Source organism: Podarcis muralis, chromosome 10, assembly GCF_964188315.1.
Source record: "Podarcis muralis chromosome 10, rPodMur119.hap1.1, whole genome shotgun sequence".
In the NCBI taxonomy this organism is placed as follows: domain Eukaryota; kingdom Metazoa; phylum Chordata; class Lepidosauria; order Squamata; family Lacertidae; genus Podarcis; species Podarcis muralis.
The window spans coordinates 47,557,156-47,698,169 of NC_135664.1; the positions used below are offsets into that span (position 1 = coordinate 47,557,156).

Here is a 141,014-nt window from a genome sequence, read left to right on the forward strand (position 1 = left end):
ATCCCTGGCAAAAGCTGATGAAACGGGGTTGAAATAAATCGCTTTGAGCGGTGATAATCTTATGCAATCGAGCAATCATACTTGCGTTCCGTGACTTTCGCCCAAGGCCAATAACGTTTTATTTCCTTGTTTTTCAGCCTCATTTTGAGAGCGAGGAGGTGGCACTGAAACGTGTCTGGACTAATCTCCAAATGCTCAAAGGCTTCGTGTAAACTCAGCCCAAGCGCTTTTGTTTTGGCACTGGTATTCCTGGTTTCGCATTTCTTATCCATTAGGAATACAAACTGAACGGCCCCCACGGACTTCAGTGTTTTGAGAAGCCAGCAGACAAGCAATAATAATAATGCTACTGCTATTGTTATTACCTGTTCTTCAGCAGCAGGTCCCAGGCCAGGTTAGGACAATCTAAAGTTCAAATTTAAAAATCACTTAAAATACATGACATTTGTAGAAAAAATGTGTGCCTTTCTTAAAACACATCTTAGAAGGCTGACCTGTACAAGCACTCAAAGACTAAATTTCTTTTGAGGGTTTTTTTTTATCTAGTTATTTTAAGTTTCTTTAGATGGACAAATATTTTATATTGGTGTTCCATCTAGTCTGCACCTTTAGGAAAAGTAAGAAAGCTTTTTGGTATTTTAAAGATTAACATGTTTTGTAGCATAAGCTTTCCTGGGCCTGTAGGATGTGCCGATATGCAAGGTGGAAGAATCACCTATCTTCTCAAAATACAAAATTCTTCCACACAAAAATTCCCATACTATGTAGACATGTATATATCTGGAATACATAAGGAAGAGAGGGAAATGCTGTATCTTTGTAGCGTGGAGTCACAATATTTCAAGCACTGCAAGAGACCTGTGTGTTACTGTACTATTCAGCACTCAATAATGAAATTCAATCCAGTCAGTTGTCGAAATCTGACAATTAGTGGCCAGTTCTTAATAAAAAGAGCAAGGTAAAATTAATGATATTGAGAATAATAGGGTTTTTCTTCTCACGGATGACATGAGGAAATACAATAAATCACAGGTCAAAGTGGTGACTGCTCAGTTGCATAAGATTACAACAGTTGAGAATTATTGTGTTTCAGACTTGTGTAATAAGCATTGTCTAAGGATTGACCCAGACCCAGACTTTTAAATCTCAGTGTGAGAGAATAGAGGAAATCCCCATTCATTTATACAGTACACACAATATAAAGCTATAGGGAGCTGAGGGCCACTTATTTCCATGGGTGAAAAAAATCTCAGAAAATATTAAAAGTATTGATGAAGACTTGGATTTTCATGACATTTGGAATGGCTGAATTTATCAGCTTTTAGCCTACCTGTACTCTGTCTCTTGTATAATATTAATTTGGTTGATGAGTTATCCTGTAGAATGATGATTGAATTGCCTATGTTAGCTGTTGAATTTGTTCCCATTTTGCATTGGTAAGGACAGATGTGGCTGACAGATGGAAGTGGAAAGATATTGGCCAGGCAACAGATAGCCCTGTCGTTTTATATGCTGTTTAACATTATAGTGGAATGATCTGGAGTCTCAAGACTGTGCTGCCATCAATATGTTGACAACATGCAACTTTAATTCTTTGTTACAGCTAAAGCAGGTGTGAGGTGGATGTGCTGGATCAGTGCCTGGTTTTCGTAATGGACTGGGTGAGAGCCAACAAACTGGAGCTCAGTCAGCGTAACACTGTGACCCCGTTATTGGGTGGTTTGTCTCTCTGAATGAGGTTACACTTCCCTTGATGTGTCGCTTGAAGAAACAAGTGTGCTGTTGGGTACACTTGGATTCAATCCAGTCATTTGGCACAAGGAGCCTCAGTATGGCACAGAGTGCCTTCTACCAGCTTTGGCTGGTAGCCCAGGTACAACCCTGTCTGGATAGGGATAGCCTGACCTTGCTTGCCTATTTTCTAGTAATCTCCAGTTTAAACTTTGAAGACTGTTTGGAAACTACAGCTAATACAGAATGTAGCTATTAAATTGTTAACTGGAACAAGAAGGCGTTAATACAAAGCATGGGACATGGCCAGTACAATTTGGCTGCCAGTTTGTTTCTGTACCCAGTTCAAAGTGCTGTTTTGACCTTGAAAATATATTTACCTAAAAGACTGTCTTCATATGAATCTGTCCAGAACCAAAGATGGTTATCTGTAGTCCTCCTTTGTGTGCCCCCTCTGAGGGGTAAGGAGGGTGGCAAAGAGAGAAAAACCATTTATAGTCACCTCATTCATAGAATGCTGTCAACAGGGTGCCAACCATGTCATTTTAGCACCAGGCAAATATGTATTTTCATGGGCATTTGGGCAACATATTAATACTAAATCTGTTTTTGATATATATATTTTTGTTTTGTTTTTTACAGTACTTAGCTGTAAATCATTTTGACACATTTATTTTAGTAGATAAAGTAAAGGTAAAGGGACCCCTGACTGTTAGGTCCAGTCGTGACCGACTCTGGGGTTGCGGCACTCATCTCGCTTTATTGGCCGAGGGAGCCGGCGTACAGCTTCCGGGTCATGTGGCCAGCAGGACTAAGCCACTTCTAGCGAACCAGAGCAGCACACGGAAACGCCGTTTACCTTCCCACTATTTATCTACTTGCACTTTGACGTGCTTTCAAACTGCTAGGTTGGCAGGAGCAGGGACCGAACAACGGGAGCTCACCCCGTTGCGGGGATTCGAACCGCCGACCTTCTGATTGGCAAGTCCTAGGCTCTGTGGTTTAACCCACTGCGCCACCCACGTCCGATTTTAGTAGATAGTGATACATAAATTCAGCATATGTAACCTAACCTATATAAGCTTGCCTTCTTTATGGTCCTTAAATCTTAAAGACAGCCCATATAGTTGAGGAAGTATGTGGGTCTTCCCCAACTGGGCGTCCCCCATGTGATGTTGGACTAACATGCTAATCAGTCCTAGCCATAGGAGCCAACTCCTAGGGGCCCTTGGGGTCTTCAGCCTCCCAATAAAATATTTGAGGGGGCTGCCCCCCCCCAGTTGATGGGCATTGTCATTCAAATGGTGTACATGCACCATGTCGTGTGGTCAATTACGTGCGGTGGGACTGCACCAAGAGGCGGGAGGCTAACATTGGTTACTGGCTCCCAGTTCTGATTTGAAATACTGCACAATCGCATCAACAGACTGAATACATAACTCTCGTTTATAAATAAAATCAAGGCTACTTCAGCTTCATCCCTGAGAAAAGGTCCATTCAGCAGCGCAGAGGCTCCCAAACTGTGGTCCTGCGTTGTGGGGGGGGGGGTGGAGAAATATTTTGGGAATCACTGCAGTCGGGTAGGGAAGGTTCTTTGCTGCTCCAGCACAAACGAGCAGCGGCTGTCATGCATGCAAGCTGCCTGAAATACAGTGGTACCTCGGTTTAAGAACAACTCTGTTTACGAACTATTCAGTATACGATGTATGCACCGATTGGAATGTTTACCAATGTCAGGCACCCGAACGGAGCGGGTGAGGCGAGGTGATTTAAAACCATGACTCTCTGACTCAAAGGCAGGCATATCGTTAATTATATTTTCATCCCACCCGCCACGCGGCTTAGGAATGCCTACACCCGCCTTTTATGCCCTTAACAACACCCCTGTGAGGTGGATCGGGGCTCAGAGGACGCCTGGCAGAGAATACCGTCCGCGCCGGGCTTCATAGGCATGAGGAGGAATTGTGAACACGCGGTCCTCCTCCTGGCGCGTCATGCCCAACCCTCAGCCCCACAACTCCGCACTGCCTATAATAAGGCACAGCTCAAGCCGCACGCACAGCCGAGGGTTAAGATTTCAGAAGAGATTGTCTCCGGCGCCGTCTGAAAGGGAGGAGGGAGAGAGCGCGAGGGCCGCCTTCTCTGACGTCACGCGGAACCCTGCTCCATAGGCCCGCGCCGGGGGCGGGCTCAGCGCGCTCACACACACGCGCGCGCGCGCGCGCGACGGGGAAGGGCTCTGTTATGGTTGCGCATGCGCTGGCTCCTGGGTGGTTGTTGGGCTTCAGCAGGTTGGGGCCGCTAACGGGTGAGTAGCAGCGTGACGGGGGGACGGGGCGAGGGGTCGCGAAGGGAGAGAGGCGTTCCGTGCCCTCCCACCCCCCCAAAAAACAAGAATGCGGGAGGGCCTGTGGGGTTGCCCCCCCCCCACTTGAGTAGAGCTCTTTTCTCCCACACGTCACCCTGGACAGTCCCTTCTTCTTCCTCTCCCCTCAAAAGACTCTCCGGTTCCCCCTTCTCCCGAGTTGGCGAGTTCAACGCCTCCCCCCCCCTCCGCGCCCCACAGTCCAGAGAAGCAGCTGCCCCCCCTCCCCGAGCGGGCACAGGGGCCTCCTGACTGCATGACTGCGGTTCCCCAGGACAGGCCAGAATTGCTGTGATTGCAAGCACAAACTCCCGTTCCCTACTCTCCCCCCCCCCCCACTCGCAGTTCCTGCCCGCGCTTCTCCTGCCCGCATTTAACGGCGGGATATTGGCACCCTCCGCGACGCCGAGGAGGGCTGGGGGGTGCTTGAGAGGCAAAGGAAAACCCTTCTTTCCGGATGTGGGGAACCCCGGATCTCATAAGGCAGGCCTTTCTTGCACCTCCGTGGCTTTTTTTTTTTGTTTTGTTTTGTTTTGTTTTGTTTTGTTTATGCAGAGCAGTTCTGGAAACCCTTTTCTGGAGTGCTGTTTTAAAAAGTCTGTAACCGGGCAGTGATAATTCTGTGCTTCATTGGATCTCTTCTTTTCTCCCATCAGGAACACAAGAAGCCTTGGGCAAGGAATTTTGTACCTGGCGAAGTTGGAGGACCCCCACCTGGAAGAAACAGTCTGTTTCCCTGTCTCTCTGCATCTGTGTTTTGGGGACGCAGCCTCTCTGACAAGATTGCAAAAATGCAGTTGATGCCTCTCTGGGGGCCCTGTATTCCTTCTGGACAGCACCAACTTGGCCTTGCTTAATTACATGATATTTGTCTTCCCCCACACCTTTTTTTGTTATTGTTGTTAGATTGAGCATATTTTAAAAGTTAGGCTGTGGATCTTTGTCTTGGAGGCATCATTGACCAAAGGAAATGGAGGAAAAAGAGCGATGTGATACATTCTATCTGACACTCTGATGTTAAGGCCATATAAAACATTTTCCAAGGGGAGGCCGAGAAAAAGATGCAAATATACTAAGGACGGTTCCTTGCAGGCTAAAGGAGGTGGGAGGGTGGGAGAAAAATGATTAAAATCTTTAAGTTATTTCTGCAGCTATCCAGTGAAGACAACTATTAAAGTAACAGCAGGTGTTCCACTTGTGTGGGCTGGAGTTGTCTAGAAACGAAAGGCTGCTTGCTCTGCTTTTTGTGTGGTGGGGAGAAACTTCATAAACTTTGTCATCTCATATCTTCACGCCCTACACTACAAAAAAAAAATGAGTTGTGTGCCATGGAAAGGTGACAAAATAAAATCAGAATCATCTGAAACACCACAGCCGATGCCAGTGCGTATTTATCATGAAAAACAGCGCAGGGAGTTATGTGCTCTCCATGCCCTCAATAATGTCTTCCAGGATGGCAATGCCTTTACCCGAGACACATTACAGGAGATTTTTCAAAGGTAAGAAGAACTTGGTTTGCCAGCATTATGTTAAAGGGGGGGATGTTGTTTTCTGTACACACATTCACTTCTTTAGTTGTATTTAGTGTCTCAGAAACTCTGGATGAGGAAAAGAAGAGTTTCCAGAATTTTAACACTGATTCTGAATGGTTTCTTGTTTCATCAATCGCCACACATTTTACTAAGGAGACTAAGTTTGCCTTTTTGTCCAGGGTTCTGCCTCTCTGTACCAGCTTTTGAAGCAGAAACAAAATCCTCTTAGAGCTGCGCTTTGCATAGGTTTTTTAATGTGTAATTAAAAAGACACACAGGCAAAATGTAGCCAGGGGATCTCATGAGAACACTTATTTCCTGATGTTAAATACAATTCTTGCTGTCCTGGGTATGGTGGACCATCATCCCTCAGGCTACATCTGCCAGTCTATCATCATATCTCTCTGCTCTCTGGGAACCAGTGTCTTCTACAAGTCCTCCTGCTCCTTAACTCTTCCATGCACCATACCATTCAACTACCCAAGTTGCTTCTGCTGCATCTTCTTTTGTTATCCAACTAAACAGTAGCTGATATGGTCCCATTATTATATCACGTGTGTTAGTAACTAGCGTGAAAACAGTGCTTGGAACTGAAAAAAAAGGTGGTAGTCCTTGCGTGTATGCTTGATCCTTTATTTACTACAAATGTTTTGAGAAATGTGCTACTCAGCCATTTGCAAACTGGAATTCTCCCAATCTCTCTTTATGGATAGTCTTGTGCACCCTTAATAATGAGTAAATATAACGGAGGGGATTACTCTTTTGAGTAAAAATGCCTAAGATCATGCATATATTTTAAAGCTGGTATGAAGTTTTTGTTGAAAATTAAAATAGGTAATATAGTCAAGGCAATAGTTCCTGTGTTGTTTATGTAGTGTTTTCTTGTTCTTCTGGGAGTTCTCCATATTCCTTGAGACTCTTGGGAGGCATAATTTAAGACACGGTACATTTAAGTGGATTCCCTTGAGTTTCTATCTTGAACTTATTGGAACTGAAAAGTGAAGTTTGTGTAAATGTTCAGGAACATTTAGAAAAGTTCTTAACGTCTAGGTTCCTGACGAAGGATTCCGTGGCTTAGGTCTTTACAAATGTAATTGTTGAAGGATTATGGCTGTAATTAACGAACCCACAAAACTTGCCTATCGCACACCAGAGCAAAGTGGCCCTATGCAGTCCTAATTTGTTAAATACATATTTGCCTGCTTTCTTTACTGTCTTAGATCATAGACTGTTGTATTGGTTACCATGAGCATGTGAAATGGATCAAAGCAGATCTTCCTTGCCTATTTAAAAAGTGGCACTGTCTGTTGTTAACCTTTAGGGGAAAGGACAAGGTGCCCTTCGTTCCTCCAGAGCAATTATGGATGAACAAATGTCATTTGGCTGTGGAGAGATCATTTCATGGTAAATGTCTGAGGATTGCTCATTTCCAGATGCCAGTCATAATTACAGATTGAGCTTGTTGGGATACCACACATAGCTTGTTCATGTGATTGAAACCAGCATGACCTACTTGGCTTTGTTCAGATAATAGTTGATGTTTGAATCTTACAGGAGTGTCATGCTCTTTCAACACAGAGAGGTATCTGCCACTGTAAAATCAAGAATTTTACCAGTTTTTCAAAAGTGTAGAAATCATTGTACTGTAATTCTTCTGTTTTGGATGAAGTCTCTATCAGGATCCAGTCAGGTTTAGTGTTGTGAAAGTTTATTCTTCTCACTCTTTGAAACTTTGCTGTCTTTTATTGTAGGTTCTATAATGGTTCATTGTAATCTTCTATATGTTAGCAATGACTTTCATTTTCTTTTTTGAGGGATATAAATCCGGTGACAGAAAAACAATAGGTTTACTTTGAGAACACTTAATGCACTTCCCCACTCCCTGTCCATCCCAGCACCTATCTCCTCCTACAAATGCACAGACAGAGTAGTGGACTTAATTTATTAACCTTTTTGTCCATCCTCAGTTATTTTTCCCCAAATGGTCAGCCTTGCTTCGTCATCCGCTTGGGACCAATGCTATCTTCATGTTTCTACAATGTGTTTTCATGTTCAGGTTGTCTCCCAACACCATGGTGACACCCCACAAGAAAAGCATGCTGGGAAACGGGAACTATGATGTGAACGTCATCATGGCAGCTCTTCAGACCAAAGGTTATGAAGCAGTTTGGTGGGATAAGCGCAGGTAAAGAGAACCAGACTGTCAAGAGAGACTTGCCATCATTGGAACTGGCTTCTTCCTAGTTGGGTTTATAAATAACTGTAAGAGCTTAACAGTTTCTTTCTTCTATTATTCTCCGTTCAGGGATGTCAGTGTAATTGCCCTCTCCAATGTGATGGGCTTCATTATGAATCTGCCATCAAGCCTCTGCTGGGGTCCATTGAAACTTCCTCTTAAACGACAACATTGGATCTGTGTCCGGGAAGTGGGAGGTATCTACTATAACCTTGACTCTAAACTCAAGGTGCCTGAATCCATTGGAGGTGAAAGTGAGCTCAGGTAGGTTTTCTTCCATCCTAGCCAGTATAACCTAGGTGCCCATCCTCTGAACATTGTGAATTGAAGTGCATAATCCGTAGTGTACAGTGGTGCCTCGCAAGACGAAATTAATCCGTTCCGTGAGTCTCTTCGTCTTGCGGTTTTTTCGTCTTGCGAAGCACGGCTATTAGCGGCTTAGCGGCTATTAGCGGCTTGGCGGCTTTAAGAAAAAGGAAACAAACTCACAAGACGTTTCATCTTGCGAAGCAAGCCCATAGGGAAATTCGTCTTGCGGAACGACTCAAAAAACGGAAAACCCTTTCGTCTAGCGAGTTTTTCGTCTTGCGGGGCACCACTGTAGATTGGTTTTAATCTCCCAGAGATGAAGGGAGTAAAGTGTACCAACAATGGTGAAGAATGGGGAAAAAAAGCCTAGACTTTGTCCTTATCCTTCACTTAGAATTAGCGCAGATTCAAAAGTAGGCATTTGACGTTATTTAGTAATAGGAACCCATTTTCAGGGCAAGGGCAACATTACCCTGGTGGAAAGTTGTTGGGGGCTGCATTCGACTGGCAGGTGCAACCAGAAGCATACACACACACACTCATTTTTTTCTCTTTTTAGTTTATTTAATACTTAATTCATAGTAAGGCTCAAGGCTCACCTTCCATTTTCTTCATAGACTTTTAAAACAAAGTTTGTTAAAGGGTGTTACTGTCTTTTGAACAGTAAGATTTTTTTAAAAAAAGTTCTAAGATCTCTGCAGTTCCAGCTGAAGAAAACCAATAAGATGAAATCATGGCTGACCTGCAAGTTCTTAAAGCTATTCAAATGTCAGAATGTAGGTGCTTACCAAAAATTACACTCAACAAAAAGATTGCATTTGAACTGTGCTTTATTTTTCCCCTACCCACCTTTAACTGCTCCAGGAAGTTTTTGAGACACCAGCTGCGAGGAAAGAACTGTGAACTTCTTCTAGTGGTGCCTGAAGAGGTGGAAGCACATCAGAGTTGGAAAGCGGATGCATGACCTGCAACTACCCTGTCCTCGCACTACAATACTGGTCCTTCTCCCTCCACCAATTTCTAATGTCTTGTGATGTGGATAATGAGCACTCTTCTCCTCTTCCCTGGAACTTTGGCATTTCCCCCCCATTATGAGGCCATAAGGCAACCACAAGGTATTGTCGGAGCCAACATGAAGAACAGAAGCTGGACATGTAGTAGGGGAAGAAAAGGAGGTGGACGTAACAGAACCAGATCTGTGCTCTTTAATTATAATGCATACTTTCATTTAGAAATGGGTGTTGGAATTCTCCCCTTAAATTTCCTGCTCCCCCCCGCCCCCCGGTCTTAGAAGGACTTCATACTGGGTTACACACAACTGTCTCCAGGAGTTCCTATAGCTACTGTTTGGCTAGTGTGTGTCTCCTTCAGGGTAGGGCTGGGGCCAGGCATATTCTCCCCACCCCCAAAGCCATGCCTGCCTCCCTCCAACCCTCATTGTGGAACTCCCTACAGGAGTTTTGGGCTTTTCCTGCCTCCATACTCTTCATTATGTGTGTCCTTTGTCTCCAACACCAAACTTATGTTGAAGAAATTTGCAAACCATTTGGGTCTCTCAGGAAACTCTAGATACTCTTAGCAAAGGTATGGTGCTTGTGGATTCCCCTTTTGTAATAGTAATTGTGCCAAGAGTTAGGGGAGATGTAGACAAAATGGGACCATAATAATGGAACTCCTTACAGGAGTTTTCCTGTCTCATGCTCTTTTTAAGTGTGGTCTGAAAATGAAGACTGAATAGTTTGGAAAAGTGGTAGCTAAATTGATGCTTATTTAAAAGCCTCAAGTATTTTTGTTAGGTGGTCCACATGTAGCCTGTGTTTATTTTTCTTATCTGTCTGTCCTGTAATTCAGGGAAATATTCACTGAGCAGGGAATAAAACTACAGGCTGTTTTGAGGATGAAATCATGAAACAAAAGGGAAGAGTAGCCAAGTTTCAGCAAGGTAGGAAGCTGGAAATGGAGCAAATGTTGATTTCCAAGTGGAATTATGGGAAACAAGATCAAAGGGCTAGATTTCTGTTGCTCTTGTATAGCAGCTGTCAAGTTGTTGGGGTTGAGAATGTTTAAGCAAGTTTGCTGGGGATGAGGGAAGACTGTTTACAACAGGTAGGCTGAGCCACATTCTTCCATTATGATTGGCAGGTGACCCTCCTGAATTTAACTCTTCTCTCCTCACCAACTAAGTGAACGAGCTAAAGACCCTGGCAGGAGACTAAATTAGTTTTCCTTCTGATCTGATTCAGGTGTTTCACATCACTTCTTTGTGCTAGTTAGTAGGTGAAATGGAGAAAGTGGCCTTTCACTCGATTGACTTCTCCTTGAACCCCGTTTATTCTATTGTTGCATTTTTCATTATTAATGCTTTTTGCCAGCTTCATTTTCAGTAGTACTGGAACAGTGGAAGTAGAACCCACTTTTTTAGTTTCATTCTATAGGAAAATGTAATGGTTAAGGAGGGCTGAAACCGACCCCTTACATCCTTGGAATTTGACCTGTCCATTCTAAGCATGAGCAAGATACATGCTTTCTAAGCCAGCATTCCAAGCCCTTCACAGTTGAATGCAGTGTGAATGGTATTCAACATCTTGTTTATTGACCTCTGGACACCTTGCAGGCAATATACTGGGAACTTGTGTTGGCTATTCTCTGCATGTATTACAGTCCTAGCCTAATTACTTCTATTTTTACAAAAGCCCTCCCCTTTCTTCTGGACTACACATTCCAATAACCAAAGCCAGCTAGCAGAATTTGTACACACATGCACACACTTCACAAGCAGAACATCAGGCTTGCAGTTCTGCTTCTGACTTGAAGCCATTCCCCCCCCCCCCAAAAAAAAAATATATCTCAAAGACGTTATTTTGTCTGCTGGCTAAATAATAGCACTTTGGAGAGACCCCGTTTGCATGGAAGCCAATGGACCAGTGCACAATATGCAAATATCTTTTAAAGCATACAGCTGTTTCTTTCCGTCTGTGTGTATTTATGTCATTGTTCTGTCCTTAGGGAAAAAGTGGTGTGATTCAGCAGCTCAGGAAAAGGGAACATGTGATCACCCACCCCTCTGGACCAGAGTTATGGCAGCAGAGGAAAGGAATCAGCCCATTCCCATTGCTTGGGAATGAAGAAGCCCTTAATTGTTTTCCTGCTTGTTTGGTTTTGTTATAGCCTTGTCTTGGGTTTGTTTACAGAGATGTATTTTGTTTAACCAAATATTAAAAATGAAAAAGCCTTCCTGTGTCCTGTCACTTCTGTGTGTTGAACTGAATTGTATTGTAATAATGTATATAAAGGAAAAAAAATAAACACATGTTGGTATGAAGCTGTATAGCCTAAGAAGAACTTATTGCCCAGCTACTCTCCATTGGAGTTAAGAGAGGGTCCCTCCCTGCCATTACTACCAAACACAAACATGTAAAGATAAGGGTTGACACTCCATTGGTAAATTTTAGTATCCTGCTGTTAGCAAGCATAATGTATGTAAAGCCTGAGATAATAAAGAAAATACTTCCATGTTTGCACTGAAACTTTAATACAAAAGTGCTCTAGCTAACTTTGATACTAATAGATTCAGCACAGATAAGACTTGGCAAAAATGACTTTTCCTGCTTCCCTTATTTTTCAAATATGTAACATTGTAGAGCAAGGATCTTTCTTCAAGTAAGAGCTCACTGCATAGAGTCAAGTGCATTCTAGGTTCTTCTATATGCTGCACATTCTGGCATATTTACTCCATTTCTTGCTGTTACTGCTCTGAAATACAGTTGGAGAAGAACGCAGGGCTATTTACACTGACAATTACAGGTTAAAGTTGACCAAATATGACATGTCCTGAGGTGGTTTCCTGGAGGTAAGGCTACCAAAACAGATGCTTCCAAAGTCTTCATTGTTACCTATAATGTTGCTTGAATGGATGGAAAAGTCATGACTGCCTAAAGATTGCAGGAGATCCAGATAGGGGTTCTGCCTTCATTAAGAATAGTTAATATCCCAAGGTTATGAGAAAAAAACGCTGGCCTAATCAAACAGTTCAAACAAATGATTTCAATATTTCATTCCACGATATGGGTCCAGTGTAGCTTCATTAAATCTTTCCAGGAAGAGACGGCAGAGCACCTGGCATTCCTCCAGACAATCCTGTGTTTGGTCCTAATAAAATCTGTTAAGAAATGTGAAAAAGTTTACAAATGCTTGAAAACCAAGAGCAGCATTTTAACTACTTAGCAGCCTACTTGAGGAAGGATGAATAACCCTCCAGATCTTTTGTAAAACTTTAAAAAAAGGGAACACAGCATTTCCTACCATTCTGGAATATTAGCAGTCTCTTCTTAAAACCATGCTGTTGCTGGTGTGGAATTCCAGTACTTAAATACAAGGCTGCATTACAATACAGTCATACCTCGTGTTGCGTTACGTTCATGTTGCGTCTTTTCAGCTTGCAAACACGGCTTGCCTTGCACATGCGCAGAAGTGCTCGTTCGCACCGTGCGGAAGAGGTGCTCTAGTTGCGGACTTTTTGGGGTGCAAACAGCACCCTGGAACGGATCGTGTCCGCAACCAGAGGTACCACTGTAATAGATTTCTACTTTCATATGTGGAAAAAACTGCCCTGATAAAATTAAGTGAATGAAGTGTAAAGTACTTGAAAACACAGTATTAGCTATGTCTGTCATGGTGCAATGGTGGTGGTCATTCAGGCAATATCCCCCCCCCCCCCGGGTCAGGTGACCAAAGAGGTTCTCTTATATCAAGGGTGATATGCAGCTTTAAAAAGTGTAACTTTTGCAGCTATAGTAAAGGAAGAAAACTAACCAGTCATAATTTCATGCCAATAATAAAAGTAGGGCATGTGTTATTTGTAAATAAAGGAACACATTGTTACTAATAAGGCCAGTCAAATGTCATCACTCAGAAGTTTTGCTGTGAGCGGACACAACCATCAGCCGATGTGCTTTTGAAGTCACACAATTGGCAATACCTCAGCCAAATCTGGTGTTTTGTACTCTTTCAGCTGGTTCAGTGCAATTATGGGAAGTACAAAAGCTAGAATTAACATAGAAAGGAAGAGACTATGCAGAAATCTACCCCATCTTGCATCAGCAGCTGGGGTGACTGGAAAATGTTAGGGTGATGGGATGCCTGTAAAAGACACTGCGGGAAGTGATTCATCAGGAGGAAAAAAGTGAAAGAGGTCATGCAGTAAATGAGGGGGGCTATTATTTCATCATATAGCAAAGGTATATACTACATGAGCAAACATGCACAAAAAGATGTAGATGAAAAAAAGAATCAAATACAGTGAAACTGATCCACTAGATGCTTTGAGACAGGTAATTCTGCAAAGATTCAGGAATTAAATTACTGCGTGGTGGAGGAAGATTCACAGATAAAAGGAGGAACATTCTGAAAAGGATGAGAATCACAGACTTAATAGGCCAAAAAATGCTGTAATTCAGTTCTCACCTGTCGCTGTTGCATCTGCTGTTGCTGCTCCATTTGCAGTTTCTCAGTTTCAAAAACAACAGGAAGAACTAGGATCATGAAGGAAGTGGTCCCAATCCACAAAGCTGCCCTGGAGAATCTTTTTTGGGGGGTCGGCGGAGAGGAGAGAAGGTCATAAATAAAGCTAATGTTTCCAACTTCACTACAACGGAAATGACTTATCCTAAAGATCTCACTGTTAGATTGCATTAGGCTATTATTCCAGTTTCAGTACAATCCTCTTCATATGTACTCCAAGTTAAGTTCCACTTAGGACTTACTCCCTGGTAAACGGTTATAGGATTGCAGCCTTAAATCCCCTTCCTATGGCAACATTAGCGTGCATGAACCTTACAACATTTCTCATCACAATCATATTTTTGCTTCCAAATATAAATACTCTCCCTATAAATATCCATCACAATCTGAAATACCTCCAGGTTTTTCCCCTTAAAACTACCAAGATTCCATTAAAAGACAAAGAATTAGCAAAGGAAGGAACTAAATGCATAAATAGTCTATAAAGTTTGGTTTTATACCATAATGAAGTTTCCTTAAAGATCATAGGCAACCTGAGTGATATCCAACATCACACAAACAGCCTTCTACTCATGTGATGCAGCTTTCTGTCATCCACAGCACACTTTAGATCCCAAATCTGCTCTGAAAAGCTCCCCAACCCTCCAGAACAAACTTGAGCATGCAGAGACTACAATGGGAAGGGGAAATCCTCTTCTACTCACAGAAATTTGTTCATGAGTGGACATAACTGGATATTGCTTCAAAAGAAAAACCTTTCCTCCTCAACTCACTAAGAATGTTTTTTTTTGGGGGGGGGGGAGTTACGGTAAATACATGGATTGATCTTTGTGGGAACATTAGGATACTGTGTCATGAAAGCTTAGAAATTAAACAAGAGACCAAAGCTATGCTTTCCAACCCTCACAAAATTTGAAACACCCGGAAGAGCAACATTTTAATTTTAATCATTAGCAGCCAACAGCGGTTCGTTATATATACCTATCTCAGGATAATACTTCATACATCTGACAAAATGAACTTTACTCCATGAAAGTTTTGGCTATAAAAAGCTTGTTATTTTTAAAAACATCATAGGATTCTTTGTTTTTGATGCAAAAGACTTACAAGGATATTCCTCTGGAAATTATTTTACTGGAGGTCTTAAAAGAATATAATTATATTTCAAGCAAATTACTGATTCACAATCTTTTATTAGCAGCAATAATTTTGGTTTCTTCTGAACGGAAACTTCTTAGCATGTATTCTGTTTCAGAATGATTAAGAAAATATGATCATGACTACATTTAAAAAAGAACAAAATGAGAATATAAATTCTATTTAACAGGGTTATTTTGTGTCCACAACCTGAGAAATTTATATTTATATTTGATGACAAATTGTTTGGTGTAGTACAGCCTTGCATTTATTATTCATGTCTATATGGAGTATGTGTGTGTAATAAAAGAGTTTAAAGAGCGAACAAAAGGAAAATTACAATTTCAGGGAATAAAGGGCCCAAGCCCTTTACAAGGTCTCTGTTTAGCTGAACTACTATAACTGACTTATGAGTGCTATATTTCTGAGCATACTCAAAATAGTTCTCTAGAACTTCACTCTCACAAGTAAATATAGAACCCCTTTTCTCCCCAACTACAGATGTCACAATTATCTCAATTATTTATGATCAATTTCATGTCAATGGCTCCTTGCAGGCAAAGGGTTTTTTATATTTAATTTGCATTTATTTATCAGCCTTTTCTTCATTAAAGCTTGAATATGCATGGTACATTCTCAACTGCTTGACGATCATTATCCAAACAGCTTACAACAGGTCATTTCTATCCTCACACTAAAAATACACACATCTAGAGTTCTGAATTAAAGGGACGCGGGTGGCGCTGTGGGTAAAAGCCTCAGCGCCTAGGGCTTGCCGATCAAAAGGTCGGCGGTTCGAATCCCCGCGGCGGGGTGCGCTCCCGTTGCTCGGTCCCAGCGCCTGCCAACCTAGCAGTTCGAAAGCACCCCCAGGTGCAAGTAGATAAATAGGGACCGCTTACTGGCGGGAAGGTAAACGGCGTTCCGTGTGCAGCTCTGGCTCGCCAGATGCAGCTTTGTCACGCTGGCCACGTGACCCGGAAGTGTCTGCGGACAGCGCTGGCCCCCGGCCTCTTAAGTGAGATGGGCGCACAACCCTAGAGTCTGTCAAGACTGGCCCATACGGGCAGGGGTACCTTTACCTTTACCTTTAGAGTTCTGAATTAAGAAGTCTAAGCGTTCTCAACAGCTGTCTGTCAAACTTAAGAAACGCAAAACACCACCAACTCCCTAACAATTCTCCATCCCCTTGGTGGCTGAAGGATCCAGCCAATTCACTGAGAAAGGCTACCTTAACCACCCACAAACCACAAGTCTTGTGAGGCATAGTTAAGTGACCACCTGTGCATGATATCTGAGGACCAGGGACCAAGGGTCTTGGGTCCTCACCTCCCATTTCCCCCTCCTCACCTGTACATTTTCTGGGCTACAGAAAGAGACACGCCGAAGGTAGCTCCAGCTGCCGATCGGACGCTTTCCGGGAACATCTCTGTCAAGCCCCAGAGCCTCTCTGCCAGCGTCTCGTCCAGCTGCAAACGGGGGAAAGGAGAGATGAGGGTGGGAGCCCCCCAAAACAAGACCCGCCCCCCAAACCCGCCCCCCGTTAACACTGAAAGAGCCCTGCTGAATGGGAACAAAGGCCGATCTTAGTCCGGAGCTTCGTTCTCAGCAGCAGCCAGCCAGATGCCAATTATTATTGTTGTTATGATGATGATGATGATGATGACCCGGGGAGCCCTCCTGCAAGGAGAAACCTCAGCAGGCACCAATCCACGCTCCCAGCCGCCCCGCCCCTCCGTCGAGCCCCCTCCCCCTCCCGGCTTGTGCAAGGCCCCCTGCAGAAAACACACAGAGGAGACGCTTCCCGGGCTGCTCCTCCTCCTCCCGCGTCCCCTGGCCGGGGCTTCAGCTCACTCGAGCTCCCCGCCTGGGCCCAAGGCAGGGCCGACTCCAGAGCGGGGTCACCTCGCACATGGCCGCCCGGCCAAGCTCCGCGCTTTCGCGGCAGCAGGGGCTGGCTTTACCTCGTCGTCGTCGTCCTCCACCTCCTCTTCCAGCTCTTCGGCCTTGCCCGCCGTGGACTTGGGCAGCAGCAGGTCCTCCGGGGAAAGGGGCATCGCGGCGGCCATGACTGCAACGAGGAGAGGGCAGGCAACGACGAGGCAGGCGGCCGCCAGCGCAGAGAGCGAGCGTCGCCGGAAGCGGAAGGAGAGAGCGGAAGCGCACGGGCTGTGCTCTGTCGCTGCGCAGCGACACCCAGCGGACGGGAGGAAGGGTTGAAAAGGCAACGCGGGGCTCTCTCGTTATCGTCGTGCAAAGGCAGCCCCGAGCTGCAGACACGGCAGATCTTTCTTCTCTGAGCTGAATTGGATTTATTTGTGGGATGTTGCAGCGTATTCTCGCCTTACGACCGGAGTGGTTCTGCTTATGGTGTTGGTCAGCCAGCCCACTCCCCACAACAGTAAATATTAAGGCAGGGACATTGTAAGATGTGGTGGCCCCCTCCAGATGTTGATGCACTACAAATCCCATCATCCCTGACTATGGGCCTGTGTTGGCTGGGGCTGAGTCCAGCAACAACTGGAGTCCACCACAATGGTGCGACAGGATGTGAAGAGATCCGGCAATGTTCCCTGATACCAAGATGAGGGATTCCTTTGGAATGCAGATAGAGTTAATTGATAAGAATAATGATCTGTTGTGAGCTTGACGGAAGTGTACAATAGATGAGCTTTCCTGCTTTGGCTCATCTTCCTTTTTCTTTTTTTTCCTATTTTTCTTTTCTTTTATCTTTCCCATAGTTGCTTATGTTCTGTGTCATGTACTTTGATATTTTTTGTAGTTTTTGTAGTTTCCCCCCCATTACTATTAAGGAATTTTCCTTTGTAATTTTGGTTGTCTATATTTATATGTACCTGTTTAAAGCAAAATAAAAGTTATTTTAAAAAAAAAGAAAAGAAAAAAAGAAGAGATCCGGGAGGGGATTACCCTCTTTCCGACAGTCTGACTCCATCTCTCTTTCATTTTTCCAATGACATACAGGATCCTGTGGCTACTAAGCCCAGTCTTCTTGGGCAGATGTGTTTGTTTTTCTGACCTCTGAGGCTCTGGTGCTTTTTAAGTTGAAGATCTCCCGTACGCCCACCAGCAAAGCAGGCCCTTTTATTCACACACACACACACACACACACACACACAGGACACAAAATTCCAGAAGGCAAACGAAGATTAATTCTAGAGAGAGTATATTCTGAAGAATGGGGCTTTTGCACTTCCGAAGGGGTAAATAATATGGTAGGTAAATGTGTGTGCGCATGTAAATATAGCATCCATGTTTTCAGGGAGCTTTTTAAAAATTATTATTTTTATATAGGATTAATACTTTTCTGAGGAGTTAATCTTGAGGAGAGCCAGATTTCTCTTGAACTTGGACGATGTCCCTTAAAACAACACCCAGAGTAGAGTAATGGGCTATGTAATAAAATACACAAGTCAACACTGCAGCAATAGAAACACTGTAATGACTTTATTTTTAAAGTATAAAAATAGATTTATACAACAATTCAACTCAACATTTAACTTACAGTGGCCTGAATGGAACTGGTGGCTGTACAAAGAATTGCCTGAAGATTTGTTTTTTACCAAGATAAGAAGGCAGAATGCACACAGAATTAATGGAGTGTTATAGAACTCTGATACATCATGAAGGAGTGGGATAAAAATGGAAGAGAACCAGTTCTTCAGTGTGGAGTTTTGTCATACTAATAAGGCAATACAGCACATCACTGGGATGGCGTGGAAAAGGAAGAGATGAAAGAACATATAGGACAGAGGTGTCATACTTCCTGGTACACCACTGTACTGTGGCTGTGAACTCAAGCTGCTCTGCAAAGGAAAAATAGGTCACCTCAAAACACGGTGACATCAGGTGATGGACATGTGGGTGAACTAAGGATCTGGCCCACTACACTGAAAAGGTTGCCCCCCCCCCCCGTGATGTGTCAGTTAGCTTTAGAGTATAGGCCACTGCTATTCAGAATGACTGTGAGCCGACTGAAACATGTAACTTCCCAAATTGTTCACTGTCATCTCCGATTATCAAAGGTTTCCCTCACTAACACATATTGCAGGCCTATAAGGGTATAAGGGCCCAGGATGCTGCCTATCCCCAGTGGTGTCTCTGTATCAGCTCACTGGCTCAGGTTCAGGACCTTACTTTTCCAGAGAATTCTGCGTCCCAAAGATACGAAACAGCCAATTGAAAAGCATTTCTGAAACATGTTAAGAGAGAGACAGCAAGAGTATGTAGCTATATGTTGCAAGCAGTTTCTCCCATTTCTTTTTGCTCTCCCCACACCCCATGATCTTGATTGTCTTCTTGGGTGGGTGGGAAGAGATGCTTATTAACTACAAACCACTACTTGCTACTGATTAGATTAAATGCGTATTGCGGAAATATGTTAAGAGCACTTGGATAGAAGCTCCATTAGGGAAGAAGAAAAGTAGGATAGCTGCTTTCTGATAGCACTGTAGAACTTAATAGTATTTCACATTTGGAGTCCTGGCTAGATATCCAGCAACGTGAGGTCACAACAACAAATGTCTTCCAAGGCAGGTGTGGCTTCCTAAGTTCCTTGCAGTGGATGGTTTTAACCGTATCCTCTTGCTCTTCCCTCTTCCAGCTCCTAGAGGCCCTCACATCCAGTTCACTTCCTCTTTCGGCTATAATTTTTCAGTTCCTCCATCTCTTTCTGCATGAGGTGAGACTCTGCAGTCGTCTCAGAGAGCTATGAATAAAAGGACGAAATGGCAAAAATGGCATTTGTTTTCCCATGTTGTTTTAGTGTTGGTAACCCTTAAAAACAGGTACGTTTGTTTGTTTCTCTCTAAAGCAGTGGATTTCAAACTACAAATCCAGAGGGAATTCCTTCGACATCATATCATCTTCCATTAACTGCTGCCTATTGCAGATGATTCTGGGACTTGTTATGAGGCACATTCACAATGAATGGCCAGCACTAGTCCTCTGGAATGCATTTCATATTCCTTATGAACCTGGGCTTTGTGGGGGAAATCAATAGAATAATATTGGAAGAGCTCTTTTCTGGGCAGCCATGCTGCCACTGCCTCTCTTCTCATAAAAGGCACCCAGGGTTCTCAACATAGCTGTCAATGTTTCCCTTTTTTAAAAAGAAATTCCCTTATTCCGAATAGGATTCCTCACAAGAAAAGGGAAAAGTTGACAGCTATGGTTCTCAATAAGATCATGAAGTGTTCTGGCGCCTGGTTTGAATCCCACGAGACATGGACCCACTGTGTCACCATTGTCATTCCCCTGATTTTGTATCAAGCAGAAAAATTAATGTAGATATCAAAGACATATTGATGCACAGAGGTGAGTGAATCACCTCATTCTCACCATATCCAACAAAATGTCAATTTTCAGCTGTAGGAGATTGTTCTCTTCCTCCAGCTGCTGGATCCGTTTCCGAAGGCGGTTTGCCTCCCTGCGGTCCCCCGTGTCCCCAAATGATTCTAGGAGAGAGAAAGTGGTCAGTACTAGAATCACCTTGCACTCACAGAAAAGTGTCAAAAGCTACGCAACTATGGCCCTCTAGCAGCTCTGAGAAGCAACTGCATTAGCTAGATGGAATCCAACACGGTCAATGTGCTGACATCTTGGTGCACCTTTAAGATACCCTATTAAATGTCTGCCCCAAGAAGAGTGTCAGTAACCTTGTGACATGAATGACCATTGGTGAACCATGCACACCCACCCACTCAAGCTGGCATCTGCACCTAGTCAGACCCAGACTACAACAAAAATACCACTCCTGACACAAGGCCGAAAACCAGAACCAGCATCAACACTACAGTACTATTTGCCAGAATACATCAAATAAGGAGGTGTGGAGGACAATGGGAGTACAGACTCAGTATGGCTGGGGGTTATTGCAAGAGTTGTATCTACTGAGGAACAGGATGAGGCCATTGAGAACCTGATAAGGATTCCTTTTGGATTATGGCCAACGGGATTAGTGTTCTCTCTCACCTGCTATCCACTGGCCATTCTCAAACCTCATACTCTGTCCAGTAAGGGTCATGACAGGAGTGCCATACTCCAGGCCTAGCTCAATCTCCCGGCTTGATCTATCCAGCTGTAGGAGGAAAATGGACACAACGTTTTGTTTTCATTCTCCTCAACTCAACTATACAAATATTCATTGCTCTGTCCACTTTGACTCTGATCTTGCCAATAACTGGCATGTGGCCCTCAAAAGGTTCCCCACAGGGGCCCTTGGGTTGAATAATATTCCCCATCCCTGGTTTTGTCAATCCAAGATTTTACCTTCTAAAACAGTGGTACGGGGGACAGACACACAGTGTAACAAAGATGCATGGTTTATTTGTTTTTAAAAGACAATTGGAAGCCTTTAAAATTAATCAACACAAACACTGCAATAATTATGATTCAGACCTTCCACTCAGAAAAAATCAGAGCAAGAATCTGAAACATAACCCTTTTTCCTTCTAGGAGTGGATGAGCTATTCTAAGTGTTGGTACTCCTCGCTTGTAAATTAGAGGTATTAATAAGTTGCCTGTGTAGTTGTGTAGTTGTTCCTGTTGTGCAGCTGCTTAAGAGTTTGGGGTCAGAATTGATGGGGCTGTATCCAATGCTAGTCCTGCTCAAAACAGACCTTTTGAGGTGAATGGCAATGACTAACGTAATTTCAAATCTACACTGAGCACAATTGTATAAAACCCATGGTCTGTATTATTTATGGATTTCTATGGGCAGCACAGGGGACGCGGGTGGCACTGTGGGTAAAACCTCAGCGCCTAGGACTTGCCGATCGCATGGTTGGCGGTTCGAATCCCTGCGGCGGGGTGCGCTCCCGTTGCTCGGTCCCAGCGCCTGCCAACCTAGCAGTTTGAAAGCACATCAAAGTGCAAGTAGATAAATAGGTACCACTCCGGCAGGAAGGTAAACGGCGTTTCCGTGTGCGGCTCTGGCTCGCCAGAGCAGCTTCGTCACGCTGGCCACATGACCCGGAAGTGTCTGCGGACAGTGCTGGCTCCCGGCCTCTAGAGTGAGATGAGCGCACAACCCTAGAGTCTGTCAAGACTGGCCCGTACGGGCAGGGGTACCTTTACCTTTACCTTATGGGCAGCACACTCCAGTCTATGATACATTCTGTGTACAGCATATGATTGTGACGGGCTCTGCCTCTCTTATTTCCAAGGCACTATTTTGTGACTGACTGTAGCTGGGGGACCCTGGGACTCTATTTTTAAAAAGGGGAGAATTAGATCCCAGACACCTGTTTTAGGTTCCGGAACTTACCATGTGCAAATTGGAAAGTGAGGCTGATTTCCTGGGTGGGGTTTTCTTTGGACTGAATGTGTTTCCAAAGAGCGGCATGGCTTCCTCGCTTAAAAGCTTGTTAGAATTGTTCTGGTTGCCTGAAATAAGAAGGAAGAAAAAGAAACAAAAGACCATTACCTCATGACCTCATCACTGTGCACAACATTAAGAGGCTGTGAGTCAGAGCAGATTGGCCTACTTAGTGTCATCAAAATAGTGAGAGCAATAACTGTCATTTTCCAGAAACCAGTTTCTAGTTCTCATGGAGACAGTCAAAACATTTACAGCTCCCCCAGCCTAACCTTTTAAAAAAGAAAAATGGTTGGTAATTTTTTAAAAAGAACATTTCTGCTATGGGCTTCATCTTAGGCTACTAAATACACTAAGTATTTTGTGTGGAATTGCCACCCTATTCCATATTGTAATTTGTTTTAACTGTTTTTAATAATGAATTTTAAATTGTTGTAACTAGTCCTGGGATCTAATTATGAAAGGTGGGTAATGAATTTAATAAATAATAATACCTTATGCACTCATATTTTTAGGCGGAATTACAAACAGTGTTGTCATCCATATGCAATCCTCCCTTTATTCCTATCACAAAAAAAAATTTTTTTAAATGCAAGGGGAAATAGGGGATACAGAACGGTAGCACATTCTCCACAGGTCTGGTGGATCTTAGCACTAATATTCTGTCTGTTTAACTTAGTTTCATTGGGCTGAGGGGAAATATCCTATTTAAGAAGACAGAAAGTGACAGAATAACAAATGCTATCTGCAAACCGAAAATTAGACTAATCCGTCACCATCTTTCACATATTTGAAATCATCAGGTCAGGTCATTCAATCTGCTTTAGTGTATGCATGGTTTGGGAAATATCAATTGTAGCAAAAGATTAAATACAGTACGTACAGTACTTGAAAAATTAAAAAGGGTATCATATATCCTATTCCTTTTGCGGCTCATTACTGCCCTTAACAACAAGCCTGCAAAGTGCCATTCCTCAAAATTATCTCAATATTGGAACTAATATTGAAACAATGAAATCTGTTGTCATTGCTTCTGCTTCAGCAAAGTCAGGCTTGGAGGTTTAGCTGCACAATGAGTGTGATTAGGCACAGTATCTTAAATTGAATCTTGTAAAAGGTGGTTCTTCATTATTTATGCAATTATGTGAGAGACCCTTTGAAGCCATGCCTAGCACTGCTGGAATCATCTAAGCCTAAGGAGAGTGTGGAAATGAATCACTTACCAAGTAGCTTGGAATACAAGTATTTTCCACCCACCTCTTACACACACTCACACAACTTTAGCAGATGCACCGCTATGCAAAAAATCAACAGGTGCAGCTCATCACTGCAGCGCCATCTTTGGGAAAGCTGCACCTGTTGAATATCTGCCTGAACTACAGCTTCATTTAAAAGCTCTCTCGGGCCGGCAAGTGGCAACCTTAGCGGCACCTTAAGTGCCGAGACCCCTAACTAACCCCATCTACACCAAACAAAATCCTGACTCTGGTTATAGTGGGAGCTTAATACTCTTAATCCCACTGTTCAGGGGGCAAATAAAGCAGCGGGGGGGAGGGAGTCGAGAGTCGCTGCCGTCCTAAACCCGCCAAATGGCTTCACCCCAGCATCGCGCACCCACAACCGTGGAGCTCCTCACCCGACAGATGCACCACACACTTCCGCACCCCGGTTGTATCCTCCGAGGTGAATTGCGCATGCGCACTCTTTGATGCTTCGCGACTTGCGGTAGCCGAGAAACGCACAGCGGGCGGAACCACCCCAGGAAAGAAATCGAAAATTCCACGGGACAGAGGAGGGGGCATACGCATTTCATTTTAAATGCATAGAGTGACGGAATTTTTTTTAACTGCTCAAAATAAGTAAAATGCCCTGCGTCTGAAGGAAGCTTGTGAGAATATCAGAAAATGCACCCCTTCTCTTTTCGTGTCATGGTTGTATCCCAAACCGCCGGGAAAGGCGGAGCGAACGGTAGCGCCGCGGACGGGACCGTACCATTGTTTAAAAAAGGCGAGGGGGGAGAGAAAAGAGTTTTGGCCGAGTTGTAAAATTACGTTAACAGTGTTATCCCTCGGGAACAGAGCTTGTGAGTGAATTGCATCTCACACGCAGATTCGTCAGTCGTAGCCGGCATCTAATGCTACCTTTTAGAGATGCAAAAAGGTTCAAGAAATAAATGGTTTGCTCCGAGTAGTTGCCACGGTGACGGAAGAACGCTCAGGGAGGAGGACATAAAAGGGCCTGTTGTGGGCGGGGTCGGCAGAGACTCCGTCGTGGTTCGAGAGATAGAGTCGGTGGGGCAAGAGCCGCTTCTGGTATCGGTCTTGTTAGGGTCCAGAAGAAACAAACAGGGTCCCACAGCTGTGTGGGCAAGGAGGTGCCTCTTCCCGCCCTTTCACTCCGGTGCGTATGGGCGCCCCTGTGTTACTGCGATGCTATGTAACACCCGAATAAGTTGGGAACGTCGTTTTTTCACGCCGACCATCAACGTCTTTTGATGAGCCTCTATAAGCTTCCCAAAGGAAAGGCGGGGGAGATCATAATACACGGACTATTATTGTTCATTTTGTTGCTCTCGTTTTGCTGGCATTTTCTTCACAGTCTTAATCTGGCGACCAGTCTGGGAGATCTGCATCAGTAACGCTCTGCATGCCTGGTGGACAGTTCTCTTAATTCAGCCTAGGCCATATCAACACCCATGACTGTTAAAAGTGGTATTGTGCTTTAAATGCCTGGTGCAGATGTGGTGTAAACTGGTAGTTTTCTTATCGACAGTTTTCTGTTGCTACTGATTAATTTTGAAATAGTCGTGCATTTCCTTGTAGGAAAGGTTCTCCCAAGCCCTTGTTTATTTTGTCTGCCCTTTTCCCAGTTCTACAGTGTTCTTTTTGAGATGGGGCAATCAGAATTTTATACCATGCATAGCTGAAGCATTGGCATATTTAGAAGGTCATTAAGGTATTTCAGTTTCATGTTTTAATTTCCTGGTGATCACTAGCATGTAATTTAAGGTAAAGGTAAAGGTACCCCTGCCCGTACGGGCCAGTCTTGCCAGACTCTAGGGTTGTGCGCCCATCTCACTCAAGAGGCCGGGGGCCAGCGCTGTCCGCAGACACTTCCGGGTCACGTGGCCAGCGTTACATCGCTGCTCTGGCGAGCCAGAGCCGCACACGGAAACGCCGTTTACCTTCCTGCTAGTAAGCAGTCCCTATTTATCTACTTGCACCCGGGAGTGCTTTCGAACTGCTAGGTTGGCAGGCGCTGGGACTGAACAACGGGAGCGCACCCCGCCGCGGGGATTCGAACCGCCGACCTTTCGATCAGCAAGCCCTAGGCGCTGAGGCTTTTGCCCACAGCGCCACCCGCGTCCAGCATGTAATTTACCGTTATGTTTTTAAGCACCTCTGCACACGCTTAAAAAACAAACAAACCTCTTCCTCCCACCCTATCCTGACCCATTTCACCTCTGGATAAACATGCGCAGGATCGGGCTGCACATTGATATGCAAAGCACTCCAGCATTGGACACGTTTTCTTGGAAATTAAGTTGACAAATTGTGTAGAGAATACACCAGTGTAATGATACTTTTAGGCTGATTAGAAGTTGCACATTTTTACTCGGAAGGAAGTGTATATAATGCAGCCTCAGAATGCTAAAATACACATTTTTTTATACTTGAAAAAATTATAATCAAAGGCAATACAATTTTATGTGTCTCTTCACAGTTTGAATGAAAAAGTAACACTAGCAAGAAAACTAATGTGTGTGACAGAACAAGAAACAAAATTCTGGTAGCTTCATAAAATCCTGATACTTTGCTATCCCTCCGTACAGTGGAGAACAATGCAGTTAATAGTTGTGATTTTCAGGCTTGAAATTTCTTCTGGGAATACCTAACTACAGCTAGAATTCCAAATTGCTGCCTCTGAGTTGGCAGCTGTAATTACTACAAATTAAGTAAAACAGATTAGGATAATTTTCCCCATGGGACCCTTTCTTCCTCTTACTAAGCTATATTTGGTGGAGGAGAGTGGGGCAGAAGTGTTACGGTATATTTATAAAGTAACCCTTTTGGTTTCCACATGAGGAATCCTAAAATAGCACTCAAGATTAAATCAGCTCAAGCCAATTGGAAAAGTTAATTTAAGTGTGATCATGCTTTGGGAACAAAATAGTAAGCAAGTTTGTGGGGAAATGTGTTTTTAATATACGGTAAATGTGTTGTCTCCACTTTATTTTTTAGGGTTTGTAATTTCAAGATGCAATTTGTAACTATTAAATCATTTGTAAGCCCTTTAAAGGGATTCTTGATATTGCCATCAGCAACCCAAGAAAAGAAAAGAGACACCGTCAGTTGCACATTAGATGACAAACCACGATGTATCCTTTGTTCCTATAATTAACAATGTATGTGTAAATAAATATATAGCTTGTATCATATATAACTGTTTTACTTTTGCTTTAATTTAAATTGTTTGGGTAATACTTATTCGGTACCTGAACCTCATTTTTTTGAGGTTTGGAGAAATCTTGAGTCATCATTGGGGTTGCCATATTTCAAAGAGTAAAATTCCTGACACCCACAAAATTGTGGAACTTTTTTGGAGAACAAACCCACATTGTTGAGCTTTTTTTGGGGGGGGGGAATCATGTTGCCATACATCCGGGTTTTCCCTGACATTCAACAAAATTCACCCCCTGACGCCATTTTTACACCCTAAAAACCAGGACATGTCAGGAATTTTCCTGATGTATGACAAACCTGGTCATCATCCCCAAACTTAGATACTTTGTCATGAAAAAAAGAAATATAATTGCAATCAGTCTTACATGATAATTGTGTGAGTTGAAATAAGGAAAAACTATTATTTGTCTTGCATCTAGTGGGGCAGCAAGCAGCATGTGGTCAAAATCAGGCAGTCAGTTGAACACTTGTTGACTCAACATACACATAACATATTGAAATTAAAAGACGCCTGCTTCTTGGGAGAAAAGCAATGACAAACCTAGACAGCATCTTAAAAAGTAGAGACATCACCTTGCCAACAAAGGTCCGTATAGTAAAAGCTATGGTTTTCCCAGTAGTGATGTATGGAAGTGAGAGCTGGACCATAAAGAAGGCTGATCGCCGAAGAATTGACGCTTTTGAATTATGGTGCTGGAGGAGACTCTTGAGAGTCCCATGGACTGCAAGAAGATCAAACCTCTCCATTCTGAAGGAAATCAGCCCTGAGTGCTCACTGGAAGGACAGATCGTGAAGCTGAGGCTCCAATACTTTGGCCACCTCATGAGAAGAGAAGACTCCCTGGAAAAGACCCTGATTCTGGGAAAGATGGAGGGTACAAGGAGGACGACAGAGGACAAGATGGTTGGATAGTGTTCTCGAAGCTACCAGCATAAGTTTGTCCAAACTGCGGGAGGCAGTGGAAGACAGAAGTGCCTGGCGTGCTCTGGTCCATGGGGTCACGAAGAGTCGGACATGACTAAACGACTAAACAACAACAACAAAGTTGTGCTCCACCTTCACGCTCTGCCCGAGCAGTAGCAACATTCCTTTAGAAGACATCTGAAGGTACCCCTGTATAGGGAAGTTCATTAATGTTTAATGTTTTGTTATGCTTTTATATATGTTGGAAGCTCCCAGAGTTGCTGGTTTGTGGAGGGCCAGATTCCCCTAAATTCCGGTGTGCCAGATCCTCCCAATAATTCATGGATGTAGTAAAAGTTAGAATTAATCAAGATTTGATTACATTTTGGCAAACATGGAAATCTCCTAGATTTAGCTATGCTAAGGAGCTAAGCCAGCTTTGCAGAGCTAGCTAGATGGGCCATTAGCAGAGGACACAGGCCAGTCATGGACCATCAAAGAAACCATCAGAGGTCAAGACTGCCAGGCAAGCAGGAGTGGGGCTTCTTTGTTGAGTGCTAGTGGGCCAGAATTAGGGTTTCAACTTTGAATGATGTAGACTGTGGGGAGTCCTTTGAGTCAATTAGCAGCAAGAAGGAGGAGGGGCAGGACTCCATGTGAGTTGGGGATAACAAGCTGGAATTAAGAATCACAGAAGGTGGCTGTCCTTTGAAACCAATGCTGCACTTAAAGGGGAAGTTAGACCCTCATAGGATGTGAATGCCCTTCAGTCGCTCCATCTAGGTCCAGGTTGTATATGTGTAATAAAACCATATATCATAAAGACACCACAGTCTCTCTTGTGCCTCAAAAGGTAATACAGACCCTAAGTAAGCATGTCTGCAACCCCTGGAACTTCACACCACTCAGGGAGTTCGGGGTGGTGTGTAACAGTTTATAAAGGAAATACAGCATTTAAGTGATGGTAATAGGAGGTTTAACAAAAAGGAGGATGAAGAATTTTGCATATGCTTTGAAGGTTTTCAAAATATTCCTTAACAAATATCTGTTAGTGTACGTCATTGGCAGCATAGGACAAGTGAACCAGAAAATTTCTCACTTAGAACTGGGTCTGAAAAGATATGACAGTAGTGAAGGAGTGAGTAAAGAAATCTTATCAGCACTTTATACAAGGAATCCCACTGTGTTTTTCTGCTGCTGCTTCTAAATAATAGATGCTTGGTCAAAGTATATTTCTTAGCCTTTTCGATGACAAACTGAAAATCAGTTGCTGCTGTTGTTTTTTAAAACAGGTGAAGTCCTAGATCAACACTAATATAACTGTGTTGAACCCTAGAATAGGATACACCAGGTGCAATGAAACTATCGCACCAGCTAGGCCTAAATATTGCAAGTTTTTGAATCCCTGTATTTTTCATGCACATATATTTATTGACAAGATCTTCTAGTTGTCAAATATATTTTATTTTACTCACATTTCTAATCCTAATTTCAAATACATTTCTTAGGTTCCTGAAGAATGTTCTGGTTTTAACTGAAACTCAGAGTTAAAAGAACTACAAGATAGTGAGGGACTTAATAATGCCTCTCTTATTTAATACAAAGAAGGTAAATTCCAGGACCTTGTAGGAAGTTAGTGCCTAACCACCCTTTTCCATTATTTTTCTCATTGAAGGTGATTGGGGAAATGGGGCTCAAGAGACGCAAGACATCCAGAAAAGTATCGAGACCATTTAGGGCGAAAGGTATGCATTAATACTACCAAATATGAAATGGAGGCTCTAACCCCTTAAAAATGATGTTCTTGTTAGAACATATTTATTCGAGTAAATTTGTATTTTGTCCTGTAGTTCAGATATGCCAAACCATGATTTGTGCTAACAGCGGTTAAGAACTCTTGGCAATAAATCACAGACGGCCAAGTTGTTGCGTGGTTAAATAGGGACCTCCCATAATCTCTGCCCTAAGGAAGGATTAGAGAGGGAGATAAATATTACTGTTTTGTCTTACTCTTTCTCCAAGGCACTGAGCTTGGAATACATGGCTATTCGGCTCCACACTGCCATCACCATTTTATTCTCTTTTTGTGTCCCAAAATACTGAACAACTTGAGTGTGTGAGAAGAGTCTGGTTATAGAGGGGGAAATTATCAGTGAGCGTTAGCCTGAATTTGTAAAGGGTTTTTTCCCCTGATGTCCAGGGACAGACATGGATAAGATTTAGTAATAACAAAAACAGGTCATGAGTCGCAACAATTAGGTTTCCCAAGGGCATAGTTGCAGTAGAATCAGTTGAGCATCTTAGCCAGTCAAAGTACATTTAAGAAAGTGTTCCTGGTATGGACTGAGCTTAGATATATTGGAAAATACAAAAGAAGGTGCTGAATTTAATTAGGGAAGAGGATGCTTACTGGAGGGAAGCTATTACTTGCAGAGGATATTTTATGGTCAAATCAGGGCTTTGAACTAGGCACTGGGGAGTTCATTAAGCAAATACAAGCATAATACTGGTCACTGCAGGGAAATTACCCTTTATGGTAGGCCACTTGGGGAACTTTGGTGGGAAACTTTGGGAACCCCCCTCAATAAATGATTAATTCAATTTGAGTTTTTTCTGATTACTTATGTTAGTGTTATGCTCTTTGCTCAGAGCAAAACCCTAGTGAATATACTTAGTCTTAAGGCCTGTTTAGAGTTCCAATTTAACCAAGTTTCTCAGTAACAAGCATTGGTTCAGCATGCTGTCCACTATACCACTCTGGCTCCTGGTCATCTGTATGGGCTCACTTCATTCTGGGTACCCATGCAAACCACTGACAAATAACAAACCTTCCTTTGCTTGGAATCCATTTGCTACCTACTATAAGACCATTAAAAACTGGCACAGGCATGTGGTGGAGTGCAGTGGAAAGGGGAAAATATGCTACTTCATTTTTCTGGTGGAGCAAAAATATCTGCAAACCACAACCCCAAATCCAGTGCTTTTACTTAACTAATTCCCACGAAAAAATTGTCCATTTCATCCTAAGATGCTCTTCAGATGCTAAGGGTGGCCATTTTTTTCTCTTATGCTGTAGAGAGAGACCAGAAGGTGATGCAGAGGTCTGGAAAGCATGCTACAGAGAAAATAGCTCAGAAAAAGGTATGATGGCATGTGAGGGATCAGGAGTCATTGATTCCTGTGCATATTAGAAAGATGCAGAATCCTAAATGCTCAGGAAGTATGAGATGTGTTATGTACTGAAGTTCTCACCCTGGGCCAGCAGGGGGATACTGTAGATAGTTATGCAAATAAGGGATCGAAAGTGACATTCAGTGATTGGATAGTTTTAGGAAATTGTTACAGTTACATTGTACTGGAGCTCTATATAAGCAGGCTGACTGAACCCTTCAGTTCAGTTCTGTCCTGGCTTGTGAATAAACAAGAGCTGTTGGAAGAACCGCTGTGTCGTCTGATACGTTCACCCACAACTTAACAAGATGCATTGTGACAAAAGTGCCTAGGAAGGTCTCATGATGAATCAGATAGTTGGTCTTTTTAATCCATTATACACTCCTATAATAATTGTTTCATTTATATAACACTAGTCATTAGCATTTGTACAGTACAGTGCTTTTGAATGTTCAAAGGTTTTTTCACATCCTTTAACTCGCCACAGCCCTGGAAACAAACTAAGATATTATTAGTACCTTATTCTAGATGGGGAGGAGGAGCTAAGGCTGAATATGGCACTAGATTTGTTAATAGTTAACCATTGCTGTGTGTGAAGGTGATTTTTGTCAGGACTCTGGTGAGTCCCAGAAACTTTGGAATGTCAACAGGCTGTCATTAGGGTGCTCACTGGGTTGAATTGTGAGCGGAGTGTCTTCTTGATTTCTCACATATTAATTGTTTTTTTTTAACCCCTAGATGGTAACAGAAAAGGATAAACTTGTGGAATTATATCAATACCCAGGATACTGTAAGGAGAAACCTACACCATTGCCAAATGGAATAGAGCTGAGTGAAATTTTGGAGAAGGTGATTCGCGCCCAGGGTAAAACACCAGTTGGTAAGGTACGCTGCGTATCTCAAACATTCAGAAGTTGATAGCAGGCTGGACGAAGGAGGTAAAAGGTAAAGGTAAAGGTACCCCTGCCCGTACGGGCCAGTCTTGACAGACTCTAGGGTTGTGTGCCCATCTCACTCAAGAGGCCGGGGGCCAGCGCTGTCCGGAGACACTTCCGGGTCACGTGGCCAGCGTGACATTGCTGCTCTGGCAAGCCAGAGCCGCACACGGAAACGCCGTTTACCTTCCCGCTAGTAAGCGGTCCCTATTTATCTACTTGCACCCGGGGTGCTTTCGAACTGCTAGGTTGGCAGGCGCTGGGACCGAACAACGGGAGCGCACCCCGCCGCGGGGATTCGAAAGGAGGTAGTAGGGGTGAATTGATAATGTAGGGCCGTACATGCTTTTTTGACGTGCATTTACCTGGCGCAAGATAGTATAGCTGGGGCAGTGTCAGCACCAGGCATCTTCAGGCAGTTGCTAGGGCCACAGCATCCTGGCAGGGGTCACATCTGATGACTTCCCTCGCCCTCCCCTTTGTTGGTCTTCCTGGTCTATCACTCTGAACAGCCCCAGGTGGCTCAACCTAGCATCACCCTTGCGGCATTGTAGGCAGTTAAAATGGTGGTTAGACCCAGTTGCTTATCACCGCTTGGAATACTGCGACTGCGGCTTGGTAAGTTAGGGCCCAATGACAGAGGTCAGAGCTCACTAAAGGACACGTTTAACTAGGGCTCCCTTAAACCTGGAGTTGACCCAAGTGTATAATCTGGTACAGGAGTTATGATCTTGCTATAATAGCCATGGTTAATTGGTCGGAGAATGAGCATTGTGCCTGCCTGCTTCCTACCTTCCTTCCATTCTTCATTCTCTCTCAAGGCGCAGTTGAAACATCCAGTGTTTCTTATATCACATTTCCCCATTATATCTCAACTGGAAAACTCTGGTTAATCTTGGACAACAAACCAGGATGTGAAATCAAGGTCTGAAACTTCTAGACCAGAGCTTTCCAAACTGTGAGTCGCGACACATTTGTGTGTCGACTGCAGTGTGTTGGTGTGTCACGCGAACAGTCCCCGCGCCCCTCCCAGGTCTGGAAAGGGGTTAGTTTAACCTCTGGTTTGCTAGTAAAACTGAATGACTGTGTCATGAAATGATGCATGTCCCAAAAGTGTGTCACCAACATGAAATGTTTGGAAAGCTCTGTTCTAGACCACCAAGAGCATTTCTAGGCCTTTGAAAGACCTGGGGCACAGTCAATCACACATATTTGCATAAAATTTGCATGTACTGATACTCGTTATGGATTCATATTTGAGCTGACCTTCAGCGGGAAAGCCACCCTGTAAGCAAAGTAACAATTTAAAAAAGGGGGGTGGGGAGAAGATACAGGAGAGCCATAATCCAGTACAAAAAATCAAAGGTTCAGGCCAGCCCCTTACAATGCTCCTTAGACCATAAAGAGCCTTTTGGCACCTTAAAAATTAACAGATTTATTATGGCATAAGCTTTCATGGACTGGAATTCAGTTCATCAGATGCATGAAATTTAATCCTAAATTGACAGGCATACACACACACCATGTAGGTTTTCCAGACAGGAGTTAAATAATGTAAATGTGTCATTGAGATGTTGCAAACAGATTGTTGGCAACAGCTTTTTTAAAAAAAAAAAACTTACTGGATTTTCTATAGAAAGTGTAAATTTGGATTAAATTGGGAACAGGGGTAGACTTGCCTTTTGATGACTATGACATTATGTGGGCATTACAAAAAAAAAAGCTTGCAAGATGAGGAGCACTCATCCCATAATAAACACTAGTCTGGATGTACCAATAGTATGGAGCCAGGACTGAAGAGGAGTGAGGTCAGAGGAAATGAAAATGTAAAAGTAAGCAACAGTAATAATTACACAAAAGCAAGAGAGTTACAATTAACAAGGCCATGGTGATACATTTATTGTTCAGCCAATTAACACATGCGGTATGATCAAAATCCATAATCTTGATTTAAGACCATTATATTCCTGTTTAATTTCTTTCAAGACACGCTGGGCTTCAAAGATGCTGCAAAAGTTTCTCGATGCGCCATGTATCCAAGCTATTTTGCTGGACAGTTTCTGGTGGCAGTTTCTGCACTTGTATCATGTAAGCATAAGGGCTGAATATTGGGGGCTTGGAAGATAGTTTTCCTCCTGATTTTTCGTTTCTGATTTGCAGCTGCTCAGTTTCTTCAGTGACAGTGCATTCCTCTTCTAATGCTAGTCCCAATGCCAGCCCAGCAATTGCAAATGAACATTCCAGATTTTTTTTATTGCATTGCAGAGGCACAAAAAACCTGTAACTTCTGCTTTGGACGTGCTTGCTAGCCTCACTTTCCGTGCCACACAGGGATGGCCTGCCCGTTAAGTCATTAAATAAGCACTGACTGTCTTGCATCATCTTTCAGGGATGCTTTAGACATCCTCTTTATTGTGCATTCCTGATTTTTTGTGTCGGGACACTTATACACAGTCATGATTTCAATGCAGTTTGTGCCTGGTTAAGTTTCAGGATAGACATACTGTTTCCAGTCAGTGCATGTCTCATAATTTCCTACTGAAATCCTGTAACTTTTCTAGTCTGTCTGGTGGTTTTTTTGGGTTTTTTTTGTCCTTCTTTTGTTGCACTGCAGTGCAAGAACACCCTTCAAGATGGCCATCACGCAATAACATTGGAGATGCATTGGCAAACAGCTAATAAAGCAGACTGGTGTGTAGTTGATCCAGTATAAATCCATCACTAATGCACAAATGCATTAAATCAATGGCATTTTGCAGAATACACCCGCCTACCCACCCACACAAACCAGTCTGGAGGGGCCCTTATATTTAGACAACTGCCACATAGCATCCTTCAATCCAACGCCTGTCCTGCTTTTCTTCATTGTGTAGCCATTTCTTTCTTCTAAGTTATTTATCATTTTTTATAATAGTATTATTTATAATCACAGGAATTCACAAAGCAGCCAACAAATAAAAATAAAAAAATCACAATGAAACCTTTAAAACATTAGCAAAGGAAACAGTTTAACACAGAAACCAGTATAATAGCATTATCAAATCGTGATAAAAGCTAATGCTTTTAGAGTTGATGTTTCGCTTATTATCAGAGATACCTGGGTCTCAGACAAGTTAACACTATATGTCTGCAGTAGCCCTTAGTATTGTGCCCAATATCAAATCAGAAGCCTACTGTTGAAGCCTATTTTGAACCAGGTGAAGTTTCTGTATGCTTTTCAAAGGCAGTCTCATGTATAAGTAGCTTTCATTTCACTATGTGTAGGTTTGTAGTTTATCCTACCTTTCTGAAGCCTCATTGCAAACGCCTCACATTTATTTCTCTCCCAATAGCCGAATCAAGAGATTCAGGGGCGTTTGTTTGAACGCATTTCAGAAAATTATTCTCGCGTTCTGTTGGGCTGTCACAAGGTTGCCAGTCAGGAACTCATACTTACAGTAAGTATAAAAAAAATCCATAAAGAGATATCAAGTTTCAAGCAGGGAAACTCCCATTTGTGCCAATGAGAGATATTTTCTGAATACTAATTTTCACCCTGATATTGCTTACTGTTATTGCGCTGGGAAGGCTTAACCTTCCCCTATCCTTGTACAGTGGTACCTCGGGTTACAAACACCTCAGGTTACAAACACTTCAGGTTACAAATTCCGCTAACCTGGAAGTAGTACCTCAGGTTAAGAACCTTGCCCCAGGATGAGAACAGAAGTTGTGCGCCTGCGGCGTGGTGGCAACAGGAGGCCCCATTAGCTTAAGTGGTACCTTAACTCAAGTTAAGAACGGTTTCAGGTTAAGAACGGACCTCCAGAACGAATTAAGTTCATAACCAGAGGACCACTGTACTGTGGTGACAGTGACAATCACTCACCTGACCTGGTATTTAGTATTTCAAAACCCACAGCATGACTGTGGACCACATCATTAACTTAACATGTTAACAGTTAACAGTTGCAGTTAACCAATTTATTTGAGCTCTGATTTCCCCTGCCTTGATTTAGCTTTTCCCTTCACTGCTGAGCCAAGCTGTGTACACCTGCTTCTGCTACTGTTTCTCAAGGTCCTGGTTCAATACACATGAATTCAAGGCTGGGCTCTGCGATATATTCTCTGAGTGGCTGCGAGGTGAGATAGCCTGTTCTCCTTGCTTATGAAGGGAGCTGGACAGACTTTGCTTGGAGATCCATGTTTCACACAATGCAGTAATGTTTATGGCAGTGCTTTTTTCTGGGGGGACACAGGGGTACGCATACCCCTAAACATTTTGTAAATCTTTGTACTTTTGTCCATTTACTGTATTTATTTATCCCCGATTTGAACTATAAAATGGTGATTTTCTTGAGTCAAAATGAGAGTACCCCTAAACATTTTTTTAAAGAAAAAAGTACTGTTTTTAGCAATCCTTCAACATAACATAACCAGTTAGCTGCCACCCCCTTCCCCTCTTTGAGTCACATTCAGTCAAGAAATGTGTCTCATCTTGACATTTTTGAGCTGTCCTTAGGCTTCCTTCTCTTACCCTACAGTCGAATCCAAAGAATCACTTGACTAGTTATAAGTTCCAGAGAAGAGCCATGTTAGTTTGCTGTAACAAAAGCACCTAGCAGTCCTGTGGTACCTTAAAAGAACTTGCACATTTATTAAGAGGAATATGTTTTTGTGGATTAGGTTTCAGTTCATCAGATGATCAAAGTTTATGCCATAATAAACCAGTTAGTCTTTAAGGTGCTATAAAACTCTGTTGTTTAAGCTACTTATATGTGCCCAAGGGGGAATTTGCAATTGTATTTTCTAAACAGCCGTTCTCCGTGTTACTTTGGAAATGGTTTTGGAAAGTGAGGCATCTTTCAGAAGCAGTTTGCAATATGGCATGAAGGCATAAAAAAGTCAAGAACCCATTGGGCATGCCTCAGTTCTTGGGTGGAGGCTGTCTTTTTCCAACACAAAAAATAATCATACATAACACTGTCCAATAAGTTATGATTTACTGTGTATAGATGATAATAACGAGTGCATTCTTTTGCTTCTCACTATCTGTCCTCCCTCTCGCCCCATATAGGTAGCTTGAATGCACCAGGGAGTTATACTAAATGGGATTATTCCCAGCTGGAGCCAGAGCGATCCAGAAGAGAAGATTTGCTGTCCGGAAAAGGAAAATTAGGGACTGGTAAGTCGAGATGAGCAAATCTTTCAATTTCAGTTTCTCATTTTTCAGATATTAAGTTCAGTTCTCTGCAATTCCACATCAGTTTGCAATTTTTTTAAAAAATCACATGAAAATTCATCAGAATGTGTGTCACTTTCTCCTAATATTTACATTTTTGTATGCAATTTTATTTATTTAGTTTCAACTTTCTGTTTAAGGATGCTTTAAAAAGGGCATTTTGGGTGTGGGGGGGAAGGGTGCCTTTTGGTTGCTTTTTTTTTAATAATGTATTGACAACTGGGAGAAATTGATAAGTCATATAGAATAACTGGAAGCTGTAAGAAAGACATGTAACAATGCTCAGTGTGGGAGTGCCTCTTAATCTTTGGCGTCTTTTACAGATGCTGCCAGTATGTGTTTCATTGTTGTTGTTGTTGTTGATGATGATGATGATATCCTGCTATTTCTCCAAGGAATTCAAGGCAGCACACAGGGTTTTTGTGCTCCCTCTTATTTTCTCATATCAATCCTGTGAACTAGGTTCGGCAGAGAAGCCGTCATTGGTTCAAGGTTTTTCTTATGCCTGAGTGAAGATTTGAGTCTGGATCATCCTAGTCCAGCACACTAAGCCAGTGGTGGGGAATGTCTGGCCTGTGGTCCTAATTAGGAAGTGCCTGCCAATTTGGGAACTTCCTACTCTAGTTGGGGAAAACGGGTTGGATTCAAAATGGAGCATTTGCAAGGGATAAAATTCTGCAGTTTCATACTTGGAGAAGGCAGTTTGAATGCATATATTTGCACATGTATGTGATCCTATTGTGCATTTCCAATCTCTTAACCATTTCTGCACCAGCACAGATTGTGGTGCCATGGAGTCACTATAGTGGGTAAGCGTAGTTTTGTAAAGAGCCTTTCTTGGGTTTTTTCTGTTGGAGGCAGTATTTGCAAATGGCTTTTAAGAGGGTTTTCCTCTCCTTAGGTTCATTATTGTGGGATGTATTCCATTGCTGGGCAAGCAGAATACCGCTTGCACAGTGGGAATTTCGTTTCACCTGTGCACTCTGCAGATCTGCTTTGGAGGGTCTCACAATGTTCGGGAGCTGATTTTGAGCAGGGCTGGCTGGAGGGCATAGGAGAAAAAGTTCCATTGTGTTCATGTAACTCTGCTACTTGCGTAGGGCTGTAGTATTGGATACAGCCCTTTGTAATCAACATGTCAGGAGGTCTGATATAGTATATTTGTGGTGTAGGAGGAGATTCAGTTCCAGGTACAATAGATCAGAGGACTGTCTTTCGTAGGAGCTGACATCCAGCTGTGAAGGGAGCACTGCCTTTATCCACTTCCCTATTTTGATGGGATTTACCCCCTTTGATCAGCAAAATATTCAAGTGTTCATGATTGTTCAGCTCGTACCTGGCTGGTTTAGAACCATTTGGGGTCAGCTTCCATATGAGCCTCATAAGTGATGTTGTAGGAAGGAAGGTGGCTGTGTACTGGCTGGGGTAGAGCATAGCCTTCCATAAGAAGAATCCTCATCATTTCAATAGGATTCTGAGAAATCCCCCAAAGAATCAAACTGCATATGCAAGAAGTATAAAGTGTGCATTGAGGACAGTGTGTTCTGTGTCCCAGGCAGAGAGAGAAATTCCCTATTCACCTAATCATAGGTAATAAGGAAATAATTTATAATAAGCAACTTTGATTTCCACAGGCTGTGATATTTCCTTTAGCAACTATACGTTACCTGGTACTACACGGAAGCACCCATTGACACTCCGAAAGGTAATAGGTTATTTCATTTGCAAGCATCAGTATAGGGGCTGTTAATACGGGCAAAGTGTTCTAAAGATAGATGAAAGATTATACCAGAGCAGGTGGAGGATCAACTCATAGAATCATAGAATTGTACAGCTGGAAGTGACTACAAGGATCATCTAGTCCAGGGGTCGGCAACCCGTGGCTCCGGAGCCGCATGTGGCTCTTTTACACCTTTGCCGCAGCTCCGGGGCGGATACTAGCGAGGGGAGGAGGCGCATTGTGCGCCCCGACACTCCCCACTGTGGCGGGCGCTGTACTGGCTGTGACGTCGCATGGGGGCGGTGCGTGCATTAGTCACGCACCGTCCCGACGTCACCTTCCCCTCCCACCCGCTACATTGTAAGGGGCATGTACGCTGGTCACTGAATTGAAAGGGGGCATGTACGCTGGTCACTGTTTTGAAGGGGAGTGAAGAACACACACACACAAAAAGGTAACTTGTTAATTTAACGTTTATTTCTATGAGGAGGAGTAATTCTGAGGGGTCAAACAAAGAAATAATTAAAAAGTGACAAAAAAGTTGTTTTTATAATGACGAGTTTTGCGGCTCCCAGTTTTTTTTCCTTCGGAAACGGGTCCAAGTGGCTCTTTTTGTCTTAAAGGTTGCAGACCCCTGATCTAGTCCAACAGGAATCTTGCCCTACTTGGGCTTGAACCCACAACCTTGATATTAAGAGTCTGGTGTTCCTATCGATCGAGGCATTTGCTCATATGACTTAAGGTCTATAAGCCCCATGGTACAATGATTTTAAGAAAATAGTACCAGTAACTCTTCCCAATGCTGTGTTGCATTTGGTAAATAAGAGTGAGCACTGATCTATTAAAAAGAAATGAAAAATGCTACCTGAATAATGTCCTTTCCTCCTTTTTAAAATCTCCAAACTTACTCCTCCCCACCCAAATTTAATATGTAAAAACATAAATGTGGTATGAATTTTTTCTTCCCCTCGTGATCTAGAAGCATACAGCCATTAAAAAAGTCAAGAAGTCTGTCTCCAGGAAAAAAATTCAAAAGCAGTTTCCTTTGGAAGGTAATACCGTGAAAAATTTGATAAATGTATGCAAGATCTGTTGTAAACATTAGAGTCCTCCATTACGCTAACAGCATGGATGTGGCATGCTTTTTCCAAGTGAGTGTATGGAAGCGTGTGTTGTCATGACTCATAAGTAAGAGATGTAGATGAATTACAGTGGTACCTCAGGTTACATATGCTTCAGGTTACAGACTCGGCGAGAAGCCAAGTTACAGAGAACCAGGCAGGGGGCCTTCTCGGTAGTGGCACCCGCCCTGTGGAACGCCCTCCCACCAGATGTCAAAGAGAAAAACAACTACAGTAGTACCTTGGGTTAAGAACTTAATTCGTTCTGGAGGTCCATTCTCAACCTGAAACTGTTCTTAACCTGAGGTACCACTTTAGCTGATGGGGCCTCCCACTGCTACTGCACCGCCGCTGCGCAATTTCTGTTCTCATCCGGAAGCAAAGTTCTTAACCCGAGGTACTATTTCTGGGTTAGCGGAGTCTGTAACCTGAAGTGTCTGTAACCCAAGGTACCACTGTACCAGACTTTTAGAAGACATCTGAAGGCAGCCCTGTTAAGGGAAGTTTTTAATGTTTAATAGGTTATTGTATTTTAATATTCTGTTGGAAGCTGCCCAGAGTGGCTGGGGAAACCCAGCCAGATGGGCGGGGTATAAATTATTATTATTATTATTATTATTATTATTATTATTATTATTATTATTAATCTCTCCTTTGGGTAAAGCATGGAGTGTTCTCTCATTTCTACATATATTAAGTGTATGGGCTCCCAGTAAAATGAGGCTGCATTTTAAGCTGTATTTTAATCAACTGGTTTTTTAAAAATGTTTTTATTGTATTTTATATTTAGTGTTAGCCGGGGAGGGCGGGGGTATAAATAAAAAGTTGTTGTTGTTGTTAGTCATTCTTTTTAAATTAAGAGACAGCTTACATAACAACTGAGAAGATTTTCTCCCTCCCCCAACCCCTAGAAAAAATGAGTCTATATTTTCACTCTTTGAGGACTACAGAGGATGATGAGCAGCATTCATCACAGAAGCATCAACGTTCATCAAAAAGGAAACTGAAGATTGCTTTGCTTCCTCGAGAGGTAATGTAATTCATGTAGAGGGGACATTTTAAAATAGCACAATTACTTGAGGATAAGATAGTAACATAGGGGATGCGGGTGGCGCTGTGGGTAAAAGCCTCAGTGCCTAGGACTTGCCGATCGAAAGGTCGGCGGTTCGAATCCCCGCGGCGGGGTGCGCTCCTGTCGTTTGGTCCCAGCGCCTGCCAACCTAGCAGTTCGAAAGCACCCCCGGGTGCAAGTAGATAAATAGGGACCGCTTACTGGCGGGAAGGTAAACGGCGTTTCCGTGTGCTGCACTGGCTCGCCAGATGCAGCTTGTCACGCTGGCCACGTGACCCGGAAGTGTCTCCGGACAGCGCTGGCCCCCGGCCTCTTAAGTGAGATGGGCGCACAACCCTAGAGTCTGTCAAGACTGGCCCGTACGGGCAGGGGTACCTTTACCTTTACCTTTTAAGATAGTAACATATCCCTACTGCTTATACAGATGTCCTTTGAATTCAATACAGAAAAGAAAGTTTATTCAGCCAGGATAATAATAATAATAATTTTATTTATACCCCGCCCTCCCCGGTCAGGACCTGGCTCAGGGCGGCTAACATCAGAATATATAATACGTTAAAAACATAGAATCAAACAATCAATTAAAATACAACTTAGAATCAAGCTAAGGTAAGAATAAAATCAGATGGCAACCCACGAATTATAACTATAAGGGTTGGGAACATTAAGTGCTTGCTAGGCCCAACTATTTGTGCTGGCCTTACTGGGACATTGGGAAGAGTTTTGGAGACCACTTACATGCAGGGTCTTATAAAAGGATCTTATAGAAGGAGGGGGGGTCAGACTGGGCCCTGACCAAAGGCATGGCGGAATAGCTCCATCTTACAAGCCCTGCAGAAAGATGTCAGATCCTGCAGGGCCCTGGTCTCTTGTGACAGAGCATTCCACCAGGCTGGGGCCAGTGCCGAAAAGGCCGTGGCTCTGGTCGAAGGCAGTCTAACCTCCTTGAGGCCTGGGACCTCCAAGGTATTATTATTTACATAAGGTCCTCCGCGGGGCATACTAGGAGAGGCGGTCCCGTAAGTACGAGGGTCCTAGGCCGTATAGACTTTTGAAGGTTAAAACCAGCACCTTAAAGGATACAAGCTTAATGAGGATGATTATTTTGAGAGACACAAAAATCAGGAGTGAAACAGAAAAGAAGCATCTTGAATGAGCAGTTATGTCAATCAGAGAGCAATCCCAGATTATCTGTGAGCTGATTCACACTTGAAAACTACCCACATGGAAGTATAAGGGGCCACAGCCAGGCTGACCACAAGGCATCACCCATGCAGAAAGACTGTATAACCTCCAGAAGGGCGAGTTTAAAAATTGCTAATGGAACCACAGAAAACATGAATCCATGCACATACATGCCATTCATGCAAAAAGCATCAGTGAGCCCTGCTCAGCTATGAGACGACCCTTCCCGTTATTGAGGGGCTCACATTAGGATATTAAATATAGCAAACTGTAAAGGTGAGGTTGCTACATTATTGTGCCAATGAACAATCTGTAGGAAATCAAAGATCAGGGATACAATAATGTATCTTCTAGATCTAGAAGAATGATGTATATTTGTAAAACAATTGACATTCAAAATATATTTTAAATCTTTCCCTTTGGTTTTTATTGTGAAAATTGGATGCAACAATTCAAGGTTTCTGACCTGAAATGCAACATAAACGTGAAATTTTACTGCTTTTGATTTGTTACGTCCCCTGATAGGTTAAAGAAACAAATGCATCTACATAAAGTATACTGAATTCTGTTGCATGTAAAGTGAAATAGAATGAATAGCTGCCAGCTGTTACCAAATGTTGAATAAAGGTAAAGGTACCCCTGCCCGTACGGGCCAGTCTTGACAGACTCTAGGGTTGTGCGCCCATCTCACTCAAGAGGCCGGGGGCCAGTGCTGTCCGGAGACACTTCCGGGTCACGTGGCCAGCGTGACATCGCTACTCTGGCGAGCCAGAGCCGCACACGGAAACGCCGTTTACCTTCCCGCTAGTAAGCGGTCCCTATTTATCTACTTGCACCCGGGGGTGCTTTCGAACTGCTAGGTTGGCAGGCACTGGGACCGAACAACGGGAGTACACCCCGCCGCGGGGATTCGAACCGCTGACCTTTCGATCGGCAAGCCCTAGGCGCTGAGGCTTTTACCCACAGCGCCACCCGCGTCCCCATGTTGAATACTACATGCCTTTTGCCATCAAATGTTAAACAGCTGCTGCAAAATTATTGGATGTCAAATTATTGGATTCAAAATGATTGAATATCAAATGGTAGCTGGGGAATGTTTGGAGAATGTTCTTTGAAGAAGAAGACTTTGAGAAGCTATTAACAAGGTGTTAGCAGTGGTTGTTGTGGACAGTTTGAATGTATTATCAAAGTTCTGTGATCATTCACTCTGGATGGAAACAATTACAGTTGTAAGATGCTACTACATCCACAAATCTGAGTGTGATAGAAGTAACCACTGTCCTCATTTATCTTCTAGTCACACCCAGCCAGTTCTGGTCCTGAGTACACCTGGCACCACCTGAATATTCATGGTCACTGCCCACTAATTCAGCACTTTCTTCAGAAGCGGAATGCTGTATCAAAGGCAGGATGTGACATATTTTTAAGCAGGAGGGCAATCTGCAAGCCAATACCATATCCTTATGAACTGTTCAAGGGAAAGGAGGATGGGAAATTCTTGTATATAGCTACGTTTTTGTTCATGATTCACCAGTTCAGAATTACTTATGTACAGTGCATTATGCAGTAAGTTGATCAGTTCATAGCTTATATTTAGGACATTAGACCATTAGGGTTGTTGTTTTAAAAAATGGCCACACTTAACAGTTCAAACTAAGCCACATCAAAGAGTCCCGGGTATCAAGGGGTGTAAATATACAAAGTAATTTTTGACTATGTTCTGGGAATCATGCAGTTCCTCTGAACCTCTGTCAGGAATTCTTGAGTGAGATGATCATGAAGGAAGACAAACTTGAATAACAGTTTGCGCATTGTTCCTGATCTTTCTGTGAAATAATGCAGAACAGTAGCGAAGTACTGGATGTGCTCTCAGTATCTGATGGGTTAGGCCAGATAAGCCTGGCCAAAACCGTGTGCCCTAAATCAATTCTTAGATGCAGGGAAGGATCTGTCAATTTTGGTTCTTTCAGTTTCTCATTTTTCCAACCTTAAATTCAGTTCCCAGCATTTCTGCAGGGATTTGTGATTTTTAAAAAAATCCTTATGAGAATTATTTGGCAATTTATTGTGAATTTGTCCTAATAAATACCTTTTCCATGTAATTTTGACTATTGTGCACATTTTTGCAAACAATTTCTCCCAAAGCATTTTTGTGTTATTTTCACTAATATGTTCATTTTAATGCACATTTTGACGTAATATATGCATTTTCGTAAACAGGTGACTTGGTTGGAGAACTGCATTGTAAAATTGGATAAGTGCTAATTCTGAAATATGGCTGTGTTCTTGTCTCATAGTGTTTCAACAAGCGCAAATTTGATAAGAGTCACCTTTAAATGCAAGCCTGAATCACATTTCTCTCCCATTCCCCCTTGGGAGACAATTCAATGTAGAAAGGGTTCCCTGAAAGTAGGATGTTTAAAAAACACGTTGTTGTTGTTGTTAGTGGTAGTAGTAGTAGTAGTTTTTCCCAGTCTGGGAAAAAGTCCCCACTCAAGGGGACTTACACAGATAAAATAGAACAAATTAAAAATATAGGAAAGTCAACCATTAAAATGTAATTAAAGCAGACGTAAAATAGTTCTGCTTCTTAAAGGACAGCAATTTTGTCAGCAGAGACAGAAAAAGCACAGCTAGAGAATGATTTAGGAGCTGATTTTAATACGTTATAGTTGAAGATACAACAACTCTGTCTGCAAACTAGTTCCCTATATGGAAGACATGTTCACACTCCCAATATTTTTTTTGTCTTTTATGATTAAGTAACCAACCTGTGCTGCAGAAGCATCAAACTTAAGTTTTAAATTCTGAATTATAAAGCAGTTTAGCATTTACTAGGACTGGGGACTTCTGGATTATAAAGAGCACAAAAGGAACACATGTGTATACCTTTTAGTTTAGGAGTTTCACTGGGTTGCAGCCATTGACTTTCATTGGCCATTTCATGGTCCACTCAAGCCAAATTGCATTCCCAGAAACACACATGGGGCTGTTTCTACCACTGTAATGCAGAAGGTAGGAGGGCATGCAGTTCTTGACTCGGTATTAGTGGTCTTGGGCTCTTATAAAATCCTACTCTGAACCTTCAGTCTACTTTAGACCCATATTTAAAGATAATGGCCCCTATCCAGCGCAGTTATGCATGCTTAAGCCCATTTATTTCAATATATTTACATCTGTGTAGTTGAAATATTTATACCCTGCCTACTAACCAAAGTCCTTGGGAGAGTGTACAATATTGTTAAATGCTGTACAAAACCAATTTGGATATTAGAGTCCCACTCATGGGGCAAGGCTTCCTAACCCTGGCTGATTTTGATATCTACGGTACTTAGTTCCTTGGCTCCTGGTGGTGGATGCAAGAATTACAGGTGAGGCAAAGGCCTCCCTCACCTTCCAGTCTTTGGATGCCCCAAACTTTGTTCTGCGCATGAATTTCTGCGTCGCACAACAGGTCTTGGAGGAAATAACCCTGGCCTGGAAATGGCTGCTTAAGTAGCCAGATGTTAAGGGTCCTTTGCAGATTGGTGCTTCCTCCCCCAAGCTGCTACTGATGTCCATCTCAAGTGGTGGCTGATGTAGTAGTACAGTATATATATAACAGATTTCTGAAAAATAGTTTTGCATTATCCATAGAGTTGCCATTGACTGAGTTTTATTCCCAGATCATTACAGAATATGCTTCCCCTCACCCCGCCCCACCCCGCCCCCCAAAAGCTCAGTACATGTTCTCTTTGGTATGCTTGAGGTAAGCAATTGGATTAAAATTTTCCTTTACTTCTGAAATCACGGATTCTGCCCAGACATATGCAGAAGTGATCAAGCAAAGTTTTCAGAGCCTCCGCCAGAGGCACAAAGATTTCATGAAGACTTATCGGAGACACCGGAGAGAAATGAGGAAATTTGATCAACTGAGCAAGTATAACCTGTTGGTTTTCAGGTATTTAAAGAGCTTGTTAAGTACAGCTTTATACATTACAATCTCAACATGAAGGAGGCTGGACTGTCTAAGGGCCTTTCCACGATCAGCTGTATGCATAGCCAATGCATGGTTGCTGTTTGCTAACACTAAGAATTGTAGCATTGGAAGGGACCCGAAGGGTCATCTAGTCCAACTCCCTGCAATGCAGAAATCTCAGCTAAATTATCCATGATAGATGGCCATTAAACCTCTGCTTAAAAACCAGTTAAGGATAGTCCACGGCTTCCCGAGGGAGATCATTCCAATGTTGAACAGCTCTTATTGTCAGAAAGTTCTTCCTGCTGTTTAATCAGAAACTCCTTTCTTGTTTTAGACATCCTTGTATTTTTGCTATGTTGCCTTATACTGTAGTGTACAGTTAAACTTGTGCATTTATTGTACCAGTCCGCATACTGCCTCTCAGTTTTGTACTTCTATTGCATGGACTTGCCGTTTTCCCAGCATTTAAAATTAAATGTTTTACTTGTGATAATCCCTTGTGAGCAGAACAACTCTCCCTGCACATTGTCTGCACAATTGCATTAACTTTTTTTAAAAATTGAAGTCGTGTGCTTTCCCTGTTTATGATGGAGGGCTCATTTAGGCATATTTAAGGATAAACTTCAGCATGACTATGTCCATCTCAGCGTGGTTGTCTGTCCTTGTGTTTTATTCATGATGTGCAGATGCCTTATAAAAAATGAGTAATCAGAGTGTGGCTATTTCACAGTAAATGACCATTGTGAAAGTAGCCCTAATTTTCTGCAATGTATTGCAAGGTTTCTCTTCACCTTCCTTAAATTTAATGGCTTTTTCTTTAAATTAATTTCAAGCATAATTAATTACACTTTTCCCCTTGTCACCATAGGCAAGAGATGCTGGAAGAGATGAAAAAGCAGGCCCAAAAGCAGAAAGAGCTGTTTTCTTGCCCAGAGGGACTGAGTTCTTCAGACAAGTTTATATGCCGCACCCCAAAAGTCACGTTCAACTAACTGACTTGTTAACTTACACGTGGCCCTAGCAATAAATTTAGTTTTCTCTTTTTGAAATGAATGAGACTTAAGTTCAAATTGAATCTATTTGGGAGAAGCTCTTCTATAAACATTGTTACTATCTGCTTTATAAAAAGAATGTTTAAAGGAAATTAACCTACATTTGCTGCAAAGAGATGTACAAAAGCATTTCTGATTAGAAGCAATTGTGTATTACTGCATTACAGGAGTATGGTGAGCACTGGTTGAGAGGGAGTTTCCTTCCATTAATTCAGGCATGTCATTTATGTTGAAATCTTTTAAGAGGGGGGTTCTCATTTTTATACCACTGTTTGGCCGTGTCCATTTCAATAATATATTGACTATGAATGGGACTTAAAAACAAGGCTCAGATATATCCTAGGCTAGACAGACTAAGTATAAAGCAGGGGTGTGGATTTTGGGACTCTCCATATGTTGCTAGATTACACCTGTCATCATCTCTGATCATTAGCCACACCAGCTGGGGTTTATGGAAACTGGAATCCAGCAACCTCAGAAGAATCACAGGTTACCCATGCCTGGTTTAGAGGCACCTGGAAGCTGTCTTTAGAAATTTTATTTTTGCTGCCTAGATCTCTATTCATCTTCTAGATCTTAGCATACCTTACTTGGAAAGCTATATTTAAGCATATGTGTTTTCTCTTCACCTTATTTTCTGTTTTCATGAAAATCAAATTGTAATATTTACCTTTAAGGGGCAGCATTTAGAGATGTTACAAATCCAAACCTACAGTCCATTGCTTTTGAAAATCTACCATTATGCACTGAAATAATGGCTTTTTGCAATATCCATATATTTAATACAACTCAGTCATTTACATTATTTCAACAGTGCATTACAACTGTCAGTACATATTTCATGCAGTTATTTTGAACACAATGCAGAGAAACACTAATTTAGTACACTTCAAAGGTCTGAACTTGTGTTTGACAATATTTGATTAAAATCAGAATTGACTACCTTTTTCAATGATTTCAAAGGCTCCTTAATCAATGCTGTGACACAAGGCAGTATGATCTTTCTCTACTTCACATGTTACCCTGCAGCCCAGTGAACTGAATGTGCTGGTCTTCAGTGTTGGTGGTCTCAGGGATGCAGCATTTAGTATTTTATGCCCATAAAAGTACTGTGATAAATCTATGGAGTACCTGTGTTTCATTATTACAAATCTATGAAGAATATATCAAATTTAGTTTCCCTGAGACATAGTGATCTGGGGAAACAATTGTAACAGGACATCAGTTCTATCTAGCCCAAGTTTACCTTTTCACATTTTATAATCCCAGCAATAAAAGGAGGAGTTAGAGGATTACATGAGCAATCCTACTGAAATTCTTTTTTCTTTCTTTTTTTTACTATTAGTTTGCAAAAAACATGCCCAAGTTAACATTTTCTGTCCTTGGAAGAAGAAATCTTTTGGTGTAGTGGTCTTATATAAAATACCCAGACATGTAGCAATGTCCATAAAAACATCACTTGCCAACTTCTTAACTCTGAACCAAAAAAGGCAATTGTGGTCAAGCTGAGAAATCCTGGCAATTAGCCATTTCTTACAGACATTCTGACACAATTTCTTTTAGTTCTGTACCAGGGAAGTACATACTGGTCTGATCCAGTTTGCCAGATTTCGTGCTGTTTTGCATGGACTGAGAAGAAGGTGCCCATCTCCAAATATTTGAAGTTACAACTGCCAATCCTCTTGCAATAGCCACGTTCAACAGTGCGAACTGGAGAGTAAGGCTATGTTTGTACTCCTGCATTTCTGAACCATAGATTTAAGTACTGGGATATAGTCAAGGTGCATATGAAATAGTTTTAAAATTGTGTCTCTAAGCATGTACAGAATACCTTTCCCTCATCACTGAAAAGAATCACATCCCATCAATCCCAATGAATTTGAGCAAAGAGCTGGCCCCTCTATTTTTAGTAAATAAGTACTGTTCTGTCCCATAATAAAGTTTCCATTGGGAGTGTGAATGGTGACAGTGGCCATATATGGCTCCCATATGTGAGCAAACATGTTAAACGTCTTGTACATGTCCCATAAGAAGTACTATGAATCTGTTTGTCCTTTAACATCACCTATGAAGCTGCTGCTCCATATCCCCTTGCAGTCTGATGTGTGACAGAAGGATACAGTGAATGGGCCCTTTTCTGTAGTGGTGTCTAGTAGACAACATTTCTCAACCAGTTAGCCTGGCCCAATTACTGCTCATTTTCTGGCTACTGGCCAACACTCTCGGTTGGCAGGCTTTTAAAAGTATGATTTTTATTAACATGATGCTGAAGTTGTTTGCGCTGATGGTGTATTTTACTGGTAGTTTTGATGTGTGCTTTGTTTTGATCGTATTTTAGTTACTGTTTTAACTTATCGTTTGCTGCCCTATTCCCAAAAGGTAGCATATAAATGTTGAAAGTAAATAAAATGCTTTCAGATTCTGTGTTTATATGATTCTAAGCGGCCTAATCCTTTCTGTGCTGCCTTTTCCCTTTCTAAGAATTTTAAGAATTTTAAAGGATATGTAGCAGAATCTCTCTCTCTCTCCAGACTTGCCATGTACCAAATTCATACCAAATTCAAAATGTAAGATAAGAATTCATGGGCCTGATCCTCTTTGCAGATGGTAGAGGCCAAATTCTTATTACTCTGGTATAGCCAGACAGAAGCCTGCAAGTGTGAACATGTTCCCAAAGCATGGCCCAATAGCACAACCAACTGGTGCATTCATACATTTGTCTCTTTGATACGTTCTTACATAGGTTTGCTTTGTTTCCTGAGAATGTGTTTGATTTGTTTGCTTCTCCTAATCCATGTACAGTTAAAGATTGCAATAAAAAAAACCCCTGCTAATCTTTGTTGGCTTTCCTCATTGCTCTCTCCTCCATCCAGCTCCCTCACTCTTCAATGTCCCTACTCATTGCTGGGCTGTGAACCAGTCAGGATCTCAACATTACAGGCCATTTTTCTTTTAAGATATATCTCCCCCCCCCCCTTTTGGACTGGTTGATGGCTGCACTGAACATGATTTAAACCAGGCATAGGCAAACTCAGCCCTCCAGATGTTTTGGGACTACAACTCCCATCATCCCTGACCACTGGACCTGTTAGCTAGGGATTATGGGAGTTGTAGTCCCAAAACATCTGGAGGGCCGAGTTTGCCTATGCCTGATTTAAACCCATAGTTAGACTTGCAGCTACTGTTCTTGGGTGAGACTGAGGGGTGGCCTGGGCACTTAATACATAGTGAGAAGGAGGCTCGGTGTAGTTGGACAGGATATCTGGTAGTTTTCTGGATATCTGCCTCCTCGGGTTCTCTGGAGAAAATACATAAAATACATAAAAACTGAGGCCAAGGGGACAGGCTGTTTTCTGTCTTGGGAGCCATTTTACTGCTAGCGCCACATCCTTCAGACTGTGGCTCCAAAACCATCTGCACGCTGCCCTAGTAGGTGAAATGGAGGATATGTTCTCAGTGGCTACAAGTCACAATGGGTATATGCCGAACTTCCCGAAAGCATCAGGTTTAGTCGCTGTGAGAGACAGGATGGTGTCTAGGTCTTTAGTCCGATCCACCAGGGCTCTTCCATTGACACCGCATGGTCCCTCTAAGCACCACCAGGCTGTGCCCTTGATCTGTCAAAATGCCTGCAACTTTGCTCCAAGGTTTCCTCAGGAGATCTAGCAACCCCTGTAGATATAACATCTATATTCTTCTTCTGGTGTAAATATGGATAGGATTGAAGCATTTGTCATCTTTGAGGTGGTGGTGGTTTTTTTTTAATATACATTCCCCAGCTACCCAGAGTATAGCTGGAAGCCATTTTGGCTTCATTTTTCTCCTCAGATCTGGCAGCTCTGTCTAGCAGCTTTTACACCTTTTTTCTTCCAACGCTGGAGTGTGAATCCCAGAGTGTGTAGCAGAAGCAGACTTGCTTGTTTAAACCAAGTCAGCCTCAGTCATATGTTACCACAGAGGCTGGGGAAAGGTTTGATTTATTGGGCAGGAGAGGTGAGGGGGAGGTAAGAAAGGCTGAACATAAAAATTGATACATCTGAACATTTTAAAAAACTCTAACCCTATCACAATCTGAAATAATACATCATCTCTCCTTTGTAACGTCTCAGGGTTTTAGTTTGCTTTTCAGGGCATCCAGGAGGAAGTAAATGTCATGGTAAAAAGAAGCACCGGAAAAAAATGCTCTTTCCCACCATACATTATTCTGAGCCTTCTCTGCCACTTGAATGCTTAAACTGCCCTCCTTTTTCTGGCACATTCTTCTAGTTTTAGTATATATTTACTATCTTTCTGTCAAAGTGCTGGAGGGTCAGAAACAATAAAAAAATACGAAAAACACATGAGAAAGAGGGCCATGACCTTGCACTGGATATATTAGAAGAGTGCCACTAATTTTTACCTCAAAAAAAGATACTAGTATGGGTGGATTCACATTACTGTTTCTTTCAGCATCAGGTGATTTCTTTTAGTAATGTGATGAGAACCGTATGGCACTGGAATGGTTTCAGTGATACACTGGTGAGTCATGGCGAGTGCTCTCACCTCACATACCTAAAAAAAATACCTCACAATTAGTAAAACAGTCACCTGAGTCTGTTTCATTTTCACTTTGCGGCACTGGAACTTGAGGTAGAGAACATACAGTACTTATAGCCTCACTTCTGCCTGATACGTAGCGCCACTATCAAAAAATGAGAATGGACACAGTTGTATAATTTAAAATATATCTATTTAAACCGGTATCATGGTCAAGAAAGCTGGGAACAATGAGAAAACAATGTGCAAGTATGATGTGATCTTCAATAAATAGGCAAGATGTTATAAAAAGGAGTTACAACATGTCCATCTTTTTAATTGGATGCTTCCCATCTGTCATTACCAAGGAGCGGGTGGTTATGTTACCTCAGGAAAATATTTTTACCTTTTCCTAAAGTTATTTTGAAACATGACGATTACGAATTAGTGGTTTTTCGCTCTCCCAGTGTTAAATCACTTGTCACTTCAATAGCATATTGTTGAATTGAAACTGAGTGATTGGATGGCAGATGCCATTCTTTTCTTCAAGTTGAGAGCATTCCACAGTTTTAGCATCTGTGAAGAACAGAAACTGAAGACCAATCCATATTTTTGAGGTGCTGAGGTCTATGTATGGTGACTTGTTCACCTCATTTTCATGTGGGGAGCTCTTTACAGGAGGCTCACGTGAACATTTTCAAAATTATCACAACAGAAAAGAAAAACAAAAAGCTTTCAAAATCTGTATTTTCTTTTATATGGTAAATTTGGAGATTTTTTATGTGGGAACTCTCTTACACTATAGCTTTCATTTAATATCAAATGTTCCAATGCTCCATAACGGATGTGAGTCTCACAACCCAGGCTGAATAAATTAGCCATTGCTACCTCAGTGTGATGGAAGTCTTCAAGCATGTTGGAATCAAACAACTCTCTCTTAAATCTATGATAAAACTATTCAGTACACTTAGTCCCTTCTTGGTCATGCTATATAAGTGACGAAGGCTGCCGTCTTACATGAAGTGCACACACCAGACCCATAAAAGAGTTGCATATCTTATTGCTTTATATGCTTTTACACTCTCCAATTGCTTCCTGCAGCACTGATTGAAATCTTACTATATCTTGTATTACAATGAAGTCCATGGAGGATCAAGTTGTGCAGGAAGAACCAGGATTCCAGGATGATGAGGTATAGATGCAAAGTTTGTTTTGTCTGGATTCCTCAAGAAAATTATATAAAATGGAATAAAGCATTCATTTTTTAGTAAACAAAATGGTTCATATTTGAGTAAACTTAGAAGATGTGCATACTCATATAATTTTGCGGGGTGGCAACTTGAAAGGGGGCATTCTCTAAGGGCAGCCCCTAAGCTGCCCACATAGGCGCATCTGGCACTTTTATAGTATAGCTTTCATCATAAGCTGAAATGCACCTCTCTTTATCCTGGCCTTTAGCACCTGAGATGCATGTTTTAGGACCCACCCTATTCTTTTGACTGTAAATTGTTTTAACTGATTTTAATGTTGTATTTTTATATTGCCTGGGACCATATGGTGAAGGTTGGGTTAAAAAAATCAAATTAATTCATTACAATTAATTAATTGCCACTATTAAAGAAACGGCCAGTGCTTTTTTTCTAGAAAAATAGGTGCAGGTACTCAGCATAAAGTTGTTACAGTACGTGCCATACTTTTTAACCAAAAAAGTGGTCCTGGTACTGCGTACCTTTGAGCATGGAGAAAACCCTTTAAAAGTAATCCTTGCTCTGGGATAAAATAAAGTTAGTTGGTTGACCAAAGTGAGAGATGTGTGCATAAATATCAAAATAACAAAGATTCTGGTAGCTGCCTTTGTTTTTGCATCCCTTTAGGAGTCCTTTTTCCAGGACATCGACCTGCTACAGAAGCATGGAATTGTAAGCACACTTAAAAAATGATTCTGTATCCTTATTTGCCTTTCTATTCTCTGTTTGAGCTCTGACTGCTATTATGAAGCGGGCGTCACATCCTTAATTTCAAGCAAGAAAACATAAAATTTTCAGTCTTTTATAGTAATCAAGATTACTTGGACTATGTGTACACTACTGTTAAACTGAGATAAGCTGTGGTGGCCAGGTGAAAAAGACCATTGTGTCTGCTGAAATTCCTTCTTCTACACAACTTACAAAGCTGCAAGTACTCTGTCTTTTTTTTATTTTTACCTGGCCATCCTAAAGGTAATGACTAACATAAATGCAGCCTGTACCCAAAAAGATACTCAGCTGTTCCATTGCTCGTGTCATAATCTACTGCACTGGAACTGCTTTTATTACCTTCACAGAGAAATTATTAAATGTCCACTACATTCAGAAAAGGGACACGGGTGGCGCTGTGGGTAAAAGCCTCAGTGCCTAGGGCTTGCCGATCGAAAGGTCGGCGGTTCGAATCCCTGCGGCGGGGTGCGCTCCCGTTGCTCAGTCCCAGCGCCTGCCAACCTAGCAGTTCGAAAGCATCCCCGGGTGCAAGTAGATAAATAGGGACCGCTCTGGCGGGAAGGTAAACGGCGTTTCTGTGTGCTGCGCTGGCTCGCCAGATGCAGCTTGTCACGCTGGCCACGTGACTCGGAAGTGTCTGCGGACAGCGCTGGCTCCCGGCCTATAGAGTGAGATGAGCGCACAACCCTGGAGTCTGTCAAGACTGGCCCGTACGGGCAGGGGTACCTTTACCTTTACCTTTACATTCAGAAAAAATACAATGAATGCTCAGAGAACTACAGGGTATAAATACTCCTATCTGGATGTCTCCAGAAAATATAGAAATGGCACAGCTTAATATTCTTAGAAATCAGGGATGGGGGGAACCTGAGACTCTCCAGATGTTGTTGGACTTCAGTTCCCATCCATTGCTGCCAGCATGGCCAATTGATAGAGGTAATAGGAGTTGTAGTCCAGCAACATTTAGAGCAGTGTTTCCCAACCTTGGGCCTCCAACTGCTTTTGAACTACAATTCCCATCATTCCTGACCACTGGTCTTGCTAGCTAGGGATGATGGGAGTTGTAGTCCAATAACAGCTGGAGGCCCAAGGTTGGGAAACACTGATTTAGAGGGTTACAGCAGGCACAGCAAACTTGGCCCTCCAGATGTTTCAGACTACAACTTCCATCATCCCTGACCACTTGTCCTGTTAGCTAGGGATGATGGGAGTTGGTAGTCCCAAAACATCTGGAGGGCTGAGTTTGTCTATGCCTGGGTTATAGGTTCTCCATTTGTGTAATACATCATTCTTCCCTGTTGTGCAATTTTGCCTTGGATTTCCAGCTGCTTAGGAAAACAAGGAGACCCAAGCAATATATAGGCGCCACATTCATTCTGCTAATTTATTTTCATAATGCTGATCCAGCCTTTCTTTCTGAAAAGGACCTGACTAAAAAACACACCACAGAGTAGAAATCAAGATACACTTACATTTATTGATTAAAATGAGATAAAAATAAATATAATTAGAAAACCTGCACCAAAAACCATTTCTAAGCCCTCCTAATTTTAGTGAGGAACAAGATTTTGGTTTATTAACCTCTCTGATATATGTAACATCTCATGAACATCAAGAGTTCTAATCCTTTTTATGTCCTTTACAGAATGTGGCTGATATTAAAAAGCTGAAAACAGTGGGAATTTGTACAATCAAAGGAATTCAGATGACAACTAGGCGGGCACTATGCAATGTTAAGGGACTCTCAGAGGCCAAAGTGGAGAAGATAAAAGAGGCAGCCAACAAACTTATAGTAAGCAAACACTAGCACTCCATCCATTTCTCACTGGTACCATAAGATGGAATATAATCATGACTGCTTTATTGAAACCCTCATATTAAATATTTGTACCAGTTAATGTGCCTGGCAAGCCACCATAACTTCACCCAGGAATGGTTGGCAATCCAGTACATCTCTCTCTCTCTCTATCTATCTATCTATCTATCTTAGACTAACTGTTGGTATATTCCTAGCTAAGTACTTTCTTGTCCAAAACACTTATCTTAGAGGTCAATTTCACATATTATGGAAGCTGTGTTTTTCTATAATGAGCCATTGCGAGGCAGTTCAATGCATTTGTTTCACCACATTAACTTTGAAAGCATGCAGCAAGAGAACCATGGCTTTCTGCAATTTGTACTCATGGTAAACACATCGTAAAATAAATGTGTAGCTGCTTCACATGTTTTAGAGATCATTGTCAAAACATGCAGTAAACATGTAATTAATTCACTAGTTCAGTAGTTGGAAATTGCCTTCTAATCAGACATCAGCTATCACAGAAACAGAGGAAATGCATCACAAAATGGACAAAATATGGCACACACCTGCATATGCTACTTCATATGTGCAAATTTAGAAAGAATGTGTTGTATGTATCCAATGGTGTTGATCAGTCAATTGACTTCTATCAGAAGGACTGGGTGGGAAGCAATTTCCAGCTATATCCCCTCCCCACTGCAGCCTCCTGTGTCCTCCTAAATCTCCTCTAGGGGGTTCTCCTAACACTCTGGGGTAGATCTGGAAGTTTGGGGGAGGGAGGGAAACATGAAAAATTGCTTCTCTCTTCATTCCACTGAGCACAACCTTATAGTCAGCTGATGGACCAGACAGCCCTGCAAGTAGAGGACTCTTCTCTATTAAGTAGGGAAGGGTCGTGGCTACAGCACATGCTTAGCATGCCAAAGGTTCCAGGTTCAATCTTCAGTATGTCCTGATAGGGCTGGGAGATATCCCCTGTCTGAAATCTAGGATTGCAGCTGCCAGTTAGTGTAGACCAGGGTTGGGGAATGTGTGGCCATCTAGATGTTGTGGGACTAGAGCTCCCATCATCCTTGATCATTGTTTATGCTGATTAAGGTTTCAACCACTTTGTGCTTCTTACAGGAACCAGGATTTTTGACAGCTTTTGAGTACAGTGAGAAACGTAGGATGGTGTTCCATATTACCACTGGAAGTCAAGAATTTGAGTTAGTAAACAGCCAACACTGCTTTTTATTTAACTCAGTATTTCAAGAAGCTTTCATTGTTGCTGCTTGTTTTGTTGTTTGTTTGTTTGCTAACAAGTTCTATATCCAGACCCAATTTAATAGCTAACAGTGTCACACTATGCATGCTACTCTGAAACAAGTCCTGTTAAATTCAATGGACCTTACTCCCAGGCAAGTGTGTGTATAGGATTGAAGCCTAATGATGCCAGGGCCATTATCCTGTCTTCTCCCAACTGAAGGTCCCAGGGAAGTCCAAGCTGATGTCCTGACACTCCTTATAGGACAGAGGATGCAATCCCAAGAGCAGGGTCAAGACAAAGGAAGTCCAGTCAAGTAATTGAGTCAAAACTGACAATTCAGTAAGGGTAGGCTAGGGATGGGAAACCTGTGTCCCTCTAGCTGTTGTTGGACCACAGTTCCCATGAGCAGGAAATTTGTTGTATTCTAGCAACATCAGGAGGATTGCACATTCTGTAAATCTGGAGCAGTTGTCAAAACCTAACCAGGGAGGCAGGAAACACAAGGCAGCTTTTCATCCCCTGGAGAATTCAGAGTACCCAGTGGTGGCTAGGGAGAGCTGTTGCCTCAGTAGTATGCGGAAGCCTTCTGAGTCTTCTGACTGAACTGCCTATCAGCAGTGTGAAGAGCTGTCTGTTCTTTTGAAAGGCCATTGCCCTTTTCTGTAAGCAGTACCTCCTACAGCACAAGAGATGACTTGGACAGGTGTCCATATTCTTGGCATGGTAGTGGGGGTGGAGGAGCAATGGATCCCCAAGTGATGTGCTCTTTCCCAGATGAATGAAGTCAAATAACAGGACAAGCCATGTTGTTTACTCCTCCTACTTTAAGAAAGAAAGAGCAGTTGGCAACTATATTATTAGGCAAAATGGGTGGCAATTAGTAGATAGGAGAAAATATGTACAAACCACATTTAAAGCACAAACTTCCTTTTTAAAAAAAAATATACTGTAGTGTACAAATAAGTGGCCTAAAGATCAATATATGGTAAAAGGTTAGAGTCCAACACAGTTTGGCAGGTTTAAGCTCATTTATTTCAATGAACAAGTGTAGCAAACTCCATGTTGGAATGTGGCCAAAATATTTAAATATCAGAAACTTTATGAACCAATTATTTATATCTTCCTCTTCTACTGCTTCTTCAGAACAAGCAAGTATATTAAGCCAACTTCAAACCATAGCTTAATATTGTGGCTTGTTCTGAAGATTTTAATTATAGCTTCCTGATTCAGATGAAATGGGAAACAATGGAAGATTTTCTGGTTTATTTGCCAGTTTTTGCAAAGGGGCTGCATCTATGGCCAACAGGCTTGTCCATATCTTGTTTTAATGACTGTACAAATGTTGTCATTTGATGTCACAACAGTAACCCTATAGTGTATATTCGAGATCTAAAAGAATAGCAATTCCCTGTAAGCTAGAAGCCAGCTAATAGCAACCCATGTTGTCCCTACAGGCTGTGAAAATCACATGCAGGGTCTTTCAACATGGGCACACTTTTCTTAGAGCAAAAGGTTTATTTCATATTGCTTTCTTGGCTTTGTGACTTGTTCTGCATAACTTCTTCCCCTTATCTGCACTTCCAGTAAACTCTTGGGTGGTGGAATTGAAAGCATGGCAATTACTGAAGCCTTTGGGGGTGAGTGAAAGTATATCATGGAACATGTTCACTTCCCTAAGCTATTACAAATGCGTGTTTGGGTGATACGATACTCTAGCTTGTTTGTAGAAATATTTGGGGGGCATACCCCTATTTTTGTAGTGCATGTATTTGCTGGGGATGTCTGCCATTAGTGTTTTTGGTGGGGCCATGTAAATGAGTAAAAAGGGTGAATGGGTAATTTAAAAGAAATATTTCTTTCAAGATCAGTTTAAGTTATGCCCTAAATTTCTTAAACTTAATCCAGCTTTGTGCAGTGTTCAGACAAACTTGCTAAACATTAGCTGATGCATGGGGAGTTCAATTCTACTTTTTGCAGAAAGCAGCCCAAATAATGTGTGTGTGTGTGCGTTTGGGGCAGGTGGGGGGGGGGGAATACTGACTATATTGTTTCATATGACTAGCAAATTTAATTCTTTATATTTTTAATTAGAATTCCGAACCGGCAAAACTCAGCTTTCCCACACTCTTTGTGGTATGTATATGACATGCATCCTGAGAACTGTATGTTCTGTTTCCAAAAACTTGTAATTTGCTTTTAAAATAATAACTAATATAAATATTTCTGCATCAAGGTTAATCTATTTTAAGGATGAAGGCCTGAAAGTCTATTAGTTTTACAAATGAAAAAAACTGCCACTAATTATGATTACTATTTTAATGTTATTTATAATTTCCAGATCTAACTTAACTTAGGGTACAATCCTAAGACCACCCCTCCAATGTTGTTGCCTGGGAGAGGTTAGGATGGTGTATATTCACCTCCCTGCCAAAGGAAAGGAGTGCTGCTGAGATGGGGAGGAATGTGCCACAGCTGAGGCTTCTGGTATGCCCATGCAGGCAGGAGGCTACTACCAACAGAGTTGGGGTAGAGTGCTGGAGGCTTAGGACCTGCACGACTCAAGGGTCTGCAGATCTCCCAAGGGATCATATCACTGGGTTCCTCAGCTAGTACAGGGGGGGACGGGAAGATGAAGAGAAAACAACACCCTCAATCTCGTTCCTCAACAGCTAGAACAAAATTGACCTTTTCCCAGTTTTCTAGGCTCTCTGCTTCAGCTAATGGAGGATAGGGTTGCCATATTTCAAGAAGTAAAAGCCAAGACACCCCAAAAGTTGTTGAGGTTTTTTTACACAAGACCCAGGACAAAGCACCAGGAATGTCCAGGAAAATCCGGATGTATGGCAGCCCTAACGGCGGAGTCATTAACCAGTGAACTCTGCTATGCTCTATGGAAAGGGAAGTTCCTCCACTTTCTTGGAACTTCCTTCCACGTTGTGTGCTTTTGATCATGCCTTTGGGGGCTTGTCAAGAACAGAAATTACTTGGGATACTTCTAAGTAGTCTTGAGGATTTACACTGGCCTTACTATAAAGCTGATAGTGATTATCAATAATGAAAAATTCCAGGTATTAAAATGGCATGTAGTAGGGCTTAAATTTATTCACTCCTTTTTATAGTAACAGCCCAGCTTCCTGGAACGGATGGCTATACTGGTGGGAAGATTATTTTCATTGACACAGAAAACACCTTGTATCCTTTCTTTTGAGATATTACAGCTTTAACAGAATAAATTGGAAGATTTTCCTAATGGTGACAATAAAAAAAAAAATGTTTTGTGGTGCTAAGAAGATTTGAAGAGCCATTTATATGAAACTTGAGTTTTATGGGTGGGTGTATAAAGAATACCATTCATTTATTTAACTGTAGTGCATGAAGAACTGCTGAGAAGAATTTTTGCTTGTATGGGAATTCAGCTACCACATCTCAGAAACTGAATTAGAAACTAGATACCTTAACTAGGAAACACCCCAGCCGTCCAGACCGTCTTCGTGATATTGCTGATCGCTTCAATGCAGACCATGATGCAGTTCTTGACAATGTATTATATGCACGGGCATATACAAGTAAGATTCCAACTGAAGATTGCATGGAAATCCTCCCCACTTTAAGATTAAACAATTCTCAGCTCAGTACCAAGGGGCCATCAGGAATATTATGAATTACCATTTTAAAATATGAACTCTGTATTTTTGTTGTTGTGGTCCTTATGCAATCCTGTAGTGTATATGATTATTTTACCTAATTTACATCGGGTAAAAGTAGGTTTCAGCAGAACAAATTTAAGTCTGGGGTATAAAGCTTACCTGCACTGGGATGAGCCCACAGGGCTTATCCACATGTACCTTTCCTGTGTTTTCCATGCACAGTCCATGCTTTAAGGTCTGTGGCCCAAATAATATTTTTTTTTTTGCTCTGGAGCTCTCCCTGCAAAAACCTGTGCTTTACTGCTGATTCAGAGCAAACAGCAATGATAACAAGTGGCATAATTATATGTTCCCTTAGCACCTACCAAGCTCTGGATAGTTACCTTAGCCTAAAGCAGAAAACGTAGCAGTTATCTCAAGGAAAAAAATGCAGAAGACAGTCCACAGTAGCATTGCTCAAAGTCAACTAAAGCTGTAAATGTGAGGTTGATTTCCACTGCTTCTTCAACAAACAATTGTGTGGAAAGCTATTTTTGGATGTGCAAAAGTCACTTCAAGTGCTTCAGTATAGCATAATATTTTTAAAAATCTTAAACGTTTTGTGGATGGAACCTTATCCATGATATTATTACATGAGATGAAAGATACAATATATTTTTGTTGGTGGAAAACTATGCTTCTGCCAAATCCTCTGGAACACAAGTTTCTACTTTCTAAGCAAGCTACTTACTTCTTCCCCCCTTTCATATTGGTTTCTAACTGCTTTTCCTGTTTTTATCATTCTTCCATGGTGCTTCAAGGTGAACATCAGATGGAATTGCTTGATTATGTTGCTGCCAAATTCCACGAGGAGCCAGGAATTTTCAAACTATTGGTATAATTCATATGATTATGTTAGTGATCTGCTCTGCTGTCCTTATTTTTATTATGTACTTTCTGGTTTTTATATTATAATTTTATGTTGTGAACCACCCCAAGATCTATGAGTATAGGGTGGTATACAAATTTAATAAATAAATAATTATAAATAATAAGCTACATCCCTATATCCACTAACATAAACCACACTGAACTCCTTATGTTACATTTATACTAAAATGTATACCCAATTCCCCCCTCCCAAAGGAGTAGCTCAAAGCAGCTAACATGTAAAACACAGAAAAATAAAAATAGAAGTCCCATAATTTAAAATCAATTGCTGTACTATAAAAGAACACAACTTAACAGCTCCAAAAAAACAACCCCACAGAAAACCCAGCATGGGACCCAATGGGACTCAATTCTGAGTAGACATGTATAAGATTGTGCTGTTCATTTCTATATCTTGAATATTTTCCAAGTAAATACTTCTCCTTTCACATCCTCTCCCTCTTTACTATTTCTTTGCAGGTAATTGATTCCATTATGGCGCTATTCCGCGTGGACTTCAGTGGTCGTGGGGAACTGGCTGAAAGGCAACAGAAGCTTGCTCAGATGCTGTCAAGGCTTCAAAAAATATCAGAAGGTAGGAGAAGCATGTAAGGCAGAATACCATGCTTTTAGATGACTGAAAAATAAGTGTTAGTGTAGCCCAAGGCTATTATCTTTTTCTTCTTCTTCTATAAGCACCAGCATTTTCACCAAATAATGTACTGCCAGGAGAGCAAGTATAGTGCAGTAGATAAGTGTCAGGTTTGGTTGTGGGAAATGTATTTCACACCTCCACTCCACCATAAAATGTAACAAAAATGTACCAGTTGTTTAAAACACAGTTAATATTTTTCAATATTATGGAAACTTTAATAAGAATAATTCATCATTTAATACTAGAAATACTTAAAAGCATTCTGGCAGGAAACATAATGAATTTTCTCTTTATATTTATCATCTTCCCTTGGACCTTGTTTTCACTGCAGAATATAATGTGGCTGTGTTTGTAACTAACCAGATGACTGCTGACCCGGGAGCAACAATGACGTAAGCAATTTACTAGCAATTTACTGCGATTTTTCATAAACCACAGAAATAGGAAGTAAGATAGTATGGGGAAAGGGCTAGGATAGGTGGGATAGTCTATGAAAAAGGTTAAACAGGTTTTTCTGTATTCTCACTTCTTTGAGAGTACACTGCAATTATGGGTAAAGAAGGACCAGTTAGTCATTGGTGCAACTCATGCCCATCTCCATCAACATCAGTCTCAGAATGTGGCCCCTTAAAAATCCACATTTCCAGAATATGCCAGTTGAAGTTCATAAGGAGAAGGATGGAGATCACTAGAGTTTCCCTTTTAGATATAAATAGTTCTGGGGAGCTTCTCACCTGTCAGCACTTTTCAGCTTGGAAACCTGCCATGGTGTTAAGTGTCTTTGTATTAAAAATCTATATATGTATTTAGCATCAGCTGAGTAGGGATGGTTCTGACAATGCCTAAAGACAGTGGAGGAACATGGGGAGTAATTTCCTTCATAGCCCCTTGTGTTTCTTGGAACACTATGGGGTTATCCACATTTAACTTTTGCCCTATGCTTTCTAGGCACAGGTCCAACTTTCCCAGTCCGTGTCTGAGCTCTCTCACCCGCCCCCCAGAAAAACCTGATCTTTACCACTGAATCAGAGCAAACAGCAATTTGGGCTTCCCACAGATTGCCGTTTGCTCTGATTCAGCAATAAAGAGTGGGTTTTCATGGGGAAAGCACAGGGACAAAAAAACCCCTCAAAAAAACCACACTCAGACATAGAGCAGGAAAGCCTGGACCTGTGCCAAGAAATGTGGAGCAAAGGTAAGTGTGGATGAGCCCTGCCACTTACCTTTGCTTCATGTTTTTTTGTCGGAGTGCTTTTTTCCCCTCTCTGCTTAGGGCTGTCATTTGTGGGCAAGCTCTAAGCAATTTCTAGGTAGCATTCAAGGACCACATTCAAGGTTATAGTAGCAGAGAAAATATAGAAATTAAACAAAATAACATCCACAGCTATTCTTTACTACAATTATCCTTATGTGTTTATAACCAGAAGTGATGTACCTTTTATGTATCCCTTAAAAGTTCCCTATCTGAAGCAGCTGGTGATCATCACTCTGCCATGTATGGAAGGCATGTTATCCATCACAATTATTCTAGGGTTGCCATACGTCCAGAATTTCCCAAACATAGTGATTTTCCTTAACACTTCATTTTGCATTTCAACTAAAATCAAATGAAATCAAATCTTAACAACTTTTGTGTCTGGATTTCTACTTTTTGAAATATGGCAACCCTAAATTATCCTACAACTCTCATCCAATCATTCTCTTTTTGTTTGTTTGTTTTAGGTTTCAGGCTGATCCCAAAAAGCCCATTGGGGGCCACATCCTCGCTCATGCTTCTACAACTAGGATTAGTTTGCGTAAAGGAAGAGGAGAGTTGCGTATTGCCAAGATATATGATAGGTAATATAGAAGTTGTGTGGTACAGTGCATGCTATAGTTCCAATGACTTATTATGGTTTATTTGGCTTCGAGTTAACTTTGTTTCTGAATGGATGTATATAAAAAGGGAAGTGTGAATGAGGAGGCACTCTATTTTGAAATTAAGATTCAGGTTCCAAATAAGAAGGGAAACTGCCCTTACTAATCTGAACTAAACTTCTCTCCTCCTTGGCACCTTCAAAAGAACCAAATGTGTAATTAACAGTTCTTGCTAATTAGCCTAGGCCTATGGGTGTCTGTTTGATATTAAGGAGGATGGTAACCAAGTCTGAGTATTTATATTGATTCAGTTATGATGATTTGAGTCAAAATTCAAATAAATCTGAAACAATATGCTTGAAAACCATGTATGATCAAGGCTATTGGTTCCACCATGTAAAAAAAAGAAATCAATTCAATGAGAAAGTCAAAACAAATTTTACCCAAACCCCCATAAAAGTAATGTATGCACTGGATTCCCCCCCCCCTTCTACATATCAATGCCTCCATGTAGAGTTATTAAAAATGGACTCAAATTCTGTGTTTTCTCAGCCCAGAAATGCCTGAGAATGAAGCCACATTTGCAATAACTGCCGGAGGAATTGGAGATGCCAAAGAATAGGCAGAACTTGGTGGTGAACAAAGGAAGGCACACCCACAAGCTAAATCGTGTCTAAAGTTAGTTAATTCCTGGTTATTTTTGTTCCAAATCCAGAGTGTTTTAATTTCTAAACACTTGTTGACATTATCACTGGGAATGTTGTGATCTTTTGGAATTGTAGAGCAGGTTGGCTCTATTAAGTTGGTAAACTGGTCACGGTCAACCTCTGAAACCTGTATGGCTGAGCTTTTTGCATGCCGACACAGATTTTGTGCAAGGTGGCAACTGGCTTGCTACAACTTAGGTGTCAATACAAAGCCATTTCAATAGGCTGAGAGGCACCCAGTGGGTATGAGAATTAAGGCTTACAAAATGCTTAGAAATTATTTTAAAGAGATGTTGTTAATTGTTTGTTGCCCTTTTTAAAACTGATGTTTCTGTTGCAAAAAAACACACATTCCACCTCAAGGACATAACACCCAACACTGTTTACACTGCCGAGGGCTGCCTACCTATGTCCTTGAAGTCTTACAATATTTGCATGTAGAATGGAACATAATAGCATGGAATGCCACTGAGAATAAAATAGTATTTATTAACTGCCCAGCATTTTAAAAAGTATGCTTGTCACTGGAGCCTCCAGATAAAGCACAAGCTGATGTATAGAAAAATGGAAATGGTTTCTGCTAGAGGAATAGTAGAATTGTTTATAAAGTTGTTTTTATGAGTCTTGACAGCTCTATTTAACTGAAACTAAATTGTTCATACTTGCATTTTTAATAAAATGTAGCAGTTGCTAGCTTTTTCATCTGTGAAATGCATTAAACTACTTTTTTCCCATTTGTTATGTGGGTAACAAGTGGAAGCTGCCTCCCAATAAGTTTATTCTAATTGTCTTATTCTTTCTGTGTAATCTGTGCCACTGACAGCATATGTGTCAAGGAATTCTCTGCATCCAGCAATGCCAAACATAATCAAAAGGTGATGTTGAACATCTCTGAACACAAAGGGAGGAGGGCTGATAGGATTACATTTTTGAACCTGAGGCTTGTGGGCTTCCCACCTTTCTTCTCTTCCTCGGGCTCAATCACGATGAGATCAGAAGCATTCGCTTCCTTTTAAAACTAACTGTAATTTGTTAATTCATGCAAACTGCCCGTGGTTTATCCAAACAAGCCAAGATCAAACCATAGTTTCTGATGCTGCCTCATTCAGATAAATCAAGATTTAGCACCCTGTACAGTACTGCTTTTAACTCAGGGATTTGGGCCTAGGACACATGCAGTAATTATAAAGCAGACAATACCTTGAGTAGGTTCCGTGTTTATGCTGGCACCAGACAACGGCAACTTGTTCTCACAACCCTGAAAATATGGAAGCCGACAAACAGGTCATGAATTTGATGGTACTGTACTCTCATGTTCTCCAACAACTTGCATTCAGAGGAATGCTGCCTGATAGTGGAGATGTCCATCATAACTAGTAGCCACTGACAGCCAATGTGTCTAATCCTCTTTTCAAGCTAAATTGGTGACTGTAGCTATATCTTGTATCGGGAAGTTTCTAATGTTTGACGTTTTATTATGTTTTAATATGTGCTGGAAGCCGCCCAGAGTGGGTGGGGTATAAATAATAAAATTATTATTATAACTATTCTTATGACATCTAGCTATCTCCTTTGAGAACAGAATGCTACACTAGTGGACATTTTGTCTGATTCTGCAGACCATTTTAAAATGTTCTTGTGACCTGCTCTTTTAGACACAAAGGCTCCCAAGGTGCTTACAAAAGTTCCTGGTCTCAAGCTTATAACCCAAGTAAACGATTTCTGCGGTTTCGCTGTACTTCGGTTGCTTACAAGTTTATAAACTGCTTCACAGCCCTGAGGACCTCAAAGTGGTGCACAAGCCAAAAAAAAGTAAATACTGTACTAATTCCAATAACAAAACAAATCTGAAGCCCTGGGTTAAGGCCCGCCTGCAACCCCGGCAATCCCGTACTGCTCGTGTACATGGGCGTGGCGTGGAGTGTAGTAATAGGTTCCTAGCAGCGAAGCGAACTTAAATTTCAGAGAGCAATCCGCGTCTTGGAGCATTTAGGAGCGAAAGTTGCTGTCAAAACCGGATCCGTGTTGCGGCATACGAAGTTCATTGTCTCACAAGCGCAGTTCGCTTCCTCTGTATAGCCGGTAGGCGATATTCTCTGAAGCCTACACGTTACAGAGTGTGCGTAGCTCTGCTATATCCCAGTAGTTTCTACGAAAGATGGGTACGTAGCTTCCTCACATACAGTCCCGCAACGTAGCAGCACTGGCACCAGTTACGTAAATTACGGAGGCAGTTTTATATTACCTCTATTAGAGCTTTCTTTAGGCTCGTAGGACAGGATCTTTGCGCAGATGACTTTCAAGAATGGGCAGAAGTTGGCTCCCCGACTCAAGAAGCTAAACGAATGCAGGCTACGCCTACGTACTTTCTGTACCGCGCACGGTAGCAGGATCCTTTTGAACCAGCCCTTTACAACAGGACCGACGTTGCGTTTTTCGAGAATAAGCGCAGGCGCCCGTTCCCTCTCTGTTCCACCCAGTTATTCAGCGCCGTAGTCTACGCAACAGTCGGCCAGAGCGACAACGTAAGAGGCGGCAAGCTAGGTTGGCGGCGGCCATTTTGTGTCGGGAGGTCGGAGAAGAAAGACGGCGTTGTCTTTCGCGCCGAGCGGTTCCTGCTTCCATTCGGCCTGCCTTGGAGCCTGCGGGAATCGAGCCCTAGCGGGAGAAAGAAGGGATATAGCAGGACAATAACAACCGCGCTCGGGTCTTCTCAGCGCCGGGACTCCGGTCGTCGCTTTGCTCGCCCACGTAGCCTGGCGCCAGAGGACTCCTTCGGCCTGTGAGGATGCGAGGCTTTGGAGACCGAGGCCGAGACCGCGACCGCGGCGGGTAAGGAAGGCCTGGGCGGGGAAGGGAGCGGGGCGGCCTCCTCCGGGGAACCCGAGTCTACTGGGCCTCTGCCTGCCTCGTCGCTGCCGCACAGGAGACCCGCCAGGAGAGGAGAGAGGCCGGAGGGTCCTCGGCCCCTGCGGGTGGGGAAGCGAGCTAGAGGATTTCACGAACACGCTTCTTCGGGGAATAAGTTTATTTGATCTCGGGTGGTAATCCTGAGTAAACATAAGGGGCTACAGTTCGTTAAAAGCTGCTACATACATACATACATACATACATACGTGTGTGTGTGTTTTGTAGCAAAGCTTACTGGTTTTTCGCACAGCTGCACCTGTAATCCAACAGGTGAAGCTTTCTGCACCACCGCAACGCGGGGAGGAAAGCTTCACCTACTACTGGCTTCTCCCTTGCCAGGAATTAAAGGTTGCAATATGGTTGCTGAATGTAACTAAGCGGATGGAAAATGGCGTTGCAATATGGAGTCCAAGGTGGGGACAGGGAGGTGCTTAATGTGGGCCCATGAGGGGTGGAGATCTGGGGTAGGAAATGCGAGGCCTTAGGAGGCGGGAACTAGAGGCTCCCTGGACAAAGTTCGTTTGTGTTCCTCTTCTCTTCCTTTAACTGATCGGAGGGCTGCAAGCCTCTGAACACATCTTGCACCGGTCCCAACTCCCGCTGATTTTATACTTGTTGATCACTTTATTTGAGCCCCAGCATTGCGCTCCTCCTCTTCCTCTGGGTTAAGGTGGGACACGGTATTTCATCTGACTGTCAGTGTCACTTTTACAGTGGTAGTAAAGTATTGTAAATTCTAAAGTACAGCTGCAGAGGCATACTGCAATCCTTACCCCAGGGTGAATTTGTTCAAATCAGACGGGGTGTTCTGTAATATGATTGCAACCTAAGCTCATTTTAGCTCAGTTGTGAGAATTTCCTTGTGACTGTATAATGCTGTTGTTCAATGCCTTGTCGTGTTCTTACTTGGGATATTTAAGCGCAAGCCTAATTATAGAGTGCATAAACAGTTAGATAGCATATGTATCATTATCAGTATCATTTTCTTATGTTGTTACTTGAGGAGCATATGCCGTGGTCCCAAGCACATTTACTTCTTATAAGCCCTGTTCAAATCAAGGAGACAACTTGCAAGTAAATATGCTTTGGATCAGCATGCAGTTTGAAAGAATTGGGATCAGCTGACACAGCTTGTGGTGATACTGAAAATGATCACAACCCCCCCCCCTTGCTTCTCCAACCACCGTAAACACTAATGTGAGTATTATCTGTGGTAGAAGCATTGGTGCTGCTGTCACTGTGCTGCCAATACCGATATTGCTACTCTGATTGAACTGCATGGGGATTTGCACAATTTTACCACAGTTTATAGATGTGTGACTTGCTGATTCAGTGTCACTGATACTGAGGTTCCAAACACCTCTGCCTGGAAGCACCCTGGCTTTGCCATCCTAATCCTGTTTACTCAGAAGTAAGGCCCACTATGTTAAATGGGACTTCCCAGTAAGTGAGAAAATCTGGAATAAAGTAATTTTTGAGCGTTCCATTGCTCATACAGCTGATAAGCTAGCTTTAGGCAGCCTACAGCACAGTCCACATGTGCTTAAAAGTAAGATTTGTTCAGTTAGATTTACTCCCATATAAGTATTGGTTGCAAACCTTTGCACACTTTGGAGTAAACTTCCCTGAACTCGGTAGGACTAGTTTATGTGTAAATGTGTTTAGAGTTGCACTGTTAGTGTCATAAATGAACTGTTGCAGTTAAAACTGTATCCTAGTACATATGCATGCTTCCCATAGCTTGTTGCTAAATTGTGCATAAAATGGTTTGATTATAAAGTTACCTTGTTTTTCATTTTGTTTTCATGTGTGGAATTTGATCTTTCAAAGTTATGCTCTGTTTTGTTAGAAAGTAAAGTTTAAAAAACTTGCAAAAATATTTAAAGGTATGTTTAGAATTTTTCAGTGTTTGCTGATAATACTTTCTAAAACATTTAGATTAAGGTAATTGCTTGGAATATTTTTTGCTGCTTTCCTGCAACAGTAAACAAAAAGACAATCCCTGGAATAAACATTTTATCAATTCTTGCTGTCTTCAGTATTTCCAGAAGCTGAACTGTTGTTGTTATGTTATTGATAAGCAACAATACTTCTATTGCCCCAAGGTCTCATTTTGTTTATTTGTTGGTTAAGGATATAGTATAGCAAATAGTCAGAAGGGGGGGGGGAATGTTGCTTTAATATAATTTCACTGAGATTCAGATTACAGGGAACCAGGCAGAGGGCCTTCTCGGTAGTGGCATCAGTAAGATGAAATAGGTGACACTTTTCCCCATTACAGAAATGTTTTCTTAGCTTAATAATAAAGATGCAAGCATATGTTTGTCAAATACTTCGAAAAATAACTTCAACTGGAATCCCCCTCCTCTCCAGGTTTGGCGGTCCACTTCCTCCTAAAAAATTTGGAAACCCGGGTGAACGTCTCCGTAAGAAGAAATGGGACTTGAATGAATTGCCTAAGTTTGAAAAAAATTTCTATGCTGAACACCCTGAAGTGGCCAGACTGACTCCAGTAAGTTTCATTTGTTCTTCCTTTTGTGCTTGGTATACTTGGAAACTTTCCCAGCTTTAATGCTTCCCATATAGAGTGCTAATGCAGATATGAAAATAACTAGAATTATTTCTGTCAATAGCTTTGTCAGCCTGCACATTGCAGTGGTAATCTTTTCATTCACTTACTGCAATTTATAAAGTTACTTCTAATCTATCTTTTCTGTGATTACACAAGGTTTGTAAAAAGCCTACAAAAATATTTTAAGCTACTTGCCCAGACATACTTAAGTTAGTAATTTGTAGCATATCAAATTGCCTAAATGGTAGCGAGAACAAACATCTATTTTATAATATCTGCCCTTCGTAATTACCTGGGTGCCAGTTTTGCCTATGCAAGTCTAACTTGTTATATATGTTTATATAGGTGATTTCACCTTAAAACTGTGGCCTGGATGTTTTTTGAGTTGCAGTGTATTTTGTTAAAAAGGAACTTCTGGAATAAATTTGGTTTCAAGTGTTAAGTGCATATCAATTTTTCTGGCTTGTTTCAATCCAAGCACAGAAGACTGTTGTGCTCCAATCTTTGTAGGCCCTGAAGACTTAGTTATTAAAGGTCAGTTTTACATAGGCAGTGCCCTTTTGGGTAGGAAACCTTTTTCTTCTTTACTTGTTCTCTGTCAGATGCTGGTTCTGTGGAATTACAGTTTTGTATTATGAATTGTATGTGCTCAAATTGACTATTTTTTGTTGATACTGTGTATGTCTTAATTTTTAATATGCAAGTCACCTTGGAAGAAAATCACTTGGAAATGTTCTGAAATTAAGTTTCTCAAGTGCTCGTTGAAATTATTCACAACTCTTCAAGTTAACCAGTATACAAATAAAGCATTTTAAAGGAAACTATCAATCAGATGCAAAGCAAGTGGGGAAAATAACTTGCTAGATTCTTTATCTAACCTAAATTGAAATATTGATGCAGATGAGGAGTTATATGTGACTTACTAGTGCTTCATTTTTGGATTAGTAGCATATTGAACATCTTGCAGTTTGGGCAAAGAATTCACCTGAGAAAACTTTGTTGCTATAAGACTCTGGATGGTGAATTCAGTGGGATTTGCTTCCTGATAAATGTATTCAAGAATGCAGCTCTAGAGGTTTTTTGGTGGTTTGTGTGTTGTTGGCTTTTACTACATGGGATTTGTGATCCCCTGAGGTGGATGCAGTTTTGGACATGAATTCTAGTACCTACTTAGCTATACTTTCAATATTTTCTTGATAATGGAACTAATATGGAGAGAAATATTTTATAAAAAAAACTCTTATTCCGCCTTTCAGAGGTTAAAAGATGCATTGTCTATCAGGTAGGGTTGTTGGAACATAAAGCTAAAGCTACAGAGCATTTTACTTTAAGTGCAAATGGATGATAGAAATGAAGGGATTATCTTCTTCGTGACAGCCAGTAATGTTTTTCATAACAATGGAAGGTTATATAAAAATTTATTTTCACAAGGTTTATGTGCATTTTTTTACTCTAAACAGTATGAGGTTGATGAGCTAAGAAGAAAGAAAGAGATTACAGTTAGAGGATCAGATGTTTGCCCCAAGCCTGTGTTTGCCTTCCACCAGTGTAACTTTCCACGTAAGTATTCTGCTTTGCAGCTGTGACTAATGGGAGATCTTGGATGACATCAGTTTTGGGGTGAAAGAGGGTGAAGAATCTGAAACCTCATTGACAGAAATACTGAGGTTGGGAAATCTGCTGAACTGGATGTGTTGGGTGAGGTTGAATGACCAGGTATACAATTTGGAGTTTCTCCCAGACAACTAGCTGATTTGCCACTTGCTAGTTGCCACCACTATTTGCCATAGTCATTGATGAGCTGATTACCTCAAGACTAAAGTACTGTCATGCACTCTTTCTGGGACTACCTTTGAAACAGTTCAGAAGCTTCAGTGGCTTGGGGGGGGAGCAATATGATCATATAACACTGATTCTTTACCAGTTGCATTGATTCCCAGTGCTCAGGGGCGAAACTAAGCTTTATTTCACTTAGGTCTAAGACCCAGTTTGGCACCCACCCACCCATACATTTGCATACACGTTGTTGTTGTTGTTGTTGTTGTTGTTGTTGTTGTTGTTGTTGTTGTTGTTGTTGTTGTTGTTGTTGTTGTTGTCTTTCCCAGGAAACTAAATCTGGGTCCCTTATTGACTGGTTTTAAGCAGCCTCTCAAGACTTGGTCCTTTAAATCTGCTTTTAAGTGATAACAATTCTGTTCTGTGTTCTTAGCTGTAATTTTAACAATCAGTTCTATTTCTAAATGAATTGCTTTTAGTACTTTTGTTGTGAATTTTGTATCTGACAACCTTTTATTTAAATAATTTTTAAGTTGGGTACTACCTTAGCCCTGCAAGGTAGTATAAAAATCAATAAATCTTCAGTACTTGGCCCCAGAATGTGATACTAACATGTAGCATTGGTTAAACTGCACTCTGTGAAAATTTAATTCATGCAGAATATATGCTGTGCTATTTTTAATGTATGATTACATCTATGTTTTTAACTTTCAGAGTATGTTATGGATGTCTTGATTGACCAGCATTTTACAGAACCAACTCCAATTCAGTGCCAGGGCTTTCCATTGGCTCTTAGTGGTCATGATATGGTGGGCATTGCACAGACTGGCTCTGGAAAGACATTGGCAGTATGTATTTTTCAGTTTTTGTTGAATTATTTTTGTCTCCAAATTCCTTGGGAGGAAAGCACTTACTTTCAATCACAGTGACATTATGCATTCATGTGAAAAGAATAGAAGAAAGCTGCTCCTCTCCTGTTACTTCAGCAGTACACCAAGGCTAAGTGCAGAATTTGGGCATATTTTTCCTTTTACAGTAAACTGTGAACATCTTGTAAAGATAGCTAGATATCTAAAATTAAACAAGGACAAAGTAAAGGTGTGATATTTGGTTAACTTTTTCACATTTTATATTATGACACCTGAGCCTGTGCATGTTTGCTCAGAAGTATCATGAGAGTTGTAAGGGAGCCTGTGGATCATCTAGTCCAACCCCCTTCAATGCAAGTCTCACTTTGTCCTTTGAGACTTAATGCTATCTGCACTTATCTGGAAGTTATCAGTCTAAAGCAGCAATACTAAATGCTTATTTGGGCATGGTCCATTGTTGTTAATTGAAGCTGATGTCATGTAAGTAGATTTAGGCTTTTGTGGTGTATGTTCTTGGAGGGGTTGTAAGAAGTCAGCCATGTAATGTTGAGTAGCATCACACTGGGGAATATTGTCATAGCTCATGAGCCTTTTATTCAGTTGTGCTGTAGCTTACGCTAAGCTGATGGAGTACTTTCAGCTTGGCTTTCTATGATTACTGTCTTACTGGCAGAAGCATCTAATGTTGCTGATCCTTGCTTCTCTGCACTTGGTTCAGTGACTAAAACTTGAGAGTACAGCACCCGTGCATGCCTGATGATTATGGGAACCATGTTGACCCATTGCAGTATTGGTGTACTGCCCCTTTCACCTCCAGGTTGGCTGTTCTCAGATACATGAAGAGGTGAAAGCTGTAAATCTCATTTTAACTTAAAATGCGTTTGTGAATTGGACAGCTGGTATATCCACTTTGTGTCTTTAAGCAGTATATAGGTAAGATTTGAGAAGTGACTTTCATTTTCATGTCCCATAATATCTTGATTTATCCCTGTTTCAGTACTTGCTGCCTGCAATTGTTCATATCAACCACCAGCCATACTTGGAAAGAGGGGATGGTCCAATTGTGAGTAAATATTTTTAATGCTTTTTTTACATACGTTTTATGCTTTATCATATTACATTTCAGTAAATCAAAGAGAGCTGTGGGCTTTGCCTCTGATGTTTAAGCAGTTTACATAAAATCACACGGTATTCTTTGATGCCTTCTTTTGCAGTGCTTGGTTTTAGCTCCTACCCGAGAGCTGGCCCAGCAAGTCCAACAGGTAGCCGATGATTATGGTAAATGTTCAAGGTTGAAGAGTACCTGTATATACGGAGGAGCACCCAAAGGTCCTCAGATCAGAGACTTGGAGAGAGGTAATTAACAGTGGGCTTGCTTTACGCAGGATGGTTGTAACATACTAATTGTGCAACCCCAATATGTGATTAAAACTTTGTATGGATACCTTCTTGGTAGCATATTTCAATTAATATATTTAAATTATGTTGGCTGTCTCATAGGTGAATGTATTTTTAATGAAAGTTGATGGATTTCCCCCCCTTTCATTTTCTTTCCTCTGTTTCTTCTTTACTAAATTTGTTACAGTAAGTGTGCAACTTACATACATTTAACTTGTGCGCATTCAGCTTTATATGCTTGACAAAAAAAGAAAAACTAAATGGAAATGGGGTGGGTGTCCTGGAAAAAAGACTTTGGCAATTCCATCCACCATTGACCACAATGTGTTTTGATGATAAGTGATTTTGGCTTTAGGCCTGGTCCCCGGAACATAACCCCTGCTTAAGCTGTGGGCTTACTGTATTTAAAAAATCAACTGAAATACTTATAAAGGCTGAGGAAGGCTGATAAGTCTTACATGAACAGCTTGTGAGCTGTACTAGTGAGGCTTTTCTTTACCATGCAGTCTTTTAAATATTGACCTGAATTGGAAGATTTCTGTCTGCCTTCATTAAAAAAACAAAGAGTTGTATGCATAGACTGTATGTAGACTGTTGGCTAAGAATGTTGATTGCATATTTAATGTCTGCAGTATCTCTATCTAAACTTCTTTAAGAATCCTAGGCTAAAAGGCCTAGGCTAACTTGATGCACATAAAAGTGTTGGCTGTGTACATAACTGTTGTATCTTTGAATTCAGTATTTGAATCCTTGGTTAATGTTAAGTTCCTTTTATGCTAACTTTCATCCCCACTCCAACTTCATTCCCTGAAGGTGTTGAAATTTGCATTGCTACACCTGGACGTCTAATTGATTTCTTGGAAGCAGGGAAAACTAATCTCCGCCGATGTACATACCTTGTGCTAGATGAAGCTGACAGAATGCTGGATATGGGTTTTGAACCTCAGATTCGTAAAATTGTTGATCAGATACGGGTGTGTAAACCTTGACTGTATTAGCTTTCCTTAAATCCCCCCTTTGAAGAATACCACCCAGCTTAACATATATTCTTTCAGCCTGACAGGCAAACTCTAATGTGGAGTGCCACTTGGCCAAAGGAGGTGCGTCAGCTTGCTGAGGATTTCTTGCATGACTATATCCAGATCAATGTGGGCAACCTGGAGCTGAGTGCCAATCATAATATCCTGCAAATAGTGGACGTGTGCATGGAGAGCGAAAAAGATCATAAGTATGGATGCTGCTGTAGTTTCCTACATTTTCTTGTAAATTAGACTTAAGCCTATGGCAATTAGTTATTCAGGCAGACCCCAGACATGTGACTATTTAATGATTTTTATTTGTTTTTATCCTGCCTTTTGGATCTTAATTGGACAGTTAAAACAGTGCTCCTTGTTATGATAGTTCATGTGATTAAGGCCAAAAACCTATAGTTCGTTACTTTATCCATAAAACACCCACTGAGCTAAGCGAGCCTTTACTTGTCATTTAAATGTTCTGTATAATTAATTTTGAGTGGATTGAATATTGCTGTAAATGACTTGCCTCAAATAATGATATGAAATTAGCTTATTTTTATGTTTATAATTTGTTGTGTGTGTGTTTTTATTTGAAGACTAATCCAACTGATGGAAGAAATCATGGCTGAAAAAGAGAATAAGACAATTATATTTGTGGAGACAAAAAGACGATGTGATGACCTAACTCGAAGGATGCGTAGAGATGGGTAGGCCTTCTGCTCTTTATTTGAACTGATAATGTTGCAGATGAAAAGCCTTAAAGATGCATAGGGCTTAATTTTGTTGCTGCAAAGATGTTCCTATGTTTAGCTTGCAATGAAATCCAGGTTGCAGGAGGAATGGTGTGGCCGCCTACTTGGAAACTTAATGGATGCAGTACTTTATTTGAGAATCCAGTGTACATGTTTTAAAGATGTTCATCAAAACAATTGCCAATAATATAAAAAGAGAAAACTACTCTTCCAGAATCTGAGGGGATGGGTAGGTTGTTGAGGCAGCTCCAGGCAATGAGATACTAATTAACCACTAGCACTTTAAGTATGACACATAGATAATTATGTTCTTACTTTGGAAATGCACACAGTAATTGAGTGATGCAAGTAAAATAATATTGAAGAACATGATATTGTTCTCCAATGTATGTTGTTGGCACCCTCACTTGGAACATTCGCTGGTGCAGTCTCTAACTTTTGTAGGGGCACATTGTCCCCCAGAGGTGCATGTGGCAGCTTAAAACTGTTGAAAACCTTTTGTCTTTGTAGATGGCCAGCTATGTGTATTCATGGAGACAAGAGTCAACCAGAACGAGATTGGGTGCTTAATGGTGAGTAGCAGGAAAAGCTTTCCTGGCTTCCCAGATAATATTTGATTTTGTGCATAAGTGAAATGCAATAGAAAATCATAAGCTTATTGATCTCATCTATATGCTGAACATGTTTATTTTTAGCTATTTGTTGGTTTCAGTATTGAGTTTGCATTCTTACATGCTTTTCTAATGGAAATGCAACAAAACAGAAAATTAAGTGCATGCAGTCCTAGTGTGAGTCGATGTAAAGGTTTCAAGTCTAATTCTGGAACCATGAGAAAGAAAGATCTGTTTTGTATGTGTGGTTTTTGTGACTTAATGGCTTTTTTCCTTTCAGAGTTCCGTTCTGGAAAGGCTCCTATCCTCATTGCTACGGATGTTGCATCTCGTGGGCTAGGTTTGTACACATGGGCTTCTCTGCCTGCTTCTCAGGTCGTTTCTTTAGATTTGAAACTTATTCCAAAGAATTTTAAAGCGTGACTTTCCCCCACATGTGAAATGCCTTTTTTAACATTGATCTTTTTTTTTCTTTCATATTCAAAATCTCTTCCTGCTCCTAACAACAGGCTTTGGTCTGCAGCAAGGCCTAGGCATGACTAATCGATCGCCAGTGGGGAGAAGAGACGTCCAATTACTCAAGCCCAATTGTTCCACACACCCTCTCATTTCCAGCTTCAGCTTTGTTGCTGGATGACTAGGATTGGACTGCACCCACTAAGTTGTTCAGAATTACCAGACGGTAGAGCAAACATCTTTTTAAAAATCCCTCTCTGTCCAGATGCATTACTAATGTAATTGCACCTTAGAGACTCACCACTACTATGGAGCACTGTTTCACATACATGGACGTAACTTGTATTTTAACACACGAGCATTATCCCTCATTTTCCCACCTAGACTGGATTGCTGAGGTTATATAGTAAAAGCTACAAGGGGTTTCTTGTAGTGTGATGTATCTCAGTTTTCTTCAGTGCTGTAAAAATGGCTGCTTCCGGATGCTTGGGTAAACAGTCCCGCTTTAATATCTGTATTGTGATTAAGCTCTGCGTCTCAATTGGCCAGAAATGTCAGATTCTCCATATTGTAGATATTTTGGAAATCTGGAAGAGGCCACTCCTGGGAGCTGTTAGTGTTGAATTTGGTGGACTGGCCCACAGTGGCAGATCTTGTACCCAGTCAATGAAAACAATCCCTCAGGTTGTTCAGAGTGACTTTGTTTAAACAGAGAGTTTTGTCACTTGGAATGCTTAGTTCCCAAATGTGATAAACATACTAAGAAAATTAGTAGCCTTTAATCACATAACCTTCATTCTCACATGCCATCCCCTAAATTGGAAACACTTCTCTAGAGGTGTTCATATGGATTTCAGTCTCTGTCCTCTGGGGTCATGTCTGGACCTGTGCAGGTAGAACTTGGGCCTGTTAGGAGAAGGGGTGAGGCCAGATTTTTTTGGCAGTGGTTTTTAAACAGGCTTGCTGTGTGCTGGTAGCTTCTTTGTGCATCTTGCCTAGACACTTAAAATCAGCCCTTCTCATATATATATATTTCCCCAAAACAACTCATTTGGATACTATTTAAGGAAAACAGTCTCCCCGTTCTGCCTTCTCCACTTCACCGAGGCTGGGGGGAAAAGGTACCAGAGTCTGTTTCTTGTTACTAAATAACATCTTGGCTTGTTTTGGGGCCCAGAGTTTGCTGCTTAATAATACGTAGCTGGCAAACCTCTGGACGAATTCCTCCAAGTTCCTGGAAAGTGAAGGCTTCTACCTAAAACATAGAACAGGGGCGCGCACTTTTTGGCTGAGTCACCAGGGTTTTTCCTTCTACTCAAAGGAACATTGGTCTCAGAAAACTCCTTCCAGGTAAGTTGAGTCCCCCATAATGGCTTCTTTATGAATAACTCCCAGGAGAGAAGACTTCCCTCTGCACTGTTTTTCATTAAACACTTCACTCTGTTAAAGTCAAATCATTAAATTTCTTTTTGTTTGTTTTCTTTAACAGAAACTTTATCAGCTGCCGATCACTCAGTGCAGGTCTGGGGACATATCTACATTGGTGGTCGAAGCAGCTCTCTAGATGAAGCGTGTTTGCTAGTTTCTGCCCCTCCCAATTAAATGCCCAGTCATTTTCCGGGGGCATCTCAGTGTGAATGCATCCCTAGGTAGCCATATTCCTTTCTAGAATGGTCAAGAACGGAATCTCTATAATTCCTTGGAAGAAATACTGTGATGAGCACAATTTTACATCAGTGCAAGATAGAATAGTAAGAAGTCATTTTACTGCATGTTACCTCCCCTCCCCCACTCAGATAATGTGGATCTGATACACACCTTTTTAAGGTAGAAATTGACCCCACCTCTTTTCTCTTCCTTGTTGCCCTTCCATGGATTTCCACCAAAATCCAGTCATTGAGACCTTCATTGTTAACTGGCAGTCTCTGTGCTTTCTAACAAGGATATGCTTCCTGGTATTCATTATGGCTACCTAACTAATGGATGTACAGAATGGGATTGGCTGAGGTTCCATAGCCTGCTGTTTGTCAGACTCCAGTTAAATCCTAGCTATGAAGATGTGAATGCACTTGGTGTGTTACCCTGCCCTTACCCAACTCTTGCCCTTTGAGATCTTTGCACCAAGGACCCTAGCTGGAGACTCGCGCTGCCCCCTGTGAAATCTTGCCTTCTCACTTTTTGGTGTGATTCAGGACTTTGGAGTCTGGAAAGATTGAGGAGCCCCCCCTTGGTGTAATAAGAAACAGACGTAATACCCCTTTGCCACCACTACAGCCCACTTTTATTTTTGCCCTTCTCCCCATCCCTTTATTTGAAATTGATGCAGTCTGGGCAATAGATGCAGCCTGACCTTTTGGATGTAATTTTTAGCATCTGCATTTTTGACAGTTGCCCCCTTTAAGCCCTGTGAGGGGACAACAAGCGTTGGAGGACCTGAAACCTTTACGTGAACCCAGGTTCTCAGGCGCTTGACAGCCAAATGGGGCTACAGAGAAGCATCCATGCCAGTTCACAGAGCGAGCGTGTGTGGGGACTTCTCGCTGCCATGGACCCTTGATGCATGCTCCCCGCGCTCCAGTGGTCCCGTGTCAGAGGGCGGAGTTTTCGAAAGGAGGCCGCCAAAAATAAAAGGCAAAGAGACGGGATCGTCTGCAGCGATTTCCCACAGGAGGAGGGAGTGTGCATCGGTCTGGTAACAAAACAGGGAATGTTTCTAATTTTTACGAGAAAAGTCAATCTGTGTTTTATCTTGGATATAATCTCAATATTCTCTGTAAAATGCAGATTTTTTTTTGTAAGAGCTGTTAAATTTTAATGTAAAATTGCTGTTTAAAATGTATTGCAATTTTTCTCAAAGCATTACACTAACATTTACTTATTTTCTGCCTTTTGCACCTGTGAACTTTAAAATGTTTCCTCGAAGGTTTTGAATGTTTAAATATTGGGTTATTCCCATTGTTCAAGTTAGCTGCAAGCAGTTTATGCTAGAAATCTCACCAAGATAGTCTTGGTGATATCAAATGTTAGTGTGATACACCTTTTTAAAGGAGAATTAAAATGATCTGAATGTCCATTGGCCAAACTGTACTTCAAATTTAAAACTGGGGTAATTTATAGATACCAGGAAGAGGGGGAATAAATTATCTAAGCTATCAATTTTTTGGGGAAAGCATTTCCCCCCCATTTTTGTAACAATTGGAAGGTAAGTGGTTTCAGTGTTGCTGGACTTTGTAGACTTCTCCTAACAGAGTTAAAGGCATGTGGCAGTTCTCTCCTACATCCAGTCCAGTTGCTGTGTCCATAAAAAGAATGGCACATGTAATGGTGTAAAGTTGCCTGAATTCCACAAATGAAATGTTTGGAGATTAATATTATTTGTGTGTGTGTTCATAGCATGCATGCAGCAAAGGATGGATGAATTTTAGAGGAAGAATGAACTGCTTTGACTTGACTTTCTGAAAATAAATTATTTATGTCCATGGGCATATCTCTCCATTTAGCCTTTCGCTCTGTTGGGAAGAGTCTGTACTGTCTTTATTCTTTACAACTATTAACTTTTTTCTTTTTTCTTGTTACTGTCACCTGCATTTGTGCTCCCTACCTTCTGTTGGCACATCCTTCCACCATATCCTGTCCTCAACCTCTCACTGTGCTTTGGTTGCTTCACAAAGATGTGGAAGACGTAAAGTTTGTGATAAACTACGACTATCCAAACAGCTCGGAGGATTATGTGCACAGAATCGGCCGTACTGCCCGTAGCACCAACAAAGGCACTGCCTATACATTCTTCACACCAGGGAATTTGAAGCAGGCTAGAGAGCTAATAAAAGTCCTAGAGGAAGCCAATCAGGCTATCAATCCTAAACTGATGCAGCTTGTGGACCATAGAGGTGGTGGAGGAGGAGGAGGTAAGAAGCTTCTTTCTACATGTGTTTTGTTTTTTTGCAGTTTCCATATTGGTTGCCTTTAGCTTGCCAGCTACATTTAATAGAATGCTATCAAGCACTGTACCCAGTGCCTTGTCTATTACCCTGTGCCTGGCATTACACTGCTGTGCTAGCTCTGACCTCCCAATATGTGGTTATCTGCAAAGAGCCGCTGTGCATGAGCAACCAATTGCCTCATAGGGCTTTCCTGGCAGACAACCACACTCAATGCACGGTTAGTGTGAGGCGAGCGGGAAAGTGTGGCCCTGCCATGGCATTGCCCCTACATGCAAATGCAAAAAACTCATGCATAAGGTTAAGTGTATAGTGTAAGCTCAGTTGATCTAGAGCAGGGGTCAGCAACCCTTTTCAGCTGTGGGCCGGTCCACCGTCCCTCAGACCATGTGGTGGGCCGGACTATTTTTTTGGGGGGGGATGAACAAATTCCTATGCCCCACAAATAACCCAGAGATGCATTTTAAATAAAAGGACACATTCTACTCATGTAAAAACACGCTGATTCCCGGACCGTCCGTGGGCCGGATTGAGAAGGCAATTGGGCCACATCCGGCCCATGGGCCTTAGGCTGCCTACCCCTGATCTAGAGGGCATTTAAGTGAGCTTGACACCATATTCATTCATCTGTACCATCAGGCGGCCGCTCTCGTTACCGTACCAGCAACACCTCCAACAATCCCAATCTGATGTATCAGGAGGAGTGTGAACGGCGGCTCCGGGGTGTTAAAGATGGCCGGAGAGACTCGGGCAGCTTCCGAGACCGTGAACGCGGCGAGAGCTTTGCAAACGGAGCCAACAAGGCCTACGGTGGTGCATATGGAAGTGCAAATTCTGCGTTTGGGTCGCAGCAGGGCCAGTATGGCTATGCCCAGGGAGCCTATGGAGCTGCTGCTTACGGTGCGAGTGGCTATGGGGCAGAATATGGTGCCGCCGGCTATGCCGGAGCAAATGCTGCCAATGCCGGGAGAAACTCGCAGAGCACAGGCCAGCAGCAGTATGCAGGAATGGGCCGTTCCGGCCAGCAGCCTCAGCCTCTCATGTCGCAACAGTTTCCTCAGCCTCCAGGCACTAACGTGATGGGCTATATGGGACAGACTGCCAACTACCAGTATCCACCACCTCCACCACCCCCTCCCCCTGCACGCAAGTGAGACCATTTGGTTTATAGGTGACCAGTCAAGACTTGCAAATAAGAACCTTTTCTTCTCCCCTTTCCCTCACCACCCCTCCACCCCTGCCATCCCCATTGTGGTGTTTTCCCCTAATGCAGGTTAGATGTAGAGTTCACTATCGGATACTGTCCATAAACATTGGCCCCGGTCTACATTTTCAATTTTGTTTTTAAAATTAGAGTTGACTGGAAAACTAACTTCTCTTTACATGTTTTGGCCTTGCATGTTAAGAAACCTGAAATGATTTTTTTTCTCACCCCCCCCCTCAAAAAAAACACCTACAAGGCAGATATGTCCCAGCCCAGTTGTCATTGTGTCTGAGGCTTGTGTATGAAAACTTGCTGCAGAGAGGAGCAACTTATCCATCACATAGACCACAAGAAAGATGTTGTGTAATATTCCTTAACAGAATATTTGAGATGGTGTAATTTTTGCTTATTAAAATTGAGACTTTCCACAAGGACAGTTGAACCTGAGTCCTTGAATTTGACATAGGTGGATTTTGAAAATATAATAATTGTTTTGACTCATCTTACAGTTGTTCCAAACCTCCACTTTACAGATAGAAAAAAACAAAAACATTTAATTTTGGCTAGCATTTTTGCAGCACTTGGATGTCTTATCAGCCCTTTGCATAAGGGATTTAAAGAGTGTTAGAAAAAGAGTTTTCTTTTCTGTACTTCTCCCCTGTTTTCATAACTAAATCATTTCATTCTTAAAAATTAATTGGATTTCTCTGTGGTACTCAAATTACTACCAGCTAGATATTTCACCCAATAATAATAAAACCTTATGCCTCCCCACCTCAAGTTCCAAATTGCACTTCAGCAGAAAATACTGAGGGAAATTAAGCAGTCACCATTTACTTGGTGTATATGTCCTTAATATAACATCTCTTATTGGGCAGATTTCAGGATCCCACTGTGCTGTGTAAAATGGTTCAGTTTTTCTGTTTCAAATTTTGAAGATTTACTTTAGGCCAAATGGAATCTAACCCCCTCTTTAGTGGGGAGGAGGAAGAGACGGCTAGTAAGTCTTGGAGCTGCATTCACATCCTGATCTGAATAGGGCTTTCCTTGGCTTTTTGAGTGAGTTTCTTCAACTGTCTTTTACACTCAGCTTTTACAGGTAGGTAGCATTCTAGGAAATTTTAGGAAAGGATGGAACTTTAGTAAACCGTTCCATTCAATCTTGTTGATTTCCCCCCCAGGCTGAGCAAGGTTGTAGGTTAGTGAGTGGGGAGAGTGGGATAGAATTCTTCAAGTACTAAGGCTTATGTCCTGTGACTATTAGCAGAAGGGTTGACAAGTAGTTGGCTTTTTTAGTGCATCACCGGCTATGTTTGGACAACATGGCAGGAGATCACTTGTGTACTGTACTGATTGAGAGGCATAATGTATGTGCTACAGTGTTTTCTGTTTTGGGAAATGCATAGTTCAAATAAGTACAACAGCCCAGTTACTTTATTGCAATGTGGGGCTCGTTTATTTTTTTAAAAGGGGCCGTTACATTTGTATTCCTCAGTAGAGAGCAGCCCGGGGATCGATAAAAAATTGTGTGTCTGCACGCAACATACAGGTAGGTTGTTGGCACAGACTGTGAGAGGGAAATTTGCCAGTTCAAATAGCTCTTGCTTCGTTTGACTTCTGTAATTGTATACTGGAGAAATGAGAAGTCTAGTAGTAATCTTCAAGGCTAAAAAGATCAGAAATGAACGTTCATTTTAGAAACGTATCATGGAATATCTTGTTAGCTCATGCAGAATATTAACAACCATTGAACGCTCTGGTATGTTCTGGCCATGTCCCACTTGGTGCTGCTTGGTTCCACTTACCAGCTAAAGAGCCCCCTTGACAAAGCGGTGGTGTCCATTGTTTCTCCAGGAAACGTCTGTCGAAATGCCAGTCCAGCATCTTCCCTTCCAAATAAATTACTGTGTGGGCTTTAAGTTGAAAGATTTAAACTCTAAAGTTTAGAGGCTTTTTGGGTCGGATCAGTGCTCTGTTTCAACCCTTACTGGTATTTGAACACATTCCTGTTGTATTAACAAAGACTTGAATGGAAGGATTCATAGCTCTGTGGTATTCAGGCACAGCATACTAAAAAGCTATGTTACTATTAGTTTGTAAATTGTCCTTTTGATACCATCTTGTTTTCTTTTGTAGGTATGAATAAAAATACTTGTCAATAAAGATTGAACTCTCTCTCATTTAAAAGGTAGAACCTCATATGCGCTTTTCCCAGTAAGAAATATCTAATTTCTCTATACAACAGGTATAGGAATGAACATTTTAATGTCTATATTAGGCAGCATTGGATTTGTAGCTGATTGACTGGCTGAACCCAAAGGGTGCTCACTAATGGTTCCTCAGTGTTATAACAATAATAATAATAATAATAAATTTTATTTATACCCCGCCCTCCCCAGCCGAAGCTGGGCTCAGGGCGGCTAACAACAATCAAAATAATCCAACATTCTAAAAACCTTTCATTATAAAAATTAATTAAAATAAAATTGATGGCAACCATTAAGCAAAATTCTGTGCAGATTGCCAGAGGAGGGGGTCAGGCTGCGCCCTGACCAAAGGCCTGGTGGAACAGCTCTGTCTTACAGGCCCTGCGGAAAGATGTCAGGTCCCGCAGGGCCCTAGTTTCTTGTGACAGAGCGTTCCACCAGATTGGAGCCGCGGCTGAGAAAGCCCTGGCTCTAGTTGAGGCCAGCCTAACGTCTCTGTGGCCTGGGATCTTCAGGATGTTTTTATTTGCAGACCGTAAGTTCTTCTGTGGGACATACCAGGAGAGGCGGTCCTGTAGGTATGAGGGTCCTAGGCCGTATAGGGCTTTAAAGGTTAAAACCACCTTAAACCTGATCCTGTACTCCACCGGGAGCCAGTGCAGCTGGTATAGTACCGGATGAATGTGATCTCGCAGCGAAGACCCCATAAGGAGTCTTGCCGCGGCATTCTGCACCCGCTGGAGTTTCTGGGTCAGTCTCAAGGGCAGCCCCACGTAGTGGAAAAAACAAGTGGGGTGCCACAGGGTTCTCTCCTGGGTCCACATTGTTGCTCAAGGTCTTTATAACTGACCTGGATGGACCAAACTGGGAGGGGCAGCTAATGCTACTGAAGACAAAATTTGGATTCAAGATGATCGTAACAGATTGGAGAACTGGGCCCAAACTAACAAAATGAATTTCAAGAGGGACAAATAAGGTTCTGCACTTAGGCAGGAAGAACAAGCTGCACAAATAGAAGATGGGGGACACCCGGCTTACTAGGCCATGTGAAAAAGGTCTTGGGGGTCTTAGTGGACCATAAGCTTGACATGGGTCAACAGTGTGATGCAGCAGCCAAAAAGTATAGTGTTCAGATCAAGGGAAGTAATAGTTCCACTCTACTTTGCCTTGGTCAGACCCCACCTGGAGTACTGTGTCCAGCTCTGGGTGCCACAATGTAAAAGGGTTGTTGACAAGCTGAATGTGCAGAGGAGGGTATTCAAGATTATCAAGGGTCTGGAAGCAAAGCCTTACGAGGAATGGTTAAGTAAGTTGGGAATGTTTAGCCTGGAAAAGAGATTTGATAGTCATATTTGAGAGAGAAATAGAGATAATTGTGAGAAAAGTATACCAAAAGATACTTCACACTATTTTATTCGTTATAGTTCAAACACCAACAAACATCCCCATACAAAAGAAAACGTAGATACTGTTCCAACACTAAATTAGAAAGTGTTAAGCCTAAAGTGTTAGCCACCTGGACCTCAAATCTCTCAGGCACAGTCTGCTAGTCACAGTGTAGAGAAGCAGGTAAGTTCTCTGAATGTGAGCTGAGCCATAGGGGGGAAAAGTGGAAGAGGACATCCTCCAGTCCTGGAGCAGGGTCTTCAGGAACTTGCTTCGCTTGTGCGTGTCTTCAGATAGGCATTGGGAGGCTCAGCTTCTTGCCTTTTAATACTAAATGGGGAAAAGGAATTAAGACTTAAACTGTTTGTTCTGACAGAAAGGAATGCCACCTTGCCTCTACCAAATGCATTCATGCTGCCATTTTTAGTGGTGCTATTAGCTCGCGAATTGCAAAACCCCCCAACATAGCAATAAGCGTTTTGTAGGCAACCCCTTTAGGATGAGAAGATTCCATAAACTCTTGTCACCTGTGTACAAATCTTTGTTAACAATAGCAACAAGAAACCCTGCACATGTTACGGTCACAGTGCCTTAGAATTTCAGAACACGGGATGTAGTTAATAACAGGCTGAAAGATAATTAAAATAGTCCTATGCTAAAATACTCAATAATTTGTGGAGTGTTTTGCATAGTTTCCAGTATTTGTAATCTGAGATGACTCCCCACCCTCAAGAGGCTTCCTCGCACTGCTTTAACGTGCAGAGCACGCTACTCATATAGCAATGTAGAAATTGTCTTATAGGCTTGGTAGCTTCTGAGTTGGGTTTAAGTGTTTAATATTTCATGTAATTTATTTATTTAAAAGCATTGATCAACCACTCAACGTTCTGAAAATCTCTTGAGCAGTATACAATATAAAAATAGTATTTTAGAAAAATAACTCAAGACACAGAAAGCAGAATAAAAGCATTCAGAGTCTTCAAGCACATAAAATGGCCCTCTCTTATGGGTCAGGGAGGAAGTATTTACAAGATTTTGGAAAGTAGCCGGTGGCTGCCGCTTTACAAATGGCATATACTGCTGCTTAATTCTGAGATTTTTTTTACTGCTGGGGGCCCTCCCATTGGAGAATGTGCAAAGCTACATTTTTGAATGCCAATTTTCAGATCACTGTCCCATGATACTCTGCAAGCAGCAATACCGCAATCAGAATTTTCCTATATGACCTAAGTGCTCTTGCCCATCTGTACAGGACCAGGTGGTCTTTCAGACGACCGCTGTTAAATGTTCTGGGTGGAAAAGAAACAAAGCCAACAGGTTCTGTGGAAAGGGGTGTGTGGGGAGAGCAGAGCTATAGCTGACCTGCCTGATCTCTGCCACAATTGTGGTCAGTTTCAGCCACTGACTAGCCAACATTCTGTGACCCTTACCTTTCGTGACATACAGGTAAAAAAAGTCGCAGTAGAAGATGGTCTGTACTACTCCAGACACCACAGCAATTTGATCGTAGAAGTTCTCTGTGTGGTAGCGCCAGATCCAGTTTGCAAGGTAGAGAGCGCGATAGAGGCCCAAGAAGAAAAGGTAGTGTGTCGTGATAGTTTCAGCTTCACCTGTTTTGCTAATCATGAAAAGTTGTGGAAGGATAGCCACTGATTCCAGGTAAATTGAGAAAGTCCAGAGAATCTTGAGGGAAGAATAAAGGGAAGTCCACGTTAAATGTTAGTAATACATGAATTAGTCCAGAGAAAAACATGACAGTTTTATTTTGGGCCACCTTTACCTTTCATCATTGGGCAAAAGAAAGTTCAGTTCCAGACACCAAAGGTTCAAGGAAACTTGATGCAATTACTACCTTCTTCCACTTAATATGAATGGCTTTCTTACCTCTAATGGGGTGAAACTGTGGTTTTCTAAAAATGACAGGCCTGTAACTGGAACTAAAAGGAATTCGAGGCGGAAAGAGTCATTCTCACTATCAAAGGTTTTCCGGAATTTCCCATAGATCAGGTACACTGTAAAGTAGGCACAACTTAAGAAAACAACCTGCAGAGGAATACAAAAATCAACTTACTTTCTCATAGTGCAAATCTTTTGAGGATTGGTCTGCTCAAACTTTTAGATTCTGCTAGAATCCACTAACCTAAGTGTTTGCTGGCTGTTCTTTGGCTGATTGCAGACAAGATTCAATTTGTTGTCATTACCTTATATTTCGCCTAAGGTACTCTGGTTTGGCACCTTTAATGCACTCTTAAGATGATACTGCGTGTATTTTTTATGCATGTACACATACACACACATAGGAAGCCCATTAACTACATCTCTTGTTCTTCCCTAGCCACCCTTGCTTAACCTACTGTAAGAGTGGCTTTACAAGCCTCAGAATTGGTGCACCTTGTTCCAATCAGACTCACTGGGTCATTACCACTCTGCTCTAGATTAAGCAATGGGGGAACAGGGAAGAGGCTGGGTTGCACTGCACATATTTAAAATGTCATCTTTCTCTGACACAGTCTGCTTTCTCTCCCCAGTACAACAAAAACCTAGTGTGCACTGGCACTATTCTATTAGAGCCCTGAGCACTGTAGCTCTGCGTTTGTAAACAAGTTCATTGTGGCTTTGGGATGGGAATGGACTGCCTTGTTCAATCTCAATGAAGCAAGATGCCGAGTGATTGTATCACTTTATTTCTTTATACAGTGGTACCTCGGGTTACATACACTTCAGGTTACATACGCTTCAGGTTACAGACTCTGCTAACCCAGAAATATTACCTCAGGTTAAGAACTTTGCTTCAGGATAAGAACAGAAATCATGCTCCGGCGGCGCGGCAGCAGCAGGAGGCCCCATTAGCTAAAGTGGTGCTTTAGGTTAAGAACAGTCCTCCAGAACGAATTAAGTTCTTAACCTGAGGTACCACTGTAATTGAAATTCTTTCAGTAATATGTTAATAGAAAACCCTCTACCTCTGTGATTGAAATTCTTTCAGTAAAATGTTAATAGAAAACCCTCTACCTCCACTGAAAATGGCCCTTTTTTAAAAGTTATAAATCAGGGTCTGAACATACCAGAATTGTTCCTATCTCAGACTGACTAGATGGAGGGCACTTGAACTCTTGCCCTTACCTTCATGACAGTATTATAGATGGAGATGAAGTTCGTGACCAGGTCAAGGTAACGGCTTGTGAAGACAAGTGCAAAAAGGATCTGGCTCTTTCCTGAGATACCTGCAGGCCAAAAAAGGAAATTAAATGAGCAGATGATGAAGGAAAATAAACAAGCCGGGAGAAGTGCCTGGGCCTTTGGCACTGGCATAATAAACAAGCAAAGTCCTTAGTTGGGTAAGGAAGGTAGCAACTAGCACCACAAGCCACAAACTTCAGAGCTCCCCACAGAGGCGGACTTGAATCCTCTGGCAGCACAAACACAGTCTGGAGAGGATCACCCTTCTGCCAAGTGAAGAGGCACAGTCGGAGAATGAAAGGGTGCTGTTTCAGCTTCAACACTCAAGTCAGCTCCACTGCCAAGTGAACTGGAGAACCTGTGGATGTCTTCCCAGGATCCAGGGTGGGAAGAAAGATAACCCACGCACCATCATTGTATTGATGCCCAACACAGAAAATCAGCATAAACACAGTGGTTTGTTAAGGATGTTAACAATTATAGGGGTAGACTACAGTTCCCAGGATTCTTTGGGGGAGGCCATGTGCTTTAAATGTGTGGTGTGAATGTGAGCAGTGTTGCCTCTCTCTTCTGAAAGACAAGTTGACCTACAAAACAAAAAAAATTCCTTCCAGTAGCACCTTAAAGACCAACTAACTTAGTTGGTCTTTAAGGTGCTACTGGAAGGAATTTTGTTTTGTTTTGACTATGGCAGACCAACACGGCTACCTATCTGTAAGTTGACCTACAGTATACTGTCTGGAAATTTCAGGCAAATATTACAAAGTGAGTGTAGAAAATAAATGGTAATGGAAGAAAACAAGGGGGTGTAGGGGGGCAGTGCAGGAGAAAGGTAATTGATCCCCAGGTGGCAGCAGTTTTTGCTCATGGAAACACAAAAAGATCCTTATGGCACTAACAGATTTATTGTACAGCTGGAGGCCACAAGAAGCCTGTTAGCGTTTAAGATGCCACAAGCCTCTTTTTTCTGTAAGAGACTAACATGGCTACCATCTGGATTTTGTTTGTAGGTTTTTTCCTACGATACTCCCTTCCGTAGAGCTCAAAGAAAGGTAGCGAAGTGGGAGGGGGGGGGAGCAGGTAGGAAAGTGAAGAAGCCAGAGCAAGATTCACAGACTGCTGCTACTAACCCTCTCAGCCCTAGCGCTGCTAGTGAACACGCTATTATTATTATTATTATTTATTAAATTTATATACCACCCTTTAGCCAAAGATCCTCGGGCAGTGTATGACATTAAGAACATAATTTGCGCAGTACAATAAAAACCACAATGCACAGCATAATGATAAAATAATCATAACAACAGTCCCCTCCCACACCTTTAACAAGCCATAGATTACTTAATGGTCAAAGGTCTGGATAAAGAGGAATGTTTTCTGGGCATCTCTCAAGATTCTGGAGTAGCAGCAGAGTTAAGATGCCGACAGAGGCAAGCAATTTTATCCTCAAAATGCTTGGCAAACAAGTCGCAGTGAGCTACCATAGGTTCTACCACCTCTTTGGGGCCAGTCTGCAAAAGGCCCCACAGTAAGTAGAAAAGCTGTGCCAGATAGCATAGTGAGGTTGAAGTGGAGGTAGCAAGTATGTCTTCTTTCCTGCCTTCTCTGCCACTGAGTAAGCTAAAAAAATGCACACTCACCAGGGTTCAGTTGTATTTGTCTGGCGTTTCCCTCCACTTGTGTTCAAGTCATCTCCCAGATTGCTTCTTTGCCCTATTTTCAGTAGTATACCACAGAGCCAAATAGGCTCCACGAAGCACTTGGGAGCAATTGTGTCAATGGCCCAAGCCATCCAGATATTTAACAGGAGCGCCAGTCATAACAGCCACACACACACACACACACACACACACACACACACACACACACAGGCCATATGGAAACCACTTGGATCCATCAACCTCTGAGGGCAGACCATCCTTAAAGGTCTCCCACTTCTGCAAAGGGAGAAAGGTGCTGAAAGCCTAAAGCTCAACAAGAAGTCCTCTGACCATGACAAGGGACTGATGTCAATATCCCATGCTTTCAGATCACCCTCTTCCCACCCAGCCAAAAAGACAAATATTGAATGGTGTGCAATTGTAAGTGCTTGGTTTTTCCATGTTACACACGTGGCATGTCACTTGAGGTAGGGGTGTTTGTAATTCAGGCCAGCATGGCTCTTCTCTTCTCCCCCCCCCCCCCCCCAATTATTATTATTATTATTTATTCAAACTGCTCCCATCAATGTATCTTGCCAAACTAAGAGACCATTCTCAATCCTTGCTCAGTCATTTTGCTGCCCTCAACACTTCCCATACTGATCGACCTTGAACAGTTCAAATGGCAATATTCACTGGGCCAGCCTCTTCTGTGTTGAGAATGCAACAAGTTCCCAAATGCAGAGAAACGAGATTAAACAGATTGGAAGATCAAAGCTAGAAAAGTAGATTAGGGAGTCATCGTTGGTTTACAGGTTGGTGGCATTATCAAAGTAGAGCTGCGTATAAATGCCCCAATACCATCATGAACACAAATCAGCATGAATATCCAACGAAAAGGATGCCGGCTTAAAGGGTCCTAAGGTAAGGTGGACTTTAGTGGAAAAATGGCTGCCCATCCCTGATTTCAGGTGTTGAAGATTCTTCATTGTTTTTTGCAACACAAAAAAGCGGCCTATAATTCTTTTCTTTTCTTGAATAGTTTAACATCTCAAAATAAACATTTTGCACAATATCATATAATCAATGACTTCCCTCCTTCCCCTTCCATGGTTCATTTTAGTTGTCTATCATTCCTGCATATTTTACTATAACCATTTTAAGTCAGTTCTCCCACCTTACATCACTCAAATATTAAACTGTTGAATTTATCTTAAAGCTGCCAGCGTTTTCAACACTGCACAGTTAATTCCCCTCTACTCAACAAAAGTTTTCCACTCCTCTATCATCATTTCTTTCGAGGCAGTAAAATGAAAAAGTAAAATTATGCTGTTTATTGGATAAATGTTGTGGGCAGTTGCAAACATTTAAGAGTCATAGGCATCTTCAGGTGAAAGAGACCAAAGACAAGTATTCCTGCCTCATTGTTTAATCTGCAATGCAAGACGTGGCCCTGCAGTTTCCTTTTACAGTGATGCTCCTATACGTCTTGTTTTTCAGCCTCAACAGGATAGTGCAAAAAGGCAGGAAGCACAGAAATTATGCTGAACGTACAGAACGAAACTTGATTCCACAAGTTCATTCCTCCTCCTGCTACAAACTTAAACAGTCTCCATAGCCCAGGATATATGTCGATGGACACATACACCACACCAGGGACTGTGATATGCCTATACCACTTCAACTGCCACATCACAACACCACTCCTTCTAAACGAATCTTGATTCCGCCCACAAAGAGCGTAAGGGGGAGGGGGAGTTTAATGGAATGGGAAGGGCTTGAAAGGAGGAAACTAGGAATAGAAGGAGAAGTTTTAACAAGAGGCCATGGAAATACTGCCGCAGAAGAGGAGTGGGGAGAGGGGAAATCAAGAAAGTAAAAGTTAGCAGCATACACTCTCTCTATGAACACAGTCAGACTTTGAGGTGGTGGGGAAGAAGACTAAAAGGCCCGGTGTAATTCACAATCAAGATTAAATTGAGAACAAGCAGGGTATATTAAGACCATTTGTTGTGGTTGCTTTTTAACACCAAAACTTGGAAGATTAGATATATAGGAGACATGGGTGAGGGTTCATAAATGCACTTCCTAAACGGCACTTTTGGTTTTTCTGCATTTCATGCAGTGCTGTTTCACATTTTCAATTCCGCACAGCACAGTCCTATATACGTTTCTTCAAAAGTGTCCTATGCTTACCTCGAAGTAAAGATCCATAGGATTGCAGACTTACTTAAGAGTGCTGTGTGGGAGAGAAAGGACTAGTCAATGTCCTGGGCAATCCATTTCTCTGTTCCCTGTCGATCAGGTTCCTTTGTTCTTTACCAGTTTACTTAAATCCTTGGCAGAGGTTTCCCCGGCTGCATTGTGCTCCCCAGCCCCCGCCCCCACCCTTCTGCCCTGGGGAAATATTCTGTCTGAAATGCAGAAGGATTCCTGTCTTATTCACAAACACACACCCCAAGGCATTTAGTTTGTGCAGGTTTACGAAATGTGTTTTAGTTGGCGAAAAGGCCCAGAAGGAACCCACTCAAGTAGCTACAAATCTCAAAATTTGCAGAAAATAATGGTGACTGAAAATTGCATAAAGAGATATTGTAGGAGCATCCCTACGTAACATTGAAAGGACCTCATCTGGGCAGGGTTGCCTGTCAAGACAACGGACAGGTGTCTAGCATGAGACATGGGGAAAGTGTTCACCTCAGTGAGTTATCAAGTGCTATTTGCTTTAATAGCTGGTTATCTTATTTCCTATCAATATTCCATGTTAATTCATTTATGCTGCATTGTCCTACAAAGCTACTGGGAAAGACTTAAAATATCCAGCTTCTTAGGCGAGTAGTCTAGGCTGTGGTCACACTCCCACTTACAGAGTTTCCAGGGCTGTTTTTTAAATCTGTGCTCACACACAAGTTTCCCAAAATGCATATGCATTCCATACTTCCTTGCAAAATACTACCGTTGGATGTGCTATTACTCAATCCAATTTGAGTCCTTAAGCCATTCCTAATTTATCTCTAGCAAATGTGTGAGCACCTTTGCATCGGGTGCCCCATCCGTGCTCCCTGGTGTGTACACCAACAAATCTGACACTAATGAAGTCGTGCTGATGTGAACAGCTAGAGGGGAAAGAGTTGTGAAATGCAGGGGTGGGAGAACAAATTCACTGTGCTTGAAAGTGATAATGTAAGCACACCTTAGGACAGATGTGTGACCCACGCAGGCTGAGGCCAAACCCAAATCCTCAGTCTCTGGGGCACAGTTTGTGCTCTGGTGACAAGTAACTCCCAGAAGCTTTGTCTGCTCCCTTTTTTCCCTTCTGCATTGTTTCTGCACCAGCACCTTGTCAACGGGATGAAGAGGGAAGGAGAACAAGAACTTACCAGCGCATGACTTTGATCTCCAGATCTTCCCCAGCAACATGATCATGGCTAATAGGTGTGAGACATCACCCAGGATCCGAAATATGTTCATGCTGGCCAAAGAATGTCCCAGAGAGTCCTGAAGGAAAACCAGCTAGTTTAATATCCCGATAAGGATTGTGGCACTACAGCAGGCCTCTTCGCTTTTCTTAGTAGATGCTTTCTGGTTCCTCACTTGGATAAGGGTGTTTCTCTTCCTCTTTCTTCAACAGCCAAATGATTCCTTTCTATTCCAATTGAATATTCTGCTAAGCCTTTCCTCCCTCTCTTGGAAGGATTACACTCAGACTGCCTATCTTTGTCTTCACCAGGCTTCTGCAATGAGCTTAGAATTTGAACTTTTGGTGCGCTTATGCTTTTCCCTCTTGGTCACTTTGTCTGTAGGGAAGTCTTTGGTTCGCTGGCTCTCCTCTTAAGTCGTTCTGCTCCCTCTGACAGAGGAGTGGAGGAACATTACAGCCAAAGCTTTGCAGTCCCAGCACAGGCACTGGGTGACGTGGCGTGGATGCTGTTTGTACTGAGGGTGGAGAAGGAGGCGGGAGCAACTAGGCCGAGTTAAACTTTCTCCTGCATCCTTCCAACTTCTCAAGTTACAACCTAGAATGCCGTTAAAGAGGAAAAGACAGTTAAGAAGAGAAGACACCCCTTTGCCAGCTTGAGGGGGAAATTAATGCGATTTGCTCCAGATTCCAAAGATGGGGGGGGGGGGGGAAGGCCCATTAGAAAATGTATTTCTTACTCAGGGCCCCAACGCAAAGTAGTGTCGCCAAACCCTCAGTGTTGTTTTGCAGACCTATTTAGTCTACAAAGAAATTTGTAGGACCAGGGTCACAGGTTGCTTTCTTCATTTTAATTGGCTTTCCTTCACTATGTTCCAGTTTTTGTTGTCAGGAAGTATTTCTGCCAGGCGTTTCCCCCTTGCTCAAGTCGCTTTGGGGACGTAAAAGAGTTTTGTGGCACCTTATAAACCGGCAACTTGTTTATAATGGCATCAACTTTCACTGACCAGGGCCCGGATGCATGGAGCATGAACCTCAGTTGTCAGATACACACATGCAAAGCAGGGAAATGTAACCAAATGTAAAAGAGTTAAATGGCAATGGAATGCAGAAAGTACACAGCCTCTGGCAATTCAGTTAGAATAAAAATATTGGAAAATTACCACAGCAGCAGTAATTGGTGAGAACAAAATTGTCTTATTGTAGTTGAATAAATTAACACCTATAGTGGAATCCATTGTTTCTATTCCGACCCAAATTTAAAGAGCAGACCTTTTTGCTAAGTTTCTATTCAGCAGTTTCACTTGTGAGTTTCTCCTCAGTGAGCCTTTGTTTCAGGATGGCCACTGTAATGGCTTGTCCACAGTGCAGCTGCCACCTTGCTGAAGTATGTCCCCATCTGTCTTTTACGGCCCTCTTCCAAGTTAAAAGGAAAGGTTATCAGACTGGAAGCTTCCCTCCTCTTCCTGTGGAGACATGACCAGGGCTCTAAACTGCGCATGGAGCCCCCCACAAGAACACGAGGTTCCTTAACAAGCAACTTGTACTTGCTGAGGCTCTTCGCTTCAGACGTCTGCCCTTCAACTTGTCTATGGAAGGGAAATGGGAAGTTCCAGAGTGTGAGGGACTTGCCAGGACTGCCCCCAACTCCTTCATATGTATTATCGCACCAGTGAACTGAGCTTTCAGATAGGATGGGTGTGTCACCCACTTTACTCTTAGCTCAGGGGAAACCTGAACATGAGTTCTCTCAGACTCTCACTGCCTGCTTCATGTTTCCTCGCCTATTGGCATGTGCACACATTCACGTATGTACATTAATATTGCCCTCCTCCCCACCACCCGAAGATGGGGAAATAAATCTCATTTGGAATGCTAGCACTAGGCCTTACTTCCAGGCATTTACTATGACTGAGTAAATAGATAGAACCTTCTAGAACAGGGACAGTCAAGCTTGGTAGCTTTAACTGAGGTGCCCGTGGTCATCATGACTTGGGCCTCGTCAATAAGAGATGTCCTACTGGCTCCATGAGATGAGTTAAGCCACACTGGCGTCATGGCAATACAATAGAGTCTGACTCTGTGACAGCCAAAGTTCCCTTCTGAGCTGCCTCCTAGGGTGAGTCCATTATTAGGACTCATATACCTTCCCCCTGTTTTGCAGCCTGCACATGTATTCCTCCTCCCACCCCCACAGCTTTTCCAGGAGCACAAATGAGTGTGAAGGAGTATGACACACAACCACAGAGCCTCTTGAAAGTGCTGGAACCATGTGGGCAGTCAGACACACACACACACACACACACACACACACACCCCTAAACTAGGAAACTGAAGGGGAATTAAAAATAGTTCCCAATTTTAAACGGGGGTCAAGGAACCCTTACCAAGCTCCAAAAAGGAGCCATTAAACTGTCAATGTATATGTACTCTTTACAATGTCATAACTAGATGTTTCTGCAACTTGGATAGACTTTAAAAAAAATGAAGAAGGGGAAACACATGGTTTTTATAAGTAAAACTGTCAATTCTAGAATTCTTATCTATTCTGTCCCACATGTTAGAACCCAGGATCATCCAGTGAATTCTGGGTTGTAAAAGATTCAGAACAAATGCTCATTGGATGAGCAGGCATTAAAATGCCGAATTTGTTTCAGTGTAAGTGTCCTGAACCCCTGGCCTACCTGGCGACAAGTTAATATTGCCAGTTGCCAATAAAGTCCAACACAATAATTTTTGACGTCAAAAGAGGAAACCTCTCACAAGCATGGGAATTGCTAAAAAGGGAGTTGTAAGGGAAAGTGAAATGGGTCAAATCTTTGCTTGGGGGTTATTCAAAACCACAATAATAGAAGCTCACCTAAGAATATATACCACAAATCAGAAAACATACTACCAAGACTAAGAGGATACCAGTGTGGTTTAAAAGCAGAGTTATTAAGGACAAAAAGGCTTCCTTTGGAAAACTGAAGTCTCATCCAAATGAGGAGAAACAAAAACAGAACATGGTTTTGCTAAAGAAATGCAAGCAGGCAATAAGGGATGTGAAAAAAGAAGAGAGAATTCAAAAAGGCTGAGAGAGACCCCTGTCTGTAACCCTGAAGAACTGCTGCCAATCTGCACCGAAAGGACTAAAGGGAGCCTATGGACTGACTTAGTACAAGGTAACTTTCTGTAGCACCTGTAGGCCACAGTGCGTCATAGGTAGGCAGTTTGGCTTGGTGGATTACAAGTTATGGAGGCATATCTTAAGTCAGGGTGGGGAACTTGTGGTTCTCCGCTCTTTGCTGGAGTCTAACTCCCATGAGTCCCATCCAGCACAGTCAATCAAATGGGAATGATGAGAATTGTAGTCCAACAATACCTGGAGGGTCACACGCTCCCCGCTGCAACCTTAGGCCATGTGTGAAGTTTATGTTTCAATCCTGCTTTATCTTTGGCTTCTCCTTTGGCAGACTTCATGGCTCCACACACCATTATTGCTTCCTCAAGTTCCTCAAGCAAACACTCAGCCGATAACACTTCTTCCATCACCACATCTCCATGTCAGGCCAAACTTTACTTATGCTCCTGATGGACATACAATGAGATCTGTGCTGGGGTGGTGGTGGTTGGGCAAACCTGAGTAACTGCATGCTACCAGGGCCGGATTTAGGTTTGATGAAGCCCTAAGCCAGTGTTTCCCAACCTTGTGCCTCCAGCTGTTTTTGGCCTACAATTCCCATCATCCCTTGCCACTGGTCTTGCTAGTCAGGGATGATGGGAGTTGTAGGCCAAAAACATCTGGAGGCACAAGGTTGGGAAACACTGCCCTAAGCTACTGAAGGTAATGGGGCCCTTTACATGTCCAGCAGTCCTTTCTCAACAACAAATTGTTGTTGTTTTTTGTGTTGAATATATGCTATATGGTAATGTATGGACCTAATAGGTATCTAAAGCCATTTCACATAACAAAATATGTATTTTATCAAAGTAATTGCTGAACTGAAATACAATTAAGGAGAAGTATATTAATAGTGAAATGGGTGGGGCCTATTACTTACATCATAGGAGCCTACACAACACAAAACACTGTTGCTGCATGTAGATTTTATTTTATTTGTTTTTTATCTTAAATTTTGGAAATGTACATCCAGTTGTTGTTTTTTCCTTTAAATTTTTTTTGGGGGCCGCAAGAGAGTGAGGCCCTAAGCTATACGTAAATCCGGCACTGCATGCTACAGGGTCCTGCAGCTGCTAGCTGCAATTTGAACCAGACAAGTGTGCCGCAGAACAGTATGAGGTGAAAGGGCACACACATATAAGTGCCTTTGAAGCGCACCATGCAAACATGCCCCTCAGGAGAGCTTCTCTTTCACAGCCCTTTTCGTCAGGCTGAGAGGCCTTATGCAGAGGAAGTAGCTGGGGAATGAGCAATGAGAATGCTCAGAATGTGACATCCATGTGCCATCAAAATGGTCGAGGGAGGATGTGGGTGAGGAGAGGCTTGAAAGAAGGGGGAAGAGGCTTCCAAATCTGGAATAACTGAAAAAGAAAAAGTTGGCACATGAAGTGGGAACAAGTAAAAATAAACCTCATCCCCCCCACCTCCTTCTTTGCTGCAAAATAAGCTTGAAAAGCCTCGCTCCAGGTGTCTCCCTGCCTCCTAAAATAATCTAAGATGCTTCTACTGTCTCTCTCCCTGTGATGCCCCCACCCAACCCGCCACCCCACTAGTGCCTTGGGTTTCCATGGTGACTGCAAGCAATGTCGCTAGGGTGACAAGGAAGAGAAACGTTTTTTTAAAAATAGAAGGGGTTCTTGATTATCTGTTGTTCTTGTGGGGTTTTATTTTATTTTTTCCCCAAGTTGAGAGAGTTGTTTATTCTCTCCCTCCTGCCCCCAAGTTGGGACCTCATCATTTTCATAAAATGTTGTCCCTTCAGGTCTCCTTTCCACCACCAGTGCTTTGATGAGACTGAGGTGAGGGCAAGAAAGAAAGGAGGATACTGGTCTCTCCTCAGCAATGGTAGGTCAGGCCCCATAGGAGGACTCCACCACCACGGTGCTCCCTCTTTTACTTCCCCCTTTATTAGTTATGTGTAGGTCAATTTCACACTTGAAGTGCATTTAAGCCTCTTTGGCATGCACCTGTGAAAATCCAGAACTGTAAGATGCCAGAGTAGATTTGGAACAAAGACCTCCAGCTGTTTGTCTCTGGTGCCTTCCCTCCTATGAGGTCAGTGGAGGCTGGTTCCCTGATGCTACTGGGGCACAGCCTTCCCAAGGAGAATGACAAGCAATTGCTGCCCCTGCCAAATCTGAAAGCCACACACTCTTTCTCTACACGCATTTTATACTTCTGTTTGAACTCAGAGAAGTTCTGCAAACATTTATGCCAATCTACTGTTCTTTGACTAGGCAGGTGTCTGCACCACTCAGCCAATCCTAAACCAATCCTAATCCAAAAGTGAAGAGGTCTCTCCCATGTGTAGAGACAATGCTGAATTAGATCATGGACCAAAGTTCTGACCCCGTATAAGGCAGATTCCCGTGTTCATCAAAAAGGGCTGGTTGGGCTCTGTGGATCAAGGGTGCCCTCTAGTTTGCAGTATCAACCTGAATACTTTCCAGAGAGTTTTTGCTGCACTATACATTTAAAGCAGTATCATACCACTTAAACAGCCTTGGCTTCCCCCAAAGAATCCTGGGACTTGTAGTTTGCTAAGGGTGCCAAGAATAGTTAGGAGACCCTTATTCCCCTCACAGAGCTACAAATTTCAGAGTTTCCTAGGAGGAGAGATTGAGCTGAATATTGTAGCTCTGTGAGAGAAATAGGGGTTTGCCTAACACAAGATGCAGCCAGCCACCTTGCAAGGGCTGGGCAGTGCTTGGAGGGGAGACAGCCTGGGTACATTGTATATGCCACCTTGAGATTCATGGTAGAAGAAAGGAGATGTATTATTGTGCTAAGAAAATACATAAAACGTCACTACTATTCTGGTAAAGTGTTTCAAGTCAGGCATCACCAGAAATCTCAAAAACTGAAAGAGGAGGGAAGAGGCTTTTATCTTATGCACCAGAATTTGAAAAGGGGGGAAAAGGTAATACTTCATCTCCCTTGATATCCACTGACATCTGCTATTAAGCATCTATCTTACAAGCTTTTCACAATTAAAGACACAATTCTTCCAGAAAATAACTTTAAAAACTTTTCTAGTCAAAACCAAGATAAATACTCATAACCTGCATATTAAATAGAGGGTTCAGCTGAATTGTATTGAACAACTGATGTCCAATCCTCTATTACAGAATGGTTTTTGACAAGCTGTAAATTCAATTTCACGCATAGTTTTTTGGGCCCATTCTTGTTTTTCAGCACCAAATAGATAATATTTTTTAACTGACAGAGACATGCGAAACTTTAGCCAAAAACTTAAGCCGTAAATCAATAGGATGTCTGCCAACATATGCAAACAAGCGTTCCTGAATTCTTACTAGTGTCCCTATGAGAACATAAGAGCCCTGGTGGATCAGACCAAGTGCCAGTCAGTCAATATGTTGGTCAATCCAGTAGAAAGATAGATACTATTTTTCTCCTATACTATCTACTAGCTAAATAGCAAGCTAGTTAAGAGTTTTATTTTTTCCCCCATAGATATTTATTGAAATTTTCAAAATATTACAAAATGCAAAAAAGAAAAAAAACAAAAAAACAAATTAAAAATAGTTAAAAACAATTCCATCTTCCTTTACTTAACTTTCATTTGCTTATTTCCCGGACTTCCTCACCCCTCCCTTTCCTGTATACCAATTCAGTTTGTTGATTCAGCAAATCCTTCCCCACTTTATTTTTTCTAATCTTTCATTACATTACCTTACTCTATTTTCCTCATTGTCTTATAAAAAACCTTATAATTCAAAACCTAGATCTTATTTTTAATAACTTCTCTTAACCATTATATTCTTTCCTAATCCCTTAAACTTTTATACTAAAGCCAAGCAATTTCATTTCAAACATCCTTCTAACATTCATCAGTTATGTAAGACAGTCCTAGTAACAAAATGAAAAAGAAAAAATCTTCATCCAGCGTCCCTTCCTCCTGGTCCCAGGTTTGTCAGTCCATTTATCCCATTAAACTGGCACATTAACCTGGTAATCTTATATCTGAGGCTCTTAAATCTCTTCCATGTCCCTTCCACGATTTTTCTTCATATTTTCTTTTCACTTGTGTGATCTCCAATTTAATAATGCTTTTGCCCCTTTTCAACCAATCAGTCCCTTTTCCACAGTCCAGACTGAGCTCCATGTAGTACTTAAAAGCATATTTCAAAATCCCTCCAAACCTTGGAACCCCCATATCTCCAAGCCTCTCACGGCCCATTGCCAGACTCGGAAAGTCCATATGCTAGTTAAGAGTTTTATACACTGTGCTTTTTAATCTCAAAAGAGCTATGCAAGGCAGCTTACAACAGTTCAGTATAACAATCAGCTAACAATTAAGAAGACAAATAAATTAAAATAAGAAGACAAATAAATTAAAATAAATTACAATGAAAAACAAATACATCAGATGAAAATCTAAATGGCTTACAGGCACAATAACTTTTTTAAAAAAAACAACAACAAAACTAGCAACTCTGCTGAAATACCAAAGGTCTTCATGAGGTGGCAAAAAAATAAAATAAAACCCTAAAATGAAACATGAAATGTTTTGCCACTGTGAAAACAGGATGCTGGACTAAATGGGTCACTGGTCTCATCTGGTGAGCTCTTCTGATGTTCTTAACCATCAGTGACTCTCTAGGAAGGAAGCTCCATGAGCTAGACCACTGATAATGCTGTCTTCCACATGCCAGTCAGATGTAACTCTGTTGCTGGGATGCAGATGTGAGCTTCTCAGCATATCTTAATAAATGGCCAAGTTCATCTGAGAAAAGTTGGTCTTTTGGTCCTAAACTGCTTAGGGCAGCCCTTCCCATCTGGTGCTCTCCAGATGTTTTGCACTGCAACTCACATCAGCTCTAGCTAGCACCACAGGTTGTGGAAGGCTGGTCTAGGACTAGGGATCCATCTGCACTATACATTGAAAGCATCACACCACTTTAAACAGCCACAACTTCCCCCAAAGAATCCTGAGAACTGTAGGTTAAGGATGCTGAGAATTATTAGGAGACTTTTCCCCTCTTGTAAGCACTAGTCCACCTACTCTACACACCCAAGTTAGTTTTAAACCTATTTAATTGCCATGGATGCCAAGTAGGGAATTCCAGGGATGGTAGTTCTCCAAAATGATCAGAACCCTCTAAAAAGGTCTAAGAATTCAATAACATGAATGTCTAACACAAAGCAGCTGCAGTTTTTAGTAGTCCATATACTGACTTCACCAGTGCTGTCAAGGAGGAAGATGGTTGTGTGATTACCAACCACTGTTGCTTGCTTTATTATGAACTGAGCCATATGCAGTAGCTTTTTGCAGTTGATCACAAAAAAGTGTGTTGACAAGCTGTGGTTGTGATTGACTTCCAAACACTACACTAAAATGTGCAGTGGGCAGCAGCATCTGACAGTCACATCACCACCATAGCTCACTGCAAGTCAGCAAGAGTTGTAATTAAAAACATGACTACCAGGTGCTCAGATGGTTGTGTGTATGAAGCCTTGGTCCCTTCCAGTTCTATTGATTACTGTAACTGAAGAGGAACTGTGGAAAGCCAGGAGACAGAGAGAAAACCAAAAATTGAAACACCTTCCCAGTCAGGAAGTTACTGAGGATTGTAAAGAGATTCTCAAGGGAAAAGTTTAATCTGTAAGTGTATAGCTAGTGTTTTAGATGTCCTACCTAAGCAATACTCAGATAGCCTCATTTGCAGAAAACCTGAGCTCTTAAAACTGTCATTAACATCTGCTTCCCATCTCTAAGCAAGTCTCCTCAGGTCAGAAGTTGGAAGGTAGCTTCCAGCTCCAGCATAGGACAGGTTGATGGAGATATTCTTCTTCTACATATTCTGAGGAGCTACTAGTTCTCCTCCATTCCTTCACTTCCCCCATCCCCACAACATTAGCAGCAGGAAAGGTTGGCGGAATGGGGCTATTTTTGGGAACGTTTCCCTAGCAACGGCTGCTGCCACCGTCTGTGGTGGTTTATCCATAGGTGCTAAAATATTCGATGCTTCTTAATAAAGATAGCAGCTGGCAAAGCAAGGTTGGATGTAGGAAGGGTTGTCCACCCAGTCTGCTTTGCCCAGCGGCCTGGGATTCATGGAGCTTGAAAAAGTAACAAAGCAAATGATGTCTTTAAGATGAAGTGCACTTTGACTTTAGCTCCATCCATTAAGGTCTTAATCAAGAAACATGCCTCTTAGAGGTGAAAAGTTTCAGTGAGACATCTGGAGGGCCAAAATGAACCCACACCTGAGACACACGATAGCTTCTCTGTTAACAAGCTGAGCAGTTGAGATAGAAATATGAAGTTTTTCTTCTCCAAGTTTGCAGAAGAATGTTGTAAAGGCCAATATAATCACGTTCAATAGTTATTAAGCTATTAAGGATCTTGATGTCCCATGCTTCTGGTCCTTTTCCAAATGCTGTATCTAGCAGGTGATCTGTGCAAGTTGAAGGGCATATTTGTACGATGAACCCATCTGATGCTGGCTTCTTCTCTATGTTGGTTTGCCATTGATTTGGGCAGCAGGAGGAGGAATACAGAAGTGTTTACAACTCCCCTCCCCCCTTATTGATATTGCATTGAGGTCTGGTCTCCCGCATAAACTCTAAGCTGTCTTCTGTTTGTATACTGCTGTTGCTCAGTGTAAAACTTACCGGTGAACTGAGGACAGCTTTCTGGTCACATGATGGTGCTGACTATGTGAGTTGCCTTTGTTTTTAGTTGCTTATTTACAGTGGAAAAGGCTAAAAAATACAATGATAAATCTCTATGTGTAAGTGGTCCGTCACTGCCCCCTCCAAATTGTGTAACTTGGAATTACATTCAGAAGACAGTGTGTCATCATGACCAACAGCGACTTGGAACTGACTTGGAGGAAGAGGGGGCCCCATCAACTAGGGACTTTCCAAAACTAGTGAATGTGCCCCTCAATCAGACCCTACTGTGAGGCCAACTTCCTCACATACCATTCAGTCTGTGTGTGACCACAGGCACTGTGCCTGTCAAAAGTGAGCAGAGAGGTGACCATGGAAGGTTTGAGAGCTGCCCCTTTAAAGACGTCCATTCTTCAGCAAGGAAGTGGAGCCTAAAGGGTGGTGATAATCAGGCCTTAAGCAGCAAGCTGCCCTTCTTGGGACAAGTCCTTTCTTTTCTGGGTCCTGTCCAAGGTTCTGAACCAACTCTGCAAAAGTGCTGTGCAGTCTCTAGCTGTTGGTCCCTTGGTTTTGCTACTACCTCTGGCCTATCCCCTTTTCCTCTACATGGGATCATTCTCACCAGGACAGGCTAGACACAAACATCTGGAAGCATTAATCTGCACAACCAAATGAGTGTATTGTTTGTATCAGTTGAGTTAGACATGGGTTGCCACCATCCTTTTTACACTTTGTTTTTGATCTGAATTTCCATGAAATAATTGATTCGCATGTGGCTGCTGGGCTTGTGTTAGCTCTGTTCTTATGGCATGTGGCTTGTCTTTATTTTGTTTTTAGCACAGACAGAGTTTGCTATATTTGCTTACTACCACAAACCCACATCGAAAGATTCCAAAACTGGATGTTTGGGTTCATAGTTAATGAATTAGGTGACCTGCTCACTATGAGTTAATGAATGTTCTGCTCAACCATCTCAATGTGAAGGAAAAAGTGATGGCTGTGAGCCCAGTCACAGTGGGAATCAAAGCTAAGACGATACACTGGGGTGGAGCTACAAAGCCAACTTTACCTCACCCACCCAACTTCTCTCTCTCTTCTCTATAATTACTTCCATAGATGTATAGTTTAGGTACGTTTTTTTTTACACCTGCAGCTTTCTGCGCACAAATACAGTGGTACCTTGGTTCTTGAATGGCTTAGTTGTCAAACAAATCGGCTCCTGAACGCCGCAAACCTGGAAGTGTTCCAGTTTGTGAACGTTTTTCAGGAGCCGAACGTCTGACGTGGCTTCCGCTTGAGTGCAGGAAGCTCCTGCAGCCAATCGGAAGCCACGCCTTGGTTTTCAAATGGTTTCAGGAGTCAAATGGACTTCCAGAATGGATTAAGTTCAAGGACCAAGGTACCACTGTATGGACTCTAACACCAATGATGGCTGCCATGTATGAATGGGTAACCACAGGCCAGACATCGTATGGAGAACATGCATGCCACTTCCGTAAAGGTATAAGTACACAACCTAAGGAAAGTTTGGTCAGTAGAAATTGTGGTGTTGTTTTTTTGTTTTGATCATAAGATGTCATAGTCCTGTGCTGTCAGCAGAGCTCAGTGAAGGAAGAAGCCAGCCAATCAGCCAGGTTCAGGGGGGTACTTGCCTGGAAGCAGAGTCTGTATACAAGGTTCAGTCCAGCCTAAGGTCAGAAATATCTCGGTTCATGTAGTCAGACATGAGTCAAGAAAGCTGAGGGTCCAAGGTCACAAGAAGCAGCAAGGTCTGGCCAGGAACGACATATGTTGTTTCCAGCAACTGACTGAGGCTGGAAACCCTGCTTTAGGGAGCCAGCTGGTTCTCATCAGCAGCAAGAAGGCTGATCAGCAGCAGGTGGAGTCACTTTGTCTTCTGCTCCTTCAGGCTGCTGCTCAGCAGGTGAAGCCAACTCCTGGCCCATGACATAAGAGCAGTTCAAGGGCCTACCTAGTCAACATCCTATTCTCACATCAGCCAACCAGATGCCTAAGGGAAGCCCACAAGCAGGACATGAACACAATAGCATCCTTCTTGTGATGATTCACCACAATGGGTATTCAGATGTTGATTACTACCTCTGATACCCAGGTCCCTAAATGTTCCTGGCATAACTGAAGAAAGGAGGGGGGGAGTTTTGTTTGTGTGTTTTCACTTTTTTACTTTAAAATCAGAACTGGAACCTAAGATTGTGCCCAAATTGCCTCTTGCAGAAGTGGGTGTCATAGTTTAATTATGCACTGCATGTAGAAGTACCTGCTTTTCTCTTTCCGGAGTCTTCCAGTGTTTGGCTTCATTGGATATCCATGAGTTCTAGTGCTATGAGACAGGGAGAAAAACTTTTCTCCATGCCATGCATGATTTTATAAACTTCTACCATGTTACCTCCCAACTGCCTTTTCTCTAAAATAAAAAGTACCAAATGCTGCAACCTTTCTTCATAGGGGAGTCTTTCCATCCCCTTGATCATTTTGGCTGCCCTTTTCTGAACCTTTTCCAACTTGCAATATACTTTCTGAGGTGAGGAGACCAGAACTGTACACAGTATTCTCTCTGTAAGTTGGCTTGAGAGGCCACAAGCCAAAGCCGCTTGTTTCTGCAGAGGCAGGAAACAAAATTTGTTTTTTGAGAGGAAGTTGTCACTTTCGTCCTGCCACCTATTCCAGAGAAAAGGGTTTCCCTTTCGTTTGAAGGGAGCAGAAGACAGAGCCTTTTGGACTAGAGAAAGTGCCCAGATTGTACTCTCCAGATGTTGTTGGACTCCAACTCTCCTCAGTACCAGTCAATAGCGGTCATCTTGGCAAGCCTGCCAAGGTCTGCACTTCTATCTCAGTTCCCGCCTTTTGACAAGCAGCCAAGCCTTTGTCAGGCTAAATTAATTCTGTTGCTTTGATAATTTGGCTGTTGCATCTTGTCAGCTATGGTATAGTCCTTTTGCTTAGTTTTAAATGTTGTGCACAGAGTTGAAGGTAACTGAGAGAAAGGCGGAGTGCAAATGTTTTTAATCAATAGTTAAAGCAGCTTCCCATTCCTAATTAAGAACCGCCGGCAAAGTGAGGAATGTTTTCTGCCTCAGTTTTGCAGCTAGTGGGGAAGGGTGTACATACACACACACACACACACACACACACACACACACACACACGTGTCACTATTCAGTCAAGGTGCTTAGAGCTGTTTACAAGTTCAAGTGTGGAAAGCAATTAAATTATACTTAAAAGAAAGTTACAGCAGAGCAGAATAAAATGCCAACATAAAGGCAACACCTACAGATTAAAACAAAAAGGTTTAAAAATGAATAAAAAAGGGTTGCATGAAGAAAAAGGTGAAGAGTGTTAAGGGCATATGCAAAAACATACACATTGTGCCCTTTACTTTAATTTCAGTTGTAATTGCAAAGGTAAAAATTCATATGCTGGTTTTGTCTATCACTCATTGTTCCCAACACATGAATTCACTAATGTAAGTAAATGCTTTCATACAGCATGGTAATGACCTCTCTGAAGGAGCAGGTTCATAGCCTGGGTGTGCTCCTGAACCCATCTCTATCACTCAAAGCCCACATGACCCCCGTGGCTACGAGTGCCTTTTAACAGCTTTTTAGTAGGACAGCTATGGTCGTTTCTGGTTTGGCGAAAACCTGACCACTGTCATCCATGTGCTGGCAACCTCCAGACTGGATTAGTGCAATGTGCTCTATGTGGGGCTAACTTTGAGGCTGATCTGGAAGCTGCAGTTAGTGCAAAACGTGGAGGCTTGACTACTCGTTGGGGCAGAATATCACATTATGCTGCTGCTGCTGCTGCTGCTGCTGCTGCTGCTGCTGCTGCTGCTGAAGGAATCACATTGGTTGCCAGCCAGCTTGGTTTAAAGTGCTGGTATTGGTATACCAAGTCCTAAACGACATGGGACCAGGATATCTAAGAAATCACTACATACCTTTCATACCCAAACTAATCCACAGGCATCCTTTAGCATCCTGAGATTCCTCTTTCAACAAGCTCTCTAAAATCCTTATCCTTATGTATGTGTTTGTTGTTGCTTTAAATTGTTTTTATATGTATAGTTCTTGTTTTAAATTATTTATTACATGCAAGTGTTTTTAGCTGTTTTTATACATGTAACTTTTGTATATGTCATATCACTTTGAGATGCTTCATGAGAAGCAATCCATAAATAATAGTAACAAACTGGTTTATTGAGCATATGGGCAGGCTGGGTGAATCCACACACATTTACTGTAGTAGCTGTGCCATCCATTTTCATTGCTCTGGGGCTGTAAATAAAGTCACAATTCTGCATGTGGCAAAAGCAACGACAAGGCCAGCTCACCCTATACCAAACCCTGCATTTCTGCACTTGCAGATTGGCAGCAAGTTATCTAAGGAAGCCAGGGAATGAGGTTTAAGGGAAGGACTGTGCCTCACTGGTAGAGCATATGTTCTGCTTGCAAAAGGTTCAGTCCTCGGCATCTCCAGGTAAAGTTAGCAGAGGGCCCTGTCTGAAACCCTGGCAAGCTGTTGGCAATAAATGTAGACAATCTTGAGCCAGTAATGTGACTCAGTATAAGGCAGATTCCCATGTTCCTATGGAGTGAAATGGTCCCCTCAGGTTGGGTGCCAATTAGGCACCAGTAGATGCATGGAAGTGAGAGCTGGACCATAAAGAAGGCTGATCGCTGAAGAATTGATGCTTTTGAATTATGGTGCTGGAGGAGACTCTTGAGAGTCCCATGGACTGCAAGAAGATCAAACCTATCCATTCTTAAGGAAATCAGCCCTGAGTGCTCACTGGAAGGACAGATCCTGAAGCTGAGGCTCCAATACTTTGGCCACCTCATGAGAAGAGAAGACTCCCTGGAAAAGACCCTGATGTTGGGAAAGATGGAGGGCACAAGGAGAAGGGGACGACAGAGGATTAGATGGCTGGACAGTGTTCTCGAAGCTACCAGCATGAGTTTGACCAAAGTGTGGGAGGCAGTGGAAGACAGGAGTGCCTGGCGTGCTCTGGTCCATGGGGTCACGAGGAGTCGGACACGACTAAACGACTAAACAACAACAGATGCACTTGAGCAGCTCTTACACACTTACAGTGAGCTGACACAACATCCCAAGTTTATTATGGGAGAGGGAGGACTATTTGGATTTTCCACCACAGGAAGCAATTCATCTTGACTTGGTCCTGGATGGTGAAGTCACAACAAGGCAACTATGGAGGAAGTTCTGGACGTGTGGTAGAATTTGAGGGACTTATCTGTGCTTCTCTGGAACAGATTCAGGGTGCAACTCTTAGGGAGAGCATGAAACTCTGGAACACACAGCAAACCTTTGCAAGCCACGGTACTTTGTGCAAAAATGCCTGGGGCTCTGCAGTGCCAGCCACATGTGCTCCTATTAATGTTTCCATTGCTTTGGGTTGCACTCCTATCTTTCCCCATCACTGCATCTGCAGCGTGTATCCATGGTTCTGAGATCACATGCAGGGATGGGTTAAAGTAGTTGACGGCTGTTGGATTCTAGCGGAGTTACTGACTTCTTAGCTACAGACTGCACAGCGACCAGAGAACGTAGAAACAAGCGATTCAAACAGAAGAAATAGAGGAGAGAGAGAGAGAGACCCCAGAGGGAAAGAATGAATGGAACAGCAGGAGTGTAAAAAAGACGAGAGAAATAAGAAACAAAGGCGAAGCTAGAAAGAAGTATTGTTTCAAGAGCCGGGGGTTAAGCTGAAGATCTAAGGATGGGAACCCTGCACAGAACAGCATGCTAAAATCAGAAAAGTCCAGAAACAAAGAAGAGCAAAGAAGCAGGTTGTCAAACCAGTGAAGAAAGTTGGAGAAAGATCAAATCAGAGAAAACTGTACTGGGCTACTTGGAAATCATACACATACAAAATGGACCAAGAGAGGGAACAATTTCAGGGGATGTAACTCAAAGTGGATGGGATGCAGGCATTTCCCTCTTTTTTCCTTTCCCCTGATAACTGGATTTGCAAAACTCAGATGGGAATAAGCTGACCATACACCGGGTAAGAGATCATTAGTAGCTGTTGTGTATTACAATATTTGATTCTAGTTGGAGCTAATGCATTTTCTATGCCTCAGTGTGTTTGCATAAAACTGGGGGATATCGGTATCTGTATCTTTGTCAATGCAGGCACATATACAATTTACTTTTGGCTGCAATCCTGTGTGCAGGCTGCTTTCATCCCAGCGAAGGCTTACCTGTGGGTTGTAATCTATGAAAGCTCATGTTACAACAAATCTGCTAGTCTTTAAAATGCCACGAGACTCTGAACTGTTTTTATTTATAACATTTACTCATTTTGCTTGAGAACATTTGCTTGCATAACTTCGTGGGTACTCTTGTGTGGTATATTGGGCTTCAGAGCATGTTTTCTTAACTAACTTCATGAGTACCACTTCTCCATCTCTTTTACCCTATGAGTGGTCTATTTGGGCAGTCCTCCTTCACTGTTGCTTTCAAGCTGTTTTTCAAACTGGTCTTTTCTGAGGGCTCTCAAATCAGATGGATTTGGAGAGAGGTCTTTGAGGGGATTCACAGCCTGCCCTCAGGATTCTAGAGGGGTGGAGGAGAAACCCCAATTTTCTCAGAAAACGCATGCCAAAGTTTTTTTCTGGGACTATAACTGCCATGAGCATCTCCCCCGCCTCTCTGTGTCCCCACATGCCGTCATTGCATAGCCAGACAGACACAGTTTATATTGATACCACTCATCTCCTTGTTGTGTCCTATCAAGGTCACCCACTGATTGACTATTAAGCTGATCTTAGCAGTAGAACTGAATCTCAGATCTCAGCTACAGAAAGTAGCCTCAAACTACAGCAGTTATGTAAAGGAGCTCAAACTAACTGCTGACGAAATTATTTGCAGGCGATTGGAGAATGTATGTGTTAGAGAAGACATGGGGTATCTGTCTGCTTATTTCACCACTTTTAACATGTCAAGGAAAGGCAGGCTCTTGAGTCCTTTGTTCAAGGCAGAGAGTGCAAGTAGATGCCACCGCTGCTCCCGACTCCACGGCAATTTCTCTGCCATTGGAGAGCCTCCAACCTAGTGAGCAGAAGGGCACAACTAATGTTCCACCAAGTTATGCTGCAGGTCTTAATGCTCACTTCCGCCGTGCTGGGCTTATGCCCCTGGGAAATCACACCTTGTAAGCAGCAGCCACCTCTCAGGCTTCCCTTCTTGCAAACAGTAAGGACAGCATCTTCATTGTTGGGCGAATAGAAGAACTGCCTGCGCAGGAGAGGCCAGACATGGCATCTAGGGCCCACTGTGCCAAAGGCCCCTTGTATACACAGTTTTCCTACATAAATATCACTTAAATGTAGGGGAAAGAGTGTGTAAGCTATCTCCACATGCACACCACTGTGCATGTATTTTGCTTTGTGTGCATGTGATGGAAGCCTTGATCAATGATAGGATCGTCTCATTCTTCGGATTCAGCGCTTTAAAACTAAACGAGAGGTCTCAGAGAATAACCTTTCACATCTTGCTAAAAGCTAATACAGTGAGGCATGGGGATTCTCTGTGTAAACCCCTACTGATATTTTGCTGCAGACTATGTTGTTGTTGTTACTACTACTACTGCTATTAGTGGCTGACAACCTGATCACTCTTAACTTGCACTTCAGACAAATAAGAGACTATCCTGGACTTGTGAGGGAACAGGGTCTGCTTCCACATAGCTTGTAGGGACCAGATGACCACCATGCTGTACCTCATTTCATCAATAAATTTAATTACAATCTCAGTGTATCTGAAGTTCCTATGTTAGACATAGATATTTGGGACTATCAACGACTGGCAAGTCTAGCAACGAAGTGCTAGTTAGAAATAATGGGTTTTGCATATATAGGACTGTACTGAGAGAGTGCTTCATAGACAGAACCCTTTTAATACAGAATTATTGATCACAAAGGTCGATTTAGGAATCAGCTACACCTTGGGGCTTTTTATGGGGCCAAACGTTGGACACATTTGATAGCAGAGGAATGATGACAGTGCAATTGCTTGTATTAAATTATGTGGCCTTCTTGGCAGATGCTCCCAGACTTTGGAAGTCCCTCCCTATAGATGTTAGACTGGCTCCCTCCTTTTTATCCTTTCACCAGCCAGTGAAGAGATTCTTGTTTTAACAGGCCTGGAAAGGGCTGGTGCCATGCTGTTTTTTTCTTGTAATTGTTTGCGCTACGTCAGATGTAAGATAGATGGATGCACATATACCGTCTCTTGAAATCCCATTGGTTAACTTTTGGCCACGGAACTCAGAATGGATTATGCCATTGCCCTGGCAAATTGGGTAGCAATTCATGGAAAGTGGATGGCTGCCTCCACTGAGCATTAAATGTAGTGTCTGATGCAGTCAGGTGACAGAACTGGGGCCGACAGTTTTATGTGCTACAAGATACCACCAGATATGCCTTCTTCTTATCTCAGCCATGGTCATGCGCAATCCTTGGGCTCAGTTTGACCAGAAAGTGGCAGAGCCCAACTAGCCGATTCCCTGTTCAGTGTGGACTTTGAGTAGGACCATTAAAGTCCAGCATGGCTGGAGCCAGGCATCAAACCCCACCCCACCCACACTGTACCACTGAAAATCAGTTTTCAGGCTGCAGTCCTATGAACATATACTCGGGATAGAGTGGGATTTAATTTTGAATAAACATTCATACAATTGTGCTGCTGTCCATTTTTCTCCCAGTGGACTTTAATTCCAACTTTACATTTCCCAGTAGACTTTACAGTGACGGAGTGCCATTCATATTAAAATAGCATTAAAAAGAATACAGGGGAGTATGTGAGGAAGGGTTTAGGCCTCTCCTACCTGCTGTCACTGCTGTGTTTAAATCTAGGGTGACCAGGTGCCCTACTCTACAGAGGACAGCCATCTATTTCAAGGAGCCCTCTGTCTGAAGGACTTTGAAGGTCCAATCCTGTTTTTAAGACAAAGGGTGCTAAGAAGGGGAGAGGCTTTGCTGTTGCCCATCTGCAGTGAGCATCTAGGCAGTAGAATGAGCAGGCTGTCACGCAGGTCGTCTGTTGAGACTTCCCTGCTATGGAGAGATGTGCGGAATTTCTATTAAAATTACAGTAATTCTTTCTGAATGCATTTATAGATACAAATTAGTACGTGCACATGTTATGCAAATCTGTGTTGCCATGTACTCTTTTTGGCAATGCATAAATGGCTACCCTATTTAAATCAGCACACTCATATATACACTGCCTTGTAATAATTCATGGTAGACCCAGTTCTTCACAGAGGCCTGCTGTCATTTCATTGAACCTAGAAAGGGAGAATTTGATTTGCCCTCTGAAGGGCCACCGAACAGTGTTGAGCCGCTTCTGTAAGGTTGGGGGTGTTATTTAGTGAGGATTATACTCACCCACCCACCATTTCAGATCACTTCTGAGTATTCCTAGGATTATTTGTATTTCTGGACAACGTGCAGGTTCCACACACCGAACAACTATTTTGAACAGCTAAATGGGTTTCCAAGTATGCATATCTAAGGTCCAAATTCTGTTTTTCCCCTTGAAAGTAGCCATTCAGCATTGCTACAAAAAGCAATAACAAAAAGTCTCTTAACAGCTTTGCTAAATCTCAGGGGAACGAGTACACCATCAGTGGACCTTCAGCAGCTCCTTTGATATGATTTGGGGCCTGTTTCCTGACAGATGAGATGGCGACCACCTAATCTTTGCACAGTTTATATAAGAGAGGTTCAGCCGAGTAAAAACTAGGTGCCAAATGAGGATTTGAAAAGTCCTCTCTGTTGAGAATGGTGCCTCCAGAATGGGTGAGTCATCAAAGCATGAGACCTACTGTATATAGCTTCTGACAATGGTAATAATTACACAGCAGAGAACAAATATTTTAAAGAGTAATTCTGGTGGGGATGGAAGAAGAGGGAGGTGAGTGAAAGGAAGACGATGGGGTGAAGTCGAGAGGGAGATGATGGAGAGACTACAGCAGTGGAGATCACTTTCCCTCTTGATTCCCATTCTATGGCCACAGACTTCCCCTTTCTTTTTCCTGCCTCTTCTAATGCCAAAATTGGTGTGTGCGCAATCTGTTGTTTCTTTTCTGAGACTGGGGTGGGGACATTACTAGAAATTGGCTGGCAATTTTTTTAAAAATTGATATTTTGGGAGTGCATGTGGAACAGTTTACTCTCTTTTTAACTACTAGAAGACCTCCATTTGTCCTAATGAGCCAGACTCCACTGATCATCTCCTAGGAACAGATATATTATTATATATATAATATATTATTTATTCAAATGACATAAGCATGACAATGGGGAATAATGTTTTCACCATTGACTGTGAGCCTTAATTTCCCTGTCTTGCAGCTGCAGTTTACTTCATCACTGCAGTAAAAGCAACAAAGGGAAAGGTGGAAAAAGATACAATAAATTATTGAAGTATTTATATGCCGTCATCTAAAGTCTCTCTTCTGACTCTCATTTCACTTGCAGGATGACTTGTTGGATGATATAGGCAGGATAGGCCAGGGTTTGGGTACTTAGTAATAATCTCATTATGAAAATTCATACTTGTTCCCATTTTATAGATGAACACTGAGGCTGTGAGGCTTGCTCAAAGCTCACCCGAAAGCTCATATCCAGGCAGCATTCTGAATCCATTTTCTAGGGTCTGTGTTCATTCTGTCCGCTAAACTGGCAAGGAATTCATGCAAGCTTTTAACCAGTTAATATTTACCGGTACCTATCTGAGCATGTTCTAAATAGGTGTACTGACCGCCTAGTTAAGTTCAGCAAAGCAGTATGTGATCACTTGCATCTTAGAAATCGGTTCCTCAGTCATAAATGTACAGTTTCCCAGACTACTACTTTAGCTGATTTGTTAAAGAAAATATGTTTGTTGGCACACAGCACTGCAAAAAGCATCTGCCAACAGGTTATTCTAATATCACACAAATGTATTGTTGCCTCTGTATGCCTGACAGTCGCAGACAAATAAACTGAAATTGGTTTAAACTGCAGGTGGATAAGCACAATGGAAAAATCAGATGCAATTTGTCTACCAAGATAAATTGGCTCATCAGAGCATGTGCCAGACTCTGAATACTTTCACAAAAGCAAAAGTGCCCCAAGACCATTCCACCGGTGGCTATTTGCTCCTGGCTGGTTTATCAGGTGATTTGTATGGCCGTTTAGGGTTATGGAGATGATGGTTATGAGACTGCCATCTTGTCCCCATGGTTTATGAATACAGTGGTACCTCGGGTTACATACGCTTCAGGTTACATATGCTTCAGGTTACAGACTCCGCTAACCCAGAAATAGTGCTTCAGGTTAAGAACTTTGCTTCAGGATAAGAACAGAAATCGTGCTCCAGCGGCACAGCAGCAGCAGGAGGCCCCATTAGCTTAAGTGGTGCTTCAGGTTAAGAACAGTTTCAGGTTAAGAACGGACCTCCGGAGCGAATTAAGTACTTAACCCGAGGTACCACTGTACAGTCGTACCTTGGTTCTCGAATGCCTTGGTATTCGTACATTTTGGCTCCTGAACATTGCAAACCCGGAAGTGAGTGTTCTGGTTTCTGAACGTTTTTTTGGAAGCCGAACGTCCGATGCAGGTTCCACGGGTTCCGATTGAGTGCAGGAAGCTCCTACATCCAATTGGAAGCTGCGCCTTGGTTTTCAAACAGTTCCAGGAGTTGAATGGACTCCCGGAGGGGATTAAGTTCGACAACCAAGGTACGACTGTACACAGAACACTAAATTGGCCTTAGAGGTGGACATCCTATTGCTTGTTTATTTTTTTTCGTTCTAACTGAGGCTGGATGTCTTTATAAAGTAATGATACAAATTTTGCTAGGTAGGATTTCGTGTCATGTCTAATCATGATTAGATTCAACAAGAATGTTCTCCCCATCACTACATCTGCAGGCCAGAATAGTACGCACCTGTTGAATTTCTACCCTGTCATGGAACTGCAAGATAAAGCAGGAAGCTTCCTTGATGTGGTGGGAAGAATGGAAACCTGAGACCAGGGTTTCCCAAACTTGGTTCGCCAGCTATTTTTTTTTACTACAAATCCCATCATCCCTAGCTAACCGAACCAGTGGTCAGGGATCATAGGAACTGTAGTCTAAAAACAGCTGGAGAACCAAGTTTGCGAAACACTGCCTTAGACAAACGATGCACTGTGGGTGGTATTCAACTAACTATTAATCAGAGCAGACCCACTGAAATTCATGAATATTAATTTCAATAGGTCTACTTAGTGAATAGGTCAACTCTTAGTTGAATATCACCCTGTACTCTTTTCCAAAACTGGAAAAATAAATGGAGGTGGGTGGGAATCCTTATGTTCCAGTCACTGATGCTGCAGTCACATCTTTTATAGTGCCATTGCAGGGCAGGTGCTCAGGATACTACCACGTAGTTCATCTGCCCATCTGACATGCAATGCACCTGCCCATTTCTGCCAATGCATGTACAGCCTTATAACACACTGCTTTCTGGCCGCCTGCATCTGTTTCTAACATATAGTTTCTTCCCCTGGGTTATGTGGGCTATCCCTCTGAGTGTGGGTGGCATTGACTTATCTTCTACCCTCCTTCATCAAGTTATTATTATTCTTTCACAGTAATTATGCACTTATTGAACAAAGTGCAATGCTGCAAACACACTAAAAAGAAAATTGAGATGCAGAAAGTGGGCAGCTTACCAAGGAAAAGGTAGAAGGAAATCCCACGAGGTGACAGTCTCAGTGTTCAGAGTCCCCCCCCCCCACAACACTGTTTTAAGCAGTGCAATTTAAAAGTGGGGAGGTTTACCACCACTTCTGCTTTCAACCATGTATATAGTACCCGCATCTGCCAGGGAAAATATTTGTCCCTTTCCAGGCTGACACAATTTCGTGTAACACCCACATAGGTACCCACACATTTTCAGTGCACGCAGCACAGATCAAATATTGGGTAAAAATAAAAGTTGAAGGGTGTTCAGTTCAGCATTTGTACACAGCTAGTGGAGGATGAAGCCATAATGTCTTTTAAGGATTTTAGATCACTGTCCTGTTCCTCACAGTAGTCAGTAATGGATGCCACAGAAGAAAACGTATACGGTATTAATGGAAGTCGTCGTTTTCTGCTGCTGCAAACGAGAAAGCAAAGCACGGACCAGACCATCAGTGGATATAGGCAAGCGTGACTTTATACCAGCTGAGGATCTGGCCCTGTGCACCTGAGCTGTGGTTTTATTTCTGGCACATGTAAAAGATAAAGACAGCTGTGTTATTAACAAAAACAGTATGTGACTTCTACTGAATGCCTCCCAATCAATCTTTTCCATGTGAAGGTACTTAGCTCCCAAATTTACAGTCCAGTTAATGGGTTCTGTGGTGTTTTGCCAAACCTAATGAAAAAGAAGTCGCTGTGGGGACAAAGAAAGAATGAATGCAGTTCTGCCATATGACTTGTTCTGCCTTTCCTGTTTTTCCTTGTAAGATTTAAGGCACTGCTACCCCTTCGGAACATTTTCTCTGTCTTTTCCACTCCCATTTTTAACTCTCCTTCTCTGTCCATGTGCAGGACAACAATATCCCTACCCTTGAGAAGTACATGCACCCATGTGCATATATGCGCAGGCGCATATGGATCAATAGCAGAAGCTTTCTTTGTTTATATTTCCCCATCAATAGCAGTACGTAGATAAACTAGGTCTGGCAACGATTGAGCTGTTTAGAGTTTGGTTATGTCATGACCTCTGATGCTGACCTTATTTTGAGGAATGAGGCGAATTATATGGCACGTCACTTTCTGTTCTACAACACAGTACCATCATAATCAAACTGAGTGCAAGAATCTCCATATAGGCGGCCACGCCACTGTTAAACCTACCACCTGAATTTTCAGCTAGGAAATGTGATTTAAATTAGTCTGACTGCTGTATTTAAAAAGACTGACACAGTCTGTCCGCATGTCCTATCATCAGCTGCATGTACAAGTAGTTAAATCGGTCTTATCGGGTAACGCAGAAGTCAAGAAGATTTCTTCTTCTTTTTTAAAAAAGAAGCCTTGTGCACTTTTGCAGGTTGTTATGGCACATCGCATTTTCTGAGCAGTCAAAGCAGTATTAGATATATTATAGCTAGGAAACTCTGATACTTTCCTCTGATAATGCATTTATTGTTGCAGAATTTTACCAGCATTTTGTGAGCATAGATTTCGCCACGGATAAGTTACAGAGTGTCTTCTCCTCTTTGGCCACATGCCACTGTTTCTTAAACAAAACCAACCATTTTGTGATTTGTTAAGATATTGTTTGAAGGTTGCAGACTCCCCTATTCACATTTGCATAGCATGTTGCATAAAGCTCCCCTATTCACTTTATAAAGTCTTCAGCTTGGTGCTCAAGCAACCCACCCTTCAGGCACTGCTTGGGTGTGTGTCTGTGCTCTCATCACAAGCTGTAAAGGTGTGTAGTTACACACACACACACACACACACACACACACACCCTATTCTGTATCTCTTTTTCACTTCTTTGGTGCCTGAAGCATGTGGGCACATCAACATGTCATGAAGAGTTGCCCCGATTGCTAAACCTAGCAGGGACTTTTAATGCTATATACGAACATCATATATGACGTGGGTGGCGCTGTGGGTTAAACCACAGAGCCTAGGGCTTGCCAATCAGAAGGTTGGCAGTTCGAATCCCCACGACGTGGTGAGCTCCCGTTGCTCAGTCCCTGCTCCTGCCAACCTAGCAGTTCGAAAGCACGTCGAAGTGCAAGTAGATAAATAGGTACTGCTCTGGCGGGAAGGTAAACGGCGTTTCTGTGCGCTGCTCTGGTTCACCAGAAGCGGCTTAGTCATGCTGGCCACATGACCCAGAAGCTGTACGCCGGCTCCCTCGGCCAATAAAGCGAGATGAGCACCGCAACCCCAGAGTTGGTCACAACTGGACCTAATGGTCAGGGGTCCCTTTACCTTTACGAACATCATATCCCCCTTTCCCCAAGATGACCCTCTTAAACTTTTTAAATGCCCAGCACTCCCTACATTAGTAGCTAACTCACCATTGAGGATTACCCTTTACTGCTATCCCGTGATGATTTATTACATTGCAGGCATTCTCACCTTGCAGACATCACACTTATTGCTCTTACACTGTGACAGTACAGGCACTATAACTGTCACAGAAAGGTATTTTTGTGTGTGCCGTGTGGGGCATAGATGTGGAAATATTGATGAATGGGATGTGTGCAAATGGAGAGCACTGTGGAGATGATTATGTAGATAAGCCTGGTGATAAAAAACCATGAGCTAAGGCACCTCAAGTGGACGAGTGTACATTTCAGTTTCAAATTTTCTTAATTATTGGTAGGGCATGCACAGTAAAAGCAAGGCACTAGGTTTCTTTCCACAGAGCAGGTGCCAAAATCTTGCCTTTATCACTACCTGTTCCTAATGTGGGAGCCAGTAGCTATACTCTGGTGACAGCATTCTTCTCACCAAGAATCAAACACAAAGTCTCCCCTCTCTGTCTTAAATATTCAGCACTCCTAGGTAGGCAGATATTAATGCTGTTGCCTTTTAATGAAGTGTTTGCTATGTTGTGTTCTAGAAAGAGCTGCATATTAAGAGAGGGCCATTGTAGGGACATGGGTGGCGCTGTGGGTAAAGCCTCAGTGCCTAGGACTTGCTGATCGCAAGGTTGGCGGTTTGAATCCCCTCGGCGGGGTGAGCTCCCGTCGTTCGGTCCCAGCTCCTGCCCACCTAGCAGTTCGAAAGCATCCCTAAGTGCAAGTAGATAAATAGGTACCGCTTTATAGCGGGAAGGTAAACGGCGTTTCCGTGTGCGGCTCTGGTGCTGGCTCGCCAGTTGCAGCTTCGTCACGCTGGCCACGTGACCCGGAAGTGTCTTCGGACGTCACCAGCTCCCGGCCTCTTGAGCGAGATGAGCGCGCAACCCCAGAGTCGGTCACGACTGGCCCGTACGGGCAAGGGTACCTTATTGTAGGTTATGGGACTTTGTGGATTGCATGTTTTTGTTCAGCACAATTAATTTAAAACTCTTCAGTTCATCAAATTATCCAGAATGCTTAGTTGGTGGCAAATCATTTTCTGATCAATCCAAGTTAATGCTATCCACATTATTGAATTGTCCCACCTGTGTCATGAGAAGGTTTCCAATATGTAAGTCATCTGCTATCCTGGCCCCCTCCAGATGTTTTGGAGTATGACTCCCATCAGTCCCAGCCAGGGCAACCATAGTTGGCATCAGGTTGGTGCAGGCTGATCAAAGTCATCAATAAATATCCTTACGTAAGTCATCAAGAACTTTTACAATATTTATAAATGAGCGACTACTCTGCAGCCTCCTAGTGGCTGCCTTTTTGACATGTAGAATAAACAGGCAGAAGGTGTTTGTAAGACCAGTGCAGATAAATAATGTTGATTTCACACAAACATGCCTCTGTGTGAAGTGCCTCTTCAAAAGATAGAGCGTTTCACTGGTAGGAAGATTGTGAGGTGACGAGATGATCCCTCTGTCTTGCACTACCATTTACATAGTAGACTGTCTCTTCCCCCTCCTCTTCACATGCGACATACTGAAGAAATATGGGTATGTTGCACACTGGCTCCAGAAACAGCAAAAGACATGTGATCACAAAACTATTGAGTTGGGCTTACACCCCTCAAAAACTGGGCTCACAACTCCAGTCTTAGTGCCTCAGGCAGAAAATCTGCCATGGTGGTAAAAATGTAATACAGTGAAAAACTAAATAATTGACTATTTGTTGCCCCATGGTATTTCAAAATATACCACCTCAGGCCTGGTCCCCTTGACCATTTCTTTTAGTCAGGGCTGGTGCAAGAAAGACATGTTTCTGCCTGAACCCAGCCAAGCTATTTTAGCATTCCCACGGCTTATTTTTGAAGTCACATTCACATGACGTTAGCCACAATCCACATCAAACTGATGTTTGATTTGTTTTTCCCCTCAAATGAGCTTCAATCCAGCTAGAAAACTGTATTTGGAGTAAGCAGCAATTTGAACATGCTGTCACAAACACACAGATGGACGTGCAACTGCTGATGAAAAACTTAACATATAGGAGTTTCAGGGGGGTGCAGGGACGAGGAAACCGGAAAAGGTCAAACGCATTAGGTGAAGACATCCCTGTCCTTCTCCGATGTGAACAGCTCCCTGCAAACGCAACTTTGAAACACAGTGTGTGAGCATGTGTGGAAATGACCTCATTGCATTTCAAGCCACTGATGTGAACATATCCTGAGGCTGAGAATCTCACATGCACTTCTCCTCCCACCCTGGCAGTAAAAACATGACAATAACAACTTACAACTTGCTGACCTTTTGTGACTCCCAAAATCTGCTGTCTGAGGTGGCTGCATTACCTAATGAATTACCTAAGGACTGGCCCTGCTTTTAATGTAGGTGGATTTCAATAGCTCTTCTCAGTCTGTCTCTCAGTGGATTGTATTTCATAAACCTTAAACTCATCAGAGATTAATAATAATAATACTCACAATGGGTCTGTGATATTTATGACACACACAAAACCAGCTTTGGGTTTTCACTAGACCTGGAGAGGAGTATTACTCCGTGTTCCTTGCTTGCCATCCATAGGCCGTGACCTTCAGATCTCCCCTTTCCTCATAGACAGCAGCACAATCTCCTTCCCTTTTTTATTCACTGCCATCTTCCTCCCCATTGAGCTGGTTCTGGAGAGCATCCCCACAGTCGCCTAGCAACTGGAGCTCAGCTTTCTGCCAATGGCTACTAGTCATCATCATGGTTGTTTGCCACCTTCAAGGTGATGGGTGATATGCCTCTGAATACCAGCTGCTGGGAAACAGCAGCAGGAAAAGGACTATGGCCTCATGTCCTCCATGGGGCCTTCCCAGAGATATATGGCCCCTCATTGTGTGGGAAACAGGAAGTGTAGGAAACATTGTGTGGGAAACAGCCTCTGGTCTGGTCCAGCAGGGCTCCTCTTACTCCCCCCCCCCTCAGATCTGGTAAAATGGCTAGTGGTCGCTGGGCCTGAGAAAAGCTGTTATCCTCCGCTGACCCACCAAGTCCAGTTCTTAAGGACATCCCTCCCCAACAGACAATTAACTGCACATTTATTGTGAAAGAAAAGGCCTACAAGTCCCACAATCCTGAACTCCATTAAACTTCCTTCCCATTCAGAAGACAGCAGTTGTGTTCATATCTCATGATGGGGAGCCATGTTCCCATTATAGAGAATGTCATTCACTTAACACGGGAGCAAAGATTTTTAAAAGGGGTTTATTTGATACATTTCCTTTGTCTTCTTATTTGACTTTTCCAGTTGCCTAACACGCAAACACATATAGAAGTTAAATCAGTTAAGTCATTAGTCATAGTTAATACCTCCATAATTACCGCTTCATTTGTTTTGTAGTCGTTCCAATACAACAAAAATGGTAACCTCCCCCACCCTAAAAATCCTCACTGGATGAACCCCTCCACCCCATAACTGCTCATGTCTTGCTATTTTGTTCAGGATCATTATATCGCAGCTTATCTTCCACAGGATTCTTGATGGTATGGTAACTTTCCCACTTTTTGCCTATATCAACACATGAGAGACCAAAATGTAAGAACTTTGAGGCCCCTAACCCAGATCTGGCAATCTGAGGGATGCTTTCTTGCCCCATAGTTCCCAAAAGCAAAAGCGGTGTGTGGAGAACATAGCTCCTGTGGGAACAGAACTCGCAGGCCAGGTAATCTTAGGGATAGGGGTTGAGGTGCCCACCCAACTCACTTGCTTGCCAAAGTGGCCCTCCAGAAAAACAACAACAACTAGTTAGCCGTCTGAGTGAAGGACCTAGACAAGTACTGATGCTCTTCTGGGAACAGAAAGAAGCTGGAGGTGGCAGGGGGCTTGTAACCTTTTCCCATGTCTCACGCTGGCTGTGTCATCCAGCAGGTCTTGGTGTTCATCCCTTGCTTTGCTGCATTTCCTTCCCTCCACCATGTGGGTTGATCACGGCTCAAACTTTTAATTCAGATGGTAATTGAAATAATAATACAGGCAGAATCCCTTCTGTCTCTGATGCTGCAGCTGGCTTTGTGGAGCTATGAATAGCTCTGAGTCACGCTCTGAAGATGGTTTCACTTCCAACGGTTTGTTTTGTTTTGGGGGTGGGGTTTTTCGGTCATTTTTTTTGGTTGTTTTTTTGTATTGCTCCTTGGGCTATGGGGAGGGGGGAGAACCCACCACGCCTCTCTCCCTACCCCAAAATGCACCCAATGAGAGACATAAAATTGCTATTTAAGCCTCAGGGGATGAGGTTGCCTAAAGAAATCCATCATTTAACAATCATTGGGAGGACAGATGGGGACTGCTGGCATATACTCCTCGGTCTATTTATAATTATTATTTTTTTAAAGCACATTTGATTGCATTCCCCTCTTCATACCCTTCAGATGCCACATGTTGGCAGAGCAAAGTGAGACTGGCCTGGTTTTAACTTGCGTGCTTGGCATTTTCTGTTGGTTGGTTTCGTAACTCGCCATCTCCCTCTGAACAATAAAACAGATGAATGAAAACCTGCTCACAGATTATCTGAACTGGTCACAGTCTTTCATGTTATCAGTTTAATCCAGGTTGGAACTACTCAATCACATTCTGTGTGGGGCTATCCCCCTGAAAAGTGCTTGAAAACTGCCTCAGTACGTGGTGGACTCTCCTTTGCTGGAGGTTGTTGAGCGGAGGCCAGGATTGTGTGTCTTGTATTCCAGATCCTACACAGAGGACCTCCAAAGTACCTTCCAACACAATGATTCTAATAAAATTATATATATATATATATATATATATATATATATATATATATATGGAAGCCAATTCAGGACAGTGAACTCAGTTGTACTCTCAAGGCACAGTTACAGTGAGAAGTTTCTAAAGTGCAATTCCTTACAAAGTCAGCTTTCTCTCTCTCTCTCTCTCTCTCTCTCTCTCTCTCTCTCACATACACACACACACACACACACACACCTTAATCTATTTTACACAGTTGTTGTGTGAGGATACACAGAAGCAGTGCTTTTTTCTATTTAAAAAATGTTTAGGGGTACTCTCATTTTGACTCAAGAAAATCACCATTTTATAGCTCAAATCGGGAAAAATAAATACAGTAAATGGACAAAAGTACAAAGATTCACAAAATGTTTAGGGGTACAAGTACCCCTGCATCTCCCCAGAAAAAAAGCACTGCACAGAAGTAAGTCAGAATCCATGTATTCCACCCTGAGTTCTGAACTCAGTGGAGGAAGGGTGGATATAAGCATGAATAATAACAGTTTTTTAATGTTGTGCATTGTGGAGTAGATTCTGTATTAGTGTACGGAACACTACGGACAAAGTTAGCAGACAAAGCTTCTCCTCTGCAGCCCTTTGTCCCTCCCATTGCTGCTTAAATGCTAACCAGCGTCATTTCAAAGCACCAGCATCATTAAAAACAAACAAAAAAATGTGATTAGCGTTATTCACATACTATTGCATGCCAGGCCAATATCCAAGTGGTGCGAGATTCCAGGGGTTCTAGGCGGGGTTCATGTTTCCTTTTGGAATGAGGCACAGCGGAGGCTGTGGCGTCTTTATGATATATGGCTTATTTATGCATATATACAACCTGAGCCTGAGATGGAAGGGTTCACAGCATTAATACCCCCCTTAGGATATTGTTTCATAGCCACAGACTTGGATTTAAACAGAAATCATTGCTCTCAAACCTCCTTGCCAAAGGAGAGGAGTGCTGCTGGGGTGTTGCTGCTGCTGCAGCTGAGGAGTCTGCTATGGTCAGGTGGGCAGGAGGCCACTACCAACAGAGTTGGACAAAGACTGGCAAGAGTCTTTAGGGCTTTCAATGCAGCAACATCTCCACTGCCCCAGCCTTCTTTGGTCTAGTTAGGCTTGCCCATCCATAGTTGGTTTGATCAGCTTACTATCTAGTTACTGGCATTAAAACTGGGGCATGGCATGATAACCTAGGAAGATTCCAGACAGGGTCAAGTCCTGGCATCAATAGTATATAGTTCAATGTCACTAGCTGAAAAAAAAAGTTGTAAAAGCTGTTCTAGCTATGTGTCTCCCCCAAGCCTGTGAAGTCACAAAATGAAGTACTGTCATCTAGTGACATCATAGATCAAGGCAACTTCTGCTTCCTCCACTATTAAAGAGATGCACACATACAAGGTAAAGACTCAGATGCTTCAGTAGACCATTAAATTGTGCTGAGGCCAGCAGCACTGGCACTACAGCCGACAGGGCTGGTTAATCCTCTGGAGAAGAAGTGGGACCTGGGCTGGTGCTCATTTGGAAGAATGAAACTTCTATAGAAACTAATAGGGCCTCCCCCCAAAACATGCCACGGCCACTTCTGGCGGGCTGCTCACATTCCCGAGGCCTGAAAGAAGAAGAAGAGGAAATCCAGCCCTGTTACCACCACCACATACCACCTCCTCCAGACCACATCAAGGGTCACATCAGCTCTGGAGACAATCAGATGAAAAATTCAAATGACCCACCCACATTTTCTTTGAAAGGGATGGGTAAAAACAAGAACCGTGGTCCGGGAAGACAGCATGAAGTGAAAAATAGAAATTACAGAAAGAAAATGGCAAGGCAGAACCTTGGGCTTGAAGTAGTGTCTTTGTCTCCAGAACCACTGGGCTTGAACTTGGAATTTCAAGAGCCATTATACAAGGAGGCAACAGTTTCTGATCATTTATCAGATGACGATGACGACTGGAGAGAAAGATACCCGCCATCTGCCTATGACAAAGTGCATCTGTCAAGGATTGCCAGCATGGCTCAGTGTGATCCATACAATTACAACACAACTAGTCTTTCGGGGATGGAGGCTTTCTCTTCGTGGGGGTTCAGTGACAACGAGACGTGTATTGGGTGCCCTTCTCATACCAAGACGGATGAAAGCTACGTTGCCCATGAAGAACCCATAGAAAATATGGAATACGTGTCTCCGCAGCTGAGCTACCAAGAGCTTAGGGAGGAAAATTCTATGCTGAGGAGGAAGATCAGAAGGATCCAAAACTTCTCAGAAAGTCAGACCCAAATGGTAAGGAACCTGGAGAGGACATTGCAGGCCACGGTGAATAAAGAGGAGAAAGATGCTCAGGATCTGGAAGCTCTGGTGCAACAGGCAGAACAAAATCTCCAGTGCATGACTCAAAGAGCCCTGAAGGCAGAGAGTGATGTTGAGAAGATGAAGCAGGAGATGTGCTTCCTCCAGGCTGAGCTGACCTGTTACAAAGTGGAGAACGAAAACCTGCGATCAGGCCAAACTAGCAACATGGGAGCAGTGAAACAGCATGTTGAAATTGCCTTGCAGAACCTCCTCAGGGTCACCAACCATGCACACGCTACCATCCACCAGCTCGTCTTTGGAGCTGAGACGTTGACGCTTGTTGCTGACCTCCTTAAATCTGTAGGCAGGATGTCTGAAGTTGAAGAGGAAGTGATAAAAGAAACTTAGGGAGCTCTCTTGCCTGCAAGTGCAGTGCTCCTGTGGTACCTTTTGAAGCTTAAAGAATTTGCTCTCGTAACGTTGAGGCAGTCCATGGCTCCAAATAAGCGACCTCTCTCTTTCCCCCAGAAGTACTTTTATTACATAATGGAAAATTAATTTCATATACTCATGACTTGAATACTCTGTTTCAAAGCTCAACTTGTAAGAGTTAACAGTGTTCAGGTCCCATGGACACTTGCAGACCTTAGTTTAGTTATTTTTAAGACTCAGGCTTTGAGCCAAGCTAATGTGGAACACCTGATTGACCCTTGTGTGCTTGTAGCAGCCACACGGAATGGGGGAGATGATTCAGATTGGAACAGTGGCCTGGTGGGGAGGAGAATTCAGATCCTCCCCAGATCCTCACCAGCCAGGACTGCTATTTGTACACAGCTCTGAGAACATCCTCAGTCTTAAGGATGTTTTCAGATGAGACGGGAGCCACTGTCATGTTATTTATGTAAACGTCTAAGCCCTGCTGGTGCAGGGCAATGGGAAAAGAGCCTCTGTAAAGCAGATAAACATGCCGCCTAATGCAAGTTGTGGGATAGCTCAGTTGGTAGAGCATGAGACTCTTAATCTCAGGGTCGTGGGTTCAAGCCACACATTGGGCAAAGTATTGCTGCATTGCAGGGGGCTAAACTAGATGATCCTCGTGGGTCCTTCCAGCTCTACAATGTAGATTCTACAATTCTATGAATCTGCATTTGCATTACAGACAGAATGGTGCAAATGCTGATTTGCACACAAGAAATGCAAAAGCAACAATAGTGGCTGGTCAGTGATTTTGCTCAAAGCCATGTGGCTGAGACTGCTTTCACATGTGAGGCTTCACATTTAGGTAGGGTGGACAGATGCAAAAGCGGAGGCTCCTGCACTTCCTTAACAGTTGCGGAAAAGAGGGGGGGATTTCAGCAGGTGTCTCTGCTGGGGAGTCCCTCTGCTACATAGCTATTAACAGGAGCAGGGCCCCTGCCCTCTTTTGCACCTGTTCTTACCTGCCCTGCTAGACATGGGACAACTTGGTTTTTGGCTATTTTAGCAATAAATTTGGTTATTGGCTATTTTGAGGCTCAGAGTATACAACCAGAAGCATGTTTTGAGGTGACACCATTGTGGTCTTAAAACAACAACACCTCATTGGTACTGTGCTTGTCATGTGCTGTTAGCAAGACTTATCCTGAAAGCTACACCTGCTGAATGTCCCTGTACAACATTAAAAGGTAGCAAAGGAACAGAGGAAGCTTCTTCATATCAAGTCACACCATCAGTTCATCTAGCTCAGCACTGAGTTTCAGATGGGGGTCGTTCCCATTGCTGCCTGGAGATGCCAGGGTCTAAAGCTGTGTATTTTTGCATACAAAGCATATATACTCTGCTGCTGAAGCACAACCCTTTTCTTGAAAGGTCAGATGCAGCAGCTCTGTCTTTTGCATCTGCCTGTCTTGAATTTTAAGGGATCAGGTGTTTTCTAAATGATCTCTGTTGCTTAGAAAAAGAGGAGAGCCACACGTCATGTGAATGAGCATTCTGGGTAATGCTGGATCTACATTAACCATGCAAGGCAATGGAAGCCTGAGCGCCATTTGCAAAACAAAAAACCCAGCTTGAGCTCAGTTGCCTGTTTTTGTGGCGTCTATGCAGCATGAATTAGCAGAGGGATGAGATAGTCTCAGCCAGCAGAGACCATGCAAATGATGGGTGTTGGACCTCAGCAACATCCAGAAGGCCACCCTGCCCTAACTTTCCGCTTTTAATTACATTAGTCCCCAACCTCTCACCCATCCTGTTATTCCTATGAGGAAATGAAGTTTACTGTCCCTCTCCCACGGGGAGGAGTTGTATCAGTGGGTCAGGAAATCAAGCAAACTGAACTCAGTTTTAATTCAGAGGGACAGAACTTCTCCTCAGCAGTCCTTGGCTTGTAGGGCCCAATCTGCACAGGGTGGAGAAACAGAACTGCCAACTTTTTTCCTGACAGTGCTCCTGTACCTTAAACCGCAGCATGAAAGGCAACAGATAAAGCTTTTCCAGTTGAAATTATGCCAGGTCCATAGTTGTTAAGGGCGCATTATTAGCCCTTAACCAGAAAAAAAAAGTTTCAGTCTGAAGGGAGAGCTCTTGTCCACTGTGGTTTGTGTCTTGGTCCCTGGATTTACTAGTAAAGAAAGGGGCATCTGGTAAAAGAAAGTAAGCTACTTGTAGTGCAATTCAGGAAATACGTTTTCGTTTGATTTGTAATAGGCCACCTAGATTATGACAGAATTATCAATTGCTAGGAAGGAAATCTAGCCTAACCAGAGAGCAACAAGAAGGCAGTAGGTCACCTGGAGGTGCCAGGGATTGAACCTGCAACCTTCTGCATTCAAAGCAGATACTCTGCCACAGAGCTATGGCCCCTTTCCTTGAAGAATAGACCTCAAACAAGGGATATCAATGGGTAGGAGGTATTATGCAGGAAGATGGAAAATGACACTGTGAAGATGTCCTCCTTTCTCAGGCACAACAGACATGTTTCCAAAAAAGAGCCCAAAATTTATTTATTTTATTTATTTCATAAAATTTATATGCCACTTGATTGTTAAAAAAGAAAACCCTCAAAGTGCTTTACAAAGGGAATAAGACAATAAAAAGTATCAGTTAAAAAACCATAAAAACAACTTTAAATAAATGTATTTGGAAGTTCAAGAAAAGTTCCCTCAAATGCAGACAACTGTGCTGATTCATATAGACACAGACAGTGCTTGGGGGGGTACGCAGGGGTACACATACCCCTAAACATTTTGTGAATCTTTGTACTTTTGTCCATTTACTGTATTTATTTTTCCCTGATTTGAACTATAAAATGGTGATTTTCTTGAGTCAAAATGAGAGTACCCCTAAACATTTTTTTAGGGGGGGGGAAAGCACTGGACACAGACATAGACATAGACATAGACATAGACATAGACATAGACATAGACATAGACATAGACATAGACAGACACAGACACACACACTGCCCCAAAGAGTTGCAGTACATCACATAATACCCAATTTAGTAGGATCAGCTGTCAGTCATAGAATACATTTATACTGAATAAACTCAACCTGGAACTTTCACAAAGAATCTTCAGCCAGCTGAAATGCAACCTTTAGCTTTTAAGAAGAAAAGCAGACAATTGTACACTACCTTTAAAAATGCTTGATGTGAAGTAGAAACCCCATCAAAGAAAAGGGGGGTAAATATCCAGCTTCTACTTTGTTTTTCTGCTTCTCTGACTTCCCTAGAACCCTAGGGAAACATGAAAGCCTTCTTATCACCTGCTTTCAGCTGTCAGAGCAAGGTGTGCCTCTCAATTACTCTGAAACTCCAGCAGATGACGCCCTGTTCTGGAAAAAAAATTCCCAGAGTTGTGTCCCCTCTCCCTCCCGTCCTCCTAGTCAATTCTCCTAGCTGACGCTCCTCCCAGACAGCCTTTACTCTGAAAGCTCTTAGTAGACATTGCATTGACCTTTTAAAGTTTATTTCCAGAATCATGAGGGCTGGGAACCACAACTGTATAGGAAATCAATGCAATTGCTTCCGGCCAGATACATGTGTCCTGAGAGCTGGAGTGGTCTCCCTTGAAAAAAGTTATTATCACTCATGAAAAATTGGAATAGGGTGGAATATATTGGTAGGTTGCACCTTCATGGAAATGTCTTCTGTTTTATTGGTTTTGCTCTTTGGCACCAGACTAGAAATTCAGGAAACGTTCCTTCAGAAAGGGGAAAAAATCCAACCTGAAATGAGGCAATTTCTTGCTCATCTCCAGGAATGTTGGTGATGCAGCCTCAACTTCCAGAAAGGGGCAGTTGCCAAATGAGAAGAAGATAACTTCCCTCTCTGCTTTAGTGTGTGTGGTGCAGAAAATACACTCCTTTTTCATTTTTAAGAAGCTGCCTTACGGCACTGACGAATCTCATCTTAACTCAGGGCTTGTCCACACTTACGTTTTACACTTTCCAGGCGCATGTCCATTGTTGTAAAGTTCTGGGTCTGAGCACTCTTTCTTTTTTTTTTTATAAAATATTTATTCAAGATTTTAAACATTATCACCAAACATATAAACCCATCCCCAAAATACAATAGACAAAGAAAAACACACAGAAAAGAAAAAGAAAAACATACAACATCAAAATCAAATTCTTAATATCCAAACTTTCTTCACCTTTTTAGACTTCCTCACGTCTTTCGTTCCTGCATTCCAAATTTATAAAATTCTAAACAGCAAGTTATCACCTTGTTTCAATTCTTATTTTGTATTATTCCAATATTATGTCTCTAGTTTTACCTACATTAACCAAAAACTTAAATATTTAATTTAAGCATAATATTAACTCCAAAATTAACTTTTTCTGAGATTTCACCTATTCTCCAAATCCTTTCAACTAGCTTACTGATGCCACATTTATTTTTATTCTGAGCACTCTTTCTTTCGCCCAGATATCTCCTTGCAAAATCCTGCTCTTTAAAGCACAACAAACGGCAATTCCAGACCCTCCAAGTGTTCCTACTCTCCAGGGATGTTCCTGATTTAGAGAAGCTGTCCCAGTTTTTGCTTTGATCCCAAAATGTCCCACTTTTCCTTAAAGATAAAGGGACCCCTGACCATTAGGTCCAGTCATGACTGACTCTGGGGTTGCGGTGCTCATCTTGCTTTATTGGCCAAGGGAGCCGGCGTACAGCTTCCGGGTCATGTGGCCAGCATGACTAAGCCGCTTCTGGCAAACCAGAGCAGCATACGGAAACGCTGTTTACCTTCCTGCCGGAGCGGTACCTATTTATCTTCTTTCACTTTGATATGCTTTCGAACTGCTAGGTTGGCAGGAGCAGGGACTGAGCAATGGGAGCTCACCCCGTCACAGGGATTCGAACCGCTGACCTTCTGATTGGCAAGTCCTAGGCTCTGTGGTTTCACCCACAGTGCCACCCTCGTCCCCCTTTTCCTTAGGATGTCCCTATTTTCATTGGAGAAATGCTGAAGAGTATGGAGTTATCCTACCCCTGAGCTGTCTGAAGGCAATCCTGTATAGGATTTTTTTTTTTAATGTTTACAATATTTTATTGTGTTTTTATATATGTTGGAAGCTGCCTAGAGCAGCTGGGGCAACCCAGTAAAAAGTGTGGGGCATAAATAGTAAAATTATCATTATGGAATGGGACGTCTCTATGTTCATCGGAGAAATGTTGGAGGGTACGCAATTCAGGTTTTCTGTGGGTTGCTATTTGCTCTGATTCAGCAATTGTTAGCATCTGTCTTGAGATACAGTGGAGCGTGCCTCCAAGGGTGAAGTGAAACTGCTGCATAAGCAGCACCAAAGTGACCTTCTAGGACACAAGCCTGGGCAACGTGTCTGGAGGTCCTGGACTGCCCAGATGACAAGACCCCATTTTCTGCCTCACTACTGTAGTCCAAAGGAAAGCAGAGAAATATGCTTTCAATGTATCTACTGTATCATTTAAAGCCTTATGGATTCCAGCCTTATGTTTCCAGATCCCTCTCACACAAGTTGCACTCCGCTTTCAGAATTTACGGTGGAAGCCTTGGCATCACTCTGAGCCCAATTACAATGAGATTAAATAACCTTTGAGCCTTCCCCCTTTCTGTTTGAAAAGTCTGAGCATTCTGTTTCATGTGAAAGGGAAAGGGGAAGGGAGGCATTTGTAATGTGAATAAGTTTTCAGCCAGCATAAGCTTTGCATTTGCATTGCAAAGGAACTGAAGCAAGGGTCCCTTCAAGACTCAGTTATTTGGATAGCACCTCATCACCAAACATTTAGGAAATAGTATAATTGCATTTCAAAGCAACTGAAGCAAGAAATAATTTTAAGCAACTCTGGTTCTAGGGTTCTGAGGCTCTTGGGCACAGTGCCCATCGTGGGGTGGGGCTAACCTGAAAGATGTGGGGCAAGAGAACTGAGGATTCCCTTGTTGTTCTTTAATCGTTTAGTCATGTCCGACTCTTTGTGACCCCATGGACCAGAGCATGCCAGGCACTCCTGTCTTCCACTGCCTCCCGCAGTTTGGTCAAACTCATGCTGGTAGCTTCGAGAACACCATCCAACCATCTCGTCCTATGTCGTCCCCTTCTCCTTGTGCCCTCAATCTTTCCCAACATCAGGGTCTTTTCCAGGGAGTCTTCTCTTCTCATGAGGTGGCCAAAGTATTGGAGCCTCCGCTTCACGATCTGTCCTTCCAGTGAGCACTCAGGGCTGATTTCCTCCTCAGTAGCATGTTGGATGCCTTCCGACCTGAGGGGCTCATCTTCCAGCGTCATAACTTTTATATGCCTGTTGTCTTTGTCCATGGAGTTTTCTTGGCAGGGGATACTGGAGTGGCTTGCCGGTTCCTGGTCCAGGTGGATCACGTTTGGTCAAAACTCTCCACTATGACCTGTCCATCTTGGGTGGCCCTGCACGGCATAGCTCATAGCTTCTCTGAGTTGTTCAAGCCCCTTTGCCACGGCAAGGCAGTGATTAGGCTGCCTCCGATCTTCTTAAATACTCTCTGGAAAGTAGTAAGGATAGCACTGTTAGGACAGTGAGTCCATTGCTAGTTTGGGGACCCTGCCAAATGCTCAACCTTCCTGCCCTCGGGAGCCAGCTGTGGTTTTAAGCCTCACTTGTGAAAATCCGTTTAGTTCTAAGGTACTGTCCGAAGATGCAGCAACCTTGCTGAAGCTAAGCAGTCTACTCCTGACCTGTGCCTTGATAGGAGGCAGCCTGGGAACACCATATACACCTGCTTAAGTTCTATAATGCAGGAAGATGGGATAGAATACAGACAATGAAAAAGCCCATGCTTTCTTTGACTAGGATATGGACAGAATGGCCACACAGGCCAAGACTGGTCCCCATGCTAGAGGTTACCTACTCTGGTCTAGGCTGTGACTAATCTTTTTAGGTGTTGTGATATTTCTTCCACACTTTTGTCTCTAAAACAGGTATTCACCCCACAGCAACTTCCAAATATGGCTGCCACCGCTGCTACCCACCAGCCCTGAGGTACCACCGCCTTGTGTTGTGTGTACACTTGTGTGTGACACCCACTCCCTCACACAACACCAGAAACCTCTCACCTCTACAACGAGGAGTACCTCATGATAAAGCGAGTCATGGGCAGCATCCGGGTAAACAGGTGAGGGGCTGTTCTGTCCAGTCTTTATTGTTCTATGTCCATCTGAACTTCCTGTTGGCCACACATATAACCCAACAGCTGTGTATAAAAATCCCTCCCTTTGATACACCCAAGGTACAAACAACACAAGGCATGTACATTGCTACAACCTGATTTGTATACAAGAGCATCTTGCATTTTAGACTTTGATCCATAATCCAAGATGCCTCTTAATATTGTTCCCAGCAGCAATGGTGACATCGGTTCAGGAAACACGGCAAGAAGTATCTGAAAGAAAGTCCTGTCATGGGGGTTTAGAGCTCTTGCTGCAGTTAGGATAAGGGTAGGGCGATCTCACGAGTTAATATGGATTAGCAGTAATCGCTTGCAGATGATCATTTTGAACTAGGCTTGCCAACCAGCAGCAGCAGGAGTAACTCTCCTCCCGTTACGGCAAAATGGAAATAGAGAGGGTGACATATTTTGAGGGATAAGGAGACAAAGGCAGGTTGCATATCTTGGAGAGAGGGAGTTTCTTTCAGGGTATCTGCCAACCCTTTGTCTCTTGATCTCTAAATTACACCTTTGGTTTTAGATCCAGGATGCTGGGAGACACGCTTGTTGCTGTAGCAACAGAATTGTCTAAACTGTGGAAGTGTATAAACATTGTCACAGATGCACAATTAGATCAACAAACGAGAACGGAACAGAAAATAGAAGCTTCCGGCCTTATGCAATCCAGAGTTATATGGTTATGAAACCATATTCACATAGCCCCTTGTCTGCCCTGTCCAGTCTAGGAGGCCACTCTAGTTGTCTGTATAGTGAACATCCATGTTGGAAGATGTATGTATGTGAGTGCTACTCAGATAAATCTCTCTGCTTTGGGTAGTACTAGCTGAAGGCTGCACTGTTGTGATACATATTCTTCATAGCACTGCTTTGTGCAGTGACTTGAGTTCTGATCTGCTCAATGAGATCCAGAGGACCTTCTGAATCCCTGTATTGAATGTACTCTGTGACGCCTGGAACCCCGAGTCTCATATGGGGTTAAGTCATTACACCCTCTACTTTGAAAAGGGTTTTAATTGCTTTCCCCCTCTAATTCCCAATATGTACATATACAAAAATATAATATTTTAGAACTGCAAAGAACAGAGCATCATTTTAATTGCAGGTATTTTGAAGTCAGAATGATTCACCCTTCTGAATCGCTCTCTCTCTCTCTCTCTCTCTCACACACACACACACACTTCATCTTGGTCACTCAGGACATCTGGTGCAGTGTGCCCACAGACACATACACCAGAAGTCCAGTAAATCAATGATCCTGCAGTGAGTCAAATGAGGCAATGGACCTCTCTGCATGAGTGTTAGCGGAGAGATTTAAGGCAGGGCTGAGGAACCTGTGGACTTCATCTCCCATCAGTCCCAGCCATCATAGGCCTATAGTCAGGAGTGATGGGTATTATAAAACAACAACTTCTAGAGGGCCATATACCCCACACATGTTTCCTCAAAGTTTCCTTTCTCCCTCTTTTAACTGTGATCTTTCTCCCCTCAAAAGGTACAGTATTGTCTCCACTGAAGAGGATGGACATAAAGTTTCTTCCCTTGGCAGCATTAATGGGCACAGTCGGAATGGAAAAGGCCACGCCCCGCGACGGAAACGCCGCAACCGTTTTGTCAAGAAGAACGGCCAGTGCAATGTCTATTTTGCCAACCTGAGCAACAAATCCCAGCGCTACATGGCTGACATTTTCACAACATGTGTGGACACTCGCTGGCGATACATGTTCATGATCTTCTCGGCGGCCTTCTTGGTCTCCTGGCTGTTTTTCGGCCTTCTCTTCTGGATCATTGCTTTCTTTCATGGTGACTTAGATGCCCCCAGTGCAGGAAGCGGCTCTCCCGCAGCAACAAAATTCTGCATCAAGCACGTCACTGGGTTCTTGGGAGCTTTCCTCTTTTCGGTAGAAACACAGACAACCATCGGTTATGGCTTCCGATACGTGACTGAGGAATGCCCCCTAGCCATCATGGTAGTAGTGGTACAATCCATTGTGGGCTGTGTTATTGACTCTTTCATGATAGGCACTATCATGGCTAAGATGGCACGCCCCAAGAAAAGGGCCCAAACTCTCCTTTTTAGCCATCATGCTGTCATCTCTCTACGGGATGGCAAGCTCTGCCTCATGTGGCGGGTGGGAAACTTGAGGAGGAGCCATATTGTGGAAGCTCACGTTCGGGCCCAGCTTATCAAGCCCTACATGACGGCAGAAGGCGAGTACCTTCCGGTGGACCAGCGAGACCTGAACGTGGGCTATGACATAGGCCTTGACCGCATCTTCTTAGTGTCTCCCATTATTATCGTTCACGAGATCGATGAGGAAAGCCCACTCTATGGGATGGGCAAGGAGCAGTTGGAGAGGGAGGACTTCGAGATTGTCGTCATCCTTGAGGGCATGGTGGAAGCTACAGCTATGACCACCCAGGCTCGCAGCTCCTACCTGGCCAGCGAGATTCTTTGGGGACATCGCTTTGAGCCTGTTGTCTTTGAGGAGAAGAAACATTACAAGGTGGACTATTCACGCTTCCACAAGACCTACGAGGTGGCTGGAACCCCTTGCTGCTCTGCTCGGGAACTGCAAGAGAGCAAGATCACCATCTTGCCTTCGCCTCCACCGCCCCCTAGTGCCTTCTGCTATGAGAATGAGCTGGCTCTTGTCAGCCAGGATGAAGACGAGGAGGAGGATGACATGGCTGTAGGAGTAGATTTAGGAGGAAGCGCCACGGAAGATGCAGGAGTCATACCTATGATGGAGTTTGGGAGCCACATGGACCTTGATCGGTTGCAGGTCTCCATCCCTCTGGATACCCTCTCATACCGCAGGGAATCTGCCATCTAATCTCCACACTGAACTTTCCATCCCATCCTTATTCTCCACCTTCTCCTTTTAGTACCAGTGCTTGGTTGGAAAAGCCCCTCAGTACTGCTTCTTCTACTGACGCTTAAAAACCTGAGAATGTAAAGACGCTCAGGCATCTTGCTATGAGGGTTAGGAAAAACAGTGTTTTCAGACATTCTGGATTCAGAACAGAACTGAGATCATTTCCCCACTTCATTTCCACAATTCAGCTTTTCTGTAAGGCTCGAAACTATGAAAAGACAACAACAGCTACTATGGCGTAGGATAATATGGGAGATAGTTTGTTAAGCTGCCAGCTTTGGGACCAGTGATCACTAAAGTGTTTGACATGATTGCTGTGGGACAAAAAAAGCTGCTGGGATAAACTGGAGAATCTGGTGTTTCGTGGGACAGGGGAAGATACGATGTGGGGGGATATAATCTGCATGTATATTATTTGTTGCATACTTAAAATGTTGCCTCAGGAGAGAATAACTTTAGCTTCCTCTGCTCTCATGCATTAACGATTCAGCTCTTCTCATCCTGGTTCTTGGTATCCATGATTTCCTAAGTAAGTTAATGAACTTGTCTCTGATCCTTTTGAGATTCTGGTCCCTTCCAATGGAGGAAAGTGAGAGGAATTTGCAAGAGGAAAGATTCCCAACTGGACCAGCATCTAATGACCAGTAACTGGTCTCTTCTAAGCAATGGGATCTATATGCTCAACCCACCCTCACCATCCGACTCATTCCGTGTTCTCACCTGAAAAAAACTGACTTTGTAACTATTTATTTTTTAATAAAATATAATGTTTCAGGGGAAGCCTGATGACAAAGAGAAGGGAGAACCCAGGTTCAGTGCATTATGCAATGATTGGCAATTGCATGGTGACCAATCTCATGTGCAAATCAACTCCACATACTTAAACTGGTTTAATAGATCCACTCATCCCTAAGGAATTATGAGGAATGGTTTTATAAGGGAGTTTAAACAGAATTCATTGCATCCTCCTTAAACTATAATTTCCTCTCTTTTTTGGTGGTGGTGGTGAGCAATAATGGTTAAACTGATATAAATCCAACATTGGTTAATAGATTACAGACACGCCTGTACAGCAGAGGTAGCCAACATGATTTTTCCAGATATTTTTGGACTCCAATTCCCATCAGCCTTAGCCAGCACGAGCAAACCCATATGCCAAGCCCCACAAAGCTTACAACCTAGACATGCTGACATATGGGTTTAAATTAGGGTAAAAGAAGGGTAGGAGAATGTTATATACGCATACGTGCACCATAGGCCAGGAACGGATAAAAAGAAAGATTACAAGTTATGAAAAGGCCAGATATATGACAAGCATAAGAAACGAAAATGAGAATTGAAGGCAGCTAATGTGATGCATTGGATATTTCCAAGGTAAACTGTGGGCTTCACATCTATGAGGAGAAAGAAGTAACATTTGATGAAGAGCTTTGAGTAACTTGAACACCCTGCATGGACTCAGCAGAAGGTTGGTAAGATGCAGCTGTTTAATTACCTGGCCTTCCTCGCCTCATTAACCAAATGTATCTTTTCCGTTAGCTCACTGGCAGATAAAGGTTATTATGTTCTTATCGGAATTCGTGAGAACCCCGCAGATGAAAGACTTCAGTACGGGTCCACAGAGATAACAAAGGCATTTTAATTTGTTCGGCGCTGGTTAAATACTTCCGTTTTTACTAAAAATGAATAAACTCCTGCTCATGAGTTATACAGTGGTACCTCGGGTTAAGTACTTAATTCGTTCCGGAGGTCTGTTCTTAACTGTTCTTAACCTGAAGCGTCACTTTAGCTAATGGGGCCTCCTGCTGCCGCCGCACCGCTGGAGCACAATTTTTGTTCTCATCCTGAAGCAAAGCTCTTAACCTGAAGCACTATTTCTGGGTTAGCGGAGTCTGTAACCTGAAGCGTATGTAACCCGAGGTACCACTGTAAAGTACTAAACGGGCTGATCTTGCTTTTCTACTCCCTGGCATCCTGTTGCCAGCTAGGGAAAGGAAAAGGGGATGGGAGTGATTTGAGCATGGCCAAGGAATATGCAAGGAAGACTATGGCTCATCTAGACTTGTCTTTGCCCAACGGCCGAGAAAACCTCGTCTTTACTACCGAATCAGAGAAAACATCAATCGGGTTTTCTCCGGATTGGGATGTTTACTCTGATTTCTTGCTACAGAGAGTTTCAAAAATAAAAAATAAATTTTCGTGTTGCACCCAGTGACCCGCCAAACAGTTCACTGGGGCAAAGAATAGCTAGATAAGAGGCACACAGACGCCTCTGATCTCCAAACCCTCAAAACACAGAAAACCATGGGGCAGCTTGGAAAAGAACACCAACAATATATTTCACACACGAGCACACATGGCCAAGACGGAACAAGGATAGTAAAGGGATATCAAGACAATCCTAATCCAATGACTCCCTTCATCTCCCTGGCCATTGGCTGCGGCCTATAGGAGGTGGAGCCCAACACCATCTGCAGGGCCACCACCTGACCTAGATGGTCCCCCATACCACATAAACACGTCAGCAATGATTCTCTCGCAATTGATTGCGGCTAATTGGCCATAGAAGCCACACAGGGATTAAATGGTGCTACTACTCTGAATCTCCCATTGCTTGTCTCACACACAGCCTCACATGCTGATGCTGATCCATTTGCGTGCCAGACCCCACCCTCACCGTCCCTCACAACCTTTTCCTTCCCCTGTGATAATTAATGAAGTCTTTTCTCTTAGGGCATGAGAGAGGGCCAGTATTGACTTGGCTTTTAATATAGCTTTCAGAGGCTGGCACTCGTCTCTGGGGCATTGTACTGGAAAGTTAACTAATGGACTGAGAAGGAAGGGCTCTGTACACGAGGACACGGGAATCCAGGACACATTACTGCTCTCCCCCCCCCCAACTCCCCATCAGACACATATACGCCAACACCCTGACTCAGGAAGGTGGGCATCAGGATAGGAGGCCTGATGGATTTGCACGTGCAAGCTGCATAACAGGGCGCACCAACTGTACCAAACAGAGGTAATGTGTTTTGGCTGCACGTTCATGAGATTTGCACAGGTTCATCATGTGCCAAAGGCCTATGCTAACCATCTTCCCATGCCACAAACAGATGGAGGAAGATCCCACATGCAAACAAGGGGAAAAGGAGGACAATGCTTCAAGCATGCAGATGTGCAGGCCTTGGGATGGGATAATGGGTGTGCAGAAATATACAGGCTATTCAAATGCAGGAGGAGGGCAGTGCAATGGCTGTCCTGAATGCTGCAGGGTGCAGGAGGCCTATGTGATGCAGGTCACACCATCTCAGCCTCTTCAAAACTCTGGGAAACATCCTAGATGATCTCCAGTAAGATCTGCATCCTCTCTGTCACGGTCCCTTTGGCATCAGCACCCAAACCCTGCCACTGCCCTGCAATTCCATGATCTCTCCCATACCGGTAGGGCTAACTTGTACATTTCAAGCCTTTCTAGGATGCTTCAAATCTTGCTGGGAGGCGCATAGGGCCTTACAGGGTCAGATCTGAAGAAGGGTGCATGCACATGAAAGCTTATACTCAGAACAAACTTAGTTGGTCTCTATGGTGCTACTGGACAATTTTTTAATTTTATTTCGCGGGCCTTACATTGTGTCACTGGAACCAGCTGTGGAAGGCTTGGGTGGGGGGCAACGAAGGAAGAGATCTCCACCTGAGTGCAGCTGAATTTGGGTAGTCATGAGGCTGGTATCTCCTCACACGCCGATGCATTTTGGTGCTGCCCCTTTCCAAACGCACACTTAATTTCTTCATTTATTGTTACATTTGCATCCTGCCTTTCCTCCAAGGAGCTCAAGGTCACACACATGGTTCTCCCCCTCCTCGTTTATTCTCCACAACAACTCTGTGAGGTAGGATAGGCTCAGAGGACATGACTGGCCCATGGTCAGCTAGTAAGCTTCATGGCTCAGTGGGGATTTGAACCCTGGTCTCCAGGTCCCTGGTCTCTAACCACTACAGCACACTGCCTCTCTACCAAGTAGAAAATGTACCTTTTCCTTTGGTTACACAACCAGTTAGAACAAAAGGAACCAATCCGGCACAACAGGGGCCAGCGACCTTGAGAGGTTCAGTGCAATTAAAGTGGATTAAAGGACTCTCTGGCCCTAGTGCAACAAACCCACCTTACAAAAAACCTATTTGTTTGTGATTAGGAAGGTGGCTGGAAAGTGTGGGGTGATTAATGGGAAAACATATAAATACCCAGGAATGGCTGGTGGGGTTGTGCGGGTGGGACTGCTTTGCTTTCCTCTCTTCTGACTGCATAGTTGCTGCTTAACAAGAGGGAGAGAGGCGAGGCAGTGAGAACTCAGTGTGGTGTGGGCACTGCGGCGGAACGAATCTGCTGCGCCTGCTGCTGCATGCGCACTGCAACAAGCTCTCACTGCCATGCTCCTCCTATCAGTAAGCGGCAGCAACGTAGAATAAGAGTTCTGTGGTGGAGGGATGTGGTGTTTGCAGACTTCACAAACCTGGCTTGGGGTGTCTCCGTACTGCCACTCTTTTTGCTGGAGAGATTCAAGTGCATAGTGTGGAAATTTAGGTCTGAGCAATTGAAGTGAATTAGAGCATTCTGTCGCTCTTTCACAACAAATCCACTTTTAAAGAAAAGAAACAGGTTTCCCTGTGGTTAGGAAAATGACAGGGAAATCCACTGAAAAGGGCGGATTGAACACAGAACTTAATCAAAAGATGTGTGCTTTTATAATTGTACATCGTTTCGAGACATTTTGTGCAGTAAGCGATGAACAAATGCGAATAATCATAAATACTTCACAAGCAAATCAGGGTGAATGCTCACTCTCATATTAATGCCCTGTAAACAAATCAGCTGAGGCTCCAGTAC

The 141,014-nt window shown here is 42.6% G+C and overlaps 9 protein-coding genes and 1 long non-coding RNA gene across 25 annotated transcripts; 6 read left to right on the forward strand and 4 right to left on the reverse strand.

Annotated features, from left to right (window-relative positions):
- The first annotated feature begins 3,909 nt into the window (after positions 1–3,909).
- JOSD1 (Josephin domain containing 1) lies at positions 3,910–11,405 on the forward strand. Of its 2 annotated transcripts, XR_013394386.1 has the most exons (6): positions 3,910–4,039; positions 4,753–5,595; positions 7,685–7,813; positions 7,934–8,128; positions 9,038–10,115; positions 11,180–11,405. XR_013394386.1 is itself a non-coding variant. In XM_028745604.2 (5 exons), exons 2-5 carry the CDS (start codon positions 5,411–5,413, stop codon positions 9,135–9,137), a joined length of 609 nt encoding a protein of 202 aa, XP_028601437.1. In that variant the 5' UTR covers positions 3,910–4,039; positions 4,753–5,410; the 3' UTR covers positions 9,138–11,405. The 2 variants fall into 2 exon arrangements, 1 of the variants encoding a protein (XP_028601437.1); XM_028745604.2 differs by having other exon boundaries at positions 9,038–11,405.
- Positions 11,406–11,681: 276 nt separating this feature from the next.
- Positions 11,682–16,957, reverse strand: TOMM22 (translocase of outer mitochondrial membrane 22). The gene is made up of 4 exons (XM_028745611.2): positions 16,795–16,957; positions 16,181–16,299; positions 13,637–13,754; positions 11,682–12,332 (listed from the first exon to the last, which is right to left on the reverse strand). The coding sequence occupies exons 1-4, from the start codon at positions 16,897–16,899 to the stop codon at positions 12,258–12,260; spliced, it is 417 nt and encodes a 138-aa protein (XP_028601444.1). The 5' UTR covers positions 16,900–16,957; the 3' UTR covers positions 11,682–12,257.
- Positions 16,958–18,273: 1,316 nt separating this feature from the next.
- CBY1 (chibby 1, beta catenin antagonist) lies at positions 18,274–24,004 on the reverse strand. 5 transcript variants are annotated; one of them, XM_028745608.2, is made up of 6 exons: positions 23,803–23,848; positions 22,661–22,730; positions 22,116–22,234; positions 20,822–20,927; positions 20,189–20,304; positions 18,274–19,556 (listed from the first exon to the last, which is right to left on the reverse strand). In XM_028745608.2, the coding sequence occupies exons 3-6, from the start codon at positions 22,191–22,193 to the stop codon at positions 19,476–19,478; spliced, it is 381 nt and encodes a 126-aa protein (XP_028601441.1). In that variant the 5' UTR covers positions 22,194–22,234; positions 22,661–22,730; positions 23,803–23,848; the 3' UTR covers positions 18,274–19,475. The 5 variants fall into 5 exon arrangements, with proteins under 5 accessions (XP_028601441.1, XP_028601439.2, XP_028601438.2 ...); XM_028745606.2 differs by lacking the exon at positions 22,661–22,730 and having other exon boundaries at positions 23,823–24,004; XM_028745605.2 differs by lacking the exon at positions 22,661–22,730 and having other exon boundaries at positions 23,803–23,998.
- A 1,178-nt stretch (positions 24,005–25,182) lies between these two features.
- On the forward strand, positions 25,183–49,802 carry FAM227A (family with sequence similarity 227 member A). Its single transcript, XM_028746167.2, has 15 exons — positions 25,183–26,544; positions 28,586–28,671; positions 29,209–29,278; positions 30,610–30,674; positions 31,443–31,589; positions 33,626–33,727; positions 34,972–35,076; positions 35,635–35,758; positions 36,693–36,800; positions 38,492–38,562; positions 39,557–39,629; positions 40,610–40,728; positions 43,253–43,410; positions 45,746–45,895; positions 46,785–49,802. Exons 1-15 carry the CDS (start codon positions 26,424–26,426, stop codon positions 46,906–46,908), a joined length of 1,623 nt encoding a protein of 540 aa, XP_028602000.2. The 5' UTR covers positions 25,183–26,423; the 3' UTR covers positions 46,909–49,802.
- Positions 49,803–50,058: 256 nt separating this feature from the next.
- DMC1 (DNA meiotic recombinase 1) lies at positions 50,059–64,235 on the forward strand. Of its 10 annotated transcripts, none has more exons than XM_028746171.2 (14): positions 50,059–50,159; positions 52,585–52,675; positions 53,358–53,402; positions 55,105–55,251; positions 56,386–56,468; positions 58,094–58,146; positions 58,601–58,642; positions 59,629–59,701; positions 59,984–60,075; positions 60,957–61,030; positions 61,546–61,660; positions 62,052–62,112; positions 63,443–63,559; positions 64,130–64,235. In XM_028746171.2, the coding sequence occupies exons 2-14, from the start codon at positions 52,619–52,621 to the stop codon at positions 64,197–64,199; spliced, it is 1,029 nt and encodes a 342-aa protein (XP_028602004.1). In that variant the 5' UTR covers positions 50,059–50,159; positions 52,585–52,618; the 3' UTR covers positions 64,200–64,235. The 10 variants fall into 10 exon arrangements, with proteins under 10 accessions (XP_028602004.1, XP_028602003.1, XP_028602011.1 ...); XM_028746170.2 differs by lacking the exon at positions 50,059–50,159 and adding an exon at positions 50,289–50,397; XM_028746178.2 differs by lacking the exon at positions 50,059–50,159 and adding an exon at positions 50,555–50,642.
- On the reverse strand, positions 54,917–61,598 carry LOC114605208 (uncharacterized). 2 transcript variants are annotated; one of them, XR_013394388.1, is made up of 3 exons: positions 61,504–61,598; positions 60,887–61,024; positions 54,917–57,331 (listed from the first exon to the last, which is right to left on the reverse strand). It is a non-coding gene; the product is annotated as an uncharacterized LOC114605208 (long non-coding RNA). The 2 variants fall into 2 exon arrangements; XR_013394387.1 differs by having other exon boundaries at positions 54,917–61,024.
- A 2,617-nt stretch (positions 64,236–66,852) lies between the features above and the next one.
- On the forward strand, positions 66,853–83,952 carry DDX17 (DEAD-box helicase 17). The gene is made up of 13 exons (XM_028746166.2): positions 66,853–67,116; positions 69,568–69,706; positions 71,227–71,326; positions 72,257–72,390; positions 73,409–73,474; positions 73,626–73,767; positions 74,623–74,783; positions 74,865–75,037; positions 75,422–75,532; positions 76,088–76,149; positions 76,469–76,528; positions 80,316–80,552; positions 81,225–83,952. Exons 1-13 carry the CDS (start codon positions 67,073–67,075, stop codon positions 81,737–81,739), a joined length of 1,944 nt encoding a protein of 647 aa, XP_028601999.2. The 5' UTR covers positions 66,853–67,072; the 3' UTR covers positions 81,740–83,952.
- Positions 83,953–85,393: 1,441 nt separating this feature from the next.
- Positions 85,394–94,121, reverse strand: KDELR3 (KDEL endoplasmic reticulum protein retention receptor 3). The gene is made up of 5 exons (XM_028746180.2): positions 93,583–94,121; positions 88,506–88,606; positions 87,267–87,425; positions 86,813–87,065; positions 85,394–85,712 (listed from the first exon to the last, which is right to left on the reverse strand). Exons 1-5 carry the CDS (start codon positions 93,671–93,673, stop codon positions 85,672–85,674), a joined length of 645 nt encoding a protein of 214 aa, XP_028602013.1. The 5' UTR covers positions 93,674–94,121; the 3' UTR covers positions 85,394–85,671.
- Positions 94,122–124,694: 30,573 nt separating this feature from the next.
- LOC114605875 (endosome-associated-trafficking regulator 1-like) lies at positions 124,695–126,067 on the forward strand. The gene has a single exon (XM_028747534.1). It carries the CDS (start codon positions 124,873–124,875, stop codon positions 126,001–126,003), a length of 1,131 nt encoding a protein of 376 aa, XP_028603367.1. The 5' UTR covers positions 124,695–124,872; the 3' UTR covers positions 126,004–126,067.
- Positions 126,068–133,093: 7,026 nt separating this feature from the next.
- KCNJ4 (potassium inwardly rectifying channel subfamily J member 4) lies at positions 133,094–136,850 on the forward strand. The gene is made up of 2 exons (XM_028747533.2): positions 133,094–133,199; positions 134,746–136,850. Exons 1-2 carry the CDS (start codon positions 133,162–133,164, stop codon positions 136,085–136,087), a joined length of 1,380 nt encoding a protein of 459 aa, XP_028603366.1. The 5' UTR covers positions 133,094–133,161; the 3' UTR covers positions 136,088–136,850.
- The last annotated feature ends 4,164 nt before the right edge of the window (positions 136,851–141,014 follow it).

Bases quoted from the DNA above. Each gene is read 5' to 3' on its own strand.
- JOSD1 (XM_028745604.2), top strand. From the start codon at position 5,411: ATGAGTTGTGTGCCATGGAAAGGTGACAAAATAAAATCAGAATCATCT. The intron at 7,814-7,933 runs GTAAAGAGAACC...TTCTCCGTTCAG, and splicing joins GTTTGGTGGGATAAGCGCAG to GGATGTCAGTGTAATTGCCC. The intron at 8,129-9,037 runs GTAGGTTTTCTT...TAACTGCTCCAG, and splicing joins GGAGGTGAAAGTGAGCTCAG to GAAGTTTTTGAGACACCAGC.
- TOMM22 (XM_028745611.2), bottom strand. From the start codon at position 16,899: ATGGCCGCCGCGATGCCCCTTTCCCCGGAGGACCTGCTGCTGCCCAAG. The intron at 16,300-16,794 runs GTAAAGCCAGCC...CCCCGTTTGCAG, and splicing joins TGGAGGACGACGACGACGAG to CTGGACGAGACGCTGGCAGA. The intron at 13,755-16,180 runs GTGAGGAGGGGG...CCCCCAAAAAAG, and splicing joins GTAGCCCAGAAAATGTACAG to ATTCTCCAGGGCAGCTTTGT.
- CBY1 (XM_028745605.2), bottom strand. From the start codon at position 23,974: ATGCGTATGCCCCCTCCTCTGTCCCGTGGAATTTTCGATTTCTTTCCT. The intron at 20,928-22,115 runs GTAAGTTCCGGA...TTCCTCCTACAG, and splicing joins CACTTTCCAATTTGCACATG to CTGGATAGATCAAGCCGGGA. The intron at 20,305-20,821 runs GTGAGAGAGAAC...TCTCTCTCCTAG, and splicing joins GAATGGCCAGTGGATAGCAG to AATCATTTGGGGACACGGGG.
- FAM227A (XM_028746167.2), top strand. From the start codon at position 26,424: ATGCAATTTGTAACTATTAAATCATTTGTAAGCCCTTTAAAGGGATTC. The intron at 39,630-40,609 runs GTAATACCGTGA...CCCAACCCCTAG, and splicing joins AAAGCAGTTTCCTTTGGAAG to AAAAAATGAGTCTATATTTT. The intron at 43,411-45,745 runs ATATCCTTATGA...TTCTGAAATCAC, and splicing joins GCAATCTGCAAGCCAATACC to GGATTCTGCCCAGACATATG.
- DMC1 (XM_028746171.2), top strand. From the start codon at position 52,619: ATGAAGTCCATGGAGGATCAAGTTGTGCAGGAAGAACCAGGATTCCAG. The intron at 58,147-58,600 runs GTGAGTGAAAGT...ATTTTTAATTAG, and splicing joins AATTACTGAAGCCTTTGGGG to AATTCCGAACCGGCAAAACT. The intron at 59,702-59,983 runs GTATCCTTTCTT...GAAACACCCCAG, and splicing joins ATTGACACAGAAAACACCTT to CCGTCCAGACCGTCTTCGTG.
- DDX17 (XM_028746166.2), top strand. From the start codon at position 67,073: ATGCGAGGCTTTGGAGACCGAGGCCGAGACCGCGACCGCGGCGG. The intron at 71,327-72,256 runs GTAAGTATTCTG...TTTAACTTTCAG, and splicing joins CCACCAGTGTAACTTTCCAC to AGTATGTTATGGATGTCTTG. The intron at 74,784-74,864 runs GTGTGTAAACCT...ATATTCTTTCAG, and splicing joins AAATTGTTGATCAGATACGG to CCTGACAGGCAAACTCTAAT.
- KDELR3 (XM_028746180.2), bottom strand. From the start codon at position 93,673: ATGAACATATTTCGGATCCTGGGTGATGTCTCACACCTATTAGCCATG. The intron at 88,607-93,582 runs GTAAGTTCTTGT...TTTGGCCTGCAG, and splicing joins GAGATCAAAGTCATGCGCTG to GTATCTCAGGAAAGAGCCAG. The intron at 87,426-88,505 runs GTAAGGGCAAGA...ATTCCTCTGCAG, and splicing joins TCTATAATACTGTCATGAAG to GTTGTTTTCTTAAGTTGTGC.
- LOC114605875 (XM_028747534.1), top strand. From the start codon at position 124,873: ATGCCACGGCCACTTCTGGCGGGCTGCTCACATTCCCGAGGCCTGAAA.
- KCNJ4 (XM_028747533.2), top strand. From the start codon at position 133,162: ATGATAAAGCGAGTCATGGGCAGCATCCGGGTAAACAG. The intron at 133,200-134,745 runs GTGAGGGGCTGT...TCCCCTCAAAAG, and splicing joins GGCAGCATCCGGGTAAACAG to GTACAGTATTGTCTCCACTG.